The sequence below is a fragment of the Narcine bancroftii genome, chromosome 5 (genome assembly GCF_036971445.1).
Source record: "Narcine bancroftii isolate sNarBan1 chromosome 5, sNarBan1.hap1, whole genome shotgun sequence".
Taxonomy (NCBI): Eukaryota; Metazoa; Chordata; class Chondrichthyes; order Torpediniformes; family Narcinidae; genus Narcine; species Narcine bancroftii.
Genome location: NC_091473.1, coordinates 173,374,185 through 173,518,363, shown reverse-complemented (window position 1 = coordinate 173,518,363; position 144,179 = coordinate 173,374,185). Strand labels below are relative to the sequence as shown.

The following is a 144,179-nucleotide window of genomic DNA, read 5'->3' as shown; positions in this document are numbered from 1 at the left end:
TGGCCCCTGGAAGAGCCGTATGGCCCCCGTTTATTGCAACATATAATGGTGCACATTTTACCATCAGTGTGATTTTTTCCCCCCGAAAAATTGTCCCTGTATAAATATGTCCAAAGTTCATGTACAAAGAATCAATTTCATATGAAAATTGAACCTTGTTATGAAATCTAGAAACAATCATTAGGAAGTGAGACTGCAAAAATTAATAGGCTAAGGTGCACAAGTATGCTTTTCCCAATAAGTATATTTCTACAAATTTTAAGATTTTTTTTTGCTTTTCTTTGCATCGGAGAAATGCATCAAATGGGGAAGAAAATAGTTGCCCCCATTCTCAAGAGAACATTCGTGGTGTATCTGCTCTTGCTGCTTTATCACTTTAATCATAAAATTAAAAATGTGTTCTTTTGTCAACTTCAAACTAACTGGTAAAAGGACAGACTGCATTCAAATTGAACAGTGTATTGCAATAAACTGAGAACACATAGTTATAAATTTAAAAAAAATTCTACTGCTACTTTTAAGAGGTTCAAATTTGATTTCTTGTCATAAATCACTATTAAAATTAGCTAATAAGACCATAAGATCGAGAGGCAGCAATAGGCTATTCAGCCCATTGAGACTGCCCTGCCATTTAATCATGAGCCAATCCATTTTCCAGATCAGCGCCACTGCCTGGCCTTCTTCATAACCTTTGATGCCCGGGCTAATCAAGAAACTATCAATCTCTGCCTTAAGTACACCCAATGACCTGACCTCCACAACTGCCTGTAGCAACAAATTCCACAGATTTCCCACCCACTGGTTGAAGCAATTCCTACGCATCTCTGCTCTAAGTGGATGCCCTTCGATCCTGAAGTTGTGCCCTCTTGTCCTAGACTCTCCCACCATGGGAAACAACCTTTCTACATCTACTCTATCCATGCCTTTCAACATTCAATATGATATGTGCCAATGAGAAACCCCGTCATTCTCCTAAATTTCAATGAAATTTAGGCTAAGACTGTCAAATAATGACCCTTTAATTCCTGGAATCCTTGTGAACCTTCTTTTAATCCACTCCAATGTCAGCACATCCTTTCTTATGAGACCAAAACTGCTTACAACACTCTTGAAGTCTCAACAGTGCCTTATAAAGCCTCAACATCACATCCCTGCTCTTGTGTTCTATTTCCTCACAAAAGGAACGCCAGTATCGCATTTGCCATCTTCACCACTGACTCAACATGCAAGTTTACTTCAGGCTGTCCTGCAGAAGGATCTCAGATCCCTTTGCATCTAAGCATTTTCAATTAAAAAGTCTGCCCGTTTATTTTTTTCGACCAAAGTGCACTTTTCGACCTTGTATTTCATTTGCCACTTCTCTGCTCCTCCTCTTACCTTTGTATCACCTGCAAACTTGCCATTCATTTCATGATTCAAATCTTTAAGAAGCAGCCCCAACACAGACCCCTGTGGAACACCATTAGCAACTGGCAACCAGCCAAAATATTATCCCTGTATTCCAACTCTGCTTCCTGCCAGTCAGCCAATGCTCTTCCAATGCTAGTATGTTTCCCGTTATACTATGGACTCTTATCTCACGTGCGACATCTTTTCATAGGCCTTCTGAAAATGCATGACATCTACTGCACCTCCTTTATTTAGCCTGTTTGTTACTTCTTCAAAGAATTTCAAAAGATTTGACAATCAAGATTTTCCATCAAGGAAGCCATGCTGGCTTTGGCCTATCTGTCATAAGCCGCACTAGTGCCCCTTTCCAATTTATTTTGGCCAGTTCCTCCCTCTAATTCTCTTTACTCCACTGAAACAGTGACATATCTGACTTTAGTTTCTCTTTGTTAAATCTTAAATTGAATTCTGTCATAATGTGATCACTGCTCCCCAATGGTTCCTTTATTCTAAACTCTCCAATTGCCTCATGTGCATTACACAACAGCCAATCCAACATAGCTGATCCCCTCATCAGCAAGCAGCTCTTTAAAAAAACCCATCTTGTACAAATTCTCTCTCTTGAGATCTAGTCCCAACCTAATTTTCCTCATCTACTTGCATGTTAAAATCCCTCATGACTACTTCTGACATGTGTTTTCTATTTGCTGTTGTAATCTGTTGTCCACATCCCGGGTATTTTTTTTTGGAATCTGTATATAACTGCAAACAGTGTCTTTTTTCCCTTGCCATTTCTTAATGAAACCCACAATGATTCAATATCTTCTGTTTAATGTTATTCCTTACCAACAGTGCCAAGCCACAACCTCTGCTTACATGCCCATCTTTCCCTTTGTGGTGATACACCACTAGCCTACTGCAGGGGGGGCGACCTGTGTACCTGCAGGAAGAGCACTGGAGGACAAGATAATAGCTGGCCGGGTGTCAATCAGCCGACCTGAATGGACCAAGCCCCACCCGGTCGGCTGCCAATCATCCACTGGGATATAAGCCACATCCGGCCCCTCGAGGTCAGTCACACGGAGCCAGCACAGCTAACTGCAGCAGGGACTTAAAGTGGAATAAGGCCTGTTGATCAGTCTTTAAGTTTTGTGTCTGCTTTTCTGTACCACACCATACATTGTGTATCCTTGGACATTAAGCTCCCAATAGCATCCATCTTTTAGCCAAGATTCAGTGAAAGCATTTGTACCAAGAAAACATCAAATAATTTTGCTACCACTCTCCATGGTGTAAACTCAGAACATGTGCTTATGGGGTTAGGCTATAAAATTATTCATTTCATGACAAAATTATTATAGGTCCACAAATGATATCAACAGACAAACTGCAAAAATAAGAAGTGTTGCAGGAACAGTGTGTGCCAACTAAGAGTATTTCACATTGCAATAAGGTGATTTGTTAGTCAGTGTAGAAGTGAGACACTTAACTTTTAAAATGTTTCACCTGTGCATGGTTTATGATCGATTTCAAGGACATTATTTTAAGCAAATTGCATCTTTCTACAATAATGCATAAAACCTACTTCAGATCAAACTTTATATTCTCCCAACCCAGTGTATTCTCTCAGATGCTGGAGCTCAGAGCCTAAATTCTTTAAAATACTTTTTAATGCATTGGCTTGAGCATGCTGCCCATTTCAGAGTTGAAATGTCTCATGGCAAATCATCAGTCCAACTAGGTGCTCTGACAGAACGGTACTGATTTACCATTAGCCTATTTTGTAAACAATGAATGCTATTGGAACCCAATGATCCAGACTAATGTTACCCATCAGCATAAGATCACCATGTGCTCAAGGCAGGGTAACGTTGAAAATTGTTCATCTCATAATGTGGACTTAATTTAAAATTCAGAAAGGTCAGGGTTGACATGTGAAGCAGTCACACTTTCAAGAGAAGATTATCCTTTAAAACAGTAAATTTTCTTTGAAAGTTCAATAACTTTTGAACTAAAGTTATGATTGGGTTGAATGATTGAAATATTTTACCTATTCGAGATTGGATAGGTTTAGGATGGCAAAAGTGGTGGAGTATTGATATTTAGAAATGCTTAAACCTTTGCAAATCAATGGAGCAATGGAGTTATATTTGTGGTACTTGTACAGACAAAGATGCCACTGCGCTAGCTGTGCAGTTACCTCTTTTTTGAACTTGCCTTGCTGAACAACAATACTTTGAAATTGGTGCACATCCTAAGATTTAGTGCTTTTATCATTAGTATAAATCTTTTAGTGATTTACAGTTGCCATGTTGACATTTTTCTCCACATGAAATTAACTTTGAATGTTTTGTGCTTTCCTTGCACAATAAAGGAACATCTTAAATCAATGGGAAATGTCAAAATTTGGCTGCGGCCCAAATCAATCCTTCAATTTAAGTCAGGTCCTCTCAATTATAATAAGTGCCACACGTTGAGCATTTTAGCAAAATTTAAAAGTGGTGTGATTTTCTTCTCATACAACAAGTCACCATGCCAGAGAAATGTAAAACGTGAAAGTCTGTAGACCCTGTGGTTGAAGTAAAAGCACAACGCTGGAGAAACTCAGCAGGTCAAACAGTGTCCTTTATAGAGCAAAGATAAAGGTACATCACCAACGTTTTGGGCTTGAGCCCTTCGCTAAGGTATTGAGAAATGTTGGCAGGTGATGGAAACAAAAGGTGGGGGAGGGGTGGGTGAGGAGCACAGTCTGAAAGGCAGGAGGTGGAGAAGGGAGGGAGGGCACAGCAGGAAGCAGGGGGTGTAGGGTGCATAGAGAGGGAAAGGAGTGGAGAGCTAAGGGAAAGAAGACAGGGGGAATGGAGAGCAGATTAGCAGAAACTGGAGAAGTTGATATTAATGCCATCCAGTTAGAGAGCGCCAAGACGGAAAATCAAGTGTTGTTACTCCAATTTACAAGTTGTCTTGGTGGGATAGTACATGAAGCCATGGACAGACATGCGAGTGTGGGAGTGAGACGCAGAACTGAAATGGTTGGCCACTGGGAGATCCCTGTCACTGATGCAGACAGCGCAAAGATGCTCAGCGATCTCCCAGACTCTCCAATGAAGAGAGGGCCACAAAGGGAGCACTGGATGCAGTAGATCACTCCTGTGGATACACGTGAAGTGTTGCTTCACTTGAAAGGCCTATTTGGGTCCCCAAACCACAGTGTGGGCACATGTTGCACTTCCTGCAACCACAGGGGAAGGTGCCAGGGAGGAGGATTAGTGGGAGGGAGGGATGAGCGCAGGACGGAGTCGTGAAGGGAGTAATCCCTACGGAGGCAGAGAGGGGAGAAGAGGGAAAGATGTATCTGGTAGTGGGACCCAATGATCCAGACTAATGTTACCTATCAGCATAAGATCGGCATGTGCTCAAGGCAGGGTAACGTTGAAAATTGTGCCAGAAATTAGAGGACAATGTATTGGATTTGGAGGAGTGTTTGAAGGTTGTGGATGGAGAAGAGTGGGGTTGGGAGACAGAGGTCCAGGAGAAAATAAAGAAACACTTCACATCAGAAGTTTGCTACAAACATGCCCCCCCCCCCCCCACTTCATCACCATCAACTTAGCCCTCACTCACTTCTCCTCCATTTACAGCTCATCTGCCCTGGCCCCCTCTGTCCCTAATGCACAACAAACACAGGGTTCCCCTCGTCCTTGCCTACCACCCTACCAGCCTCCACATCCAATACATTATCCTCCGTAATTTCTGGCACCCAATACACGTGCATCCGCGGGGGTAATCTACTACATCTGGTGCTCCCTTTGTGGCCCTCTCTACATAGGAGAGACTGGGCTCTAACTCGGAGATCGCTTCGCTATACACTTTCGCTCTGTCCGCATCAGTGACAGGGATCTCCCAGTGGCCACTCCCATAATCACATGTCTGTCCATGACCTTGAGTTCTTTCCCACCAAGACCATCTGTAAATTAACAACACCTGATTTTCCATATGGCCACCCTCCAACCGGATGGTATTAACATCGACTGTTTCTGCTAACCCACTCCATTCCCTTCTCCCCGCTTTCTTGCCCTCAGTTTTCCATTCCCTTCCCTCTCTATTCACCAAGCCATCCTCCTCCCTTTACTTCCTGCTGTGCTCTCCCTCCCTCCTGACTTTGGGACTGTGCTCCTCCCCCCACCCCCCACATTTTTATTCAGATGCCAGCCTACATATGCCAGACCTTGATGAAGGGCTGAAACCCAAAATGTTGGTTATGCAACTTTCTTTTCTACACTGTTTGATTTGCTGAGTTTTTCCAGCACTGTGTTTTTACATGCCATAGAATTCATGCAGTTACGACTAAAATTTATGCTCAAGCGGATTTTAGACAAGTTTCAAATATAACAGTCCAACAAAATGGTTGAATGTGGCTATTTGTTGACCAACTGCGTTGTCTTCTACAATTTAATACAGAAATAATATTTTTCATCCTAATGTAGAATGGTTCACTTTACACTAAATTAGAGGAAATGCTTTGCTGAACCAAAAAGATGCAAGAATGACAGACCTATATTTGGATAAAAGCTTTGGGCATTTAAAGTGCGTCTTAAGGGTAAAGGGGAACCATTCCTAAGCATGATACCTGAAAGAACAGTGACATACTATTGAGTAAAGAATTAGGAACTGCACAATAAGCTACAATTTAAGGAATAGTTCTGTTTTAAGTAAGACTGTGGAATTTGATCAATTTAGAGAAGGAAAAAATGGAAGGAATTTAATCAGGCAAATTAGGTATTTAAAGCCAATGGACACTCCACAGGGTTTTGGTTGAGAGTGGAAAAGATCATAGGATATAGAAGTACTTTTGGGCTATAAAAATGTTGTAAAATGGGAGGCCTGTTTGAAGAATATTGAAATATTTGTGACAAAGTGGCAAAGTTGTGCTGATTTTGCCAGTGGATAGATTGAGGCAAGATTGGGTGTTGGACAGGGAAAGTTGGAAGATGGCAGTTGTTACGGTATTAGGGATTTGGAAATGGAACATCAGCTTGGGGTCACTCAAAACAGGATAGAAAATCATAAGGGAGACACAAGAGATGACAAATGCTGTAAACCGGAGCCTAAAATAAATTGCTGTGCGACTTCAATGGGCCAAGCAGCATCTGGTGGGAGGAACGGAATCACTGTCTTTCATATTCCCAATGCAGGGTCTCACAGGTGCTTCCCAACTCAGAGTTCATTCAGCAGTTTGTTTTTTTTTTGCAAGGTTTCTAATACTTTGGGCTAGCTTGCAGCATGGGATGGATTTGGCAGGAGGAGAATGGAATTCAATGCAGAGTCCAACACTGACAGCTTTGGTCTTCCCAATATTTAACTGGAGGAAATTGCAGCTTTTCCATTACTGAATGCCAGACAGACAATCCCAGTGAGGTGATGATGTGCTGTCAATACTTCTGTGTCATGAGATTTCATATTTTAAGCTGTTATCACAAGCAACGAAACAAAATAAGAGTTCATGAAATTGAGTCCACTCACAATTTTCACTTTTCAGCGCATGCATATAGATTAAACAAATTTTTAATTCCTTTATACACTAAAATACACCATGGCTGCATTATGTTAAAATGCATGTTTGAAATAACAAAAACAATTAGTGAATGCTTTGTTTAAAAAAATGTTTGGTATTATTTAATCAGATTAAAGAATTATTATCAGTATGGTCTCCCTAATCCATTACAATGATTGGACTTATCAATTTGATTAAAATGAACATTTTACCTAAATTTTTATATCTTTTTCAAGCTTTATCAATCTTCATTCCTAATTTTTTTTGATTCAGTGGATGTTTATTTATTCGTTCATATGGCAAGGAAAACAACATAATCTTCAAAAGACTAAATGGAATAGGGGATTATCACTTCCAAACCTTAGATTTTACAACTGGGTGGTTAATATACAAAATCTATTTTTATTGGTACATTTTGATAAACGAGTAAACTGCCCTTCTTGGGTAGAAATGGAAATGAATTTCTCTAAAAACTCATCTATGTTGGCAATTTTAGATTCCTTCTTACCCCTTTCTTTTTCTAAATTGAAACATAATCCAATAATGAGAAAATTAGTAAATTTTTGGCTACAATAGTTTTTCTTTTGCTAGACCAATTATAAATAATCATGTTTTCCAATTTTCTTTGTTAGATTCAGGTTTTAAGGAATGGTATAGATTAGTTATCAAAAGCTACTAATATCTTTTTATTTGAAAGGATTTTGCTTCTTTTGAACATTTGAAAGTCTGATTTAAACTTCAAAATAAACATTTTGTTAGATATTTACAAGTTAGGCATTTTGTTTAGTCCAAGTTTTCCAATTTTCCTTGAACTAAAAGTAATATTCTTGATTTACTTTTTGATTTGCAGTTCTCCCACTGTATATTAATATCCCTTATTTATAATAATTTATTAGATTTAAAAACAGCATCTGGGAATATGATTTGAATATATCATTTTCAGACCAAAATTAATTTTCCACTCTTAACTTGATTAATGATTCCGCATTTTGTGCACAACATTGCTTGTTACAATTTAACGTGGTGCATAGGATACATACATCCAAACTCAAATTATCTCACTTTTATGTGCACGTCGATCTACTATGCGATGTGTAAAATCTTTGAGGCAACGTCAATTCAAATGTTTTGTGAATGCTCCAATATAGAAAAATTGTGGAAAGATATTTTTTAAATTTTATTAATAATTCTAAAGGTTAAATTAGAACCATGTCCTCTCATTGCTTTGTTTGAGAATATATTATTGACTTCAACCCAAGAGAGAATTTTAGCTTTTTAACCTCGTTGATAACCAGATGAGCAATGGAAAGACGACTCTTCACCTACTCATACACAGTGGTTACATGATGTTTTGTCCTGTTTAAGATTGAAGAAAATTAGATGTAATAGCAAAGATACAAAGTTTCAATTTGACAAGATATGGGGCCCATTCATAAATTACTATCATAATTGAAAGATTTAAGAAGTTTGGATGCTCCGGAGACTCTGTCTGGTGTCTGAAGGTCGCTATTCGATCCATATCTTTACATCCCAACACATTAACCTTGTTTAGAGGGAGGGATTAGATTAGTCTTTTTTTTAGTTAACTATTAAACACAAGTTTAATTATGGTTTATCATGGATCATATCTTTAATTAAGATAAAATTTACCCTTTTATAAAGGGATTGTTAGTTTTGTCTTACCTATTTTCTATCCATAATTTTACTGGGATATATTATGAGGGATAAACTGTTAAATACCATATTGATGGAATTTGATATCTTAAAGAAACAAGTGAAATAAACAATTGTATGTTTAATGTGATATGTACATGATATAATCTGTCATTTGTTACTATTTAGGTGACTTTGTATGTAGGAATTGTATATTAAATGCAATAAAAATATTTTAAAAAGAAAGGGCGGAAAAAACCCTAACTTTTGATCAGGGTCGAATACATTTAAAGCCACTAACCTAAAAATATTGAAAGTTTCAAGATATGAAGGAACAGAATTATATCAACTCCCAAAACTGCTACTTGAGAGCTTTTGTCCCATGTCAATTAGATTTGTTGGAGAGTTTGCAGGTTGTGGTGGAGAGGAGCAGTGTTGGAAGGGATTGCTTAAGGGGAAAATAAAGAAACACTTCACTTATCAGGAGTTTGGACAGTAAAGTAAAACTGCATAAATAGAATTTTCCTCAGAATACAATACGTCTCTTCTGTCTCTCACATAAATTTGGTTAAACAATTGGATTTATTCAATATCTAAAGACTTTAAAACAGCAAATAATTAAGTAACCAGATATCTCTTGCTTATTTGTTAAGGGATACTTCCCTACAAATTCTGTCATGGGATCTTTTATATCCATTTGAACAAGCAAATTGATTCTCAGTTTAACATTTCTGCTGAAAGTTGACAATTCTGGCTGTTTGCAGGGGTCAGCTGAGAATACATGATTGGTTATTTGGACTGGATTTTGAATTTGCACTCTTCACTTAGGTGAAAACATTAACACTTAGCCAAGATAATATCAGTTGCACTTATCCGGAAAGGCAAGCATTTTAAACAGTGGTAGGAATTAATTGGAATGCAATTTAAAAAAAAACCCAAAAGTTTAGAGTTTCAAATTAGAATGCTAAATGATCAGTTATAACTATCCATAATGAGTTGGCTAAAGGCCTGGGCACCCTCAGTCAACTATTATGACAATATTATTTATTTTGCAATGATCTGAAATTTAAAACATAATTAAAAATAAAAGTCAGATTCAAGGATGTGAACTAGGGAAAATTATTTGATTCTTCAATCAAGGATTTACAGAAGCACCTTCAAATGTTCATTGTTGAACATGTAGGATAAGTCATTATGAAAATTATTAAATGGAGCCATAAAAAGATTAAGCTTAAATGGATTACTGGCACAAATGAAATGGAATAAAAAAGGTTGGATAGAGAATCTATGGCGAAAATACAGGAAACCTCAAACCTATTAGAAAGGTTAAAAGAAGGGCAAAAAGAAAAATGATAATTGGCATCATTACAAATATCAGAAACAGCAAGAATTTCTTCCGCTATTACAAAGGCAGGTTAAGGAAGAGGATAAATATATGAAGGGATTAAATTATGAATGAAGGGAGAATAATTAATATCGACAATACTTGATTTAAATATTCAGTGGCTGTCTGTTTTAACATGCATGCCATTGGCAGTGATAATAAAATCAGATTTTCCAATTTTGACCTCAGTAGGGTAAAAAAATAAAGTCATGGGACAGATTACATTAGGGTTTGTGTGTAGAGATGTGTGAAGTATTCACAGGGAAGGAGATTCCAAATTGAGAACATCTTGCAATATGATTACTATTAAGCAAACCCTCAGAATCAAAGTTGATTTGCATTCATACGGTTTCTACAGTCAATAGAACATTGCAGATGGTGCCACAGTCAGGGTGATTTGGGAGGTGGTGTACTATGTCTGCCACTTCTGCTTAGCTCCTGTGGGGCTCCAGCTCAATAGATTTGAGGTTTCAATGCCATCTTAAATTTTCCTTCTATATTTTGAGTAGTTATGGGCCAAGGATTCCTATGTGATGATAAAATTTCAAGGCTTTGAAAGCATCCTTTAATCTTATGTCCACCAAGATAGAGAACAGAAGAGAACACTTGTTTTGGAATCCTGGTGTTAGGCATAGGAATGACGAGGCCTGTGGAGTCAACTATAATTGGGCTTTTTATGTTGAGAGAGAACACTAACAAACTATTTCCTTGAAGGTTCACTTGTCCCACAAATGGATTTGGAGGATTTTGCTGAATTAGAATTGGTAGTGTTGCTCCATCTTTTAAAAAATATTTTTATTCATTTAGTAGAAATATTATGTTATATATTGACTACATATTAGTTGCAGAACTTTTATATAATAAGTGACTTATACATTGTCTTGTACACAATGCTTGAATAAAGTAGAAATTCCCTTATAAAAACCACCTCATTTTAATATTATGGCATATTCATTGTGGTTATCTAATAGAAACAAGTTATTCTACTTCTAATGTAAATTTTTAAAAGACTCCCCCATTCTAATCCTACCCCTCCCTCTAATCACAGTCACCAATAAATACTATGGAAAGAATGGAGTCTTGGCTCCCGGACATCGGACAAGAAATCCCCAGACCATCCCTGCCTATGTATTCAAATTGTGATAATAATCCAAAAACTGGCCCCATATCTTGTCAAATTCAACCTTGATCTCTTTAACGTCATATCCAATTTTCTCCAAAACTCAAGCAAAACATAATGTCCTGTACTCACTGCATGAGTTGGTGATGAGCTATCTTTGCATTCCATCAACATAGCTCATCTGGGTATCAATGAAGTAACAGCTACTTTTTTTGAATCAAGTTCAAGGACATATTTTTCTCTAGAGAATAGCCAAAGCAATAAAAGGGCACAGTTCCAATTTAATCCAAAGAACCTCTGATAAGGTTTGGAAGAATTGTTCCCAGAATTCTTTTAGTTTTGGACATTCCCAAATTGGCTCTCTCAATGTTTCTCTTGCTCGCTCTATTATAAAGAATAATCTTTTTCAACCCTCTTAGATTCAGGTTTAAAGGAGTGGGTTAGATTGGATATAAAAAGTTTTAGTGTTCTGTACATTTGAGATAATTTTGCAGCATTTGAATAACCAAGTTAAATTCAATCTGCCTATCCAGCATAATTTTAGATACCTACAAATTAGGAATTTTGCTCAGTCTAAACTTGTTAATTTTACTCGGATTCCCAAAACCAATATCCTTGATTTACTTTTTGGTGGATTGATAGCAATAATTTATGATAATTTGATGGATCTAAGAACATGTTCAGGGAGGGGAATTAAAAATGAATGTTAATGAGATCTGAATATATCAATTCCATGTTTGATCAGGTTAATAATACTTCATTCTGTGCACGACATTGTTTAATACAAGTGGTGCATAGAATACACAGGTCTAAAGTCAAACTATCTGTTTTGATTCTGATGTTGATCCGCTATGTGATAAACGTAACATTTTTGAGGCCACTCACATCTCAAAAGCATGGAAGGAAACTTTAGTCCACTACATTACGATTTTGCGTTGTGGGTCTTGATCAAGTACGGTTTCCTGAGACAGGTAAAGGAATTTTCAGGGGTACCTATGGTAATGATCAATTATTATCATCTTCAAGTTTCAGTGAATGACCTGATGACTTGAGATCATAGCTTCTAAATCAGAATTTCACTTTAGTAGAAAGTGTTTAAGGCGAGGAGCAGCATTTCAGTGAGAATTATCGAGATAAATATTAGGGCTCGATGGTACAGGCTTGTAAACACCAGTTTATACAACAATCAGGATCATTGTAGATTTCTTGTTTAAAACTCTTGTTAATTGCACCAATATTTCTAGTTCCCATTGTCCCTTCTCAATTTTTATAATGCTTTGTAGTATTATAAAGAATTCTGTCAAGCAGCAACACAGCTTGGTACAGGACATGCACGGCCCAAGACTGCAAGAAACTGCAGCGCTGGATGGAGTGCAACTCAGGCCATCACATAAACTGACCTCCTCTCCTCAGCACCTACTCCTGTGACACTTGCTCCCGCACCTCCTCCCTCACTACTGTTAGGGGCCCTAAATATTGTTTCTAAATGAAGCAACGCAGCTTGGTACAGGACATGCACAGCCCAAGACTGCAAGAAACTGCAGTGCTGGATGGAGTGCAACTCAGGCCATCACATAAACTGACCCCCTCTCCTCAGCACCTACTCCTGTGACACTTGCTCCCGCACCTCCTCCCTCACTACTGTTAGGGGCCCTAAATATTGTTTCCAAATGCAGCAACACTTCATAGGAATAAAATGTGAAATTATGCCAACACACTCAGCAGATTTTACCTACCTTTTACTCATACCTTGTCGAAGGGCTCAAGCCTGAAACGCTGGTTATGTATCTTTTTATCTTTGCTCCATAAAGTACACTGTTTGGCCTGCTAGGTTTCTCCAGCATTGTTTATACTTCACTGATGAATCTGCAGGGGTCATCAACTGGACCTGGTGCTTCCGTTGTGGCCTCCTCTACATCAAAGAGACTGGACGCATACCATGAGATTGATTCGCCTTGGCTCTGTCCACTGCCATAGTGGGGATTTCCCAGTGACAACTCATTTCAATCCCCCTTGTCCATTCCCATGCTGTCAGGTCTGTCCATGGCTTCATGACTGCCAGACTGACACTACCCGAAAATTGGAGAAACAACACCTCATATCCCGTCTGGGCACTCTCCAACTGGATGACATTAATAGCAACTTCTTAGGTTTCATTTGCCCCTCCATCCCCATTTTTCCTTTCCTGCAGCTGTCTCTCTTTCTCCCCCCATCTCTGCATTCACAGAACCACACCCTCACCTAATTCTCTCCATTCCTGTTCTGCCCCATCTATGTCCAATTATCACCTTTTGTCTTGTTGGTCTGCGTTCCTCCCCGCTTCTTTCTTCCCAGCCTTTTAATTGAAGCTGCTGCCTGCTTTTCACTCATACCTTGAAAAGCAACTCGGGTCCTTGGGCAGCACAGTTGATGTAGCATTTAGTATAGCGCCAGCGATCGGGACCTGAGCTCAAATCCCGCACTGTTTGACGGAGTTTGTACCTTCTCCCCATGTCTGTGTGAAGTTTCCCCAGGGGCTCCAGTTTCCTCTCAACATTCAAAATGCACCCGGTGTAGGTTAATTGTGGGGTAGGAACTTGTTTGAAAACATTTTTTAAAATATCTTTACCTCCAATGAACACTGTGGGACCTGCTGAGTTCCTCCAGCAATTATTTTTTTACTACAATCACAATGTCTGCAGTGTTTCATTCCCCTCCTTCGATTCAATCTTCACCTCCCACTGCCTTGAGAAAGCAGCCTAATCTCCTCACACTCTCTTCTCTTCGCTCCCTTTGGGCAGAAGATGCATGAGTTTTCCAGATTCAGGGGCAGTTTCTTTCCTGCCCTCACTGGTGAAAGATGCTTTGCACCACTTAACTCAGCTTGTTAACATTATCCTTTGTATTATCTCTAATATTTCTGGGTATCTTTGTTTTCCTTCACACACTGCTTGTTGTACTACATATTTGGACTTGGCTGGTGAGCACACAAAACCGAGTTTTTCCCACTGTATCTTGGCTTGGTTCACTTCAGTTCAGTATTATCAGCCAAATTTGAGAAGCTTTATGCTAAGTGTATAAAGGCCACATGTAGTGGTTCTTTTATTTTGCGTGGTGAAGGTTCCATGCACTGTGGCTCAGGGTGGATGGATTTCTAGAGCGGCTCTTCATAAGCTGTATGAACATGGCTGAAGAGATCAGACGTTCTTTTTTTCTCAGCTGCAGTGAGACTCTACCGTAAACACCGTCAGGTTTGTTTGTATTCGTGATGGTCACATTTGTAGTGTCTGAGCTGCCTCGAATGTTCCCCTCCTTCTTAGTCGTTGAAGATGAACTTGTGTCTCTCCCCAATGCTTTAGAATTTTGGCAGAGAAATGATGTTTCCAAGGCCTTTGGTTTCCTCATTTGGCATATGAATTTACCTCCTTATTCCTCCATCACGGTCACCAATAAATATTATGGAAAGAATGAAGTCTTGGCTCACGGACATCAGACAGGAAATCCACAGACCATCCCCGCCTATGTATTCAAATTGTGATAATAATCCAAAAACGGGCCCCATATCTGGTCAAATTCAACCTTGATCTCTTTAACGTCATATCCAATTTTCTCCAAAACTCAAGCAAAACATAATGTCCTGTACCCACTGCATGAGTTGGTGATGAGCTATCTTTGCATTCCATCAACATAGCTCATCTGGGTATCAATGAAGTAACAGCTACTTTTTTTGAATCAAGTTCAAGGACATATTTTTCTCTAGAGAATAGCCAAAGCAATAAAAGGGCACAGTTCCAATTTAATCCAAAGAACTTCTGATAAGGTTTGGAAGAAGTGTTCCCAGAATTCTTTTAGTTTTGGACATTCCCAAATTGGCACTCTCAATGCTTCTCTTGCTCACTCTATTATAAAGAATCATCTTTTTCAACCCTCTTAGATTCAGGTTTCAAGGAGTGGGTTGGATTGGATATAAAAAGTTTTAGGGTTCTGTACATTCGAGGTAACTTTGTAGCATTTGAACAACCAAGTTAAATTCAGGAGAGGAGATTGGACTGGATAATTGTTATAGAATGATGCTCTTTCCTTCATCACTACCCTGAAGAAGACACTGAAAAGAAAATCACATGCCAACTGAAAATCAAGGAAAGAATCAGTCAAGCAGCTCTTTGAAGCCCTTCCTCATGTAGGCAGCAATCCTGGATAAGTTCTCTATCCTGGATAAATTCCCCACCATTCTTGGCTCTCAGTGGAATGGTCCTTTGAATGATTAATGGTCTTGATAGAGCTAAAGAATCCACACATCATGGTTAACAGAAGGATGTGTCCTTTGGCCTTTCTATGCACCATCTAATCTCCAACTTGGGTTCCTGTTTCTTTGCCTGTGATGCATGGTGAACCTTCCAATCCAAGAATGCCTTGCATTTCTTGTTAATTACCTCCTGGTCATTCTCATCAAACTAATCCAGCCATTTTCTGGTAAAGGACCAAGACACAAGGCCACCAATTATGTAAACGTGGAGGGAGTGAATATTCGGTGGCTCGTGTTGATTGGGGGGGGGGGGGGGTCAGTAAGGTCTTCTCCGCAAAGCACTATCCTTTGGAGCTCCTTAAGACTGGAAATAAGATGGTGTCATTTTCAGTAAAGTTAACCTGGGCAACCGCTCAGTCCAAGAACCCACCCTGCTCCAGCTCCCTCAACAGCCCCTAAGGCTAGAGCTGGATGAGGTCCTCACCCGGGAAGAGACATATAAGGCAATTGAACAACTGAAAAGTGGCAAAGCAGCAGGTATGGATGGAATCCCCCCCAGAGGTCTGGAAGGTTGGCAGCAAAACTCTGCATGCCAAACTGCATGAGTTTTTCAAGCTCTTCTGGGACCAAGGAAAGCTGCCTCAGGACCTTCATGATGCCATCATCATCACCCTGTACTAAAAAAAAAGGCGAGAAATCAGACTGCTCAAACTACAGGGGAATCACGCTGCTCTCCATTGCAGGCAAAATCTTCACTAGGATTCTCCTAAATAGAATACCTAGCGTCGCCGAATATGTTCTCCCAGAATCACAGTGCGGCTTTCGCGCAAACAGAGGAACTACTGACATGGTCTTTGCCCTCAGACAGCTCCAAGAAAAGTGCAGAGAACAAAACAAAGGACTCTACATCACCTTTGTTGACCTCACCAAAGCCTTCGACACCGTGAGCAGGAAAGGGCTTTGGCAAATACTAGAGCGCTTTGGATGCCCCCCAAAGTTCCTCAACATGGTTATCCAACTGCACGAAAACCAACAAAGTCGGGTCAGATAAAGCAATGAGCTCTCGGAACCCTTCTCCATTAACAATGGCGTGAAGCAAGGCTGCGTTCTCGCACCAACCCTCTTTTCAATCTTCTTCAGCGTGATGCTGAAACAATCCATGAAAGACCTCAACAATGAAGACGCTGTTTACATCCGGTACCGCACGGACGGCAGTCTCTTCAATCTGAGGCACCTGCAAGCTCACACCAAGACACAAGAGCAACTTGTCCGTGAACTACTCTTTGCAGACGATGCCACTTTAGTTGCTCATTCAGAGCCAGCTCTTCAGCGCTTGACGTCCTGTTTTGCGGAAACTGCCAAAATGTTTGGCCTGGAAGTCAGCCTGAAGAAAACTGAGGTCCTTCATCAGCCAGCTCCCCCCCATGTCTACCAGCCCCCCCACATCTCCATTGGGCACACAAAACGGTCAACCAGTTTACCTATCTCGGCTGCACCATTTCATCGGATGCAAGGATTGACAACGAGATAGACAACAGACTCGCCAAGGCAAATAGCGCCTTTGGAAGACTACACAAAAGAGCCTGGAAAAACAACCAACTGAAAAACCTCATAAAGATTAACGTATACAGAGCCGTTGTCATACCTACACTCCAGTTCGGCTCCGAAACATTGGTCCTCTACTGGCATCACCTACGGCTCCTAGAACTCTTCCAACAGCGTTGTCTCCGCTCCATCTTCAACATTCATTGGAGCGACTTCATCGCTAACATCGAAGTACTCGAGATGGCAGAGACCGACAGCATTGAATCCATGCTGCTGAAGATCCAACTGCGCTGGGTAGGTCACGTCTCCAGAATGGAGAACCATCGCCTTCCCAAGATCGTGTTCTATGGCGAGCTCTCCACTGGCCACCGTGACAGAGATGCACCAAAGAAGAGGTACAAGGACTGCCTAAAGAAATCTCTTGGTGCCTGCCACATTGACCACCGCCAGTGGGCTGATATCGCCTCAAACCGTGCATCTTGGCGCCTCACAGTTCAGCGGGCAGCAACCTCCTTTGAAGAAGACCACAGAGCCCACCTCACTGACAAAAGACAAAGGAGGAAAAACCCAACACCCAACCCCAACCCACCAATTTTCCCTTGCAACCGCTGCAACCATGTCTGCCTGTCCCGCATCGGACTTGTCAGCCACAAACAAGCCTGCAGCTGATGTGGACGTTACCCCTCCATAAATCTTCGTCCGCAAAGCCAAGCCAAAGAAGAGAACCTGGGCAATGATAATTGCACAATCTTACAATACCGAACAAATGAAATAATAAACAAACCTAACTTGGGAAGTTTGGCAATTGAGTCAGAGGAATTATGGTGATACGACCACCAGCTGACTGCAGGGGGCAATCTCTGTACCTGCAGGAAGATCACCTAAGGGGCTGACTCCACCTGGCCAACTGTCAATCAGCTGACCTGAATATAAACCTGAGCCAACCCCTCCAGAGATAGTCACACAGGGAACCACCAAGGCTTGAACTGGTGTCAAACTTTTACTTGAATAAAGCCTGTTGTCGACTTTTGAGTTTGTCCTTCCTTGCTGCTACCTCAGCGCACCACAATTTATTCCAGTAAAAATTTTAGAGACCATGGAGAACTTTCTGATGATTGGGAGCCTGGAGATCGACCCCAAACACCCGGATGCCCAGGCACGCTTTGAGATCTGGAAGGATGCGATTGAGACGATCATCCGAACACAGGCAGAGGTCATCAACACCAACCAGAAACAGCTCATGGTGCTCTGCACCAAGCTGGGCCCACAAGCTTTTCAGGCCATCAAGGACTGCACTGACTACAAACCTACAATGGCTGTCCTGGAGAGCATGTACAAGCCCCTGACAAACGTGGTGTATGCCCGGTACCTGCTCAGCATCAGGTCCCCGCAGCCAGGTGAGATGGCTAGCCTGGGCGAGACCGTGGTGATCAAAGGGGAAATGGAGCGACTGATCTGGGACGCCTGCATGCAAGGGCCGCGGTCCTGCCTTTCCAGGCCCATCGGGAGAGCTGCGGTCTTCCGCGACCAGCTGGGAGCCCTCCTGAACGCCACCACATGCAAGGGCCGGGCAATGCCATTACTCACCCTGCCACTTCTGCCCTAACCGCTGACATCATTTTCAGCCAGCCACTGACTCGCACTGCTGCAGTGTGCTCACCCTGGGCACTGCCATCTTCCTCCAGATGACTTCCGCCTGCACTAAAGATGTCACCTCTAGCTGCATGCTGGTGCGTCCACCAGGCCCTGACTGCCACAATGCACGCACCACATAGACGGGATGATGTGGTCAACATGGGCGCATACCTGATCTCCCATCCCACACCCTGAATGGAAGCCGCTGGTCACTACTCGCCTCATCCATCGGGGAGCAGCGACTCGGACCCTGAGATGGTCCTAGCATCCACCTCCTTATGAAGGACATTCCCCATGGACTTGGGCACTCAATAATGGACATCACTGTCAATGGGAAGGTAACAAAATGCCTGTTTGATAGCGGTAGTACTGAGAGCTTTGTGCACCCGATTGTGGCCTGAACACTAAAAACTCAAAATCTACTCCACAAACTTTTCCAACGCTTTCGCTGCCTATGACCATTCCATCACGGCCTTCTGGTACTGTTCAGTGGAATTGACAGTGTTGGGGGGTGGGGGGATGGGACATACCAAAGGTTTAGGCTCCTGGTCATGCCCCAGTCCTCTTAGGGCTGGACCTCTAGTGCCACCTCCAAAGCCTTACCCTCGCCTTCAGTGACCCCCTCCCCCCGCTCACACTCCATAGCACACAGCCCAGCGACTGCCCCTAATCCACCTGCGGCCTCTCCACACGACAGGTAACCCCTCCCGCCCTCTTCAACTAAATCAGATTTCAAGCCCTTAGCTGCCAAGAGCAGACGCTATTGCATGGTCGACAGGGCCTTCATTAAGGCAGACATGAGGCAGCTTCTGGTGGAAGATATCATCGAGCCCAGCACCAGTCCCTGGAGGTAAAAGGGCCTAGCAAACTGATGATCATCGATTATAGCCAGACCATAAACCAGTACACCCAACCGGACGCTTACCCCCCACCCAAAATAGCTGACATGGTCAATGAGGTAGCCTGCTATAAGGTCTTCTCGACAATTGACCTAAAGTCAGCCTACCGCCAGCTCCCTATGGATGTCCAGGATAAGCCATACACTGCCTTCGAGGCAGATGGGCACCTCTACCAGTTCTGCCGGGTCCTGTTTGTGGTCACTCACGGGATTGTTGATTTTCAGCAGGAGATGGATCGCATGGTAGGCTGGCACATCTTAAGAGCGACCTTGCCATACTTGGACAACGTCACCATCTGCAGCCACGACCAGCAGGACCATGATGACAACTAGGAGATTTTTCCGGATGACCGAGGAGCTAAATCTCATTTACAACAAAGAGAAATGTGTGTTCAACACCACCTGCCTTGCCATCCTAGAACATGGTATCATCGGGCCTGACCCAGAAAGTATGAGTCCACTAATGGAACTGCCCCTCCCCCACACACTCAAAGCCCTCTGCAGGTGCCTTGGGCTTTTCTCCCATTACTCCCAGTGGGACACCGTTTCTCAAACAAGGTCTGCCCACTGACCCAAGCCACATTTCCTCACCTCGCCAAGGCGCAACCAGCTCTCACTCACATCATGCAGGACATCGCTGACGCCACGATGCATGCCGTGGACGAGGACACCCCATTCCAGGTGGAGTGAAATGCCTCTGGTGTTGCCCTCACAGTCACCCTCAACCAAGGGGGGAGGGGTGCGACCCGTGGCCTTCATCTCCAGGACCCTCCACAGATCCAAGCTCGGACACTCCACCACTGAAAAGGTGGTCCAGGTGATCGTGGAAGTGGTCCACCATTGGTGCCACTACCTGGCAGGCAGGAGGTTCACCCTCCTCAGTGACCAACGTGCAGTGGCTTTCATGTTCAGCACCACCTATAAGGGCATGATCAAAGTGATAAGATCTTGCGTTGGAGAGTCGAGCTGGTCACGTTCAGTTATGACGTCCAGGACAGACCGGGGAAGTTCAACGACTCCCTCGACGCCAACGTGCAGTCCGAACTGCAGGCGCAGTATGACACCCTTTGTCATCCGAGCATCACGCGTCTGTACCATTTCGTTAAGTCCTGGAATCTCCACTTCACTGTCCAAGAAGTCTGGATCATGACGAAGTCATGCAGGGTCTGTACGGACTGCGCTTCTTCCATCCACTACAGGCCCAAGTCGTCAAGGCCACTTGGCCCTTTGAATGGCTTAGTATAGACTGCAAGGGCCCCCTGCTTTCCACAAACAAGAACGTCTACTTCCTCTCAGTCATTAATGAATACTCCCATTTTCCCTTCGCCAACCCTTGCTCTGACACCTCCATAGCTACCGTTACCAGGGCACTGATGCAGATCGTCACCATGTTTGGATACCCAGCATTCATCTACAGTTACCGGGGGTCCACTTCATGAGTGAGAAGCTGCACCAGTACCTGGTAGCGCGAGGCATTGCGACTAGTCGTACGACTAGCTACAACCTGAGGGGAAACTGGCAGTTGGAGCGCAAAAACATGGTGATCTGGAAGGCAGTTCTCCTGGCCCTGAGGTCCAAAGGCTGGTCCATTGACTACTGGTAAGAGGCCATTAGGTCGCTCTTGTGCACGGCTACTAATCAGACCCCTCTCTAGCGCCTTTTCTCGCACCCCAGGAAATTGGCAATTGGGGTCTCCCTCCCAGCTTGGCTCACATCTCCGGGATCGGTGCTGCTCCGCAAACACGTATGGGCCCACAAGTCTGACCTGCTGGTCGGGCAGGTTCTCCTCCTCCACACCAATCAGAACTACGCCTACATTAGGTACCCCAGTGGCCGTGAGGACTCTATCGGCCAGGGATCTGCCACCAGCAGGGCCCCACCCCACCCCAGCATCACAACTGCCCAGCCCAACCTCCCCACCATGGGAACCCTTGGCCCATCCAGGAAGAGAGGTACACTCCTAACAGAGCAGACCAACCTGGCCACCACCCCCCCCCCCCCCACAACGGACAGACGTACAGATAGACACCACGCTGCCCACACCGACGCCCGCCATGGCTACGCTGGACCCAGCCAACCCTGTGACAGTCCCAGAGACTCCAACAGCTGCCAGAATCTGTAAATATCACCTGGTACTGTTTCAGTCCACCCCTCAGGACAATTTTAAGGGGGTGAATGTGGTGATACGACCACCAGCTGACTGCAGGGGGGCAATCTCTGTACCTGCAGGAAGACCACCTAAGGGGCTGACTCCACCTGGCCGCTGTCAATCAGCTGACCCAAATATGGACCTGAGCCAGCCCCTCCTGAGCCAGTCATACGGGGAGCCACCAAGGCATGAACTGGTGTTCAGACTTTTACTGGAATAAAGACTATTGTAGTTTTTTGAGTTTTGAGTTTTGTGCTTGCTCGCTGCTACCTCAGCACACCACAGGAACAGGTTGCAACTGAAAAAAACAGAAAGTAATGGGTAACATCTAATACAAGTTAATGCAAGGAATTATGTATCATCTTATTTCACAAAATGGATGGTAAACATTTAGTAAATGGAAAATTTATAAAAGGCAATTAGTAGGAGGCTTGTGAAGGCAGGCTATTGAACCACATTAGTTCATCAGTCACACATAAATCAAAAGATCTATCCTGGTAGGATCACACCTTGAACTTTGTTCCCAATTGTGATAGGAAAGCTGAACCCAGTTCGATCCATTGTTGCTAATCTTGTTTATTCGAGCAGGATAATTTAAAGCCCACGTTGACCAATAAGTAGCTCCATTTCCATCATCGTTGTCTGCAGTTCAGTCGGTCTGCAAGTTAGCATCATCTTCAATTTCTTTGTCTTGGGTTCATTCTAATACCATTTAAACTCGGGTGCATCAATGAACAAATCACCAGCATGCAAATGATGAATTTAGTTTCAAATGCCCTGGCAATTTAGAAAACCCTTTTAAAGCATAGCTTTTCCAAATAATGTGCTTGAACTGGGGGACAGAAAATCTCGTTGGATGATCAAATGGTGAAGGAAGTTAATGGAGGGAAGATAAAAGGAGTGTTACTCGTATGGCTTCAGCAGGGGAAGAGTGGCTAAGATCTCCTCTAATCTCCAAGAGCATCAGAATTCATCAGCTCATTTATTTGTGTATCAGTGTTCAAAAGGCTTAGATTTCCTGAGGTACTTCTTGATACCTTCTAAGCACCTGCATATCTGACCTGGTTTAACAGTTTGTGTTCAACCAAAAGTATTTCATTCACATCCCAGTGTGGACTTCGCATTGATAGGTCTAAGATAATTCTTATTTACTGGTAAACCTTTGACAAATGCATTATAATGCTTTTGGCAGCGTTTCCCCAAAGACACAGTCTCCATGTATATTTTATACTTTCTGGTCAGTGTCCCATGAGTTAGCAATCTAAATGAAAATAGCATTTAACTAAACAAAGGCATTAATACAAATAATTATCAGGGTAACATTTATTATTTATCAAGCACTTAGAAAAACAGCACTGTGCCACTCTGAAAGTGTTAAATTAAAAGAAACGTTAAAAAAAATCACAACAAGTCACACCTCTATCATTAATTTCAGTGGCTTTTTTTTTTAAGGCACGTCCATGATACAACCTCAAGGTTAAAGTCACATTTACAAATTAATGTAGGCTAAATTACATGGACTGCCTGATGCTAAGCATTTGGTCTGTTCAAGTACACTTAGCATTTAAGACAGTCTTCACATTTAATCACATTTCAACTAAAAGAGTTGCTTTTGTGATACAGTGGCTGAACTAAATTACGTTTTCACATTCTAATTGCCTGAGAAAAATGGTTGCATATTTTTCAAATTATATAATACCTGCAATTAAAAATATTCCATGATCACGAAGGCTCTTGACTTTTGCTGAGATCATTCAAATAACAAGGTTAAAAATCATAAAACAATTCAGTCAAAATAAAATTTCCTGCAATTCCATAAAAAAATGCATTTTAGGCTCTGCTGCTTAAACAATGTTACAATTACAAAACAGTATTTTTTTCTAAATAAGCATGACATTGATGAAATAAATTCTTCTAAATACTTAAAAACCAACACAAACATAAAATCTAAACTATCAAATGCCAGGTACTTATTTTGAATACAGTACCAGTCTTAATTGCATGAAGTGATCTGGTTATGATCACAGCAAACTCGTTTATCTACCTCATTGTAGATTTTCCCATCAGTTTACAGATGAGTTAGATGAAATTCTTCATTTCAATAAGGGAGATTCTCGAGAGATTCTGGAATGCTCCTTTAAACCTGAAAACTTTACAGGTAAAAATGCTGATCCACACAGACCATGGCTCAACCACTGGTCTGTACTCAATTTACCAAACTCACACTTTAATAAATAGATAAATTCTTAGAAGTTGCCCTTATTGCTTCTGTGCAGGGAAGCAGTTTCCCTCTTGATCACAGTACCACAACCATTCTGCAATGCCTCTTGTGAGCATCAGGCCAGAGCAAGTGTGCACTATCCATGTTATACAACATCTTACCGAATCTAGCCAAATACAAATCACCCATCAGGCAGGTAGTGTAGCTTGAACTTGGTGTCTGCACAACCTTACACAAACAAGTAATCAAAATTTTTCCTTTGAAGTACAGATGAAAACACTTTAGAAATTAGCAAAAACAAAGGCACAATTTAGAAAGATGAATAAATACTCCTGGGTTGTGTGAGACAAAATGTTCTTCATGTCAACTGCTTTCTGCTTAAGATTGATTGGCTGAATAATGTGTACTCCACAGTCGCTGCTGGGGACTGCTTCCACTGGTAGAAGATGTGCTTGTATTGAGGGTGGTATATTGCATATGGGGTGGCATAAACCCTAAAAGAAATCAATAGTATTATACTCTTATTAGTCTGAAAACTCATCAATTGAATAAAAGTTTAAAACCGTAGAAGTAAATGATCTCCGAAGCAACACACTACCCCTTGGCAGCAAACATTCAGCCGGTGGAGCGCCCCGGTCCTGCCCCACTCGCAGCAGCTGTTTGAATAAAGTTGTGTTTGAATTAAATAGTGGGCGGGGGTTCATTGTGACGGTGGAGTTAATTATGATGGTGGAACAGTTAGCGCAACCTTGTTACAGCACTCGCGAATGAGGTTCGAATTTAAAGGAAGGTGAGCTGAGGGCCTGCCTGTGGCACTAGCGTGGAGGTGATTCAGGTTGCGCCAAGGGCCTGACTAGGACACCAGGATGAAGAGTCATTTGATACCGCTCGCCACTGGAGCATCTCTCCCAAAGTGTCTCCTTATCCCTGCCTAGTAAGTCTATATCTTTATTGTATGAAGTAAATTAGCAGGTTCAGTCCCAAGGGTGGGGTGGGGGGGGGGGCATTCATGGGCATTGCGAGGTATTGTGATCCCCCACACACACTCTCATAGCCATTGCAGCCTCAAATGAGGTTTTGTAACCCCCGATGACACCAGACCACTGGCAGCCCCGTTTGCACCCCCCCCGACTATGGTCAGACCCACCCCCACCCGCATCACTAGCGTGCGTCAAGTGTCACTAGCTTCTAGCTTGACACGCGCTAGTGACTCTACGTGCAATATAAGCAGCATGCTCATCTGTTACATCAGAAGGATAGAGGATGTCCATGTTCGACGGGCAGGCTCCACCAACCCCCCCAACCCCAGTTACCCTAATGACCCTGCTAAGACCTGTTCTAGTGCCAACCCTGTATATTAGTAAGGCTTTATCTGTAAACTTGGGGGCGGGAAGGGTTAATTATGACAGTGGCACAGTTAACGTAGCACTTACCACAACGCTATTACAGCGCCAGTGACCGGGGTTCGAATTTAAATTTTGTAAGCTACAGGAATTATTTGATTAAAGTGAACTTTACATAATTAAAGACTACAATACCAATTTTTTTTTTTGATTACATTTTGCACTGTCTTTTGTATGTTAAATTGTGTATGGTTAATGCAGGTGTATTAGTTAGGCATTGGAAGAGTGTCTCAGTCAACTGGAAAGTTCACATTTCTGGCATCCACAATATCTCTAGGTGCCGGGTGACAGGGATTTTACTGCACTTTTTCCTGAGCGAAATCACACATCTTCAATGAAGTTAAAAAAGAGAAATGGTGCAATAAATTTAAATGGTGCTCCAAGCACACACTTGATATCAAATTAAATACATATTTCTGTGTTTAAAAATTAAAAAATTTAAGGACAGTCTGGTTCCATAATAGGCTACAACGCCTGGAAGATTGCTATGAAGAAGGACTTTTCTGAAAAAGGACCTTTCATATCATTTAAACAGCAGAAGAAATATAATTTGTCCAACAAGACTTTCAGTTAAGATCCTTCCTTAAGGCCAGCTTAGGCCCTGAAATGACTTTACCCAGACTCAATGAAATGGAGAAACTACTTCATGAAGGAAGTGTATATAAATTTATTTCTAGAATGTACTTTTTATTGATGAGTGACAGCCCAAAGCCAGGTTTACATAAATCTAGAGTGAGATAGGAATCAGATTTAGACGTAACAATTGATGAACAATTCTGGTCAGATCTATGTCAAGGAAGTTTGTTGGCTATTCTCAATGCCAAGTATAGATTGACAGGGATTATAATTTTCTCCATCAGCTGTACCTCACCCCACAGAAATTACACCAATATAAGGGTGAGTTATCACAGATGTGCTTTAGGTGTGGGATACAAGTTGGTTCCTTCTTAAACTCTACCTGGCTCTGCATGAAGGTGAGACCCTCCTGGTGTGATCCCTGTGACCTCCTAACTAAGAACGCAGGAGTCACCTTCCCAGTAGACCCAGAACTTTGTCTTCCGGGGAATTTTGCAAGTGTTGGTCGATCACTAACTAATTTCCACACTAAATGCACAGAAATTGCCTGATGTGTGGCCGGGAAATGTATGACAGTAATATGGAAATATGACACCCCTCTCCCCATTGATAGGTGGTCTTCAGAAATGAACAGCCACATTCCACTTGAAATGGTTACACACAGTCTTAGGAGAGGATATAGCACCTTCCTAAAAATCTGACATCCTTATTTAGAACTTCACTGGCACCACCATAAGGCCACTATCACTACTGACTAGCCAGCGGACCTTTATAAAGATTGTAACACTGTGGTACTGTACGCACTGATGATGGGACTTTTCTTTTTCTTGGTTTTTTTTCCCCTCCATTTAACTGGGCTTATACAAAAAGGAGGAGGTGGAGGGATGGGTTTTCTTGACGTTTTGTATTTTGCATAGCTGTTGATAGTTAAATACATTTAAAATGATCAATAAAATTTTACAAATTTAAAGAGAGAACTTTATGCTTACTTCTTCTTTCGCATTAGCAAAAGTATTACTCACCGATAGGTGCGGGAGATGTCCGCGCAAATGCTGGATGATGGATTTGTTCCCGTGAAAAGAATGCATGATAGGCTGAAAATGGGAAAGTTATATTTAATAACAGCAAAATCAGATCAAGTTCAATTTTCACTTTAATCCATTGTTGCCTACCGATAACCATGACAGCAGTCCCAGTGAGTAGAGCAAAGAATGTGAAAAAGATAACTTGATAGGAATTAATGAACTGCTGGAAGAAACCAACACCTTCCAAGTAAGCGGCAGCGATGTCAGCTAAGAAAATAAACAAACAGGCAAAATATCAGACAAAATTTGCAAATTGCACAATTTTAATAGGAAAACATTTCAATAAAACCAATAATTCTTTTGCGATGAAATGTGATGTGCTCTAAATTCCAAATTTCAATGTTTAGTTACAGCTTTCCAACAAGATTTAGTTCAATTTCAAAATTGCTGTGATGCTCGTGCCTTGGTTGAGAGGGACATTGTTTACTCATTTGATTCAAGATTTTTTTGGATCATAAATATACAGAATACCCAAATAAAACTTGAGAAATACACTGCAAAGTTAAAAATGAGAAGATCATAAGATCAAAAAAAGTTAGGCTTCACTGGAACAACTTTGTTGCAAATCATTTAAATAGAATGATTCTTTAAAAACTATTATCCATGATCAATTGCACTCGCTCAAAATTTGGACAATATTGACCATTGTATTAACATTTAACTGTTATTTTGCATTATTTTTCTACTTTTGAGGGATTCAAATTCAAATCCAGGATATCAATTCCCTGGAGGGACGGCATTTTCATGGTTGGCGTAGGGGTTAGTGCAACGCTGTTACAGCACCAGCGACTGGGACCCCAGTTTGAATCCTGCGCTGTCTGTAAGAAGCTTGTACGTTCTCCCCGTGTCTGCATGGGTTTTCTCCAGAGGCTCCAGTTTCTTCCCACCATTCAAAACATACCAGATGTTGTAGGTCAGGTAGGTGTAATTGGGCGGCACAGGCTTATGGGCCGGAAGAGCCTTTTACTGTGCTAAATGTCTAGATTTAAATGTAAAAAAATTAAATAAAAGTAAGAAATAAGTAAATTAAAAATAAATAAATAAATAAATAATGAGCATTGGGTAAATTCAGCACTTTGAATTATCCTGTGCTATTACTTATGAACAAAGGCATTTTTTGGATGTAGATCTACACTGCGGAATGCCCTCTTCACATTCTTTCCCTCTACAATACCATTTATCTCCAGATAAACGGGAATAGATTTAGAACAGTAAAATTGATGGAGCAACATTGAATTTGGTCTTCATTCTGAAGTGATAAACTTACGTGGTGCTTCATTATTTTTATCAGAAAAATATAAAACTTTGACTGGAAGAGAGACTGACTGGTCTGTCATCGAGTTAGAAATAGTAAGCGTGGTTAATATGGGTCCTTGGCTTATTAATCGGGTGTCAAACAAGGAGATTGCAAACTTCACATAGCAATGTGATCCATAGATCTTTTCCTTTTCTTGAATAACTATCAGTGACGATCCTGGTGTAACCTAAAGGCAGATTTTAAAAAAAAAATCTTGTTACTCAACAACAAACATATGAATGACATGATCTGTCATTTTACACCGTGGCAGACCCAAGTGTAATCTCTAACTCTCTTGATCATCAAGAATTTTCCTATCTTTGTCTTAAAAGTATCCAAAGACTGCTTGAGGAAGGGAATTTGGAGGAAGCGAATTGGAAAGACTGATGATTCTCAGAGAAAGGATTTCACATTAGCTGTCTTAAACAGTGATCCATTATTTTTAAACAGTGACCCACATTTCTTGATTCCAACTAAAGTGGAAGCATTTCCTCGGCATCCACCCCATTAAGATCTCTCAGGACCTTGTGCATTTTAAATAAGTTGCCTCGATGATTATGCACCTGACGATTGGAATTCCAGGGGAATTTCAAAGCTTATTCTGAAGCAACAAAAAAAAAAGTGGAAGCATTTCCTTGGCATCCACCCCATTAAGATCTCTCAGGACCTTGTGCATTTTAAACAAGTTGCCTCGATGATTATGCACCTGACGATTGGAATTCCAGGGGAATTTCAAAGCTTATTCTGAAGCAACCATTAGCTCTAGTTGAAGTAAAAACACAGAAAGGCTGGAGAAACTTAGCAGGACTCGCAACGTCTATCAGAGGTAAAGATTTATAACCGATGCTTCCGCCTGAGCCCTTCTTCAACGCATGAGCACTGGTTTAATGATTATGATCAAAAAATTTTGCCCCACAACTAAATAACGGTCTCACCCCATTACTAGTGTTACCAAATTCACAGTAAATTCAACTGTTTTATGTATTAGTGCAACAGTAAATTATTAACAAATGGATTAAAAAATTTATTTCAATAAGCCAGTCAGAACATTACCTCTAGGTTTGCCAGAATTTCCGAAGTTCCATATATTATAACTTCAGTAGTTGTTTGCAGGTTGCTCAGAATAATTTCTGACTTATCAGTGTAAAAATCAGGTAAAAATGAAACATCAGCACCAATTTGTTCTCCAATGAATTGGGCATCAAGGATTGAAGCTTTCACATTGACGGAGGTTTTGGCTTTACTTAGCACTTTAAGCTGGTAATCAGTCAATTTCTGCATTGTAACAGCACAAGTGTAATGCCCTAATAAGAAAGAAGAATATTTATTAGTGCTGTGCCAGAATGGCTCTTCAATATAATGAGCAAACTCATGAAAGAAATACAAAATATCTGAAAATGTTATTTCATGCGATACCATTTTTCCTTTGATTAATTCTTAGAGTAAACTACAATTTTTTTATGATTCCATAACTTTATTAAGATTTTGTCTATGATTCACTATATTAGATAACACTGGACAATGAAGATTTTGATTCCCGAAAACCTTTGGGTCTATTTTATGGATTTTGGGTTGCTGGTCACGAAAATCACCATAACATTTTCCTATCATGTACCATTTTTTAAAAGATGCAACCTACTTTCATTTTTTCCTGTCAATATTTTATGTCTTCTTCAAGCATACAAAGCCATAAAGTGCAACATGTCACTGAAAATTAATTTTCTGCATTCGCACTTGGACTTCTTCCCTGCTGATCTTGGTGCAGTCAGTGAGGAACATGGTGAAAGGTTTCTTCGGGACATTGTGACCATTGAAAAGCAGCTGGAATCCATCAATCCTGGCTGACTAGTGTTGGACACTGACACAAGAGGCATCAGATGCTCAGTACAAACGAAAATTAGCAGGAAAACATTTTTAGGTCAGTTGAACTAACACAAAGTGTCAGCATTATTAAGGCTCATTTAATGTTTCTCCAACTTGTTCATGATACAACAAATTTGAAATGATCTTTGTATGTGGCTTGAAGTTTTCTATCATAATCCCTAATTTTCTTTCAGGAGGCAAACTTTCTGAAAACAATTGTCCAGTGTAATTAAATGCAAATTCTTACCTATATGGGCATCAAACCCTGTTTGTACACTAAACACATCTTCAGCAGGTATTTCCACTGCGTTATTAAATTGCAGATTGCAAGTGAAAATGGACTCTGGGTGCATTTGATCAATTGCCTCAAAGTGCTCAGCTGTACAGTCTCCTGAAAGCAAACAAAAACATGCTAAAATTATTGCACTTTATATGACAATTTAGACTCATGAAAATATCTACAACATTTGGTAACTTGTCATTTTTGCCAAAAGTTTTATCATTCTACCCCACTTAAGTCTTAAATTGAAAATATGCTTCACAACACGAAGTATGATGTTTCCTATTTACAATTGCATTGTTCAAAACTGGTCCCTCCTACAAAATTTGTGGAACTTTAGAAATTATTCCACCTGAACAGTGATTTAATAAAAGCAGTCAGAAATAACAGTACTATTGGTTTAAATGATCAAAGTTTCAATGCTGGTGGAATGCAGACAAAGTACAAGATTCCAATGGGGAGAAGTCATGTATGAATTGAAGGACACCAAAGGAAACTGATTTATTGATGTCAAATGCTCAGTTACATCTTCAAACTTGAGCCCAAAATTTCAATACTGGCATCATACTTATTATTTGAAAATATACAGGCCTCAAAATTAATATTTTTTTCCCTTCAGAATTTACCAAGAAGGTAAAATCAGCATGTGACAGATATTTTTCTCTGCCCATTTTCAAATATATACTTCATTAAAGTGATACTTACAAAGAGACATTTGAGAGATTCCATGCTCAAACCCAAAGAAAAAGTAAAGTTTGCTGTCTTTGTTCTAACTGTTTTCTTCAAAATGGGATTGGAAAGAAATAAGTTGATAGCAATGTCATTGATTCTCCTTCCTGCAACTATTTACAGCAGCAAATTATCTATGGGAAGTTTAGCTTCCAGGAATAGGTTATAATTCTCTTCCTCCACCTCAATTTCCAACAGTGCATTGAGAAGTTGGTCATGGCTCACATTTACACCACCCACTCTAATTAGCATACCGCTAAACAAATTCATGGCAGATGCCATCTTCCTTGCCCTCCATTCAGGCCTGGAACAGGCAGGCAACAAGGACAACCATGTCAGACTACTATTCATTTACCATAGTGCCACCTTCAACACGACAGTACCAAACAAACTCAACTCTAAACTCCATGACCTTGCCTCAATGCCCCTTCTGCAGTTTGATTGCCATTGCCAATCAAAACTAACGAACATTAAAAGCCTCATCCCACCCCAATCACACACTTTTCACCTCCTTCCTATTGGGAAGATTCATGAATACACCACCAGATTTCTTTTCTGCTGTGATGATCCACACAATAGTAAAATTATGTTGCTTTTGCTCTGTGCTAACAGATGCGCTCTGTAAATCTGCACTTCTGTTCTGTGTTTTACTTGTTCTGTTATGTATGGGGCATCTTGCTGGACAGCTCACAAATTAAACTTTGTCACTGCATCTTGGTACATGTGTTATGAGCCCAAAAGACCCCAAAACCCAGCAGCAATAGACATTTACCAAGACAAATGGTTTTTAAAAACAAAAGTTGTTTTTAATCAACTTTAAACATGAAAACAGAATCAAATTTTAACTTATCTCTATATTTAACTATCCCAAATGAACCCCCTTCTAATTCTAAGCACATGTGTATGATGTCTGTGTAAATTTAAGAAAAGTTCTTTGGTTCACAGTTCAATCTCACTTCTCCTTCTTCCAAGTTCTCTGGATGCAGGCAATTCTTAGACTGTGCACAGAATTTAACATGGATAAAGTTCACCAGGGTTTGGTGCTCGAAAGGGATTTCCACAACTGAGCTACCACCATTAATCACCTCAAGGTCTCGCTGATGAAACTTGCTCCATCAGTGTTTTCCACATGGTAACTTCTTTCTTCAGGCTACCACAGAGTTCGTTTCTGTTCCTCTTATTCCAAGAGAAACATCAGACAGATAGCACTTCCAGTTGTCCACTGCTCTGGAACTTTCTGTTTCCATCCAGTTCTTCCTGGCTTGCATTGTTCAGCTCCTTTCAGCTGAGAGGGCTTGTCTACTCTCTCTCTCTCTCCCACTGAGAATGCCAGAAAGCCCATGTGACTCTCTCACTTGCAAAAAACCCCCACCTTCTTTAGCAAACAACAGGAGTTCTCTCCCTTGATCAAGCTGCTGTCTTAGCTAAACAAAACCCAGGGGTGACCTTTCTGTGACAACACTGTAAGTACTTTTTAACAGCCAGTGTGTCTCCTCCAAACAATGGCTATTCATTTCATGATGTCATTTTAATTAGCACTTACTTATGAAATGTGCATAAAAGTCTCCAAAAGATCCTGCAATGTTACTGAATATGAATTCTTCAGTCTTTCAAATAAGATCTGTTTTAAAATGTGTGTATGTATGTTTCCTGCTTTGCGGAAACTGCCAAAATGTTTGGCCTGGAAGTCAGCCTGAAGAAAACTGAGGTCCTCCATCAGCCAGCACCCCACCATGACTACCAGCCCCCCCACATCTCCATCGGGCACACAAAACTCAAAACGGTCAACCAGTTTACCTATCTCGGCTGCACCATTTCATCAGATGCAAGGATCGACAATGAGATAGACAACAGACTCGTCAAGGCAAATAGTGCCTTTGGAAGACTACACAAAAGAGTCTGGAAAAACAACCAACTGAAAAACCTCACAAAGATAAGCGTATACAGAGCCGTTGTCATACCCACACTCCTGTTCGGCTCCGAATCATGGGTCCTCTACCGGCATCACCTACGGCTCCTAGAACGCTTCCACCAGCGTTGTCTCCGCTCCATCCTCAACATCCATTGGAGCGCTTTCATCCCTAACGTCGAAGTACTCGAGATGGCAGAGGTCGACAGCATCGAGTCCACACTGCTGAAGATCCAGCTGCGCTGGATGGGTCACGTCTCCAGAATGGAGGACCATCGCCTTCCCAAGATCGTGTTATATGGCGAGCTCTCCACTGGCCACCGTGACAGAGGTGCACCAAAGAAAAGGTACAAGGACTGCCTAAAGAAATCTCTTGGTGCCTGCCACATTGACCACCGCCAGTGGGCTGATATCGCCTCAAACCGTGCATCTTGGCGCCTCACAGTTTGGCGGGCAGCAACCTCCTTTGAAGAAGACCGCAGAGCCCACCTCACTGACAAAAGGCAAAGGAGGAAAAACCCAACACCCAACCCCAACCAACCAATTTTCCCCTGCAGCCGCTGCAACCGTGTCTGCCTGTCCCGCATCGGACTTGTCAGCCACAAACGAGCCTGCAGCTGACGTGGACTTTTACCCCCTCTATAAATCTTCGTCCGCGAAGCCAAGCCAAAGAAAAAGAAATGTATGTAACCTACTCTAAATCTTACCAAATTCTCCCAATATTTATCCATTACACATGTGACAATAAACTAGAACTTGATCATTTGTCTTTTAAAAGTTTGAAAGTTCAGTTAAAACTAACATTTGAATTTTCAAATTATTTCATTTTTACAATGCCACACAAAAATAGTGACTTTAAAAGAAAACATGGATTTATGATCTACTATAACAAGAACAGTGAAAACTTCATCTTGCCTGCTACCCACCAGAGGAGTCAACTAATTCTTAGGTCCAGCAGGTAATGCGATAACAAAAGTGCAGGGTGTAGTTTCCTTTGGCTTCTGAGAAAGTAGTCATTGGTGCGCCTTCTTGTTTTCAAACTTTGATGTGATTGTACAAGAACAGGTTGTTGGCGATATCTACTCTAAAGAACTAAGCTCTCGATCACTTTAACCTCAGCACTGTTTGTCCCTCTGTTCCACAAAGTTAATAGCCAGTTCCAACATTTTGTATTATTGTAGTTTATTCCTTCCCAATTTCATTTGATCCTCATCTCCACAATGTTAATTTTCCCTTCTCTATAGCGTTAAGGTCAGACACTAACTTTCAATAAAATTTTAATGATTTGAAACCATATTTTAGCCAGACTGTTCCCTTCCTCTGAACATATTAAAAGTTTGAATATTGAAAGACCTGCAGTTGTTACTTTGACACTTGCTTCATTTTATTTCACAAGATCACAAGACAAAGGACCAGAAGGAGGCCACTAAGCCCATTGAGTCTGTTCTGTAAATCTACACTGTTCCAATTTCCAGCCTTTTCCCCATATCCCTTGATGCTCTCACTAATGAGATACTTGTCTATTTCTTGTTTAAATACTCTCAATGATCTTGCTTCCATTGCTGGATGTGGCAGCAAGTTCCACAGATCCACGACCCTCTGGCTAAAGAGGTTCTTTCTAATCTCTCTTTTATATGGATAGCCTCTAATTTTCAGACTATGACCCCTTGTCCTTGATTCACCCACCAAGGACAACATCTTACCCGCATCCACCCTATCTAAACCTTTCAAGATATGAAAAGCCTCTATGAGATCTCCTCTCATTCTCCTGTACTCCAACGAATACAACCCAAGAGATGCCAAACGTTCCTCATATGTCAGCCCTTGCATTCCGGGAATCATCCTGGTAAATCTCCTCTGCACCCTCTCCAACATCACATCCTTTCTAAGATAGGGGGCCCAAATCTGCACACACTACCCCAAATGAGGCCTCACCAGTGCCCCATAGAGTCTCATCATCACATCTTTACTCTTGTACTCTATTCCTTTTGAAGTGAATGCCAACACAGCATTCACTTTCTTCACGACTGATTTCATCTGGCCATTAACTTTTAGGTTTCCCTGCACGAGGACACCCAGGTCCTTTTGCACATCCGAGGTCTGAATTTTCAACCCATCCCTACAGTATTCTGCCTCTTTGTTTCCACTGCCAAAGTGTACAACTGTACATTTCTCTATGTTGAATCTCATCTGCCATAATTTTGCCCAGTCTCCTAATCTCTCTATATCTTCTGCAACTTTACGGTTTCTAATCCGCCACCTCTCTTGGTGTCATCTGCAAATTTGGCCACTAAACCATTTATACCACAATCCAAATCATTAATATAAATTGTAAACAGCAGCGGCCCCAATACCGACCCCTGCGAAACACCACTAGTTACCGGGAGCCATCCAGAATGGGAACCCTTAATTTTAACCCTTTGCTTCCTGCCTATCAGCCACTTCTCTATGCTGAGAATACTACACAAAAAAACCCCAAATCTTTTTAAATGAATGTTCAAAAATCAAAGTAAACAAACCATTTGTGACTACAGTAGAACCCCAATATGGGGTGAATTTTCCGGTTGCTTGAACTGACCACGGTGGGGGGTGCCAATTTTAAATTTCTGTATTTTTTACCTATTTATTTTCTGCAATTTTTTTTTTTTTTTTGCTGATTGCTTGAGGCTGCCAGTTGCTTGATTTTCAGATAATGGAAATTTTTACTGTATTATAAGACTATTGAAAAATATGCTCGGTATGTTTCGGTTTCGGCAATAATATGGATCACCACAAACAACAAAATGGCATCGAATAAAGACTCCAATCTATTAGCTCCACCTCGTGATAAAACGCATAGCTGTTCATTCTTGGGACTGAGCAGATTTCACAGAACTGACTGACTTACCATCACAGCCATTGTGCAAACCCATCCCATCTACCCACCCTCCATAATCCTCGTCTAGCAGTTCTCTCCCCCCTCCCCCCCCAAAAGAAAATTACCTTTCAGGTTACTGCTTTCTCCAATGAAAACAGGAAATTTAAAAGGCACAGTCCCAGTCTGTGTGGTCAGGCGTGCACCACTCTGCACTTGAACAAGAGTCTTTGCTGCACTCTTAATTACCAGCTAGAAAACAACAGGGCTTGGTAAATTATCACATTTAATCCATTAGAAATCACTAATAAAGGAGAGACTTATTTGTTAATAGAACATTTTATCACCTGGAATGATAAAACAATTAGAAAACGTGCAGCCAGTGCATTCAGGAGATTTACGAAAAATAAAAAAGGATGCAGAAAAAATACTGCAGATACTGGAAGTGTTAAAGGAGGTGGGAAATACACAGTAAGTCAGGCCACAGAGATGCCCCCTTTTCTACTTGCAGCTTACAAGCATTTTTTTTCCCTATCCGTCCCAATTTTGACAATGGGTCTTCAACCTAAAGACAAGAAAGACTTCTCTTACCATAGATAGAACTTACGGTTTCTAATCCGACACCTCTCTTGGTGTCATCTGCAAATTTGGCCACAAAACCATTTATACCACAAATCATTAATATAAATTGTAAACAGCAGCGGCCCCAATACCGACCCCTGCGAAACACCACTAGTTACCAGGAGCCATCCAGAATGGGAACCCTTAATTTTAACCCTTTGCTTCCTGCCTATCAGCCACTTCTCTATGCTGAGAATACAACACAAAAAAAAAACCCAAATCTTTGTAAATGAATGTTCAAAAATCAAAGTAAACAAACCATTTGTGACTACAGTAGAACCCCAATATGGGGTGAATTTTCCAGTTGCTTGAACTGACCACGGTGGGTATTCCCAATTTTTTTTTGTTATTGGAGCAGAAGAGATGTTTTTCCTTCAAAAACAGAACTTAAACATAGTCAAATCGGCTAGGATTTATTTAGTTGGACACATTGGTGTACAAGATCATTGAGGATCCCTTCCACCCTCACACACATCTTTCAGCTGCTCCTGTTGGGAAAGAGGTATAGCACAGAGATATCAGATCTAGCACCACCTGGCTAAGAACCAGCTTCTTACCATGGGCAGTGAGAATACTGAACGACACTCACCATCCCAGACTCTCACACTGATGAAACAATATTTATTTATATGTTTCATTTGCCTATATGGGTGTTGTCGAGTCGTGTGCCTGCGCCAGTGCAATTTGCACTGTGGACTGGAGAACGCTGTTTCGCCGGGCTGCACTTGTGCAATCAGATGACAATAAACCTGATTTGACATTGAAGGAATTGGGAATTAAGAGTGGTGCATTACTCCTCCTTTTATCCGCCCACCTGTATCCACCTATCCCTTTTACCTGTGAGCCTGTTCTCCTCCCTCCTCTTCTCCTGCCTCCCACCACTCCTACCAATTTTCCAGATTCCTGACAAATGGCTCAAGCCCAAAATGTCGATTGCTTTTTATCTCCTTTGGTTGCTGTATGACCTGCTGAGTTTCTCCAGCACTTTTCTGCATTGTATTCTCCCCCATGTACTTAGTGATCTCAGTTCAGATTAGATTGAAAGTCTAATTGAAGAATGAGAAAACTTTCTGTTTGTTGCTTTAAAAAAAACCCACACACAACTGGATCTTGCATTACCTCTGTCACTGTCTGTAATGGGTTTGTATGTTCTCCCTGTGACCTGCAAAAATTATGGACAAAATCTATGCATATAAAAAAAATACAAGATCCTCTTATTATAAAGCTTACCTCTCTAAGTTTTGTGGCTAACTGGCTATTTTTTGGAGATCAGTTTCGGTTTTAAAGTCAGAGAAATGAAGAAATGCATCATTTTGTCCATTGTTTCCCATGAAATACCAGAGAGGAGAAATTCAACAACCATGAATGCTTAGCAATTTTTTTTTTTACTGAATAATGTTATGATTTTGGGAAGATTATCAAAAGGGATGATTTTTTCCCCCTAATTTTAGCTCACAATTGTGATTGGTTACTTAAAGATATATGCAAGGTTAGTGGTAGATGTTTAAGGCAGTAATTTAAATTGAGCTTGAAGGATGTACAATTATGGGCAAATTAGAAATGTTATTTATTAACATTGGATCTGATCAGCTGCACTTTTGTTAGGAGACATAAAACAGAACATTACAGTGGAGAAGTACACTACTTCACATTAGTGATTTTAAAAAAAGTCAAGGCCTATTCAGAGCAAATTTAAAACACCACATTTCTTTAAGCAATTCTGTTCCAATAGATTTGACTTTGTCAGCAGTAAAATTTCAGATACAGCCATGCGTATTACATGTGCAATGGGGTGGCAAATATAATAGTACACTCCCAGAATATCTTAAAACACACCAAGTGATCTGTAAACAGCGAATGCGCTACCCAAATTGATAGGAAAGATTGAGATGGATAACGGGCCAAGAGCAGGCAAAATGGATTAGTATGAAGGAGTGAATATGTAAGGAGATCACAAAGAATTGCAAGAATAAGAGGGTTGTGTAATAGCTAGTGATTTCAACTTTCTTCCCATTGACGGACTGCCATTGCACAAAGTGCATGGAGATTGATGAATTTGGTAAATGTGTCCAGCAAAGTTCTCAAACAATATGCAGATGACCCTACTAGCGCGGGGGCAATGCTATTACAGTGGGAGTAACCCGGATTTGAATCTGACACTGTCTGTCAGAAGTTTGTACATTCTCCCTGTGACCTGCAAAAATTATTAACAAAATATATGCACACAAAAAAAAACAAGATCTCAGCAAATGTTCCTGTTATTATAAAGCTTACCTCTCGATACGTTTTGAACTGTCCTGGTATTTCATAATATATTGTGACAAGCCCAGAATCTCTTGCAACTGCCGTGCCAGTCTTGGGGCTAACCTGAAGAATGCTATTGGAAGATGAACTCCAAACTCCCAGTTGACCTGCAAGAAGACAGATTAAATGCTGAATTTCATCATACACTTGAAGATTGTACGATGAGTTGGATATCCAACAAGGAGATATTTACCTTCCTGATTAACTAGATTACTGCTGAAACATACAACATCACCAACTACAAGATCTCCCAGCAATTCCGGATAGATGAAATGTTCAACGGGCAAAGGAACATAATCAGCAATGCTAGAATGTTCTGCATCCCATATACTCAGCAACGTGAGCCCCACGTTTACGGTCCTTACTATAAAGGTATTATTTGTGGTTCCTTTGCCAATTTGCAGGAGGTCATCCCTACAGAAATCAAAATGAACATTAATTACCTAATTAACAATGACACAGTTAAAGAAATATGAATCTTAATTTAAACATGCTGTATTTCATATCAGGTGTGTGTTTATCACAAGAGCTTGAACCTTAGCGGAAAAATACTTTCACCTTTGTTCATATGTGATGAAATTTTTAAAATATTAAAATATAACTTCTACAGACTGCTTGTCTTATTTTAGATCCAATTGTTCAATTATTTCATCTCTACAGCAATCCCCCACAGATTTAATTACAGGTGTTAATAACCAATAAAGAACAATTTACTGGAGTGTGCAGCATTATTCTTCTGCTTTTGACGAGCTTAAAAAATTATCTGCACTTGAAAAACTTACTAGGGAATTTATTGTCTCCAAAATTGGTAATGCTCTAGACAAAGCGTGAGAGCATTCCCATTTTCTATTTAGTTTACTGATGAAGTCTCCTTTATGTCATTATCTACGCAAACTCAGTTGTGCGCACAAGCTGAAATGGGAATGTCCTGCACCAACTTCTTGCTTTATCCCTAGTTTCAGCTCCACAGTGTCTGAATGTTTCCCCATTTCTTCTCTCACGAAGTTTCAATGTTGTCACAGTCAGCAAAAGGCATCTATTTGAACTAAGGTTGTATACGAAAATGCCACTGAGGTCAGAGATTAAATATTCTGAAAATTCTCTCCTTCGAACAAAGAGGCCGCAATTAATTTTTTCGTGTCACTTGACAATTTAGGGTTATCCACCATTCAATTTGCTTCTGATACAAACACCCAAAATCTTCTCCCATCTACGCAACATTGTCCAGAAGAACATCCTCAATAAAACCTTTTGATTTGACCAAACATTTTCATCTGCAAAATATTTCCATTGTGGATTGATGATTTTGTTTGCTCCACAACACCGCGAAGTTACCAGAGATGCGGTATTAATGTTAAAAGCACTATGCAAATGAAATGAGTAGTTGTTGCTGCACTGATCAGCCATTCAAAATAATTACATTTCAGAATCTAGGTCTCCTCCCTAGCTAATTTATTAAATACTCTAATGTCAGAGACTCTTCCTCCTTCCCCCAATACATGCTTAAAGGACAGAATTTAAACGCAGGTACGGGTCCTTATCACTTTATCTGTGATTCAGAAAACCGAACATTTTTTTTTACTGCATGTACAGTACATTTTCAGGTGCTCTTGAGAGCCAGGAGAGAATGCAGCTCAGGCGGGGAGCGAGCAGCAGCGCGACTCTGGCAGGTGAGCGGGGAGAGAGAAGCAACGCAACTCGAGCAGGGAGAGAGTGAGGAGAGAACGTGGCCCTTAGAGTGTGGAGGCCCAACGGGGACAAGGAGAGTTGGAGCCCACTGAACCACTGGGGCCAGAGGGTGAAGGGACCCTGGTGCTGGGTTCCATGGCCTGGGAGGAAAGAGGAGAGAAGCGAGCTGGCTTCGAGGAGAAGGTGGTGCCGGAGGGAGAAGTTGAGAGGACACCACTGGGGAGTGGCTGAGCCCAAGTAGCAGCAAGATCTGGGCCCAAGGGAGGAGCAGGTGATGGCAAGCCCCTCTGGCAGCTGTTGGTACAGAGGGATCAGATGATGGGAAGCAGCCCAACAGAAGCCAAGCTGGGCCAGAGGGAGGCAGATAAGGGCACAGCAGAATCCGGTTGGGTGGGCCTCTTTATGCTTTAATGTGGGATTAACAGCGGTCTTCATTACCCATAATCCCCCACACAGCTAGAATCGAGTTTCCCAGAGCAGTTCCAGCTCGAGGGGGATTATGGGTAATGAAGACAGCCATTGCTCATTGAACTGGCTTCAATGCGGCGTCGCTCCATAAAAAGGGCTCATGTTTGGCCCTTTTTAATTCCATAATCCAGAATAATCTAAATACTGATGAGTGTTCAAGGATCTTGGATAAAAGAACAAACACCTGTACTTTGAGAATTTTATTGGAATGCCTCCTGCACTATTTTATTTGACATTTTTGTGGCTATTTGCTGTCAGTAGATTCATTATTAGTAGCTTGCATCTTTGCTCATTTGTGTATTATATCGTCCAAAGTGTATTATACACAATTTGATTCTGTGCTGTCATTCACTTCAAATCCAATAAAGTGGTCAGCAGCAAATTGTCCACACATTACAATTAAGTCACAGGAAGAGAGCTCAAATATTCGTAAGTTGGGTGGGGCAAAGAATTAAATGCTGACAGCCAAAGTCTGATGGCATTATGGGAGGATCAGTTTGACATGCAGAGAGATAAAAAAAAAGGAACATTAAATACAAGGTTGCCTTGATACTTTTCAAGATCTTATCCATTGTTCCTTTTCTTTGCCTGTACCTGCCTTAAAGCACCTTGCTCATTTCATTGGTAAATTCTTTCTTTCTTCTTTGGCTTGGCTTCGCGGATGAAGATTTATGGAGGGGTAATGTCCACATCAGATGCAGGCTCGTTTGTGGCTGACAAGTCCGATGCGGGACAGGCAGACACGGTTGCAGCGGTTGCAAGGGAAAATTGGTGGGTTGGGGTTGGGTGTTGGGTTTTTCCTCCTTTGTCTTTTGTCAGTGAGGTGGGCTCTCTGGTCTTCTTCAAAGGAGGTTGCTGCCTGCTGAACTGTGAGGCGCCAAGATGCACGGTTTGAGGCGATATCAGCCCACTGGCGGTGGTCAATGTGGCAGGCGCCAAGAGATTTCTTTAGAGGACACTTTAAAATGCAGCACTTATTGTGTTAATAATTCCCTCCATATGTCCTTATCAAACCTCCCCCTCCTCCACCGAAACTCAACACACAGATTTGTGATCAAAATCTCCAAACTGATTCCTAGTGCTCGCTGACAAAGGTGAATGCCAAACCTTGCCAAGATACCCAACATCTCTGATCTCAATTTGCCCAGTTGCTCAGACATGCTTTATTGCCATGTCTCCGGCATTTCTGGAGCTCTGCTGTTTGATTTCCTAATGTGGCCAGATTGGGCTCCTCCCACCACTCTCCCCCTTCCACAGGTCCAAGATGGTCGAAACACCGACATGCTAATGTCTGCACTGACTTATTTAACACGGCATACTAAAAGTATACTTAAAACCTCTGGCTTACAATGAACAATGCATTGGGAAAATCTTTATCTCCATCATGTTTAAAATCAATATTTGCTCAATAAGATTCAAATAACCAAAACTTCATGCATCCTAAAATTTCTATTACCAACTCGTTCTTAAAACCAATTAGATCAGATTTTTAAACTACCCTAGCAGGTTCTCAGTAATCCAATGCTACTTCTTAAATCCATCATGCAACAACCATAACTGGTTTACCTGTTCATAGCAAAATTTATCATTGTATTTTGAGCATGGAACAGATCTCCAGAGTTGTCATGGAAATGAACAGTCAACGTTAAAGTTATTCCCACTGGAATGGCTCGTGCAGACTCCTTGTTGAGTGTATATATTGCAGGACTTGTGCTGATTCGCAAGTATGAGACAGGTGCAACCTGAAAATTACAAAGCAACACGTCAAAAATGAGGAAGCAGCATAAATGTAATTTAATATAAATAATTTTATTTTGTTTTTGCTTGGGTTGAAGCCAAAAGCAACACTGAAATGATCAAATTTCAGATTCAAATATAAAACTATCAAAAATGAATAGTAAAATTGTTACGAGCCCAGAGGACCCCAAAACCCAGCAGCAATAGATATTCACCAAGACAAATGGTTACTTAAACAAAAGCTGTTTTTAATTATCTTAAAACATGAAAACAGGATCAAACTTTATCTTATCACTATTAACTAACCTAACTTAACCCCCTTTTAATTCTAAGCGCATGTGTATGTAATGTGTGTGTGTGTAAGTTCAGAAAGGTTCTTTGATTCACATTCCAATCTCATTTCTCATTCCTCCAAGTTCACTGGTTGCAGGCAATTCTGATACTGTGCACAGAATTGAATATTTAGAAAGTTTGGTGCTTGAAAGGTAAATGGTTACTGCTCAGGTTCATGTTGGTTTTCAGAGAGAGATTTGTTGCTCCAGGACATCCACAACTGATGTACTTCCATCAGTCACCTCAGTGTCTTGCTGGCGAAAATTGTCCCATCAGGGTTCTCCAGATAATAACCTCTTTCTTTCAGGTCATCACAGAGTTCCTTTCTGTTTCTCTTATTCCAAGTGAAATATTAGTCAGCCAGTCCTCTCCTCTTGCATGAACCACAAAGGCTTTGACCAAAATCTTGCCAGCTTGTCCTGTACCAGTCCTAGCAATGTTTGCTGGCTGAAACACAGTCAGAGTGATCTCTGCTTTTCTCTCTCTCTCCCCAAGAAAAAGCCTGTTTGACTCTCTCTGCTTGCAAAATCACACGACCCTCTTACAACAGCAGAACTTTCCTGCAGACAATAGTGGTGCCAGCATTCTCTTTCATCTGTTGCTTTGGTAAACAATAATCCATTAGTGACGACTTTTGTGCACCCTTCAAAGCTCTTGCAAAAAGGTGTGAGAAGCCACTATGTCTAGCAGACCTCCAGTTTTCAAATAAGATCTGTTTTAATGTGTTTAAATGTGACCTCTCTAACAAACCTTTCCCAATTTATTTCCCAAAAACATTTCTATATACTCCGTCACAGTGTCATCAAGCAATACACTTCCCTAGCATTGTTCAACTCATCAGAAATGTTATGACGATGAGGCCCTATAACTCATCAGACCATGCATACTCCATACTTCAGGAGAACATGATGGGCCCCACTCCTAGACCCTTGAAGGAATCATGCTGCAGAATGATACTAGATTTAGCTGGGCATAGACCAGGCACAGAGTAGAGGGGTAGAAAGATCTGCACCCTATTTTCAAAAATATTAAGGTAAGGAATTCAAAACTAATTTAAAAAAATATATTGAAATATGAATACTATTTATTCTGACCTTAACTGCAACTGTGACAGTTTGATTGACACCAAATTGCTCTTCAGCATTCACTCGAATTGTAGAAGATCCGGTTACGGAACCAGAAGTCAGAATGCCGTTTTCATCCATTTGTATCACAGGAGATTTGTCAGAGCAGTCTTGTACTTGGTAACTAAGAGTAGCTGCACCATCTCTGCCAATCAAGCAAGCATCAAATGTTATTAATTTAAAAAAACTTCATTTTTCAAGTTTATAAATAACTTTTAGAAGGCTTTCAGCGCCACTAACCAAAGTGATGGTAATATAAGCATGTAGTGTTAACTACCCAGTTCAACAAAATGAAAAATCAAGAGTAATAAAGAGGCAACGTGGTGTGATACTTGTTCAGTACATTGAATATCCGTGGTCAGTTTAAATCAATGCTCATTAAACTATCCCAAAGCTGCAGGCAAGCAATGGGTCAGTGGCTCCATGGAAACTCCAGCGCTTCTCTGCTTCCTCAGAGCAAAGACATCTCATACAAACATGAATGGTTTTACTTATGGTGAGATAACTAACAAGGGCAAGACCAAACCGGCTGTTCACTTTTCAAGCCCTGCATCAGCTCATACCAATCCATTTTCCATTTCAAAACTTCCACTTAATGCATATTTAAATACCAACCCTAAGATGCTAGAGGTACGATAGCTTATCAGTTCAAAATGAAGTACCTACTCAATATTCACAAATCCTTTGCACTCTTTATGCAATCTAATACTTCAAAGTACAGTACCTGCCTTAAGGTACAGTGGTGAAGCTGGATTTGATTAATTTTAAAGATTCTTACTTTTGACAATCACAGCATATTCAACAATTTCTGCACATGGAAGTTAAAAATAAACAAACTGTAGAGCAAATTCAGTTCCTTTACTGCTGCTAATTCAGTAGTGATGTTTAAAATCTCAATTTGTAGCTAATACCTGGCCATTTGCTCAGCACCAATTTGCTCACAGGAGCACCCCAATAAATTCTATTCGATCATTTACCCACACCGTGTCAATTTTTGTCTTTTTCAAAATACATTTTCCTTCTATTTAAAAAACCATGAAAGATTTTGACAAACAAACATAATACTGTACAAATTGCTAAATTATGTAATTTCTCAGAAGTTGCAAATTTCCCTCCTAATTTTTGTAAAACAGTTAATGTTTCCTCTGAATCAATTCACAGAAGAGAATAGTTTCCACTCTCTATACCATTATTGTGGAAGGGTTAACATTCCCTAATCAAGAAAAGGCCCTTTCAGGTGGACCCTCTACCTTGAGGGCAGCGGCAGGAGCGGATCTTAATCTGCGGACTCACCTTTCAGGTAGCAGTCCTAAAAGGCTGCTGCAGCGTTGCCAGGTCCACCTGAAAGGGCCTATACATATCCAGAGGCACCTCCGGATCTGATGGAGGCGGGGCGACTGGCGCCACAGCATCATAAATATGCGGCATAGCAATGGCTGTCTTCCCTATCCATAATTCCCCCATGCAGATGGAACCGGTCTGTGTTTCCCACAACAGTTACAGCTGCGTGGGGGATTATGGGTAGGGAAGACCACCATTGCTCTGCCGCATTTTGAGCCGCAGAGAGTGGCCCTGGTGCAGGAGCAGCCAGTGCCACGGGCCGCCTCTGCCCCGACATCCTCTGATGGTCGCCCCTGTCCCAATGTCCCATCCCCAGTGGGGCGGGGGCTGTAATGGAGCAGGGCGGGGGAGTCATGGAGGGGGGAGCAGTCAGGTAGCGGGAGGAGGGCTGTCAGGCAGCGGGGAATTGGGTAGCTGGCTGATGGAGACAGGTGCGTTGGTGGAGCGTGGCACTCCGCCGATTATCCCTCCCAGAGGAGGGTTGGCGTCGTGCTTCTGCTGCATTCAGGCGAGTATAGCTTTAGCCGCAAAGGGGGAGATTGTGCGGTTTTACACTGGGGTGTTCAGGCCAACTGAAGGGGCCTAAAGAGTACATTTAAACAAGTTAGAATGGTTCAGCTACAAGAAATATACTGCCTTTATGATTTGAACCCACTAAAGCTTATAGCCAATTTTCTGCCCAATTTTAAGTGCCATCTTGTGTAGTGTTTTGTCATTACTTAGTGCCTTTTTATCCCCCCATTGGAAATGATTAAGCCAGATTACTTGTTTTAAACAAATTCATTTCAGAATATTGAACACACCTCCAAGGTTTTTACATCACGTTTTTAATGTTGCAATGAATTCTTGTAGACCTGTTAGGGGTGGGTTAAGGTGGTAACAGCACAAATATTCAAGAGAGCTCCAAGCCAGACCCCAATTCCAAGTTTCTGTCTGGAAGATTATTAACATTCAACTACTCATGCCAAAGTAATATTCCTGAACTACATTGGCTTGGCCACTTGAACCAAGATTTGGCAATTTAAGAACACGGAGAAGTAAATTTGATACAACACAGATTAAAGCAGTGACAATCAAGTAATGGTCATGCTCTTTGGAAATTTGTTTTATAACCACTGGGTTGCTTGCTTCAAAAAGTGCATTACAAATTTAGTTACTGTATCACAGCTACTAGTAAAGTCACTTAAAAGCTAGGCAATAATTTCACATCATCAAATAAAGGGGGATTCAAATGGTAACCTTCAAAAATCCATTTAAAATTCAGTGAAATTAAATCCACAAATAGCTGCTACCAATAAACAGTAATGCTTCTGAGGGAAACCAAGTGTACTCGTTCAGAGCTTTGTAGGAAACAGTTCATTACACAATTTTGTCAATTTCTTCTAAACAACTATAACAGGAGTTTAAAAAAAAACAGGCAAAATAAACTGAAAGAAATTAAATCAAGTTGAATTTAATTGTTCACTAAAATGCAAATAGAATAACATTCCTGTTTCTGTCATTCAAGCAACTGGCAAAAAATTAGGAATTTAAAATTGCCACCCTCCACCCCCCCCCCCCCCCCACCCCCAGTGATCAGTTGGCAAATCCACACAGCACACAATCTCAAGCAACCGGAAAATTCACTTATCTGGCATCTACCAATCCCCATAGGGGCCAACACCAAGGATTTTTACTGTATTTTAATAATCAGATTAGCAACCCATTGGCCTAATACTTGGTCAGTTGCAAGGAAAATGCTGAATTCTATAATGAACTATAGAACAGAGTATATTAAAAAATAATAGGATTGAGCAACACCAGCATGAGATTTATGGAAAGAAAATCACATTTGACAAATCCACTCGAATTGTTTGAGGATATAACTGAAAGAGAGGTTCAAACTGGGATACAAACAGCATTAAAAGTCTAAGTAAATGAGAGGCTATGGACCAAGGCCAAAGAGATGGAATTAATATGGAAGACTGGCTGATGGTTGGAGTGGATGATATGGACAACAGCTCATTTCCATATGGTATTATTGTTCAGCTCTATGGCAGACATGTAAAGGGATCCTTGTATTTGGTGGAACATTTGGATATTTTTCCATGTTTTCCTCAAGATCTCCACCAGGAAGTTGGAATGCATACCGTTTTAGGATGAGAACTGATAATGTAGCAGAAGGCAGGGAATTATATTACTGCTCAATCTTGGCAGGCTAAGTCAAGCAGGGCACAATGGAGATTTTGGGCCCTATCTATTAAAATTATATTTATTACATGCAGATATATACACATATATTTTATACAGGTATAGGTTTAGGTGAAGGGACCAAATGTCACATCTCAAGTTCAAAAAATTAGGAGAGAGTGCAAGTGGGGAAGCGGACAGAGTCAAGGGAATTGAGTTGGTGAGAACATAACGTGGCAAAATCCAAGATCACCTGTTTTGTTCCACTTAACAGAAAGGCCGATTTATATAAAAAGAGATCCAGAAAAACCTAGTTGTACTTGCACACAAAATGCTGAAAGCCAAGATGCAAGTGAAACAAGGGATCACGCAGCCATTACGAAAGGAGTGAATAAAGGAAAAAGGAATTCTTACTGCAATTACATAGGTGAGTCCAGATCTGCGGCAGTGTAAACAGTTTTGGTCTCCATGCCCATAGAGGGAGTGCAGCAGAGATTAAATGGACCGACACGAGACACATCAGTTCTTTTGTAGTTGGAGATCAAGTACATTTGGCTCATTTTCTCTGCAGCCAGGATGAATGAGAGGTGATTGAATTCAAATTATGAACTTTTCATTGAGGCAAACTCTTCCACTTAGCTGAGCTGTCTATATCTCGTGGTCATTGTCTTAGAGCAAGCTGCAGGTTGTTTTGGACGGAAAGGAGGAGAACTTTCTTTAATATGGTGAATTTTCTACCCATTGGAGGGTCAATTGACAAATACATTCCAGACTACATCGATTTCTGAACATTAAGGAAATCAAGGAATAACCGGATAGTGCTGAACAAAATGGTGCTGAAGTAGAAAATCAGATTTGAACTTGATGGCAAGTCTGAAGAGCCAGGTAACATTAATGTTCTTATGTAGTTTTACCCATGATATTTTTCTCCCCGAGATATTGTGTTATCATGATAAAAGGTAGACAAGAAACCAGGTTCTCTAAAGGGCACAAGGAAGCCTCCGTGGGCAGAGATAGGATGAGTGGTAAAACGTGGCAAATGAAGAGCAAAGTTGGAAAAATGATGAAATTGTCTGGTTTTTTTTTAAAATTTTTTATTTTTCACACCATAAATCACAATAGCCATGATATACACTTTTTCTTTTGAAATTTTTTTGAAATTGTCTGTTTTGACTAGAAAAATAAAATAGATGATTGAAATTCTGATTTGTATTTATTTGCAAAGAATCCACTTCATATACAGCAAGCAATTAGGAAAGCAAACAGAATATTATCATTTTGTGTGGGGGAAATTGAATGCTGAAGTAGAGAAGTTCTGCTTCAGTTACAGAGATCATTGGTTGTATGACAACTACAAACTGCACACAGTATTGGTCTCCTTATTTAAGGACGTTAATGAGTTGGAAGGAGTTCAAAGACTTGCTGCGTTAATATCGAGAATAGACAGGTTCCCTTATGAGCAAGTGTTTGTATCTGTTGTAGTTCGGAAGAGTGAGAAAGGACCTTCATTAAAACTAAATCCTGAGGAGCGTTGACTTGGTGGCTGGTTAGTGTGGAGGTTAGCACAATGCTATTACAGTGCCAGTAACCTAGGTTCGAATTCAGCTGTCTGTAAGGAATTTATCTGCGTGCGTGCATTTCCTCCAAGTGCTCTGGTGTCCTCCCAAATTCCAAAAATGTACGTGATTAGTTGATGAATTAGTCACATGGGTATATTTGGGCAGTGCAGGCTTGTGCGCCTCAAGGGCTTGTTATCATGCTATATCTCAAAATTAAAAATTAAAGAGGATATTTCCTCTTACGAGAAGACCTAGAACTTGAGATCGCTGCTTAAAAGGACAACCATTTAAAGACAGATGAGGGAAGAATACCCTCAGACGGTTGTAATATTTGAAACTCTCATGCTCAAAAGAACATTGTTTGAAATAATTTGATTAAGGTAGATAATTAGATACTTAATAAGCAAGGTGAGGGGGGGGCAAAATGTTACCACTGGTTGACAGAAATGAGCAATTGAGGTTACAGTTAGGTTAGCCATGAACTTATCAAATGATGGAGCATGTTTCTGAGGGCAAGAGGCCCGCTCCAACTCCTAAATCGTATGTTCTACGACAAAGTGTCTCCGTAGTTTTGCTGGAATACCTACAACCATCATATCCCCTCGCTACCCACATAAAATCACAACTGCACACATTCAATCCCAGCACCCAGTAAAATACTATTAGATGGCTATCGGTTTAGGATGTACAAGATGCACCACAGAAATTAAATTGGTTTGGTTAAAAGACAAGGCCACTAATTTATAATTTTTAAGGATTATATTCAACAATTGTGTTTAAAGCTACCAACTCATTGTGACAATACAGTCCTATTCCTTCTTCATCACAAAGGTTACATGATATCCCATTATTTTGTTGATAGTTTACAAAATCAATTTGCAATATTGCGCCCCACCCCACCCACTCCCACACTGCTCCCCAATTAATGGCATAATAAAATTCAATATAGAGAGAGTACTTGAGAAAATTAGCTACCCAAACAGGGAAATGACCTTTCAGTTCACAATTTTGTACTTCACAACTTCTTCCAGTTTAACCCTTTGGCTACAAATTAAGCCTACTATTTTAAGTACATTTAACATTTCAAAATATATTTCATAATCATGTACAGTAAAATCCTCCTTATCTGGCATTCAATCAACTGGAAACTCAAACAACAGGCTAAAACATCGAGGAAATAAATGAATAGAAATTAAATAAGAATAAAGTTTTGAATAAAAGTTTTAAATTGTAAAAGTAAATGATCTCCAAAGCACCTCACAAACCTTGGGAACAAATGTTCAGCCAGTGGAGCACCCGGCCATGCCCCGCCCGCATCAGCTGTTTAAACAAAGTTCCAATAAAGTTGCGCTTGAATAAAAAAAGTGGCACCCAGGATGAAGAGCTGGCTGACGTTGCTTGTTGCTGGAGTGACTCTCCCAAAGTGTCTCCCTATCCTTACCTAGTAGGAGTCTATATCTTCATTAGTGTTAGGTACATGAATAAGGGTTTATCTGTACACATGGGGAGAGTGTTTGAATTATGATGGTGGCACAGTTAGTGTCATGGTTCACTCAATGCTGTTACAGAACCAGGGACCTGGGCTTCAACAAATTTAAATTTGGTAAGTTTGGGAAATTTACTTGATTAAAGTGAACTTTACATAATTAAAGACAAGAATACTGATTTTCTTTTCAAATTACTGTACATTTTACACTGTCTTTTAAACAGTGCATTCTTAATGCAGGTGTATTAGGCATTGGAAGAGTGAATCTCAGTCAACCAGAAAATTTTGACCCTCGTAGGTGCCGGAGACTTAGGATTTTACTGTAAAATGCTTATTCTGGCACAACTTCCTTATGAAGTATTTGGAAATGTTTTGAAAGCATTGTGTATTATTGCACATTAAAATAAAAGGGAAATCCAAAGATCTGATAAAACCTGAAACATTAACTGTTTCTCAAAAGAAAAAGACTCCCAAAGGGCCAGGAAGATTAAATAGGTAGTGGTCTAGGCTTGCTGCCAATTCTTCAAGATGAAATACAACCAATTTGCTGGCGTGTCATCTTAATAGGTAAACATCATATCCATCGTGTTGGAAGGCTTTGATTTCCCTGACCAATTCAGAAATAAAGTGGAGTATCAGACATTTTAAAAAGCAGTTCAGCATTTGCAACAGAAGACTTAACTTGGATAATAAAGCTCAAGGTAAATGAAGAACAGACTTGCTTCTATCAGCCTGCTGGGTATATTATTTGTCAAATTGATCTGGACATAGTCATCTGCATTTTTATCTTTCTGTAGAATAAAATGGCTCAATAATTTGAATCATGTTTTGCAATATTTAATGGTATCTTGGTTAGGAGGTTAAATAAAATATCCAACCAGAATATCTGGATCCAATATTAACACAAGAAGGAAAGGTAATATACATTAACTTAGTAAAGAAAATTTCAGGGTGCTTTCAACAGCTTGTCAGCACCCAAATTCAAAGCACCACCATCAAGTATTGTTCGTGAACAAAAATAGTCAGATTCTCACTCTAATTTTAGTTTCTCAGAAAATCTAAATGGAAGTGCTTAAGTTTTGCAAGACCCAAATGCAAATTGTTTGTTAAATCTCAAAACTTACCGATTTGTTTGAAGTTTCAAGAAAGAGTTTGGCGACATTAATATCTGTTGTGCTTCAACTTTATGGTTGGACAACCATAGCTTTTCAAACACCTAAAGGATAAACAATTTATATATATATATTATATATATGCATATATATAGGGATTGTAAATAATTCATACATTTACTATGTATTTAAAAACAGCTATTTCTTAAAATTCAGTTGTACTTTAAGTTCATGCTCTAATCATAAAAAGAATTGTAGTAATTTTACTTTGTAATTCCTGGTTTGCTATCTGCAAATTCTTTAGCATGACCGACTGTTCAATAAGATCAATGACTGTGCTTCCTAGCTGCTTAGAACCAACATCCAAACCAAATGTTTCCATTTGATCATTGCATGCTGAGATTAGTGAGTGGAGATGACTGTGATTTGGTTGCTGGGAAAAATTTCTTCAACAATTAAAGAACAAATTAAGAGATTAAAAAATACATACTGCAAGATGCTTCCAATGGCATCTTAATCAGGGCAAGGATATAAATACAGTAGGCAATAAACCTTTCTCCTTTTCCTCGCAAATTTTAATAATCAATGGCAGGATTCTCACATGGCTGGTTTTGATCATGTTTCACTCATGAATGCAACTCCTGTCTGGCTCCTTATACTGATTGCGAGTTGCAGCTTTCTGACAATTTTCTCTCATGCATAGGATAATAATGTTACTTGCATTTTATTACCATTCATCTCAGATATTATACCCTTCCTTCATTCCCAAAACGGCATGATACTACACAGCAGTGATATTATTAAAGAAAAAAAAGGTTTGGAAGCCATACCTGAATTTGTACTTCATCTGACAATTCCCTGACATTGTTCTCAAACTGCTCAGCTGCTGGATCTATGGCTTTTACCACAACTTTCAGTCCAGTTCTGCCTTTTATACGACCATACACATTCATTGCAAAGTTGTTGCATACTGGAAGGTGAAGAGATGCCTTAAAATAGAAAATGCAGAAGAAACCTCAGCACAAATTTTTAAAAAATTAAAATATTTTTAATGATGGAAATCTATTTCCTTAAGGTTGTATATACAGTCAATCAGCTATTTTGCTACTTTATTCATGGATATTATATGGAAGTTTAAAAAAAGAGATTTAGAATCCCAGCAGCTCAGTGTACCTCAGAATGTCTTGTACCAAGGTCAATGATGTCCCTTTGAGTGACAGACCAATGAAATGTCAGTCCTGGTACTGCATTGCCAAATGCAAATGGTGTTTGATGGCTAGTAATTCCCATGACATAGATTGGCATCTACAAGTGAAAGATATTTTTAATGTAGATAAGCAATTCAAAACAGTGTACATACTGAAAAAATATGCTTTAATTATCCTGAATTTATGATCTTTGCTAATACAAAAAAATACTATCTTTAAATAAAAAAGGATAATCGAAAATAGTCAAGAATCCTGACAACAACAAAAAATTTCAATAATATAAAATTACCCAAGTGCCAGTCTTCATTCTTGTAATGGGTGCACGGATTCTCACAGCTTTAAGCTGAATAACTTCCACATCAACTTCATCCTTAAATCAAACAAAGGCATCTTATATACAGTATTTGTACAACCAGGAAGGCGAATAATTTGCCCTATTCCACCTGTCCTTTTGCTGCATTAATTTCTGCACGACATACATTTAGGACTTGGGAAGGACCTGTTTAATTTCAAAAATGCATTCTGAACAATTCATCTTCATGACAAGCTTCGATTTAAAAACAAGAATTTATCTCAGAGTATAGTATACTGGGTATAGTAAAACCCCTGGTATCCAGAATTCAAGCAATTAGCAGCCTCCAGCAGCTGTCAAAAAAAATTGAGGAAAATAAATTTTAATAATTAAAAATAAATATGAATTAAATAAATGGGTAAAAAGACACAAGTTTAAAGTTCAAGTTTATTGCCATCTGATTACACAAGTACAAACCGACGAAACAGCATTCTCCAGACCTGCAAAACACGCAGACATAATCCACAGACAGACAATACATATACTGGACAAGTATTCCAACGTACAAATAAATAATTATTGTTTCGTAAAATTGAGAGTCGTGGATGGTCAGTGTGAGCAGTTCCTTTGGTCATTCGGCATTCTCATTGCCCGTTGTTCCTCACCCTGATGGTTCTGACTCTGGTACTCCTGTATCTCTTTCCTGACAGAAGCGGCTGAAAGATGCTGTATGCAGGGTGGAAGGGGTCCTCAATGATTTTGCACGTCCTCTTTGGACTGATCCTGGGAGCTCGTGTCAACTGGGGGGGAGCAGGGGAGGGAGACTCTGGTGATCCTCTCTGTCACCCTTATGGTCTTGTGGATTGACCTCTGATCCATTTCTCTGCAGCAACTAGTAACATTGTAAAAGTAAATGTTCTCTGAAATAACATAAACCTTTGGTGAAGATGGATGCAAATATTCAGCCAGCTGAGTGCCTTGGTCATGCTAGGGTCATAGCAGCTGTTTAAATAAAGTTGTTTTTGAATAAAATGGAATCACCCAGGATGAAGAGTTGGTGGATGCCACTCACCGTTGGGGTAATCTTAGTGACTCCTTATCCCTGCTTAGCAAGAGTAACCCCAGTCAGAGGCTTTATTGTAATGGGGGGGGGGGGTGGCAGGGGGTTAATTATTTATAATGTAAATGTTCATCTTCAGACAGCTCTTGGAGGAGGTGGAATGTTTTCAAAGAATATGACTGAAAATAAAGAAAAGTGTTTTGTTTATGCATTTATGCAAGTGAAGTTTGTTCAGTCCAAGTACAGCATAATATTTTGGAATTTTTTCTTTTAAACTGATATATAAAATATTAAATTTAGACATATAGCACAGTATTACGCTCTTTCAACCCATGAGTCTGTGCCACCCAATTAACCTACAGCCCCCGTAAGTTTTGAATGTTGAGAGGAAACTAGAGTCACAGGGGAAAACCCACGCAGACATGGGGAGAGCATTCAAACTCTTTACAGACGACGCTGGATTCGAACTCTGGTTCCGATCACTGGCGCTGTAACAGCATTGCTAACCACTACACTAACCATTATTCTTAATGCAGGTGTATTAGTTCAGCATTGAAAGAGCAAGTCTCAAGCAACCGGAAAGTACACTTATCTGGCATCTATCAATCCCCATAGGTGGATACCAGGGGTTTAATTGTATTAGTGTGCATCCAATGTCAAAATGCAGGAAGTAATTGGCTAATATAAACCTCAGTCTTATTTATCATACTCAAGTTATGAAATTGTAGCAATTTTACAACTGTAATGAGGAGTGGAACAAAAGATTCAAGTTAAAAATAACCAGTCAGAAAAGGATAATTTTGCAATTGTGTTCTTGCTTAAGGATTTGAATAAGGAGTTTTGTAAATTGGTCAGGTTTAGACAAATCTGATTTTAAATTACAAGGTTTATCCAAGGTAAGGAAAGCATATCCAACTTAAGGAAACAACTCTTATTTACAGATTTATAGGTGCGCCTGCCAATAACTTGCCAGTATTCCTGAAAAAGGTTGCAAATAATCTGAGCTGCTACAATGACACTCAAAAGATCGTAGACATCTATTTAGAGAGTCCAATGCCAACAGATTCAGGCACAAACTTAAACTCGACTTAACTTGAAATGTCGGCGTAGCATCTATCATGTTGAAAGAGACTCTTGGCAAAACAAGTACTTCTGAATCATAGTCATTGTTTCCCAGTTAAAAGCAGCAGTTAGGGCCTGATAAAAATTGTATCAAAATGATGGTCAAACTCTCCAGCTACTTTTCACCCAAATTTGCACTCAAGGGATTATTTGTGCAAGGTAAGATAGACTTTCACCTACATTTGCTGGTATTTGAGCCAACTCAGTACAGACATTTGCACAAGACGTTGACTTGTGTCTTCGTTACTCTGCCACATAAGCAGCAAAACAAGTATTGCTCAAGCTTGAAGACAGCATGTCAAATTAACATCTCATTCAAAAGGCGACATCTCTGGCAGGGAAGGATTTTACCGCATTGTCATCTGAGATTAAGTGCTTAAGTCTGCAGCAGTGTTGAACTTTCAACTTTACAACCAAGTGATAGGATTGCCAATGTCCTGAGGAAAGCTGATTCCAAATGACAGATGCTGGTTATGGTAAGAGGTCAACACTGACAAACTCCAATGTTAACTTGATTAATTTAATATATTTTGATCAACCGGTGCGTCTGATTCAAACTTATTAAAGAATTTAAATTTAGACAAGCATGGTAACAGGCCATTTTGGCCCACAAATCCGTGCCAGCCAATCGCACCCAATTAATCTACAACCCCTGGGGAAAAACCCATGCAGGCACTGGAAGAATGTACAAACTCCTTACAGACTGCACAGGATTTGCTGCAAAGGCTTTGCGCTAACCACAACGTCAACCGTGCCGCCCAATTCTTTGTTTTTTTTTAAATTTTATTTTTCATTTTCATAACATGAAAAAGATAAAAAAAATACAATTTTTATATATTTTCTCTCCCCCTACCCACCCCTTCCCTCTCCAAAAAAGTATGAAAATAAAGAAAGAAAAAGCCCGTCTAATAACCTATATCTTATAATCAATTAATTGCAGTTTACATAACAATCTTAAACCATAACTAATTAGGGTGAGTTGGATTGGGGGGTGGGGCGTGGTGGACGCCATAGGTAAAGTTGTAGCAATAAAATCCATATAGGGATTCCAATTCTTATCAAATTTTTCTGGTTGATTTTGTAAATTATACGTTATCCTCTCCAATGGTGTACTATTTAATAATTCCATTCGCCTTCTATTCATCCCCACAATATCACCAGATTTCCATGTAACAGCGAGATTTCTTTGCTATTGCTACATTTAAAAACTTCCGATAAATATCTAACTTTAATTGGGAAATATCTCCCAATAAAAACACTCTGGGATCTTTCAAAATTCTCATCTTCAAAACTTGTCCCAATTGGAGTATAATACATTTGATGTAAAAAAAAATTAAATTGTACAATTTGATATCTAACATTAATTGTATTAGTTACGCTTTCACAATATAATTTTGACCCTACTTTTTTTAAAAATAAATTTATCTTTCATACTGTGAACCATATCAATCAAAATATATACAAACATTTCCCTCTTAAATATACACAGTGGCATTTTCTCCCCTTTTTTCCCCCCTACCTTCTCACCTCCCTCCAAACCCATTAAACGTTCAACATATACAATAAAACCAATAAAGTCATCACACAATGAAAATAAACAAGAAAACTGTGTCATCTACTTTTATACACGGACCCTACTTCTTCGTGAATCTGTATATTTAAATCTTTCTCCCATCTAGATTTACCATAAATATGAGTGTATAATGCAAAATATTTTGTACCAAAATTTGAGCTCAAAGTAGGGGGTTGCATTATACATGCATATTTATGGCAGCGCAAATCGGGCGGGCAAGGGGGAGAGAGACAGCAGCGTGAATCGCCCAGACGAGGGGAGGGGGGGTCATATTATACACAGGGGTAACATTTTTCACCCTTTTTCCCCGCAAAAATTGGGGGGGGGGTCACATTATACTCAAAATGCATTATACATGCATATTTATGGTAGATTTAAATAAATCCTTTTTCCGAGTAGTATCTTGTAATTTAATATATATATTAGTTATAAATCTTTCAATAAACACATCCATTATTAGGTATTCAAATGGACTTTGTTCTGGCAATTTAAAATTCCTCCCTAATTTTTAAAAAAAATATGATTTAAGTTGATAAGAAAAAAGTGTTATGTGGAATTTTATACTTATCTTTCAATTGATCAAAAGTCGAGAAAATAGATCAAGAAGCAATCCCTTATTTTTTTATTCCACAATTATACCAAACATCGAAATAACGGTTATCAACCATAAAAGGAATTGAAAGATTTTGATTTTAGCCAACTGATAATTCTTCGTTCCTCTTTCAATATGTTCTCCATTCCATACTTTAAGTACATGCTTCAAAATTGATTTTTCAGATTTTCTTTTTAATATCACCTCATGCCATTTATATAAAATATGTTCAGAATTACTTTTTCTTATTTTATTCATTTCAATTTGCACTCATGCAAACTTTTCATCGGTCTGATAACAAGAGGACAAAAATCTAAGTTGAGCCGCTTTATAATAATTTTTAAAATATGGCAATCCAAGTTTGAGGCATTTTAAATCTACAAATAAATCTTCTTACACTTCTATTTAAATCCTGAAAAAAATATTATTGGTACAAAAATTGGTAAAGATTGAAAAAGGTATTGTATTGTTAGAAAGATATTCATCTTCACACAATTAACTCTTACTATTAAATAAATTGGCAAATCTTTCCATCTTAATAAATCTTCTTTAATATTCCTCAATAATGGAATGTAATTTAATTTAAACAAATTATTCAAATTCTTATTAATATTAATTCCCAAATATTTAAATGCACAAGTCTGCCATTTAAATTTTGTCCTTTTCTTAACTTGAACATAATCAGTCTCAATCATTGGCATCACTTCACTTTTATCAATATTTACTTTGTAAGCTGATACTAACCCGTACTCCGCCAATCGATCATTTACTTTTCTTAATGAACTTGCATGGTTTATAAGATTATAGTTTTACATCATCTGCAAAAAGACTAATTTTGTGTTCTTTATCATGTATCTTAAAGCCCTCAATCTCATTATCACTTCTAATCACCTCAGCTAAAGGTTCTATAGATAATGCAAAGAAAAAAAGGAGATAAAGGACATCTTTCTCAAGATGATCTTTCCAACAAAAAAAAAGATTTTGATATTTGCCTATTTGTAATCACTTTAGCCTTTGGTGAATTATATAATGCTTTTATCCAATTTATAAAGCTTGTTGGAATCCCAAAAACCTTGAGTACTTTAAATAAATAGTCCTATTCTAATCTATGAAACACCTTTACTGCAACTAAAGCTAAGGCCACTGATAGTACTTTTCTTTTCTGAGGCATATCTATCTATTAAACCTAAAAATCTAACTATATTATCAGCTGATCTTCTGTTTTTAATAAAACCTGTTTGATCCATATTAATCAATTTAGGCAAACATTTAGCTATTCTATTAGCTATTAATTTGGAGAAAATTTTTTAAGCAGTATTCAATTACGAAATTGGTCTATATGAATATGGAACCAAATGGTCCTTCCCTTGGTTTTGGAATAATTGTTATTAAGGCAGTTTTAAATGACTCAGGGAAGTCCCAAAGATCTTCCATTTGATCTAACAACTCCATAAATATCAGAATTAATAACTTTTAAAATTCTTTGTAAAACTCTGGAGAGAAATCATCCTCTCCGGAGCCTTATTATTTTGAAAGGACATCAATATATCATATAATTTGTTAATTCTATCTTCTCTACTATGCTTAACTGTAGTAAAGTAATTTTGGACAAATATTTTATCCCCATCTTTGAAAGATTCCAATTTGTATAATTTCTTTAAAATTTTATAAACACATCGTTAATACCTTTTTTTTTTTTATAAGCAAGATGACCCAAATCTTCTTTTTTTGGCTACTATTGTTCGATATTTGTTCAGTCTTCAATTGCCTTGCTAAAACTTTTTGTGCTCTATCTCCCAATTCATAATACAGTAAAACCTCATTAGAACGCGGTAGTTTAGGGTCCAAGATTTCATACCCGAGTCGCGGAACAGATGCATAGATGTCATGATTCAGGAAGCAGGAAAACAGAATACTGTGACTCCAACCCTATAATAAGACCTTTAAACTCCACATATTAACTAACACATCTTGTAAACATGTCATACTAGTCCATTTTTGAGTTTGTGGCTATTAGCCACTGTTAGCTTGGCATCCTAAAATCAATGTTTGGGGTCCACAGACACCCGCGCTATAAGCAATTCCATGGATTAACAAATTGCATTCTAACGAGGTTTCAGTGTATTTTTGTCAGGTCCGTCTTGTATCTCTCTCTACTCTATATGTTTGTAATTTATTAAGCTTCAATTTCTTTAAATCCAACATTTTCCTTTGTTCATCATTCCCTCAATTTTGTAATTCTTTTTCTATCTTTATTATCTCCTTTTCCAAAGAATTAACTTTAGACATATATATTTTTTTTAACCTTAGTCGTATAACTTATTATTTGTCCCTTTAAATAAGCCTTCAAAGAATCCCATACCACGAACTTATTAGTTACAGAATGTTCATTCAGGTCCATAAAAAGTTTTATCTGATGCCTTATAAAGTCAGAGAAATCTTTCCTTTTCAACAGTGCTGCATTAAACCCTTCATCTATAACCTCCTCCTCCAGTAAAATTGACAGAACTAAAGGTGAATGGTCAGACAATATCCTTGCTTGATATTCAATACTATGAACTCTTGTCTGGAGTTGAGAGGCGATTAACAACTTATCTATATGGGAATAAGTCTTATGTCTATAAGAATAAAATGAATAATCCCCAGTATCAGGATGCATCTTCCTCCAACTATCCACAAATTTCATTTCATTCATAAAGTTTTTCCACATCCTTTATCACCTTATTTTTAACCATGATTCCTCCTGATCTATCCAATTTGGAATCTTTTGCATTAGCTAACTGCATAAAAATTTCAAGTATAAATTTTCCATTCTCAACATTCATTGCATATATAGTCAAAGTCCAACATTCAGAATATATTTTACAATGTATCATCCCACATTATCAGTCATTTCATCCAATATTTCAATTGGTAAACTTTTTATTAATATCGCTACTCCTCTAGCTTTAGAATTAAATGAAGAGAATACCTCCCCCACCTAATCTCTCTTTAATTTCATATGCTCTATTTCTGTTTATTGAACTTCTTGTACAAAAGCCACATCTACATTAGTTTTTTTTCCCCCATATAATTCAATAACCTTTTTCTCTTTATCAGATTCTGAATTCCATCAATATTAATACTGATAAATGACAATTTCCCTGCCATTAGACATCCATCTTAAAACTTATATCCCTTCAGCATCCTCCTCCATCTCCCAATCCCTCTCCAATTAATATCTTCCAACTATAAACAGTCCAAGCTAGAAACCAAAAAAAGAAAAGATAAGAAAGATAAGGAAAACCCCAGAGTCATGTGATGTTAAGGTGCCTCTATCACCCTGATCTATACAGGATGCAAAGCTAGTCACATTAGTGTCCATGACAGTGTAGTGGTCAGCATCACATTCCCCACTAACTCATTCAGAACATCATACCATCCCTTATGATAAACTTAACATTCTACCTTTTAATCTATTAATCTTATCCAGTATATCAGATCATGCCCAGTATAGGTTAAACCTTCCTTCCCTTTTTAACCCTCTCAAAACATGATGTATTTTCAGTTATAGCAAAACCTCTCAGTTATATAATATATTTGGGTGTTTACAACCATCTGCTGATCTTTAGCAAGCAATGAATTGGCATATATCTTTGCTTCATTAGACTCAGTCAAAAACTCTATTCCTCCCTCCCGGGATGAATACTTTCAAAACAGCTGGATATCTGAAAACAAAGGCAGAGCCTATTTTCTATCAATACATCTTTAACCGGGTTAAACTTTTCTTTTTTAACAAATCAAAACTTATGCCTGGATAAAAGAAAATCTTATTTCCGTTATAAATCAAAGGTGATTGTCTCTCTTTAGCTTGTTTCGTTGCCAGCTCCAATATCTTCTCTCTTACTTCATATTGAAGGAATCTGACAAGTATTGGATGGGACCTTTGGTCAGGCTGAGGCTTAGGTCTCAGTGCCCTATGGGGTCATTCTATCTCCAAATCCCCTTGAAATGCAGCCTGTCCCAAAGATTCCGGTGTCCACCGTTGCAGAAATTTTTTCAAGTCTTGACCTTCGTCCCCTTCTTTAAGTCCAACAATCGAGATATTGTTCTGTCTACTGAAACTTTCCCAAACGTCCATCTTTTGCATTAACTGATCATGATCTTTCAAATTTTGAATCTCAAATTCATTCCCTTTAATTTTTCCATCCACTATTTCAAATCTAGTGTCCACCTGTTGCATTAATCTTTCCATCTTATCACCATTCTTCCTGACTTCATCAGTTAAAACTTCCATGGATTGTCGAAAAAAGTCTAATATTTGCTTTAATTCACCAGAAGATAAGAAGCTTCTGCACCTTTTTTCTTGATTGTAGATCATTCTTGTTCTTTCCTTTGCTTTTCCAGGTCCTCTTCTTGATCGCTGGAGCTGTGGGTGTCTGGAATCTTTTTTTAAATTTCCTTCTTTTTTTTGGTGCTCTGCGCATGCATGAAGAGTTGCACATGCACAGAATCATCTTTTCACCCAATGTCGGCAGCCATTGTTGGAGGAGACCTAGTGCAGCAGTGTCCAAGGTCTCCCCGGCTTCTGGCCTCTCTCCTTTGGATATTACCTGGCGAACAGCTCCAGGATCCTTTCTCAAGGTCGGCCTCTCTTCTTTTTCTTGTTCAGTTTCTTGCTCTGTTTCTTGAACAGTAGTAAGTCCTTTATCCTTCTTTGGTGGCATTATTAATGTCTTCTACAAGTCTTCAGACGATATTTTCATATATTTTCTGTAACTTTTATAACATTTTTGTCACTTTTTCTCAACTTCTTCTCAGGCGAGCAGATTATCAGTCTAACCCCACGTCATCATGCCCCTACTTTGTTTTTAAATGTTAGAAGATAAATCCTGGATTGGCTCCAAGGGTAATTGGAAATAGAAGCAATCAGGGTGAATGTCTCCTGCCAAAATAGGCAAGAATTTGTTACATGTAATGTTTTGAAGGGGAAACTGAGAAAACTACGCAAAAACATAATTACAACTGCATCAAAATGTGAAAGTTGTGGTTGAAAGACCTACACAGTCTGTGAGCTGCTAGAGATTGGCTCATGGGAACCAGGTATCGAGTGGGTGCGGAGGGCAAGAAGGACCCCTGAAGGACCTCTGGCTCTGAAGGTTTCTTGATCGCATTGGAAGTTGGGAACTGAAGCTCGGGTTGCCAATGGTTTGGACTGTAGTTTGTGTGGCTGCAGAAGCGCTGGAGGTGAATCTACGGACACTGTCTCTGAAGGGATTCTCTTTTGCTTCTCTTTCTCCTTTCGCTAGGGGCACCAGGCAAAGCTCATGGTGACTCTTTGCTTGCCTTGCGGCAGACAAAGGTTTAAGTATATCATGCCTATTATATTTTTAATTTATTATGATGCAACAGTAAATTAACCTTTGAAACCTTTTTTCTGATTCTTGGAAAAAAAAGTATTTGCCAGTCTGGGACATTTGTTTTGGAAGGAAAAAAGGTAAAGGAAGAAATCCATACAATTGATTGCTTGATCAATGGAATACTAAAACTGTTTTAACAAGATGGCCAGGTGAACAGTCACATCCCATTTCTCTTATTTGAGAGGAGTGTGTCCCGGGCGATGAGATGTGCTACTGCTTCTACTACATTAAATGGAAAGGAGAAATGGATGAGTTGACTGATTGATCTAGGTGTGAAATTGTAGAGACTGAAAAGAACGCCCAAATAAGATGCCCAATAGCAAGCATGGGACATGTGAAAATGCACTTTGTCAAGAAGGATAAACCTAAATAAGAGAAAAACTGACAAACACAAAATCCAGAATGGGAACCTTGTATTATTAGAGCAATGGATTAATTGCAACTAAAATTAACATAAATAAAGCGATCAAGTCAAAATGCTCTGCATATTCTGACAAAGAGAAAGGATGACAAACGATAGAAAAGGCCATTTCCACCCTTGATTCAAGTAGGCCATGTTATACGTCTCTCCTGTTAATTCCTGAAAGAAACAGTACATTCTGAACTGAATACTACGTGGGTGCAGCAGTCCCTTGCTAGTCAAACTATTGCTTTTCTAATTTTTTATTTATTTTTCACACTATGAACCATATTAACCAAAATACACACAAACATTTCCCTCTTGAATATACAGTGTCATTTTCTCCCCTTTTTCCCCCCTCCCTTCCCACCCACTAAATGTTCAACATATACAATACATTAAACCCATTAAACAATGTCATCACACAATGAAAATAAACAAGAAAATTGTGTCATCTACTTTTACACACTGGGTCAGTTCATTTCGTCTTCTTCCCATTCTATAATTTTAGGGGATAGAGGTTCGCGGTAGGTCCTCTCTGTTGTGTTCCATGTACTGTTCCCATATTTGTTCAAATAATGTGACTTTATTTTTTAAATTATATGTTATTTTTTCCAATGGAATACATTTATTCATTTCTATGTACCATTGCTGTACTCTCAGGCTCTCTTCTGATTTCCAGGTTGACATTATACATTTTTTTGCTACAGCTAAGGCTATCATAATAAATCTTTTTTGTGCTTCATCCAATTTGAGGCCCAGTTCTTTACTTCTTATATTACTTAGAAGAAAGATCTCTGGATTTTTTGGTATGTTGCTCTAGTCAAACTATTGTTCAATTTCCCAAAATAATTATATAGAAGCCGATATATTATTAAATCCACCTTTTGTGACTCATTTCCTTCAGATCACATAAATGCTAAAGTATTCTTAATCAAGCTTCATATGAAATATGCAATGTACAAGTATATCAAGTAATCAGGAAGCTCATTAGCTTTTGTTGTGAGGTGGTTATTATTGCAATCAAAGAGGAGTAAGCAAAAGGAATATTATGTTGGAATGCTTGTGAAATTTTTATCCATGACAGAGGACGTTGGATATGGAAGCTGTGGGGTGGTAAGCAAGGGTAAGGGGGAATCCTGTCCTTGTTGCATGTTGGGGCAGAGGGGAATCAGAGCAGATGTGCAGGAAAGGAGGATATGTGGATGAGGGCCAGAGTTGATGGTGGTAGAGGGAAGCCATTTTTCTAAAGCTGGAGGATATCTCCTAATGATCTCATGCGAGCAGATGTGAGAGGGACGGAGGAATTGTTAGAAAGGAATGGAATCATTACAGGGGACAGGATAAGAAGACGTGTCGTTGAGGTAGCTGTGTGAGTTAATGGGTTTGTAGAAAATGCCTGGTTAATTTTGTGTTCTTCTTAAATTTGCCTCAACATTGTCCTGTGGGTGTCTCAAGGCATTCTGGGATAGAAGTGGTTTATCTGGAGTTAAATACTCTTCTTGCTAAAAGTATTATGCTACAGTGATAAACAACAACATTTAGGGGAATTAAGGTGAAGTTGGAAAGAGGGAAAACTGAGTAAGCACCACAAGAAATAGTCGTGATCGAACATTATTAAGATCTGGATCAGAAGCTCAAAGTAAATTTATAGGAATATTAAACTAAGGAGAAACACAGAAATCTAAAAAGAATGCTCATGAAATAGAGTCCATGTATGCAGATAGAACCAAATGCAATTCAAATATTCCAAGCAAGGAAGAAATGGACGCACTCCATAAAGGATGAAGCAATTGCCAAGAATGTTGCTGGGAGAAAATAAAAGACCCAGGAGCCCTTAGAGACAAGATTGTGGCACATCTAACCAATGTGGAGCAATCAGCAAAACTGCACAAGATAAATGATGTCTTAAAATGGAGTGCAAACTGATAATGAATTGGTTGCCTGGTCATTACTTCTGGTTACTGAGAAACAATGCTAACCTCAGTGTGCAAAAGGATACAAATTCGAGGAAAAGTTGGAGAAACTTTTTGTTTTAAAGCCCTAGCAACCCGTAATAGTTCAGAAAAGAATCTGAAGAAAGTAGATCCAGAAAATTACTGAACAAAGAAAAAGATAAAATGGCGCATTTCTTCCAATTGATTTAATAACAGTAAGACTTCAAAGTTAATTAAATGTATGTGATTTGTGAATATCTATATTGCGTGGATTTTGCTGTGCAGTTTTAACGAAAAGGCACATTGCATGCAGGTGTCAATCGATATTAACTTTTAAAAATTCCCTTTTCAAAAACAGGATTAACCCAAGGATAGAATTTACATCACCCAATTTCTCTGTGGAACAATAGCAGTGTGGGTGTCTGAGGAATTTCAGTAGAAACATCCTGAGAGATCCCTCTCACTAAAACTATCATTGATATCATTAATGCATGAACCATCACATCAGATTTTAGTTCCTTAAGACTTACCCGAGAAATCACCACCACACTGCCACTTTCAGCGTCAATGACTTGGACCACGCCTGTCACTTTCCCACTTCCAATGGCAAGCCCCTTCACATGTCCAATGTTATTCACTGTAGCAAGATTTTTATCACTAATGGAAAACAGGATGTTGGACTGAGGCTGGGGACCACCTTCAGAAGTAATCTACAACACAGAACATTGGTGACTTTCTTTAAAATATTCTGATGGAAACATTTTGTAACTTTTATTATTCTGTGCCCGGAATCTAAAGTTAAAATGTTTCAAGATGCTTCTGTTCCAAGTACTTGCGATCACAACCTACCTGCATCAATGCTCCCACAATGAGTGTTACTTTTCTTGGAATCAATCGGAAAGGATGGAACACCTGCAGAAGAGAAACAAATCAATTCCAAATACAGATTCATGGTTAAAAACAGGGGAGGTGACTACAATTCGGAGGGTTAGAGACCATGATAAATGGAGAGAAATGATCGCCCACACCGAATGGCAAAGCACCTGAACGACGAAATTCATTGAGCAAGATGGAAATTACACCATGTTTAGTTTTAATTTAGAGGCACAGCGTGATAATAACCACACAAATACACCTACTAACCCATAAATCACATATGTCTTTAAAAGCAGGAAACCAGGTACCCGGATGAATCCAATATGGACATGTGGAGAATGTACAAACTCCTTACACATGGTGCCATATTTGAACCCTTCTGCCTAATCTTTAATATTTAGAATATTAGATTTTATGTATGACAGTTCTTTGGTTTATAATACAGGCGTCTAACCTTTTATCAGGAATTCAGAAAACCAGCAACCTGCAAAAAACTGGTACTTTTTTTGGTAGATAACTTTACACACAAGTAACATTAATTTCCCGTAATAAATTTTTCATTTTCAAAGGGAGACCCCCCAGACCCCGTGGGCACCTTCTCCTACCTTTGGTGGAAAGGTGACTCTCAGCCCCCTAGTGCCCAGTGGGGGAGAAGCAGGCGGCAGATGGCTCAATGTGGGAGGAATGGCCATCTTCCTTACCCATAATCCCCCATGCAACTGGTGTTGGCAGTGGTTCCAACTACATGAAGGATTATGGGTAAGGAAGATGGCCACTACTCCTGCATTGAGCTGTCACTCTGTAAACTCCAGGCTCAGCAGCACTGCACCCCTGCTGCCGCATTGGGTGTTAGATGGGGGTGGGAGGGGGAAGAGAGAGAGAGAGATTGGATGGAGGAAGGACAATGTTGCGAAGTTGGGGTATGCCTTAGGGCTGCACCTTGTGTCCAGCCTTCTGCCCTGCTTGGCCACTGGCTCCGAGCAGCTGATGTTGGCCACCTTTTTGGCTGAGGTCCCAGGCCACCCTGTCGCCTCTGACCTCCACCTGACTGACGCACTGGTCAAGAGCCTCCTGTACTCTGCATGTCGCACCACCGATCAGCCACCCACCACCCCCCCCACCCCCCCACTGCATTCAACCTGGTCGAGGGCACAAAATAGTCTGGCATCGGCCCTGGCGGTCAGCCCAATGGATGGATGGCCAGATAGGTGGGGGGGGAGGGGGGTGCGAAGGGGCACAACAGATGACAGGGCCTAGGTGCGAGGCATTTGCTTAAAGGGACCCAAATCAAAATGATTCTGAAATCCAGAAGATTCCAAACGACGACAGGTGCCCGGTCCTGGCAATTCCGAATAAACGGTTAGGCACCTGTATGACACTACAAGATTTATCAATTATAGGAACTGAAGAAACATGCTCAAACTTACTTCAATTTGCTGAGGTGCAGAACTTAGTTTTTTTCCATCTTTGGTTACAACAGTTGCTGTCAAGCTAGTTTGTCCAATAGCCATACCTTTAACAGTAAAGCTAACAGTGTAATCATCAAGGATTTCATCGAGTGGCCTAAAGCAAAAATATGTTTGGTAAGAGTGGGATTTGGTGGGGGTGTGGGGTAGAATCAGTGTTGAAAATTAATTTCAAGCATTAATGATGAAAAATGAACACGCACCATGAGCAAATCTATTACTAGAGCAGAACCTGGTTTTCAATTCTGGTTGTTTGAAAAAGATGCATCTAAGTCAAAAAAAAATGTTACTTACTCCAAAGAAAGAATTTGAGAAGCTGTTTTCAGTTTCAACTTCATGAATGGGAAATATTTGGACAAGAAGGGTTTTTTTGAATAATCCAGAACACGTACATAAGCTTTAATGGTTTTTAAAATTTCCACCTGTGGAAGATGAAGTTATTTTAATACCAAATATTTTCACAAATGTAAACATTTTGAGAAGCTGTGGATTTCCAGTAAATATATACAAACCTATCATACACATTTGTTATTTTGACCAGTTGGGGCCTTCTTCATTTGCTGCTCTGAAAGGTCTACATCTTGTTGGCGTACAAGATGATATTTGAACTTTAAAAATGTTACCCCAAAACCAGGGGTTGCTTTATACACCAAGTATAAAATCTGAACTGTAACACCCTGTGGTTTAGAGTGTTCCCCACAGCGATACATAAAAAACACTTGCATAACTCCTAGACCTATCAATAAATATTTTTCTACTGAAACTTAGGTTTGGAAAGCTGGACTAATAGTAATGTCATATTAAAAACAATAAAAATCTATTATAAATCTGTCTAACATATCTTAAAATAACAGCACAGCAAAACCAGCAAACGAACAGCTAATTCTCAGGGCTCCCACACAGGGTCCATCTGCCCATTCTAACTGCTGTTGGCTCTGTACAGGATTCAAACAGCTTCTTAAAGGAGCTGATGGTGGTTTATTTTAATAAATGCTTATAAAATGTAAATCTTTACTGGGTATCTTGTTTTTAAAAATATTGCGACAGCATCACTCCACTGGTTAGTGGGATGGTTGGTAATGGACTATTGGGGCAGTAAGCTCTCAGCAGTAAGTCCCAGACTTGGGATAGTTCTAGACGGCTAGAATAGCTCAAACCCAACATTTTAAGTGGAAATTCTGAGGATCATCTTATACATCAGTCATCTTATATGCTGATAAATATGGCATCCCTCAAAGTTCATCCTAGTCTCCATTTTCCATGTCACTACAGCCAAGCAGCTATCTTTCACAGACACCTGTACAAGTGTTTCTTCTTGTTTCCTGCTCCCATACTCTTTCCCTTCAGTAAAGTGGTTCTACTTCATGTAATGGCATAGTTATAATAATTTTTTTTTATGTAACAAGTTAGACAATGGGCTTCAAAGACTAAAATCTATAGGCAAATGCAACTAAACACTGGCCACGTATACAGAATGCCTCCATTCTATATTTTTCTAAATGTGCAAATGCACATTCTAAACAGTGAAAAATTAACGAACATCATTTTTTTTTGACTGCAGACTTGTGTAAATTCAAACATACAATGCAATCTCTTCCAACACCAGTATAACATCCAGAGTCTGTTTTTTTTAAAAATCCCCCCCCCAGACCTTTTCCACCCCTTGCCCCGCCCGATACAAGAATAAGGTCATATTTTATAAGAATAAAGTCCTAAACATAATAGAGCCCATCATGTCCATATCAATTTTCCATCTTTGCCCCATAACCTCCCCATCTTGCCCTGCTTGATGAATCCAGTTTCCCTTTGTAAAAGCAACTCATGTCTTAATTATTCACTGCGTTAACACATTTTGTGTTCAAACACAGTGAAGAAAACATTCCCTCAATCTTCCCTCACACAATGAAACAGTGTTAAACTGACAAACACCTCCACTGGAGGGGGAAAAAAATATTCCTTTGCTACCTCCAATTAATTAACACAGAAAAGGTTTCAATTTTATTTGCATATATTAAAATAAACCCATTCCAATTAAACACTCGCTACTTTTAAAAATTATTTATTAGATCTTCTGTTAGCTTCTCTGTCCCAGTAGAACTAGTCTTCAATCACTAGAGTTTCTCTCGGCCTAGGACTGTTATCATCCTGTTAACATCCATAAAAATTGTCTCCATTGTGGTATCCAAACTTTCACCATTTGTTTTCATCATTATATAGTACTAATTAAAACTCAACTTCTTTGCTTTTAAGATTCAAAAATTCATTTATGAGAATTAATCCTATTTGTTATTATATCCATCTGCACCTTCAAGTAAAATACAAATCTTTGTTAGACTTGCCTTGTCCACAACCCGTACATATAACTCTGAAATATCAGATATGTGCACTTCAGCTTTAGCAGGTCCTGGAAAAGCCAGACACAAATCATGGACCAAAATGGTTAAAATTCCCGGATGAATTGGCCAAACCTGCACAAAAGAAAATTTGTTTAATACCTTCTTGGTATAGGGCTTCTAAGTGTACCTGTTTAGATATCATAATTAACTACATTTTCAGTTAAAGACACTTTAATATTCTTAAATTATACAAAGCTATGAAAGACTTTACCAACTCCAAATACCATTTTCAGTTACCCACTGTTTAAAGACCATGGGATAGCTTAATTCTATTGTAATCAAAGATTCCCCATAGCATTAAGGAAAAAGACTTACTTGAGCAATGTTCTCAGCGTCCTGATAGGCAATCTTTGCCAAATCTGTTGAACTTGCATTAATGTAAAAGTATCCTGATCCTTCCTTAAGTGAAAGTTCTGCCTTTTGAACACAAATAAAACTTTCAACTTCATTAAGTTTTTTACAAATAGACCCTCTTTAAACATGTACCCCAAATATTTGATATATGTCTACCTTAACATTTGGATGGTTGTAAATGGTAATATTTTCTGGAACGACTTTAACATCTTCTACAAGCAACAATTCAATTGTTGCCGACACAGGTAGTAATGGATCATACTGTTGAAAAGGAGAACCAAAGACAGAATGGCTATTATTCACCTTTAATTAGATTACAACCAAGCATTAAGATTAAAACTACTTTTTTTTTCCCCATAGATGAATCAGCTTTTGTGTAAACCACTCTTCAATAAATTTGCATACTTTACAAGTCTTGCCCAGGTACGTAGCACCCAACTGATTGGCACCTCATTCATGCCTACAAACAAGTTTTTAGGAGATAAGCAAGATGGGTAGGGATGTATTTGCTGGTTGCCACAGAGCAATGGGTGGGAATGGGGCATTTTAATGTGCCTTCTATCTCCACTGTCCCCTTCCCTCCTTTCACTCTGATCCCCCCCACTGCACCTTGGGATGAGCTGAGCAGACTCACTCGCTCGTTCACTTAGAGGTTTCGAGGCCAGCCGGTGGCTGCTCGTCCTGCGCCTGCTTATTCTCCCAACCCGGCTCTTTCTGTAATCCTCTCCCACGCATTGTTTTCATTTGTTTCTGATTTGAAACCGTTTAGTTCCCAAACCTTTCTCAGGAATGGAACCCCATCGTAACCAGAGGACATCCTGTCATTTGAGTGAAACTAGTGACGTACCCTGGGTTTAACTTTAGATGCGATGAGATCTTCCTGCTGGTAGCCTATTGCAGTTGCTGAGACAGAAGTGGTTCCAGATTCGTGATGCACTAGTAAAGTTTGCAAACCTTAAAAGAATGAAGTCCATATAGTGAGGATAAACAATCCCTTTAATATTTGTATTGTAAAGCAATTTATTTATACATTAACAATACCATGTTGCTTCTTTTGTCCATTTCCATGATCTTTCAAATTCATTTGCATAGGCATGTCCAGTTCAATACTGGCTAAGGAAAGTCTTGATGATTCCCAGAATATATTAAGGGAAGAAAAGTTGTCAAATTTACGTCCTTGCTGGTCGTATGCTTCTAAAGTAAGGATTGGATTCCGATAGTTTGACACAGGAACCTGAAAGAGATGTGGTACTATTCGCACAAAAAAAACAATTTCTCAAAAAAAAAATTATAGAAGGAACTACAAAAGCTGTCCAAAAGATTTAAAGCACATGTTCAAAGATAAGAAATCATCTTGCAATTTTGCCATAAAAAATTAAGCCGGTCGGGAAATTTAATTTCACAATTTTAGAACTTGTATTAAACGTACGACTTGCTTGTTCTGTTGAAGCAAAGGACATGATACGTCCAACTGAGAACTCAGGTACACAGGAGCCAATGTCAGCCTTGAAGGAGGACAGCAAATAAATTTGACAACAGCTGGCTCCACTGCAGGGTAGGGGTTTTTTAAGCTTGGTTTGTTTCCAACTGTCAAAGCCAAAACCTAAAAAGGGAAGAGAAACACTTTCAATGAATAGTTTAAAATAACGAGCAGTTAGTGCAATACCTTTGGTATTGCAACATCCCTAAAATATTAGAGTGAGAAACTGCCAGTTGTAAACACTACTTAAAGAACATTTTCATTTTAGAAGCAAGAAAATTTACAAATGATTTGCAGATCTACTGAGCGGTGACCGAATATCATACTCATCTGGGAGAGAGGTTGATATGGCAGACATTTTGTTGAATTAATGTCAGGAAACTGCTAGATTCATTTAAAATAATGCAGCACTCAGCTAAAGCTGTTATTTCTCACCTGCTCTCCCAGTGCTGTGCAGGTCACTTGAAGCAAATGCTTCGGTTGGTTTCGAAATGCAGGGGAGCTTACAAGATGAAGACTGATGCTCTCTTCATTTTCAGCTGTAAGATCTGTGAAGAATTTCGAAGGCTCTAAAACCCATGGCCTGGGCCCTCCTTCAAAGAGCATATCCTTTGAGGATCCCAGAGTTACCAAAGCAACAGAAATTGGATCAACTGCCTGTGTTAATTAAAAAAAAAACCCAAAAGATGAAATTCATGCTGTGTAACACATATTGCAAAAGTAGTATTTATCGATTCATTTATCACAAATACTGCAAACTCAATAAAATTCTGTGGTGCGAGGCTTCAATTCATTAATTCTTGACTTTAGAAATAGTGCTTACAACAATAATAAAGGTAGCACATAGGCAAAGTTAATTTTGATGTAGGTTATATTTTATAACCAAAGATAGTACAGGCTGTACCTCTTTAATCCAGCGATTTTGGGACCTAGCCATTGCCGGACCACAAAAAATGCCGTAAAACAGAAATTGACCCCTCGTAAACATATCAAAGGTAGAACAATGCTTAAAACAGAAAATAATACTGTGGAATGGTACAGTTAGTGCAATGCCTTTATGGCACCAGCGATCAGGAATCGAGTCACGCGCTGGAAGAAATTTGTACTAATGGCGGTAGGTTCAACCATGGGAACTGCTGGACAACAGGGCACCAGATAAAAGAGGTTCAACCTGGACTTGACTTTCTCATTGGAAGACCACAGTCAGTACAAATTGGAAACAACGTCTCCCCCTCACTGATCATCAACACAGGCGCTCCCCAAGGATTCATGCTTAGCTCACTGCTCTACTCATTATACACCCATGACAGTGTGGCCAGGCAAAATTCCAATCTACAATGCCATCTACATAGTTGTTGGCAGAATCACAAATGGCAATGAGAAAGTGTACAGGAGGGAGATAGATGAGCTCGTTGGAATGGTGTAATGACAACAACCTTGCTCTCAACGTCAGCAAAACGAAGGAGATGATTGTGGACTTCAGGAGGAAGTCAGGGGAACATCACCCAGTCCTCATCGAGGGCTCAGTCGCGGAGAGGGTCAAGAACTTCAAATTCCTGGGTGTCAACATCTTTGAGGATTCGTCCTGGAGCCTCCACGTTGATTCAATCACAAAGAAGGATCGCCAGCGGCTGTACTTTGTGAGGTGTCTGAGGAGGTTCAGTAGGTCACCAAAGACTCTCGTAAACATCTACAGGTTTACTGTGGAGAGCATTCCGGCTGGTTGCATCACTGCCTGGTATGGAGGCGCCAACTCTCAGGACAAGGTTAAATTCCAGAGGGTTGTTAACTCGGCCTGTGACATCACGGGCTCCAGACCTCACTCCATCGAGGACCTCGACATGAGGCAATGTCCTAAAAAAGCAGCCTCTCTCCTCAAAAACCCCAACTCTGCTACCATCAGGGAAAAGGTGCAGGAGCCTAAAGACGAGCACTCAGCAGCACAAGGACAGTTTCTCTCCCACTGCCATCAGATTCCTGAATAATTAATGAACCAAAGACACTGCCTTACTTTTCCATGTACAATTATAGTTATTATTTTTTAATATAGTCACGTTACAAGATAGTTATGTATCTTTGCGCAATGATGCTGCCACAAAATACCAATTTGTTCATAATAATAAATCTTGATACTGATACAAGGATCACCACTGCCATGACAGTTCAGTAGCACTTAGAGATGGACAAGAAATTTCAACATTTCCGGCAACATCTCTACCCATGAAAGGAATGTCACACTGCAGTGTGCAAGCCCTGCCTAAGGAGGGCACAGTCATCTGTGTTAACTATTCTATTCAAGGAATTAGTATCTCTCTCAAAGGGCTCCTCTGAATCTCCTATCACTCACCCTACAATTGGGGAAATTAATTACAGCCAAATCAACCTATCAAATGGTAAATCTTTGGAAAATCTGTTTGAAGCAGAAACCAAAACTTACAATTAGAATGTGCAAACTCCACAAAGACAGTACCAGAGGTCAAGACTGAACTGCAATCCCTTGAACTAGTCCAAACCCTTGGGAGTCAAGAATTCTGGAAATGAAATGGAATTCCATGCAGGAGGAAGTTTAGTTTATTGTCTTAAGCCATTGGGTGAAGAAAACTGATGTCGAAGGTTAGTGCAAATGAAAAGTGATGTGGGAATAAAAGAAAAATTAAAAAGGACACTGATGGTGGCTTCCATCATTCAAGTTACTAATCACACATCTCTGATTAATGTTCCTCAGGAAAATTTAGATTGTGTAAACCTAGTCCATGAAAGTAGGTCTATGAGCAGTGTAGTGCCTACTATGTGTCATTTATGGAGATTATCATATTAAAGGATAGTTAGAAATGGAGTGGACAAACAGATCAACCATCTACAAACAAAATATAGAACAATACAGCACAGACACAGGCTCATTGACTCTTTTAGTCTGTGCCGAACTATTTTTCTGCCTCGTCCCACTGACCTGCACCCAGACCAGATCCTTCCTATCCATGTATCTGTGCAAATTTTTCTTAAATGTCAAAATTGAGCCTGCATTCACCAATTAAGCTGGCAGCTCATTCCACACTCCCACCACTCTCTCCATGAAGTTCCTCCTAAGATTTCCTTTAAACTTTTCCTCTTTCACCCTTAACCCATGTCCTCTAGTTTTTATGGAGATTATCATAGTAAAGGAAAAAAACCTGCTTCATTTTACTCTATCCATATGCGTCATAATTTTGTATACCTCTATTAAAACTCCCCTCATTCTTCTATGCTCCAGGGAATAAAGTCCTAACCTGACCAACCTTTTTCTGTAACTCAGTTCTTTAAGTCTCAGCAACATCCTTGTAAATTGTCTCTGCACTCTTTAAACCTTATTGTTATCCTTCCAGTAGTTAAGTGACCAAAACTGTACACAATACTAAATTTAGCCTCATCAATGTTTTGTCTAACCTCCTAACTCCTCTACTCAACACTTTGATTTATGAAGGACAATCTGCAAAAGCATTCTTGATAACCCCATCTACCTGCAACACAACTTTCAAGGATTTATATATCTCTATTCCTATATCCCTCTGTTCTACTGCACTCCTCAGTGCTCTAGCGTTTACTGTGTATGTCGCACCTTGGTTTGTTCTTCCAAAATGCAACACCTCACACTTGTCTTCATTAAATTCCATCCTCCATTTTTCATCCCATTTTTCCAGCTGGTCCAGATCCCTCTGCAAGCTTCGAAAGCCTTCCTCACTGTTCACAACACCTCCAATCTTAATGTCATCTGCAAATTGCTGATTCAAATTACTACATTGTCATCTACATGAATGACCTGGATGACAAACAACAGTGGATCCAGTACTGATCCTTGAGGCAAACCAATAGACAGAGGGCTCCAGACAGAGAGGTAATCATCCACTACCACTCTCTGGCTTCTCCCATAAAGCCAATGTCCAATCCAATTTATTATCTCACCTGAACACCAAGCAACCTAACCTTCCTGACTAACCTTGTCAAAGGCCTTACTAAAGTCCATGTAGACAACATTCATCAACTTTCCTGATAACCTCCTCGAGGACACTTTCTGCCATGAATAAAGTCATGTTGACTACCACCCCTAATCAGTCCCTGCCTATCTAAAAACTTGTATATCCTATACCTTAGAACACCTCCAATAACATAGCCATTTACTGACATCAAGCTCACCGGACTAGAATTTCACGAATCAACGGAAAAACACAAGCTACCTTCCAATCTTCCATGGCTAAGGACATGTTAAATATATCTGTCAGGTCTCCTGCAATTTCTACACTGTCAGGCCCTGGGAATTTATTCATCTGTAGCATCTGCCACGGCAGCGCTACCAAATAAATTCACACTACTCACAACTGTCAGTAGAATGAGTGAAAAGGTCTTCTTGGGAATTTTAAACAGGTCCACGGCACTACCTCGAAGGTAGGGCCGCAGCCCCGGGAAATGTTCCTGGACCTCACTCTCACTGTGGTGTGAAGAGCCTGATGGCCAAGCAGGGAAAGGGAAAGCTCATGATCGCAGTACTTGCGTGCTGCGCCACATAGGCGATTAAAATTAAAAGGTACTTACCCCTTGACAACAGCGGGCTGCTTCAGCATGTTGAGGCGGCAGCACAAGGCGGGATGAATGGCCATACTCGTTAACCATAATCCCTCATGCAGTTGTATTTTCCAGATCGGTTCCAGCTGCATGAGGGATTATGGGAAATTAAGTTAGCCATTCATCCCGCCTTGTGCTGCCGCCGTGACATGCTGAAATGTGAGCAGGGGGAAGCGCGAGTGGCTGTCGGATGGTGGGGGGGGGGTGAGTTTGCATAACGCATCATTAGTTGGGGCAAGACTCCCCTTATATTGCTGGGGAGGGCAAATTTCCAGGAATTTGGACCACAGTGTGAAAGGCCGAGGAGGTCTTGAATTCCTGGGAATTTCTCTGGGACAAAGTAGGATCACCGATGCAATGTGGTGTGAAAACGGCTACTGATTAAATCGGTCAATTATAACTGTATAATGGAGGTCCACATAAATGAGGAACAGTACTAAAAAGAGTATCCAAAAATATTTTCTACCTCCTGTTTATAAACTCTATTGTGAAAGAAACCGGAAAACAATTCACAGGGTGTTTTGACTGTAGCTGGTGGGGTTTTTGGAAGTGGCCCAAAAGACTGCATTCTCACAGGTGGATGGCTTAGAGCTACTCAAGACCTGCTGCCAGCTGTTACATTTGTGATAATGCAAATTCCCTATCTTGATCATAGTCTCAAACTCCCATCAATACAATTTTAAGCAACGTTGTGTTTATTGGCTGGCTAAATTTCCAATTCCAGATCTATGCCATCTCAAACACTGCCCAGTTTCTGATGGCTGCCTCTGCCCTTGTTCACCTTATCGGCTATTGCCCTTTTCCACCTTACTCAATCTCTCTAATCCCTCTCAATCTTTATATTCCTGACAAAACTGCTTATGCTCCCCAATCTTTGTCATGGCCACTTAACTCCATTCTTTAGATGACTATTTGCTAACTCTTTTGTGATAGATTTTGCAGCCTTGCTCAGAATTTTTGCCCAAACTTAGTTTTTTAAAAAAAAGAATCAGATTCTCTATAATCTCTCTTTGGTTTGACAGTGGTTTTCATTACATCTCTGGATTATCTTAGGACAATATTGTGGCTAACTAAAAAATGTGAAAATGTACATATCCCAAGATGTACTGTTAATAAATTCAGAGAGTCTGTGCCTAAATTATAAAGACTTGTTTGACAAAGGTAAGCCAAGGAGAACATGTCAACCCAATTCACTAGTAAACTGGCTGGAATGGGGGGGGGGGGGGATTGTTGCATGGGGATGTGGGATAGGGACTGGGTTTATTCTCACTGGAATGTAGGAGGCAAAGATTTAGAAAATATATGGGACATGGATAGGATTGATTGCCAGTCTTTTTTTTAAAATACCTCTGGGAGCGGAGAAAAATTTAGAATTTGAGGGATAAGTTTCTCCATTAAGAGGGTGCTCAAGGTGGTGGCAGATACAATGGCAATTACATTTTCAATGTAAATACTTACTTTCAGTGGCAGATATGCAGCAATTGTGATGCTGGCAGCAAGATACACATGTCCACGAGTATAACTAACTACGAGAGTAGTGTAGCCTGGAGCCTCAGCCTGAACTCTTATACCACTGCAGTGCATTGCACCTGGTTCCAATCTCCCTGTTAAAACATCAAGAAATACAAATTTTAATATTCAAAATCATTCTGCAGATTGCATTATAATTTGACTCTCTCCCCCCCCCCATTGTTTCTCCCAATTAATTAGTTGTGAGATGAGCAGAACCTATTTTCTCTTGATTTGAAAGAAATATTTCCTGATGAAATAGGCTGCATTGAATGAGATAGGTTCTCCAAATCAAGTGTCTATCCTTTCCTCAGATCAATCATGAACTATAAAGTTTTCTACTCTTCCAAAAAGGGTTTGTTTGTGGTATTTCCAAAAATGCTGCAATTTTTAACAAATTTAAACAGCATGTGGATTTATTGCAACCATATATAATACACCAGCTCAATTGAATTAAACAAGTACTTGAGTGCAGTGCAAAATTGTTCTATTGAGCTCTAGTGGTAAAATCTGTTGAATGTTAAATGCAAACATTATTTAAATGCTCCCAGTGCATTTTATATTTTGAAAAACAAAGCTTTATTTCTTGTATTACAAAGCCTGGAGGGGGAGGGTTGGTAAAAGAGAACAGGTACCGACATGTATCAAATAAGGCTGATCTTGCAGTAAGCCAGGGTTAAGGTGTCTTGGTCCACTCCAATTCTTGTCTGAATTTAATCACCTTAATGCTGGAGCCTTAATCACCATTTCCCTCCCACCAACAAATTGCTAGTCTCCCAAAAATGGTTTTAAGTGCCAAAATTATCACCTGTAGGATGAAATGAGTTGCATCAAGAAAATCAATGAAAAGCATTTAATTCATAAAACAATACTGCAATTACATAAACCAACCATAGTGGATGATTATAGCAGACCTGGAAATAGTCCAGAAGAGAACCATAAACACTGTTTCTCAGCTACTCAGAAAGCTATACTCATGGGTCCATTTAATTTAGTGTAGCTTAGACTTAGGAGGTGATGATAAATTTAGACAATAATTTAAGTGCTGGATACTGGAATGCTTAGAGTTTCCAGCTTAATGATATGCCAATGTTTAGGAGGTACAAACTTAAATCCATTAAACAGCAGGAAGAGAATTAATCTTACATTGTTGTTGCTGGTATGATGTAGACTCAGTTTTGACATCTGATGAAATCATGACGGCTATTGAAATGGGATTAACATACGTAACATAGGGATATTTTTATGGGTGATCCTTAGAATTTTGGAACTGCTCTACTCTTTTGGATTGCCCAAGGGGCCAGAGAGGAATGTTCCAGAGCTCACATCCTTCATGCGCCTCTCACCTCCACTCCCACAGTGTGGGCCATGTTTTCTTCCCCAAGAAGATGACAGCGTACTCTCACACTACTACTGCTCAAGTCATGGAAACACAATTCACAAATCATCGTCAAAAAATGTGAGATACATCATTATCAAATTAAAAACTCTCATTGAATTTGAGCAAATTAAATGTGAAAGGAACAATTTTTGTCCAGGGTTTGGTTGACAGAAAATTGTGCTAGACAGTTTTCTAGAAATGCACCAAACTATTGGGAGTGACCAAAGAGGATTATTCACAACCTGCCACCCATTATGGCAGTGATGCATATGCCAGAAAGACAATCTAGTCTTTTCCTGCACATCTGTTTTGTATGGTTACGTGCCAATTCAATAGAGAATCATTGATTTTAATGTGGTTTGAACTCTCAATTTTTTTCCTGCTTTTACAAGAGCACATTACATTTTCATGGTTAACAACTGGGGAGGTCAGGGTTGAGATTTGGGGAAGACGATATTCCAGAATTTCACTTAACACACACGTTCCTCTATTTTAAAAGAAATGCCACTTCTTAGACACAAATTGTTTAGTACCTACTGGGCTTTATTATAAATTTGAATGAGAAACACAAATTCATGCACAAAATGCTGGTGAATATCATCAGGTCCCGCAGTGTCCATAGGAGGCAAAGATACATAACCAACGTTCTGGCTCGAGCCCTTCGTCAAGGTATGGCAAACAGGAAGACAAGATACTTCATAGGTGAAACAATAGCAAAAAAAAATTATGTTGCAGGCGTATAGTGAACATGGCTGACAAACTCCAGCTTTCAACTGAGAAATTTTGGAAATTACGTTTGTTTCAAAATTTTAATTTATTCTGATTTGAAAATGCACATGTCGGATTACCAAAATATTAATTGTTTTCTCTTTTTATATCTATTTTAAAAATGCTCTCTTTCATTACCTTCTATATTTTTGAAAACGCCACGATTTTCAATCTCTGCCACAAGATCAAAATGGGAGCAGTCCGTTAGCATAACTGTTTCCTGTGTTTCTGTGTTCATAAGACCATAAATTTTGAGGGGCAAATCCAATAGTTGCCCCACTTTAGCTTCTACCTGGCAAGGTGCAAACTCAATTTGTATTGGCTCCATAACATAGACCTTAAAGTAAAAACAATTATAATATTAGGACAAATGAAGACATTGCAGCTAAAAAGCTAAATCATGTAGTTACCAATACCAGCACTTTTCTTTAGAGTGGAGACTTAATTAGTTTTAAATGACGAGTTGGATAACTGGAACACACTGCTCATCTGCAAATAATGCCCCAGAATTTTCTACATCCACAAGGAGACAACTATTTCAGAAGCTTTATCCTATAATCACCACCAACAACGTAGCATTCATTTACTTGTACAGGGGAATGTTAGTAAGCTTTTGTGCTCTTGTCTGCTTTGGAACTTGGACCTACTTTCAAGCCAAGTTGACCCATAAACCATGATGTTATATATTTGGTCAAAAATACTCTGATCAGCGGTCACTGTTTTGCAGAATACAAAGCTTTGCCCCTATGTTATTATTTACATACATATTTATTGACACTTTTAGTTAATTAAGGATCATGACAAAATATTACAGAGAAAGAATTTGAGAAATGTTAGACCACAGAGCATTTGCTTGGACCATAAAGTACTATATTATTACGCATATGCTATGTAGTGCACTTCGAAAGAACCAAAGACTTGTTGATCCAAACCAAGGCTTTTATTAACTAAAAGACTGGAGCGTAGCACATGGAGGTCGACCAGTCCAGAATGACCTGGTCTGGCTAGGAGCAACCCTTTAAGACCTGCCAGTAGGTGTGGCTACACTCCCAGCCAATCACAGTCATCCTACACTACCATCTGTCCATATGTGCAAATACACATTGGTGATAGAATCTGTACTATCACATGCTAGTTTGCATAAAAATAAGCTTTATAGAAAATTGGTAGTTTCTTAAACATTAATGCTTATGACAGCATTAAAAAAGATATTCAATCCTCTATGGCAAAAAAAAAACACACTAACAGGTGAAGGAGTCAGCAGGTCAGGCAGGATCCACGGAGGGAAACAGATAGTTGAAGTAGTGGTTCGGATTGAAGTTGCTCTGCCTAGTTTCTCCAGCAGATGAAGAGAGGCAAAGAGAACACTTCAGGACACAATGGGGGAGAAAAAAAATCAATCAAATCCTTTGTAATGCAAAATCTCAACTATGAAGCTCAGATAGGTAATTTGTTGCCAAAATGTGAAATAAAAGTAAAATAAGAGAAAAACAAATTTGGGCTTACATTGGACAAGTGAGAAGGGATGCACTTATTGTTTCTGATGTTAAAACTTCCAATTCCATGGTTATAAAAATTTATTTTTCGGTGCCAAAGAGCTTGTTTAGCTGCAATAAAAGCTTAATGCATTATTAAAAATGCTCATATTAAAATACACAGCTCACTTCAACTCTCAAGTATCACAACTTTACACATGTTTCAATCCCAAAGCAACTGGCAAGGTTCCACTTCCTGTATAACACACCAAATTGGATATCAATCTCTTGCTTTTCATATTTAATTGTACACACTATCATCAGAAATCACAGAATAAATTACACTTGATGGTGATGCTCCCAGCATTATGAATATTTAAACTGCAGAATTTAAGCCATTATTTACTTTATCATTCCATAAAATCTGAATGCTTCATTTCAGTGCTAGATATATTTCATTTATAGATAATCTACAAGAAATGGAAATGAAATGCAAGAATAAAAATGAAACTTACCATCATTTGCCCGAAGTGTAAAGGATTCTGAACATCGTGTGCCTTTATTACACTTAGCCCTATAACATTTCCCGTTGTCATAATTCCTTTAACAGTCACCGTTGCTACAGCCTGATTGGATGATGACCATGTAAAATTTCCGCTCCCACCTTCTGCCTATACAACAAACAAAAATGCTGTTCATCTGAGGGTACAATGCACTTCTTTGACAATTTTGTCAGACTGAGTGAAGGATTTCCCCCAATCCTTCCAGATGGAGAGACTGCACTGGGAGTGCTAGATGCAAGAAAGTGAACCCTGCTGATTAGCGTTCAGATTATTTGTTAAATGCAATTTTTAAAGTGCATTTTGTGTCATATAATTAACGCCTTGAAAGAATTCTAGGATATTACACTGCAAATGGATTTGGCAGGATTAAAAAAAAAACAGTAAAAACCTCTGTTGTCCTGCTCCTATGGGGATTGGTATATGTCAGATAAGTAAATTTTTTGGTTGCTTGAAACTGCTTGCTGCAAGATTGGCAAACTAATGGTGAGGAGCACCAATTTTAAATGTCCATTTTTTTACCTATTTATTTCCCATGATTTTTTTTGCCGGGTTCATGAGGCTGCCAGTTGCTTGAATTCCAGGTAACAGGGGCTTTACTGTTCCCCAAGTTGTTATAGGTTCCTCTAAAAAGGAACTATTTTCTCATAAGTATTACAAAAAGGGCATATTTGACCAACAAATGAATAATAAACCCACATGAAATTGAGTCAAAATGCATCTGGTGCTGTTGTTCTACAAATTGAAGTCTAATCATGGTTACAGAAATTCCTCCTACCAGTATTCTCTTTAACATCAAGGGATTTAAGCGACATGAAGATCATGTGGGAAAGCAATGCTGAGAAACGAAAATGAGTCATGATTTGATTGAATGGAAAGGCACAGTTAGTGTTGCGGTTAGCACAACACCTTTATGAAGTGCCAGTTGATGAAGTAGACAAAGACGATGTGGTCAAACAATAATCATGGCTTTTATTAGCAGAAACTCATGGTACAATAATGAAAGACAATAGGTGCATATACAGTTATACCCAAGGGGAGTGTCCTTAACAGTAGAGATAATGCACAGCCAATGTTAGTACAGCAAGGCTCGCCAGAGGGGGGAGACAGGCAGCTTGGCAGACATTCACCACAGTCTCCCCCTGGCAGAAGAAGGGTTAAAATCCAAAGGACAGCTGCTAGGAAAGACTGAAGCAAGCGATACATGGATGCCATGTTTGGCCTTCAGATACTCTTAACAGCCAAAAAATGCCAGTATCTAGCAAGCAATCAAAATATAATGAGATGTTTTATGAATATGTCAGCCTATCAGGTTGTATACGAATTCTGGTGGTTCGCCTCAAAACAGGTGGATCCTTTGCAATCCTGGGAACTGGTACAGGTCCTGGGTCAGTAGTGTGGGAAGGAATGACTTCTGGACCTGCTCCAGAATTGCCAGCGTGAGGCAGTGGAGCCTCAGCATGGCCATCTGAAAGCTGACTAAGGGTCACAGGCTAGGGGGTGAGTCCAACCTCTCAGGCTCACTCTGAGTAGGGGTGCGAGGAAGAGGTGAACCAGGCAAGGCCAGATCTCTTAGGGGTACAGTATCAGTACTCCTGTCTGGGAATCTAACATGTGCATAGTTGGTGTTAGTATGCAGTAGCTGAACTGGTTGGACTCGGGGGACTGTTTTACGCGCCCGAGCGTGGCTCTTCAGCAGCATGGTTCCAGGCTCAGATAGACAGGCTGGCCAGTCCATCACAATTCCTGATTTCCTAGGAAAGGCGAACATATGTTCATGAGGTGTTTGATTTGTTGCAGTACACAATAAAGACTGAATAGAATGTAGTTTCTCAGGCAGCACCTCCTGCCACCAGGTTACAGGGTAACCATGTGTGTTTAAGCAAGATTAACAGTCTTCCAGACTATAGCATTAGCCCTTTCAACCTGCCCATTGCCCTGCGGGTTGTAGCTCGTGGTACGGTTGGTGGCAATTCCTTTTCGTAGCAGGGCTCGCCGCAGTTCAGCGCTCATGAATGCTGCGACTCTATCGGTATTAATGTAATTGGGAAAACCAAAAATGCTGAAAATTCTGTCAAGTGATTTAATGACAGACGCTGACGAAACGTCAGGGCAGGATATTGCAAAGGGAAACCTGGAATATTTGTCAATTACACTAAGGAAATATACATTTTTGTTGTTGGAAGATAACAGACCTTTAAAATCTAAGCTAATCCTCTCAAAAGGTTGGGTTGCCTTGATGAGAGTGGCCTCCGGAGCTTTGAAGTATTGCGGTTTGCATTCTGCGCAAACAGGACAGCTTTTAGTCAGTTTCCTGAATTCTTCCAGAGAGTAAAAAAGGTTGTTAGCCCTTATGTAGTGGAAGAATCTCATGACTCCTGGGTGGCACGGTCTGTTATGGATCTCTTTTAGCCCCTCCAGCTGAGCACCAGCAGCAGATCATGACAATGCGTCAGAGGGATCATTTAACCTGCCCGGTCTGTACTGAATCTCATAATTATAAGTTGAGAGTTCTATTCACCAGCGTGCCATCTTATCGATCTTGATTTTACTTTTGTGTTTAGTACTGAACATGTAGGCTACAGATTTCTGATCAGTGACAAGAGTAAAGTTTCTGCCGGCTAGAAAGTGTCTCCAGTAGCGAACAGCTTCAATAATAGCCTGGGCCTCTTTTTCAATGGCAGGATGTTTAAGTTCAGGTCCGCGTAACGTGTGGGAGAAGAAAGCCACAGGTCTGCCCTTTTGATTAAGGGTTCCTGCCAAGGCACAATCTGAGGCATCAGTTTCCACTTGGAATGGGACATCCTCGTCAATGGACAAGAGTGCAGCTTTAGCAATATCAGTTTTAATTCAAGGCCATTGGAGAGAGAGGAATAGATTTAGTGTCAAACAGAGGGCATGCCTTCATGGCATAGTCGCGAACCCATTTGCAGTAGTAGGAAAAGAATCTCATACACCTTTTAAGGGCTTTTTCTGAGTTTGGGGGTGGTAACTTCTTAAGGGGGGCCATTCTTTCCAGGTCGGGGCGGATTTCGCTCTTGCGGACAATGTAGCCCAGAATGGGAAGCTCTGTCGCGTTGAACACACATTTGCCCTCGTTAAATGTAAGGTTGAGTTCTTTAGCTGTTGCTAAAAATTTCTTTAAGTTGTTGTCGTGCTCAACCTGTGTTTTCCCACAGATAGTGACATTATACAGATAGGGAAACGTACCCTGTAACTCATACGTCCTAACAATCTTATCCATTTCCCTCTGAAACACTGACACACAATTAGTGACTCCAAAAGGTACCCTTTTAAACTGGTTTACCCCCCCCCCCACCCCCATCAGCCTCAAAGGCTGTATAGGGTTGTTCCTTTTTTTTAAATGGGGATTTGGTGGTAAGCTGCTTTGAGGTCGATAGTGGAGTACACTTTGAATTGCGCTATCTGATTAACCATTTCATTGATGCGTGGCAAGGGGTAGGCATCCAGGTTAGTGTAATGGTTGATTGTCTAGTTGTAGTCAAATACCAGTCGTTTCTTAGTGTGATTTTTCACAACTACCACCTGGGCTCACCACGGACTCTTACTGGGTTCAATTACACCCTCTTTAAGCAATTTCTGGGTCTCAGCTTTGATAAACTCACGATCCTCTTTGCTGCAAAAATGGCTCTTAGTGGGAATCAGCCAACACTCGGGGGATAAATCACTGAAAAGGAAGGGAGCTTTGATCTTTAATGTGGACAAACCGCAGTAACTAGTGCAGGGGATGGTAAGTGTAGGCAGTGGCCCACCAAAATTTAACACTACACTGCTCATCTGAGATTGAATATCTAACCCAGTACCACAGGGGCGCAGAGCTCCGGCATAATAAAAAGCCACACACCAGCTAGGCAATGTTCCTGCAAATTTAAAGTAACTTTACACCTGTCCTGTACAGTTTTTGTAAGTTCACTACAAGCCATCTCCACAAATTTAAGGCTCTGGCAACTCTCTCGTGGATGTAGCTGTCTATTAGACAATCAAGAGTCTCACCATTCACCTCCCCCTTCATAGCCGACCATTCCAGTCCATAACATCCCCCCAAGCTTTGGAGTCAATTGAGCTATCACAGGGGATCTCACCTCGCCGTCACTTGAAGTCGATTCAGCCTGTTCGTCTGAAGATTTCCCCTTTTCACAGTTGTCTTCCATTCCTGCAGCTCCAGGATGCATTTTCTTGGTGCTTCTCTTCTTCTTATCAGTGGGAGTACTTTTCACCTTACACGCTTTAGCAAAGTGGCCAAGTTTCCCACAATAGCTGCAGGTATCAAATCGAGCCAGGCACTTCTGTCTGGAGTGCCAGCTCATCACAGAAGTAACATTTTTCAGTTCACCTTTTTCTTTCCTTCGGGGTTCCAGCACTCCTGGATGTTTCCTTTTCAGTTTCTAGCATTTCACTGGACCGCATGGCACTTCTCAGTGTTTTGGCTAGAGTGACTGCCCGGTCATAGGTTAAGGGCTCTGTCTCCAACAGCCTCTGTCAGATGTAACTGGAGTCGATCCTGTTGACTAAAGTATCCAGCTTCAAGGCATTGCAGTGTTGTAGCACATTGACTGCCCTGACATCACATTTGTTTGCCAGTGAGTTGAGAGCCAGTGCATAGGCAGAATCACTTTCCTTGGGTTTCTGGTGTCTAGTCAGCAACTGGTGTCGAGCAAGCACCACATTCCGTGGCGCTGCATAGTAAGTAGTCAGACGTTCCTGGGCTACAGCCAGAGTGGTAGCTCCTTGCGTTATGACGAAAGGGACCTCACCCAGCAGAGACTTCAGGTGGCCCCACTGTATCGCCTCATCGACCACGTTGTTTCGGGCCATGTAGTAATCAAAACAAGCAATCCAATGGTTGAAAGTTTCTCTGGCTCTTGGGGCCGATTATCAGCCGCTCTGGCCTGAGGACTGCATCCATTTCTGCTAATAAAATTGAGGTGCCAGTTGATGAAGTAGACAAAGACGATGTGGTCAAACAATAATCATGGCTTTTATTAGCAGAAACTCATGGTACAATAATGAAAGACAATAGATGCAGAAACAGTTATATCCAAGGGGAGTGTCCTTAACAGTAGAGATAATGCACAGCCAATGTTAGTACAGCAAGGCTCGCCAGAGGGGGGAGACAGGCAGCTTGGCAGAGCCAGCAATCAGGACCAGGGTTCAATCCCATGCTGTCTGTAAGGATTCTTTACGTTCTCCCCATGTCTGCGTGGGTTTTTCCCGGGGGCTCCGGTTTCCTCCCACTGTTTGAAACATACCGGGGGCATAGGTTAATTAAGTGTTATGGATTCGTGGGCTAAATGTAAGGTAGTCAAGAGCTGAATAGCCCACTCAGGCTTCTATGAAATTTGACCATCTTCAACTGTTGCATCACCTGAACTTCTGTTCACTCCAGTGTCATGTTGCAGTTCAAATCTGCATACTGCTCTCTGAGATAACATTCAGGTTTGGGCAGCTATGTGATAAATTCTACCACAAGACCCAGATGATGACCTGCTTAGTCACGATTATAATCAATCATTTATTATCCAGAAGCATTGCTACTGTTAACTGCCATCCAATGAGAATTTATTGTCAAGTCACCTTTATTTATCACATGGTAAAGATGAGATAGGGTTTCTCCAGGGCCATGGAGCATATTTACATACATACAAATTAGATTAGAAGTTAAACACATTGAAATATTAAAATATAAAGACATACAGTAAAAGTCATATGTACAAGTACCACGTATATTTAAATTCTTACTTGCTGGAGCCAAACAAATACACAAGATGCACCATAATACTACAATATTATTTTTTAAAAATTTCCAGCAAATCACATTTATTAGGCGAAGACAATTGAGAAAATTTTACACCCTTATTGTTTTGAACAACAAATCCAACTTTTGAATTAATAATTGATTCTAAGCCATTCAATGAGATCAGATTTAAATATAAAAATAATCATCAGGAAAGATAAAGCGAAAGCTCTAAAAAAGCAATAAAGGTTCATGACAAAGAACCAAATAACCATTTCTCTGTCAGTTCAAAGCTCAGATTTATTGTCAGAACACATACATGACACTACATACAACCCTGAAATTCTTTTTCGTGCAGGCTAGGCAAAATCTCAACTTATTGGTAACTGTAAAATGTACTCAAGAAAAAAATGCATATACAAAAGTGAAATGTGAATGAACTGTGCAATGCAGAAAAAAATTACAATAATAAATAATGTGCTAAGTAAGAGACCGTTAATGGATCTGTGATTGAGTCTGTCTGAAAGTTACGGAACAAATCAAATTATGACTTCTACTTCTAGAATGGGACAAAAAAATTAAAATTTGAAATATAATGCATAACAAAAATGGATTGTATTTACAAAGCATGTACCTTAATTGCATATTGATAAGCTCCAGCCACCTCCTGCCAAGGAAATGTCAAAATATTTGGGGTAAGAGTAATTGGATTATAAATTTCAACTTCTTGTTGGTTTTGCACTGGGACAGGCAGAGAATGCACAATTCCATTCTGAAAGGTAAAATTAACAAGATTGAAAGGTATGAGTAAAACTATGAACAGCACAGAAATAGTCATACAATTTGCGTGAAAGTAAACAAGGAAGAGTGCATGCTTTAAAAAATATTAAATCAGTCTGGAGACACCTTGAACCTTCAGTTTTATGCTACCGATACAATTTGGCCACATTCATTAACATAGAATTTGTGGCTAAATTCTAACTGATGAAATTGTTTCTGTGCGGTGGCTCACCACGAGGCAGGCCAACTGGCCCCGCTCGTAAGCCATGCGGCGGGGCAGCCGGCCAAAATGGCGCCATCAGGGGTTTCCCTTCCTTCCAGCACGGGGCTCAGAAGCCTGAGTGACGTCAGCATCCTCCAGTTCTCAGCCAGGTCCGGGCTGGGAGTATAAGTGCAGCCCAGCAGCCTGCAATAAACGAGTCTGCTCACTGAGCTCAACCCGTCTGGTTGTGTGTGTTCATTCAGGAGCAGAGTAGCTGCCGCTACATCTGCCTCAAATTCTAAATGAAGTTCTGTTAAGACTTTAGTCTTACAATTTCAAGATTCTAAAAATAATTCCATGCAAATTTTGAATTTATAAATTCCATCTTCACTGATATAATAAAAATGAAGTTAAAAAAAAAGTAGTTAAAATTTATATTTTTCCACAACTTTGTAAAGTTTTAAATTTAACTACCCATTTGCATCAAGTACCAGGAAGAGCTAATAAAGAATGTCATCAACCCAATCACAATGTTTTTGGCCTGCCACTCAGATTTTCTGCAGGGCCGACTCACCACCTACATTTAAGGGCAGAAGAAAAATCTATGAAACACACAAATGTTAATTTTCAACTTTTTATTTAAAAAAAAATGTTTAAGGATGAAATTTTTTTTAATTTTCTTTTCCCTGGAGGCTTCAGAAATTAAAACTCATTTAAAATTGACTCAATTTAAAAAAGTTTTACTTTTAAGAGCATATCACGACGGTAATAATTCTTTCTGAACAAGCAGATGTCAGCAATTAAATTAATGTAGATTCTGATCTAACCCAGAGATATGCCAGTATGCTATTTAACTTGCATTGAACTTTTTCTGGATTACAAAAGTCTGGCACTCATTTCACTTGGACATGCAGAATGTTGGTAGTTCTAAAAACAAAGACAGTTTGAGTCAACCACTGTTTCTCTTCCGAGTATTGGTTAACCATTAAGGAATGTCCAGAACTTGGGTCTGCTGATTGAATCGGATGGTGTTGAACAGCATTAAGTTTTCATATTATGAAATGGTGATTCAACCTAGAATTATTTGACTCAAGGTGAAAACAGTACAAAAAGGTTTATGTGGCTTTGAATTAAATTCATAACACTTTTAGTCATACTAATATGGTGTGGTATAAAGTAACTCTTTATATCACACCCTATTTCAACTTTAAGCACAGCACCTGAATTGTTCTGTGTCCAAGGGGTGAAATCAGTATTTTAAAGCTGATAATTGTATATTAATAAATACACTTGCCTTCACCTTATTGTTGAAAATTGCTCTTGAATTTGGTCACATCCATTTGTGTGCATCTCCTTTGTGTGACTGACCCAAATTCAAATTCTAAACTGGATAATGGTTTAAGCACTTATTGCAAAGTTACTACAGCACTAAACACTGTTCAAAATACTGGATTTAAAAAAAAATTCTGTAACAAGGACCACAAAGAAAATTCTCAATGTTGAAAACCAGCTACGAGCAGCTTATACAAATCCCTGAACTGTGCCAAGAACCTCAACCGAAATAAATACTTCAAGACCCCAACTCACATGTCAATCACTTAATTTTTAAAAGAAACTCTTTATGGAACCCTGTGGTCTTAAATGGATCATAAACGCTTTATTTTAAAAAATGACTATGCTTTACCTATTAATGTTTTACCTATGCTTTACCTATTTACTATTAATTTTAATATTCCTTATTGATACATGCCATCCATGGGCCATGGGACACAAAATTCAGCCTTACCTTTGATGCCAAGTTGATTAATGATGCATCAATTACTGTCTGTCCTTTCTTCAATACCCTCACATGATGATATGATCCATTTAGAGAAGTCTCCAATATTTCAAAATATTCCTTTGGAATTTCAGTGTTAATTCTGATTTCCTACGTTGACAGAAAGACAAAACTTTAACTGCAGACATTCAACAAATGCACATTTCAATTTGTGTAGATGTTAGTAGAGGCAAAAATTAAACTTTTGCCGGTGTTAAGTGAAAAATGTACACCTCCCCCACCCACAGCCCCCCAATCGATGTGATCTATTAGATCATTGTCTGAAAAGGGCACACAAAATCATTGAGGATTCCTTGCACCCTGCACACAGCATCTTTTAGCTGCTCCCATCGGGGAAGAGATAGAGAAGTATCAGGGCCAGCACCAGGCTGAGGAACAGCTTCTCCCAACAGGCAATGAGAATGCCGAATGACCAAAGGAACTGCTCAGTCTAACCATCAGAGTCTCTCATATTCACGAAACAGTATTTATATATATCTATGAATATTTGTCCTACATACATGTGTGCTATGTCTGGTTGTTTATCTGCGAGTTTTGCACCGAGGACTGAGAACGGCATATCAATGGGTTGTACTTGTGCAATCAGATGACAATAAACTTGAAAATATTGGATAGTTGAGCTTTGCTGCATCGTTTACATTTAAATAGGTTTTCTTAATTCCTGCTCACATTGACAACATTTCCAAATAAATTGACCAGTGAGAATGAGTCAATTGCCATGCCATTTTACAAGGTCAATAAAAAGCACTGGGCCTGTATGTAAAGAATAAAAGGCTGCAATTAACTAAAACAAACCGAGCTGTACCTTTTAAAAAGACAGATAGCTGGGAAATGTTGCATTCCACAAGCTGAACACAAGGGAATCAATTGCATCAATTTTTTTTGGGAAGAATGCAGGTACTTACATCTGAGAGATAAAGTTTATTACTTTCTTTATCATATAATTCAATTGTTACACCATAATCTTTGCCAGTTTCCAAAATCCATCTGTCCCCAGGATGAACTGTAAAACCTATCAATGAAAAGTTATTTAATTTCAATATAGTCCGTGCAGCTCAGTCTATACATCAAGATATTACACAAACAGGAGATATTTACAAGTTTTGCAATAGCAACCAAATCAGTAGCAAGCTTTGTCAAGATCTGCCAAAAAAAAACTCTTCGAGCAACATGTGTATCGCAACTTTTCTGACTGACCCAAAGGAGATCATGATGAATCCATCACTCATATCAAAAGGCAGTTTTAGCTGTAAATAGTCAATTATAGTGCTACATGCAGGAAGACCATATTTAGCTGCATACTGAGGAGTTGCCACTTAGAAATTTTCTTAGTGGAGATCCACCCAGAGTTAAATTGCGGTTCTAAAAGTTAGTGCTACTGGAGCTGAGCCACTGAAAGTGGGGACTGGAGACACAGAGCTCCCACAGGGTCCAACCACCCAGTCCATACAGAATTTCAACAACCCGTTAAAGGAACAGACGGTAGTTTTATTTCAAAATCCCGCGACCACAGGGTTTGGACCCATGATGGTGATGCCTATGATCGGCAGCAGCCACCAGGGGTTACAGTCTCCAGGGAAGTGGAGGAGTGGCGCAGGGCACCAAAAAACAAGGAGAATACCCCTCCCCCAATCTGAGAAGGTGAAGCAGAGGAGATGACCCATGGGTCAGTGACCACAGTGGTGGACTGGTGAGGGCTTCCACAGCTGAAGGACCCACAAAGTGGGCGGGCTGCTGGTGACTCAAGGAACCCACGGAGGCTGTGGGCAGCTGGAGGACTGCGGTCAAGAGACTTGCACCAGGCTGCAGATTGGCTCAAAACTGGCTGAAGGGGTACGAGGTATTGGAACCGGGACATGAGAGTGCCGAGGGCATTGAAGGGTTCCTAATGGTATTGGAGGCTCGAATCTGGAGCTCGGGAGGCCGATGATTTGTACTGGACTGTGTGCGGCTGTGGGGACTGGAGGCAAATCCATGGACACTCAGTGACTCTGGGGGATGTCTCTTCTGCTTCTCTCTCTCTCTGACTGTAAGAGGGGCTTCAGGCAATTTCAGCCAATCTGTCTGCCTTACAGCAATTTGACACTAATAAATTGAATCCTGAATGTACTGCAATTATAGGAGATCTTTTCAAAATGGAGCATCTTTTTTTAAATTGATCAATTAACTTGTATTCTGGAAAAACTTCCTGCATAACATCGGAATACATTCCTCACACAGTTGGTAGTATTTGATGCTGTCATTAAGGTGATAAAAGCTATTGGCAAATGGAACCACTGCTCAATAACTATAATTATAAATCTGAGTATATTCAATAGTATTGATTTCTTAAATGTAATTTGCTGATATCATCACTTAATATTAGAAATGTACATACATCAGAACAAATGTTTTATGGTCACGTTAAGTTGTTGTACTTACGCAGGAGACAAAAATAAAGAGTTCTCAGCCACCACTGAAATATTACGTCCATTGTTTCACCTGAATGTTATAGATAATACTCAAGAAAAGGGATAGAACAATCAATCCCCCCAAAAGATGGGTCGATTATTCTTGACAGCTCATCAACTCTCCTCTACTGCAGCAAAAATCTCAGCAATTATCTGTCACAGGGGTTGCCATGAAATCGTCAGATGGGCTCATCTATCAAAGACATCCATTATCGTCAGATGCTGCAATATTTTTAGTGACGTATCTGGTTCAATTTCAGTGGAGTCTGAGGTACAAAGAAATATTCCTCTATGCAGCAAGAAAGTTACTTGGAGTATTTCCAGCTATTTAAGCAAATAAATACAAACAGATTTGCACCCAAGCAGCATAGCTCAAATGAAGACCACATCACAAATCCTCATATACAGAGATCAAGAAAGACTGATAATAGTTTGTTTGGCTGCTAAAATATTTAAGAAAATCTTGAAAAAAAATTCCGGATTTTGTACAATAATTTTTTTTATTTCCAAATTTCAAAATAGAGCTAAAAGTGGATTTATAGTAACACCTGGATATCAGGTGTTTGGCCTCCCATACTCTTTAAATTAATCAGGTTGACTGGAAAATATTACCGAGTAACATTTAAAAAGTGATTTAAAAGTGTGTGACAGTATTAGTAGTCTTATCTGGCAGTCCAAAATCGTGAGGGTGCCACAGTATCGGAGCTTTTCTGCAACAATTTAATGACAGCACTATTACAGGTCACCATACACTATGTTGCAGCCTTTCTACCGGAAGGAATTAAATCTTGAACATTATCAACATTCAACTATGCAAATTGAAGCAGAGGTTTTCGCCCTTTTCTCTGAGAAATGGTGCATAAAAAAATCAATTTTTAAAATTAGGAATACAAAATCAGGATAAATATTAATTTATTTGCATAGCGGTTTGAACAACGCCAGCAATTGGGACTGGGGTTCAAATCCCATGCTGTCTGTAAGGAATCTATATGTTCTCCCCGTGTCTGCGTGGGTTTTCCCCAATGGGTCAGTTTCCTCCCACTGTTCGAAACGTACTGGAGTGTAGATTTATTGGGTGTAAATTGGGCAGCATGGACTTGTGGGCCAAAATGGCCTGTTACTGTGCTGTATGTCTAAAATATTTAAAAAATTAAATTTAAATATTTAATTACAAGTTCTCCATCTCAACTCTGCTTCGAGTGGATTCTCTACTAATTGCGGAGGGGGGAATTGTGTTTCATAAACTGGGGAGGCAGGAGATAATTACATTTGTGATTCTGGACCCACTATTGGCCAGATCACAAAGGAGAACTGATATCATTCCATCACCAGACAGAATAAGATAGATTTATATTAAATGGCAAGTTTCATAGCTATTGTTACCAAGTTTAGCATCTTAAATTCCAGAATTGGGATTTAATGACGAATTAATCAATTGTCAGCATGGCTTTATAAGGGCAAATCCTGCCTCAGTAATTAGTTTGAATACAATCAGGTAAATTCAGATGATGTAGCCTTTATGGTGTTCAGCGTCTATTTTCAAGGTCACACTTGGAAGATCATAAAAGGTTGCAACTGATGGGATCAAAGGCGATTTTGAAAACTGGATTTAAAAAAAAAATGTAGGGAGGGATGGTTAGGGTCACTTCTGCCTTTGGAGAGGCCTACATGTGGTGTGGGATCCTTGCTGTTTGCCATTCACATTTGTAACTTGGCTGCAAATGGAGCAAGCATGATCAACAAGTTCACATATGAAGTGAAAATTGGCAGCACTGTTGATAATAAGACAGATCCCCTTCAGTTATAGAACAATATTGATGAGTTGGTAAATTGAATGGAGAAGCAGCAGATGGAATTTAATCCTCAAAAATGAGACCAGTAAAGATAGGGTATACATAAAGATTAGCTGGACCAAGGACATATAGCGGAACATTAGTGTATGTGCAAAAGGCTCCCTGATGGCAGGAGTACAGGTGGTTATAAAGACATTTTAAATATTTGACTTCATTAGGCAAGAGCAAAGAATTTCTGGTGTGACTACATAAAATATTAATTTGGCCATAGCTGGAGTACTGTATGCAGTTCTGAGTACCACACGATTGGACTGGAGAAGATGAAGAAGAGACTCACAAGGACATTACTAGGATTGAGCATTTCAGCTCAAGCAATTGGATAGTTTTTTTTTGTGGAACAGAAACTGAAGTGAGGGGTGGGGGGAAGAGAGGGTTTAACCCAAATAGTGGAAACTTAGAAGCAGTGCCCAACACCAGAGGATGTATTCTAAAGGTCACAGTAGAGGATTAAGAGGAAACAGGATCTTTTCATGCATAGATGTGTGAAAACTGGAATATTTGTCTGAGGGATCACAAGATTTGGGTATTTAGATGAGTACACATAACCTTTAGTGGAGGAGATTACAGTCTGAGTGCTGGAAAATGGACCAGTATACCTTAGACATCGGAAGTCTACCTGCTGTACATTTCCAATCACTTTATTTTAAATTCCCCATCAGTTATTATAGAATTCTAATCTATCAAAACACTGGTTCACCTTGAACTGGATTACTTTCTGCACTTCTAGATACTAATATTCAGGAAGGAAGGTTGCAAAGACTGTGGAGAACATAAAAAAGATATCCTGCAAGTTTTCAGGAACGAGGTCTTTTGGAATGTAAACAGACATGAAAATCTTGGGATGCTTGCCTTAAACAATAGCAGTGGGTTGACTGAGACCAGATGGAGGTATTCCCACTAGCAGAAGGTGAAAAAACTAAACATGGAATGAAGATGAATGAGAAGAGAGAACCAAAAATGACAAGTTGATTTTTTTTAAAAACTAAAACAAAGTTAGTGTCAAAGATTCTGAATGCATGACTTGAGGTAGCAGAGAAGGCATATTTCACTGCAGTATTAAAAACAAGTAGCTGATTAAATACCAGAAAAAGAATTTGCCGGGCTGTGGGAAGAATGTTTTTACAGAGAAGTGATATGGACTCAGTGGGCCAAATGTCCTCCTCCCACGTTGCGATCATTCTCCGATTCTCTGTCTTTGAATCAATGGTCTAGAATTTTGGCTGCAAATCTAATAATTATCCACCTTGCTACCACGTACCTCTTGACTGATGTCCCGCCGATAAGCCTTTAGAAATACTAACCTAGGTAACGTGGTTCAACAACATATATTGTGCAGTTTGGTAATCGGTAAACACCTTGCATACGAATATCTAAACACTTGTTAAGGCTAAACTTTTTTTTTTAAATGCTTTTTATTCAAATAAAGACAAACAGGTTTCAAATCATTATTGGAAGCCAATGTTATAATTCACTGAGCAGCAGGAACACAGCCAAAGGGACCAATTCCTAATTTTGTCAAAGTTCTAATTTCCCTCACCAACCAAAAATACCTTCCACAGAAGGGGGAAATAAAGCAGGTTCATCCATTTGCGTTAAAAGTGGCAAGAGAAAATATAATGACCTCCAATAAATTTAGATCCTGAAAAATTGCTAAAGCATTCCTCAAGTAGTAAAGGCAAACATTCGAACACCTCCATTATTTCAGACCTGCACATTTCTGGTGATCCAAAAGCCTGTGTCTTAAGGCCTCCTTATGGTCCTCTCCCAAATCTTGACCATTAATAAAATGATGGTGCTGTTAAAGATTCACCCAATCACTTATTGCTTTAAAAGGAACCAGGGGTAGGTTGGATGAACTTCTGTACAAACCAGCTTCTTCATTTAAAAGTGTTGTCAAAAGCCAGCAATGTTCAATTAGTGATAAAGCACTGCATTTACACTTGCTTTTTGATGGACAGCATACACCAGTAAGACGTAATGAGACCATACAGGCAAATTTCACCCTTATCAAAGAACATACAATGATTTGGAAGCCAAGAAGAACCCAAAATAATTTCTCAGCATGCCCTCAAATTCTGGTCATTTATGGACATGATGCAGGATGAAGGTGGTACAGGTGCTGCTATTATCCACATCAACCCATCAAATATCTTGATGATCAATTCAATGGTTCAACCAAATTATATTCCAATCTAATACACAAAATTGCCAGAGAAACTCAGCTGGTCATGGAGCATCCACAGGAACTAAGGTCTATAATGAACGCTTCGGGCATGAGCCCTTCATCAAGATTTGAGCAAAAAGCAGGCAGGCTCCTGAATAGAAAGGTGGTGGGGGGGGGGGGGGAAGAGTGGGGAAGAGGAGAGAAAACGGGGTAGGGTGAAGCACAGGCCAATAGGTGGATACGGGTGGAGGTCAGAAGAGAGGGAAAAACGCTGAAGGGGCTAAGGGGAGGGGAGGTAAATTGAGAGGGAAGGAGCTAGGGAGCTAGAGAAAAGGAGACAGACCGAGGAGGGACCCACAGAAACTGGAGAAATCAATGTCAATGCTATCTAGTTGGAGAGTGCAGATCCAGATGAACTTTTAGGTGTTGTTCCTCTAATTAGGAGGTGTCCTTGGCTTGGCAGTGCACGAGGCTATGGACAGACATGTCAATGTGGGAATGAGGGGTGGAATTAAAATGGTTGGCCACTAGAAGATCCCAGTTACTACTGCAGACAGAACAAAGATGCTCAATGAAATGATCCCCCAGTGTGCACAGATGCTCAATGATCTCCCAGTGTCTTCAGAGGCCACAACTGGAGCACCAGATGTAGTAGATGACCCCTGCAAATTCAATTCCTTCACTTGGAAGAACTTGAGTTCCGAATGGTGATGAGTGAGGAGGTGTGGGCATAAGTGTTGCATTTCCTGCTGTCACGGGTATGTCCCTTGCTATACTAAGGGATGAGTGGATGAAAGGTGCCATGGAGGATGCGGTCCCTATGGAAAGCAAACAGGGAAGGGGAGAAGAGGGACAGATGTGTCTGGGGGTGGGATCACATTGTAGGTGGAGGAAATTGCAGCAGATAATATGTTGGATGTGGTGGGGTGTTAGGGAAAGACAAGATGAATCCTGTCCTTGTTGCATCGAAGGGCAGAGTGGGTCAGGGCAGATGTGCGGGAGATAGAGATGTGGGCAAGGGTAGAGTTGATTGCGGTAGAGGGGACACCATGTTTTTTTGAAGAAGGACATCTCAGATGTTCTGAAATGGAAGTTGTCATCATGGGAGCAGATGCGACAGAGTGTTACAAACTAACAATCCTTTAAATTTTGTTTGGGACTACAGGGGTTTTGTTAGTACTAACAAAGGAACAGCAATAGAAAATTCATCAGACAATGGTAAATTCAAAATAATAGTTTTTATTAAACTATTAGTAACATTGCAGCGGCCTGCGCACGTAGACATGGACCGGCCTGCAAAATGGATGATGAACGCAGCAACCGCGCGGACCTGGGGGTGACACCGGCCGTCATCCCAGGTGACCTCCAAGCGATGGAAAGATGGGGAACTCTGGTGGGAACGTCGACCAATCCCAGGCTGCCGCTCTGATGACGCGGGACCCTGATGTCAGCACCTAGGGCCCATATAAGTACGACAGCTAGAGCAATAAACCAGTCTTGTTTTCAAAGGCTTTGGTGTGAGTGTTATTCTTCTCCATGCTGTACAGTGCAAATGCTACAACATTTCTTACTTATCTCTAAACTTAACCCCTCTATGTGCAAATGTAAATGTGTGTGTAATAAAGTCCCACTCTGAAAAGTTAATTTTTAAAACTTCAGCATAATTTTAGTCTTGCTTGAAGGTCTTAAATTTTAAGTTCAGAAATAATTATAAAGTGCTTTTAAACATCACATCTTCAGGCCTCTTTAAACAATTCTTTCGATGAGGTGTCCTTGAGAGATATTCTTTTAGCAGAAGTGACCATCTTCTGAGCCACCAATGTATCTCCTGTGAAAAGGAAAATAGAAGTCCTGTCTTCCCAGGATCAAATCTTCTTCCTTTGAATGAAGACTTTGGAATCTGTTTTCCAAATGATGAGATTGTCCTCTCATCGTAAGGAGACAGTTAGAAGTAGGCTTCTCTTTTGAAATCTAATTATTCTATGTCATGTAACAGAACCTATTCTGGTTTCTGTAATTCAATCCTGTCTTCCACAGAGTTCCAACCCTCTTCTCTCATCCAAAAATGTCTGAAATTGATAATATATTTCTCCAAATCATGAGACAGTAACACTATCAAAGGGGTCAGTCTCAATTCCTGGAAACCACAGGACCACATACTGGAATTCTTAACAGTTTTAGTTCCATTTCTGCAAAAACATCTTGCCTTTTCCATAGCCATTCCAATATCCATAACAACCTCTGACCTCATCCTTGTTCCAAGAGGCTTAAGTGGTTTGGTTTGTTCAGAACAGATGATTTCCTTCAGCTGTTCTTATTTGAGTACTTGAATATTTCAGTTTCTTAATAAACCAAACATTTCTTTGTTCTTGAATCAATTAAAGTCCACTTCATTTCCATTAGCCCCGTCTTCCTAGATAAAGCAACTCCAAGAATGAACTTTCTTCTCTGAGTACATTGGTTCTCTGTTAAATGTACTGTGACCTGTGTGTGCAACCCTGGGCCAACCCACAACAAATCCAAGACATATTTATAAGAAATATAGCTTAGCATTAACCTAAATATTAATATTAACACAGATCCATTACACAGAAACTGAGGAAATTGAGAGAGAGGAATAGAATTCTTTTAGGGCACAGGGTATGAAGAAGTGTAGTAAAGGTAATGGTGGGAGTTGGTGGATTTGTAGAAAGTGTCTGTAGAGAGTTTGTCTTCCTAGAAAGAGACAGAGAGATTGCGAAAGGGGAGAGTGCTGTCAAAAATGTACCAAGTGAATTTGAGGTTGGGGTAAAGGATAGCCACAAAGTGGATAAAGTTGACACTCATCATGGGTGCATAAAGCAGCACCAATGTAGTCATCAATGTAACATAGGAAGAGTGGAGGAGCATTGCCTGTATAGGTTTGTAGCATAGATTGCTTCACATAGACAACAAAAAAGCAAATAGAGCTGGGACCAATGTGGGTGTCCATGCTTACTCCTTTGACTAGGAGAAAGTGGGATGAATCAAGGGAGAATTTATTGAGAGGGTGAGAACAAGTTCTGCCAGATGGAGGGAGACTGGCTGGTGGAACAACACCTAATATGCTATGTGGGTGTTCTCAAAACAGATGGCATTAACACAGACTTCTCTGGTTTTGGTTAGGCCCCTTGTCTGTATCTCTCTCTTCCCCCATCTCCATTCCTCCAGCTCCCCACCTCAGTGAGCTAACCCCCTCCTTTGATCACCTCAGCTTTTGTCTCCTCAACCCTTCCACCTGTGACTTCTTGCCTGTTGGCTTGTGCTCCTTCCCTTGCACCTTCTTTCCTCATCCTCTGGCTTTTGTATCCTGCTTTGTTCTCACATCTTTATGAAAGGCTCAGGCCTGAAACATTGGTCCATACACCTTTGCTTCCTATGAATGCAGTGTGACCTGCTGAGTTTCTCCACCACTTTTAAATTACAATCACAGCTTCTGCAGTCCTTGTTATTACAATTGGTTGCTTCATTTCTAATTATATACAAACTAGATTTAACAAAACATTTCTAGGTCGGTTATATTAATATTGAGCAACTCAAAAAGATGATCCTAACTAGGATGCATTTCAGAAGTTACAATCAGACAAGTTTAATCAGAATCAAAAGAGGAGGTTTAATTTCTGAGGCATAAAGAATATGTTGGAGAGCAGAATTTTCAAGCACAAGGCAGTTGCTTTATCTATTGGGATTTTCCATGTATTTTAGAAATAACTGATGAAAGAGTGCTAATGTAACAGGAACGATGACAATTGGACATCAGATAAAGAAAAATCTCAGCTTTTGCTGTTGAATCTGGTCATTTATAAACGGATACATGAACAAACTGCAATAAAATAAGACCAAGATTATGACTAACGCTTTGCATTATTGAAGCAGAAAACCAAAATTTGAGCACAAATGCAAGGTGTTGAACCCTGTTGATATGCTTAATTGAAATCTACAAAAAGCCATTGACAGAATACCTGCAAACTACCTGAATAATATGCATCAAAATAATTTCTAGATCATGTTACCTTGTTTTATTCTTGAAGACCATGATTCCCAATACATTAAATTAAATGCACAAGTAGATTCTGACCAAGGATGGAAATATTGTGCATCCAGCAAAGGATACACCCTCATTTCACACAGAATAAACACTAAGCAAAATCCTTCAACAGAAAATATGTGGAAACAGAAAAAACAATGCCAGTGCAGCAAAATAAACTGCTGGTTCCGCAAAACACAACCATCAAGTCATTTTAAGTTTGTGCAAGGGACAAATACTCTACCAACATCCTTGCTCCTTTTAAATCTTCTATTACTCAACTTCTGCAAAGAGTAAGCTTGTTTTTCCAAAACAGCAAAGGATACTCTTGTGCATTAGCACCAAGTTCATTTGCCCTTGCTGCAGTGCAGTTACTGTTGATGTGGCTTGCTCTAGTTTGCCCACTGGTCGATTTGCATCTCCCCCTGGACTTGCCACACTATTTTCCAGCTCTAATTCATATTGGTCAGAAGGCATAATTAGTTCTGGGGAAAAAAAGGAAAGTAATTTTACTATTCTGAAGCATAATTAAGATTTTATCAAGACTATTAAACATGTGTTTATCCATATCACAATACAAATCTGCTGTTCAAAATGTGCACAAATCACGTTTGCAAGAATAGCCTGTCTGCAGTGATGATCCTGCAATCACTTCAAATAATTTAAAGTGCCATTAGTTTGCAACATATTTGTGCCTTTGCATTAGAAAAACATGAAAAAGCTGTATTAATAGGATTAAATATTTGATACCTGACCAAAAAACCCCAATTACTTTTGGACGTCGTTATTGTGATGTCAGAATGGCAAAATGGTCGAAAGTCAGAAAACACCCTTTTTGTTCTATACAAGTCACAGCTAGTCAAGAAGGGGAATAAGAACCTTGATTCCATGGAAAATCTCTGAAACATCTTTCTAGATGCAATCTGAAAACTGTTGCCTTTTTTAGGATCCTGAAGGAAAGGATCCTAGAAATTTAAATGAAATCGTAGAAGAGACGAAATCGGTCAGGATTACTGTGGCGATTCTTTAAGTTGATAAAAATTATGGAAATTCTTGGCAGTCTCAAAGGACACAGAATAAATAATTGCATGCTGCATTTATTACTGATTTCATGAAAAGGACAAAAAAATTGAAAGATCTTAACAGTGGTTCAAAAAGACTTGTATGGGGCTGGGTTTTCATGGTGACACTGAGAGAAATTACACCAACAGCAGACTCCTCTATATGCAATATAAATAAAGTTTTGTATGGAAGCAAATACAACTTGCCTCACCAACCTAAATGGACTTTTAGTCAACAAAAATTGGAGCACTGATAATGTGGTCAGATTTTTTTTTTAATTGAAAAATTCTTTGCATGGGTACATTTATGGAGTTCCACAAATCGTGCAGGTGGAAGATCTTAAGACATGGGAGCAGAAATTGGCTATTCAGCCCACTGAATCTGCCCCACCATTCAATTATGACCTGATCCATATTCTCACTCAGCCCAACTGCTTTGCCTTCTCCCCATAACCTTTGAATGCCATGGCTAGTCAAGAACCTACCAATCTCTCCTTTAAATACACCCAATAACTTGGCTCCACAACTGCCCATGGCAACTAATTCTGCAGATTCTCCATCCACTGACTAAAGAAATTCCTCCACATATCTGTTCTAAGCAGATGCCCTACCTTCTTGCCCTAGACTCCCCACATTCAATATGCTTCAATATTCTCCTAAATTCCAACTGTTACAAGATCAAACCAGCAACCACAAAGAAGGCTTATCACACAGGGCTAAAGATGAACAATTACTTTATTAACAAAAAAATTCACCTTCAAACTTTAATTCAAAATCCCCCCTTTTATAACAATGCCCACTGGTTGCTATGCCAATTTCTATAACAGTGTAAAACTAATAAATTCCCCAGCCTAAATATAACATACGTAATTAAAGTCTTATAAGTTATATTTCCAACCAGCCCACATAAAAACTTAGACACAAAACACACAAGACTCACAAAACTTCGATCTCAACTGAAGCAAAGATCATAAACAAAATTCAATTTGTTTGGTAAACTGAAGCCAAAAGATCTTTGAGAGAGAGAGAGTACAAAATTCGAAGTTGTCTTATGTTGCTGCAGAGAGAGGAACCACTGTCTTGGTCCAAATCCTTCTGGCTGCCTTCGGAATGTTCATCCTTTTTGAAATCCCAACATTCTAAACTGTTCTCCAGACCATGACTCATGCTCTGGGCCTTCTTCCATTCCACAGCACCACCCAGTGGTGGTTTATCGTCCAAGTCCAGAAACTTTTAGATAATTTTCTGCACATGCTCAGTCCGTCTCCCACTCTCTCAGCAGTCCACCTTCACTTTTTAACATAAAACCACACAACACATAGGCCAATACACAACACAGAACTCTGTAACACAACAAATCCAGGCCAAGAACTATCAAGCGTTCCTCACATGATAACCTTCTAATTCTTGGAATCGTCCTTGTGAACCTCCTCTGAATCCTTTCTAGTGTTCAGCACATCTTTTCTTAAATAAGGTCTGAGAAGCTCAAAACTGCTCACAGTACTCCAAGTGAGGACTGTTACAGAATAAATTAATAAAATTATGATAAAATATATCTTAAAAGGTAAGATTGTGAGATTTAATTATCAGGTCACATTTCACAAACATCTCATTTGCTGTGCAAGAGCTATGCAAGAGTAGATTTTGTGTCTCCAGTTAGCTTTGCAGAGACAATAAGAAGTACTTGTGAGAGTTTCACATGTAGGTGTTAATGGACCAGCATGTTTGAACAGCATCCAGGATCAAGAACTGAGAATACTTTTGGCTGTTAGACTGGTGCCAGAGTTTTAAACTTCTGGTTGAACTTTGTTGTCCTAAGAGGGGCCGTATGGTTTTGGGGAGAGGGGGAGAGAGAGAGAAAATCCATTGTTTGGGAGAGTATTCTGCAACAGTTTGTGGTAAAGGCTACAAGTTGGCAGACCTACTGCATGACCCTGTTTCAAGATGGGTTTTGAGTTCTGAATTCAGCATGTTCTAAATCTCTGTAGTCAATTGCAGAGGTTGTGTCAGTTATTGTTTTTCTCCTGGAATAGGGGAAAAAGAAGAACTCCTTGTGGTAACCTGGAAGAAGAGATTACCTCTGGAAAAATCCAACTGGGGGCAAGTTTCTTCATTAAGACACTTCCATTGCTGATTGAAGGAGATCAATTTGTGTGTCCAACAAACATCTCTCTGAAACCAACAATGAACTTCCAGAGCCTGGTGAATATAGTATCTGTTCAATTTTGTGTAACAGTACAGAAGATTACCAGATACCAGTGAACTTGGAGAAGTGAAAAGTGAATGATTGGAGAGTGAAAAAGAACTTCCCTGAACACAAAAATTACATGCATGTGTGTGCTGAGAGTTAGAAGGGGGGGGGGTTTACGATAAGTGAAGTTAATAGTAGAGTTTTGATATTATTGTATTGAGAAAATAAAACCATTTTTGCTTAAGTATCCATGGTCTTGGTGAATTTCTGTTGCTGCTAGTTTTAGAGTCATTTAGGCTCGTTACAGAACTCACCAGTGCATTATAAAGCCTAAACATCACATCCCGGCTCTTACATTCTATTCCTTTTGAAATGAATGCCAGCATTGCATTTGCCTTCTTCATCACTGACTCAACCTGAAAGTTTACCTTCAGACTATCTGCATAAGGTCTCCCAAGTCTCTTTGCAACTGGGGATTTTCAATTTTCTCTCCATTTAAAATCTGCCTGTTTATTCCTTCTACCAAAGTGCATGACCGTACACTCTCCAACATTGTATTTCATTTGTGACTTCTATGTCCAATCTTCTAATCTAAGTCCTTCTGAAGCCTCCCTGTTTCCTCAAAAGTACCTGCTCCTCCATCTACCTTCATTTCATCTGCATATGGCCAGAAAGTCATTCATTCTATAATCTAAATCATTGATATACAAGGTAAAAAGAAGCAGCCCCAGCAACAACCCCTGTGGAACATCACTAGCAATTGGCAGTGAACCACAATATGATCCTTGTATTTCAATTCTCTACTTCCAGCCAATCAACCCATGCTCTACCCACACTAGTATGTTTCCTGTCACACTACTATGGTAAAGTCCCCACAAACCGATACTTTTTAAATAATAATTTGGATGCACAAAATGTCCTGCCAACGCAAACAGTAAGGAATACTAGTCTGAAATAAGCATCTAATTGATCTTTTGCTATTTTGTTAAATTTCCCAAATACATTTAAAGCTTACACAAGTTTTTTTAAAATTCTTAATTGTCTCCCTGCAAAGTGCAATTTTGTTTCCCCTAGTTCTCTTTAACAACATTAGACATGATACCAAGTATTAATATTGCGATTCTTTGAACAATCTGAATGCTCAATTGATCTTCTATATTTTATTGGCTACAATTGGAGGCCCACAAAATAGTGAATGGCTTTCAATTGGTAAATAAGAAATATTTAAATATTCAAAAGTAGTACAGGACACTTCTTCTTTGGCTTGGCTTCGCGGACGAAGAGTTATGGAGGGGTATGTCCACGTCTGCTGCAGGCTCGTTGGTGACTGACAATTCCGATGCGGGACAGGCAGCGGTTGCAAGGGAAAATTGGTTGGTTGGGGTTGGGTGTTGGGTTTTTCCTCCTTTGTCTTTTGTCAGTGAGGAGGGCTCTGCGGTTTCTTCAAAGGAGGTTGCTGCCCGCCGAACTGTGAGGCGCCAAGATGCACGGTTGGAGGTGATATCAGCCCACTGGCGGTGGTCAATGTGGCAGGCACCAAGAGATTTCTTTAAACAGTCCTTGTCCCTCTTCTTTGGTGCACCACTGTCTCAGTGGCCAGTGGAGAGCTCACCATATAACACGATCTTGGGAAGGCGATGGTCCTCCATTCTGGAGACGTGACCACACAGTTGGGTCTTCAGCAGCGTGGATTCAATGCTTGTGGACTCTGCCAGCTCGAGTACTTCGATGTTGGTGATGAAGTCACTCCAATGAATGTTGAGGATGGAGCGGAGACAGCACTGATGGAAGCGTTCTAGGAGCCATAGGTGATGCTAGTAAAGGACCCATGATTCAGAGCCGAACAGGAGCGTGGATATGTCAACAGCTCTGTACACGCTGATCTTTGTGTGTTTCTTCAGGTGGTTGTTTTTCCAGACTCTTTTGTGTAGTCTTCCAAAGGCACTATTTGCCTTGGCGAGTCTTTTGTCTATCTCTTTGTCGATCCTTGCATCAGATGAAATGGTGCAGCCGAGGTAGGTAAACTGGTTGACCGTTTTGAGTTCTGTGTGCCCGATGGAGATGTGGGGGGGCTGGTAGTCATGGTGGGGAGCTGGCTGATGGAGGACCTCAGTCTTCTTCAGGCTGACTTCCAGGCCAAACATTTTGGGAGTTTCCGCAAAAACAGGACGTCAAGCACTGAAGAGCTGGCTCTGAATGGGCAACTAAAGCGGCATCGTCTGCAAAGAGTAGTTCACGGACAAGTTGCTCGTGTCTTGGTGTGAGCTTGCAGGCGCCTCAGTTTGAAGAGACTGTCATCCGTGTGGTACCAGATGTAAGTAGTACAGGACACTATATAATTGAAATCATAAGAAGGTTTTTTTTTGTAATAACCGCATGGAACAAGTATTTAGAAAGAAACAAATGTTAAATCCCTGTATGCTCCAAAAAGGTTAAGTGAATCAGGACTAGTTGTTATTATGTAGCTCACAACATTTCACATTTTGTCGGGATGAAAACAAATCAAAGGCAAAAGACAAACCTGTGATCTTCCCTTGCCTTACTTTCTGCACAGAATAGCGAATAGAGCTGCCCACCATCAAGTACATATCGTGAGCTGGATTCAGCATAATGTTTTCAAGGATGAGGAGTCGAATCTCTGCTGCAGGCACATTCTTCAAAATAAAGAACAAGAATGCAGTTATTAAAATGTGACCCTGATAAAGTACTGTTCAGATACCAGATACAATATGTTAGCAGAATTACTTAAATCAATTAATAAAATTGGATTAATTTAAAAAAACACACAACTCAAGCTAGTCAAAATTAATGGACCATCAACGATGGACGGATTGGCCTGAGAAAGAATGTAGATATTGGTTTGCACTTCATGCCAACAAATTTGGCAGATATTGCAATGCTGTGCCAGCGTTACCAATCTTTTGATTGGAAATACCCTACATCTTTGATGTGGAGGAACCACTGCTTAATAAACTAAGAGTTGAAAATAAGATCAATGTTTTTCCTCAAGAGACCATTGTCCATGTTTCCAATGTTGGAGTGCAGTGTAAAGGACCTTGCTCTTTCAGATGCTTAGTGACAGACTCCCCCACACCCTGATGAAGGGCTCACGCCTGAACCATTGGTGATGTATCTTTACCTTTGCTACATAAAGGCACTATTTGACCTGCTGAGAATCAGTGATCTGGAGCTCAAGAGCAAATATACAGATACACAAGTTCTGTTTCCACACTAACTTAGTGACTGAAATTAGAGTGGTATTGGTTCTGGAGTGGAGGTGAAGATTCATGTTTCTCAGCAGTCCTGTAGTTTAGTTTGTTGGGAGGGGAGGTGATGTATTATAGTGGAAAAAAAAATCAACAAATTTGATAAAATTACAGACTCATTGGATTGCAGTCTGCATTTGGATTGTGTCCATGGTATCTTCATCAGTGAAAATTCCAGTTCATGTGTCATCATGAAACAAACTGATGGGAAGAATTTGGGGCATCCAAATTCAGAATTCTGGTCAAAGGAGGCAAGTTACTGTGGTTGATATATTGCCTCTTCCCTGGATTTGTCATATAGTGAAGATTCATTGTGTAATTGAGGGGTGGGAAGTCCAGTGGCAGCAGAACAGCAAAGAAGGATCCACTCAATTATCTTCCTATTACAGGAAAAAGCTGCAACAACTCCAGCAATGAAATGAGTTTCCTTGAGCACAAGGGACCCAGAGCATATTCTCAGATAAGGGGAAAAAAAGTTGACCACCACAATTTAACTGGAATTTAATCTTTCCAAAGACACTGTTGCTTTTAAGATGTTGGTTGGACATTTAATATCTTTCTTGGCTCGGGTAGCATTGATGTGTGGTAGATGGCGAGCATAGAATTTTGACAAAGGTATTTGCATCACTGATGTATTTGAGGGGCTCCAAATGCTCAATGCTTTTAACACCATTAGTAAAACACAAAATTCTGTCGACACCCTTAGAGTCATTGTTCTTTCTAATGCCACTTTATACCTATGTTGAACTGATACCTTGGCTCTTATCTGGATGGGCAAATGTAACTTCCATGAAGCGAAACATGAAAGCCTGCAGATGTTGTGATTACAGTAAAAGCACACAAAAATGCTGGAGGATCTCGGCCAGTCTTACAGTGTCCAAAGATAGATTATCGACCTGAGCCCTTCGTCAAGGAATAAGCAAAGAACGGGAAGGCATTAGAATAAAGATCGACAAGGAGAGGAGCCCAGACTAACAAAAAGATGCTAATTGGATATGATGAGAGGAGAGGTGAGAAAGTATTTTGGCTCTGTGAAAGGAGACCAGACAGAAAATTAGTGGGGTGGGGGAGAAAGAAAAGAGAAGACTGCAAGAGTACAAAACAGGGGCTTAAATGGAAACCGGAGAAGTTGATGTTAGAGCCATCGGGTTGGAATTGACCAGATGAAAGACAAGGTTTTGTTCCAATTTGCGGGTGGTCTCAGTCTGGCATTGCATCAGACCATGAACAGACATGTCCGCAAGGGAATGAGATGGGGAACTGAAATAGGTGGCCACTGGGAGATCCACGCTAGTGTAGTGGACAGTGCCGAGGTGATTAAAAAAAAAAGATCTGTAAGTCTGCACCCAGTCTTTCTTATGTAGAGCAAACCACATTTGGAGCACAAGCTGCAGTACGTGACCCCTGCAGATTCAGAAGTGAAGCGCTGCTCCACTTTGAAGGAGTGTTTAAGCGCTGAAGGATTTGTACACATCATGGTTGTGAGCTGATACATTCTTAAAGCATTGTATTTAGATGATGACAGAGGCAGTTAGGTGTGGTGCCAGGATTGAGGCCTTGCACTTGTCTCTCTGATGAAACAGAGTGCTTGTTATGACAGAAATATGATCTATGAATCATCAGGAAGAAAACTGCATTGAGTTAGCTTTCTCTACTTCCCTGCCAAGGTTCACTTGAGGGTTGCAAACACCCCAATCTACTTTTGAAATCACTGAGGATCTTCAGCTCATTTTTCTTGGACTTCAGCTTAAGGACCAATTTTTAGACAGGTTCCATGTTAGGGCAATGATATGCAATTTAATTAATAAGATGGCATTATTATTTTCCCTTCCTAGCCACTTGGTTCCTTCAACAGGTGTTCATTGACATTATAAATACATAATAACAATGAATTATCCAAGTACTCTGGATGCAGACAAAAGCTGAAATATATCAGGTATATGACATTGATGTGTATTATTATGATTCTGGTGCTATTAACAACATCCAAGATAATAAAAGGTTGGCAGCACAGTTGGGGTAATAGTTAGTGCAATGCCTTTACAGCACCAGTGATCAGGATAGGGGTCCGAATCTCACACTGTCTGTAAGAAGTTTGTACGTTCTCTCCATGTCTGTGTCAGTTTTTCCCAGGGGCTCTGGTTTCCTCCCATGGTTCGAAATATTCTGGGTTTGGGGGGGGGTGGGGGTGATCAATTGGGTGTAAATTGGCCAACACAGACTTGTGGGTCGAATTGGCCTGTTACTGTGCTGTCTACCTAAATTTTTAAAAAGCAGAGGCGATGGATTTCAATCAGTGGAAAATGCCCCCCGCCCCGCGAGGGATGGCTGTTGCACATTTGATTTGTGTATTACAATTGACAGAGTGAGGTTGAGATCCAACAGTAAGGAGGGCTGAGAAAACCAGAGACCAGGTCCAACAGACACATAGCAAAACACACCCTAATCACACTCAAAGGGCGAGAATGCAGAAATTCTGCAAAAAAGTAAATTGGCTTGGTTTTACTCTCCCAGATTCATTGTTGTCATGCATTCAAGACATGATTGTCACCTCTGACCTTGCACTCTTGCTCCAAGAAGGATTTTGAATGGGTCATTGTTTTACAAAATTAAAAACGTATTTACACTATATCTGCAACAAGAAAAATTACAAAACTGCCATCCATATGATTGACAACATTTCAAAGAAACTTAGAAACATGCCCATGCTAAATTACTTTGTAAATTGCTTCTTGTATTTTCCCTTTCAATTTTGAATTTCCTGTTTTCATTCCTGACACTAAGACTGTATCTCCTTGTTTTCCATGTTTCTCCATCTCTGATATGTGTGAAGGTGGAATGTAGGTAGATTCAGAAAATTTTAGTATCCTGCAATGAAAAAAAAGCAGGGAATTACTCAAACAATTTACCTTCATCTCACCAAAGAACTGAAGTTTCAAGAAATTTTTAAATCAGCTTATTTGGTTTACATAAAACGCTCTTAGTCGCTGGTTATTTATTAGGCACTTTCATGCCATTTCAAAAATACGATAACCAAAATGCTTTATCCAAAGCCCCAATAAATAGATTTATTAACACCTGTATCACCCAAAAAGATGTATTTGACCTGACACAGGAAATAGAACATACCACAAATTATTCAAGTAATAAATATGGAATTATCTGAAGCAAAGTGGAAATGTTGCACATTCTTAATTAAAATATTTATTTAAAAAAAATGGCTGCTGCCCATTCACCTCAAATAAATGAAGTTTTGTATAATTTACAGGGGTCAACATTTCTGCATATTATTTGCAGCAAAAGTAAGTTTACATTTCTTACACAATCAAATTGGCAAAAATACTCTCCAGATGTATCTCTCAACAACCTATTTCTCCCCACCAATTTGGATATTGCAGGATTTGCCCAGTATATCCAGCATCTTCTGGTTTTGTTTTGGAAGTAGAGACTGGCTTTATTTCCCCATGAAAAACTGACCTTGCCCTCATAATATCTCCATTCAGACAGTAGAGCCCAACTGCCCTTTTAATAATCGCATGAACTACTTCTGGATATTGACAAGATCTTGAATAGTCATGGCAATTTCCTGCCTCTAGGTGCATCAAACCTAACTTGAAAAGCATTCATGAATGAAACAAATGACTTCATGCTTGTATTATCTGTCAAGGAGACTTCTGTTCTGAGTGATTCCTTTGCATTTAAATTTTTAAAAATCAACCCATTTTAGCTGAATAATCTCAATGAGAAGCTGCCATCTATTAGTCTTGAGTTCGCAAAATGCATTTGTATGAGGGACGATGTTAAATCAAGTGGAAAACATCTGGTGTGACAACAGATAGTGGAGAACTCAGGGCTATATCATTACATAATTCAGAATCAATATATTGTCATATTCTGAGAGATTCATATTTATTGTCCAAGTACATAAATGATATCACATACAACCCTGAGGTTCCTTTATCCAGCAGACGCAGAATTACCACTAATTGGCAGTGCAAAAAATGTACACAGCATAAACATAAAACAAAGAACTAACAGATAACATGTAGATTTTTAAAATTCTCTCTGCATTGCATAAAGTGCACGAGTCCTTTAATGAGTCTCTTATGGTTTTTACAAATCAGTAACATTAATTTTCTGTAATTAATTAGCATACTTACCTCTGGAATGGCCATTCACACAGGCAGGGTGTTTACACTAAATAAAGTGGAGTTGCAGTGATTTCGGAAGCTGGATTTTTGAGTTGGGGTAGGTTGAATGAAATGTATGTTTTAAAATGTGCAAACATTCTCCTCCCAATTCCCCTGTCCATGCCATCCCCGTCTCCTTCCCCCGGGTGACTCTCAACCCCCGGCACCCGGTGGGAGAGAAGCAGGTGGCAGCTGGCTCAATGGCCACCTTCCTTATCTATAATCCCCCACGCAGCTTGAACTGCTCTGCGTACCCCTGGTTCTGGCAGAGCATTCCAGCTGCGTGGGGGATTATGGTTTATGAAGATGGCCATTGCTCCTGCATTGAACTGTCGCCACAAGCTGGTGCAGTCTCCTGTGAACTCCAGGCTCAGCAGCATTGCAGCCCTGCTGCTGCGTTGGGGTTGGACAGGGATGGTGACAGAACAACCAGAGGCGGGCGTCAGATGGAGACGACAGACTCAGGAGGCTAGGAGCAAGGCAGTCAGGTGTATTCATTTGTGTATTGTCGATAGACTTCAGGCTGGCTGCAAAAACATCCAGGGCTGCTGCAGGAAAAATTCTGCATGAAATTAGTTTCTAATTCCCATCTGGAACATTTTACAAAGCTAGCATTGCAGGAAATTTGCACAAATTTCCTACTTCTCAGCGGCTACGTAAAAGTCCTATCTGATTTGAGTTTGTCGTTGAGGAGTCTGATGGTGGAGAGGTAGAAGCTGTTCCTGAACCTGGTGGTGCAAGTCTTGTGGCACCTGCACCTCTTTCCTGATGGCAGCAGCGAGAACAAATCATGTGGTGCAGGCCTTTGCTGATGGCTGCTGCCCTCCGACAGCATTCCCTGTAGATGTACTCAATAGTGGGGAGGGTTTTGCCTGAAATGACCTGGGCTGTATCCACTACCTTCTGGAGGTGTATTGGTGTTTCCATACCAGACCATGATGTAGCCGGTCAGCAGACCTCTGTAGAAATTTGCCAAGGTTTCAAACAAAACCGCCCAAAACTCCCGAGAAGTAGGGACACTGACGTGCTTTCTTCACATTGCCATGGTGTGTTGGGTCTAGGAAAGATCCACTGAGAGAGTGACTCCCAAGATCTTAAATTTTCTCACCCTCTCTTCCTCAGGCTTTCCTTTCCTGAAGTCAATAATCAGCTCCTCAGTTTTGGTGACAATGAGTGCGAGATTGTGGTTGGTGCACCATTCAGCCAAGTTTTAAATCTCCCTTCTGTATGCTGATTCATCCTTTATACAACCTACTACCTGTTATTTTCAGCAAATTTGTAGATGGTGTTACTGTCATACTGAGCCGCAGTCATAGGTGTAAAGTAAGAAGAGTGGGAAGCTAAGAACGCAGCCCTGTGGTGCTTCAGTACTGATGGAGATTGTGGAAGAGAAAAATTGTGGGGTGAACTTCCCTCTAGACCCAGAATTATTTCTTCTGGGGAATTTGGCAGTTAAAAAAATTAACTTCTCCAGAAGTAAATCTAAATTTGTTAAAATTGCATTGTCAATAGCCGGAAAATATATAGCAGTAACATGGAAATCTGATTCTGTACTTCACATTGATCGATGAAAGATGGAAGTGCAAAGTTGTATTCCCCTTGAGAAGATTACTTATAGTCTAAGGAATAGATATAGTATGTTTGTCGAAATTTGGCAACCTTATTTACATTAATTAAATGCCCAGATTGTACAATTTATTTTGATATTTGTCAATTAGTATACTCCTTATAAGAAATTTAATACATTTTAAATGATGTGGCTTTGAGATGTCGAACCTTCATCCTGTTGTTTTTTTCTTTTCTATTTTCTTTCTTTTTCTCTCCCTCTATTCCCTGCCGCCTGTCCCCTTTTCTTTCAAACCTGGAGAAGTAGCACTGGGAGAAGAGGGACTGTTTTCCTTTTTTCCCCCCGAACCTTATGAATGTTTTTCTATGATTTTATATTCAATAGATTATTGTTATTATATTAATTGAGTCCTACATTTTGTGGAGGAAATATTCTTATTAATCTTCACTAGGCCTTTTCACACCATGGTGAACAAGTGCATAAACCGGGCAATTACCTACCCGGGAACCTGACAATGTGAAAGGTCAGGCAGGGCCAGTCAAAATTGACCAGGCTCTGAGACCTAGTTCAGAGGTAGTCTTCACCAGCCGATCCCCTTCTGGCAGTGTGAAGAGACATACGGATTACCCAGGTAAGTCTTGTGACATCAGCACTTTCATGTGTCACCAAAATGAGGAACAATTATTTTGTCCACCCTGCCACCTCCCCAGCTCCCAGCCGTGCATCACCCCGCCCCCATCCGTTGCTGTGAGCTGCCAGGGCAGTGCTCCGGTAGCACCGCACCCATGCTGCTGCGTCAGGAGTTGGATGAGGGGGGGTGGGGAGGCAACGGCCGGCTGGGTATGCCTACCTGATCAGGGGAATTACACATACGCGCAGCCAAGATGTCCTAGTTAACATGTTGAGAACACCAGCCCCTCAAAGCCCTTAAAGAAACCCAACAACAGATCTTGAGGTGACAAGACTGCAGGCTTAGAGAAGTGAGGGGGCTCTCTGCAGGAATTCCTGTGAGTGCGCAATGCATCACTAACAACATCAACGCTCAGGGCTCTAACCCCCCCCCCCCCCTCAAAATGCCCACTAGTTGATTTCACAGAGAAATTAGGTCTAGGAGGTGAAGCAGTCCTACGAGGGTTGACCAGCTTCAGCAGTTTGAAATGCCTACTGATTGTGGTGAAATGCCAAACTGTAGTTTGTAGAAATAAAACAATATCTTCCAATACGAAAAAACTGCATAGAACAACACTGTACAAAGTGCATCTTGGTTCCACATGCCAATTTACTTTTTGGCTTGCCTAACTTGCAAGTGAACCTTGAAGCAAAAGAAACATCCTGGAAAAATTCGAAGAATGAAATATTTGGTTCAGTCGCACAAAATTGATGAGCAGAAAGAAGCACATGAGAAAATAGGTCCAAAAGTAAATCAGTTAGCTCCTCAGCCTGCCATTCAATATGCTCATGGTTTATTTGCCTCAGGCCACGTTTCTTTTGTACCAATCCACAAGTTCCCAGAGCCCTCAAACCCCTCTGCAATAAAGGGCTGCGTGTTGTGATCAGCTGGCTACCGGGGTCTGGCCACAACAGAACTATGTCTGCGTGTACTCCACCTGTTTGATATTTGGCTGCTGGTTCCCTTGGGTCACCTGTTTCATGCTGTACTTTAACGCATTGGCTTCTGTCTAGTCTTTGGCCATCTGGAATGTCTCAACGGCGTATTCTGGGGAAGCGCTGTTGACAGCAGCATTTCACGGATGAACGGCCGGGGTCAACTCCTGCACTGGTCCCAGTGGGAGAAGGTGCTTGTGTGGACAGGTAACAGGAATACCAGGGAACAGCTGCCAATCCGATTAATGGAATATTTTAGGCATTGTGCTCCCTGGACTGCCAACTGTGGCAACTGGATATTCTAGCAACTAGAAAGATCATTAATCAACTGCTCAGACTTTAGATAGAAAGGGTGATCTTATGCGAAAGTATATCACAGATACTTACCTGAATCCATGAGCAGGCTATGTGGGAAAACACACCGATGATAAAACTCCAATTGCAGTCTATTACTTTAGTCAGTGTCAGACATGGCAATAATATTGGAGTCTCTGGGGCCTGAGTGTCTGGCAATGCTCTGCATTTTCTGGGGGATTATGGGTAACGAAGGCGGCCATTGCTTGGCATGCATGTTAGACCTCACGGCGATGGGAGGCACTATTTCACCACTTGCCCTGCCGTTGTATGCTCCGGACGACGCTACAAGACACTGCCCTTCATGAAAGCAGAGCCAGGGTAGCCTTTTAAGGCTGTTGCATAAAAAGGCAAGTTCACATTTTTCTCCACCGATGGAGTCAGCCTCGAAGCACAGGCCCGCCATGAAAACGCCTACTGAGTGTCCATGGATTTGCCTCCAGCATTTCCGAAGCCACACAGACTTCAATCCAAACCATTGGCAGCCCACGCTCCCAACACGATTAGGAAGCCTTCAGTGGTCTCGGCACCCTTTCACATCCCTGTTCTGATACCTGGTACCCCTTCGGCCAATTTCAAGCAGTCTGTAGCCTGCCGAGTCCTTAGATTGCAGTCGCCAGCAGCGCTGCAGCCGCACACAGGCGCCACCATCTTGGGCCCAAACCCCGTGGTTGCAGGATTTTAAAATAAACCACCATTGGCTCCTTGAACAGGGTGTTTAAGGCCTGTACAGAGCTGCTAGTGGTTGGACTGGGTGGTATAACCCTTGGAAGAGTACTGCGTCTCCTCTCCCCACTCTCCGGGTCCGCACCAGGGTTGAGGAAGCTCCGGCACCACCCCATTTTTTTACCTCAATGATCTAGCCTAATCTCACGAACATTGATTAAAGCGTTGTGCAACTACTGCAGAAACTGCATAATATACGCTTACCATGAGCTGAGTCAGCCTTTTTTTTTAAAAAAAAGGGAAACTGTCATATTTAACTAGTGGAAGTAAACTTAAAATTTTTTGCCAAAGATAATCATTCAAATTTGAATAAATCAAACTACTTACCTTAAGGCATTGTGTGAATCCGAATACCCAGCAAATTCAGTATCCTTTACTATATTCCATTCAAATACAATTCCTGCCAACGTGCTGAATGTGTTCCCTGTGAAACAGGATGAAAATCTCAGCTTCTTCATGACAGATTAATTTGCAATTGCAGATGAGCTAGTGATAGAATTTGTTAGTAACCAATGTCCATTTCATAACATTCTTGAGAAAGATAGGTGCAAAGTGGAAAAGTAGAAGCGATTCCACCAAAAGACAGCTGCAATTTCCACTAGCGTGGTGATCCTTCAAATTAGATAATGATTTTACACCAGTTGAATTTTTCTAACTACACAACACAAAGTAGATCATTCAAAGCTGCACCACTACTCAATGATGTTGGGACCCACACCTCTTGTTGACTGAAATTATATTGCATATATACAAAGACACACTGAATAGTTGCCAACACTGCAAAACAAAATATTAAATATTGATTTATAATTTTTACAAAATATTGAATGCAAAAAAAAACAGCCTGCATCAGTTGGTTACAACTTCTTGAAAACTATAACCGGCAGTCAGTCCCCAAGTTCCTGATATTTATTTTAATATATGCAATTCAGAAATGAACATCCAGTGCTCTTTATGTAGCAAAGATAAAGATACATAAATGTTTTGGGCTTGCGCCCTTCATCAAGCTCTGCTGGACAAAATGTGGGCAGGTACCAGGCAGGAGGTAATCAGGGGTGCAGTGCTGCCGGAGCTCACTAGAGCACCGCCACGGCACCTCACGGGCCCACTCAGGATGGAGGTGGCGTACAAGACAATCCCCCTTCACCACTTCACGGGCCCGCTCAGGATGGAGGTGGCGTACAATACAACCCCCCCCTCACCACCTCATGGGACTGCTCAGGGCGGAGGTGGCGTACAAGACAACCCCACTTCACCACCTCACGGGCCTGCTCAGGATGGAAGTGGCATAGAAGATAACCCCTGCCTCACCACCTCACGGGCCCACTCAGGATGGAGGTGATGTACAAGACAACCCCACTTCACCACCTCACGAGCCAGCTCAGGACGGAAAACAAGACACCCCACCCCCCCCAACCCAGCTGAACTTTATTTTCTATTCTGGACATAACTGTTTCTTCCACGACAGTCATCCCACTTCATAGTCCTACAGTTCGCTGTCAATTATACTGAGCTTTGGCACCTAAAAAATTTGCACCGTACCCCTGAAGATAATAGGGAAGTGGTTCTCAACCTTTATTTCCACAACCCCCCCCCAAAATACCAGCTTATCCCAGATAAGTAAACAATTACAAGGTGGTATGTGAGTGGGAAAAAAAGTGGAGAACCACTGTAATTTGGATAAGGGAGGATGGGCACATCAGCAAACAAGGGGAGGGGGATTGCTCTGTGAATGGAGGGGTAAAGGGGTGGAGAGCTGGAGGAAAGAAGACAGAGGGATGGAGAAGAGAGGGAGAACAGGGAATAGGCTAGCAGAAACCGGAGAAGTCGACGTTAATGTCATCTGGGTGGAGAGTGTGGAGATGGCGTCAGTCACACAAGGAAACAGGCCATTTGGTCCAACTAATCCATGTCTGGCAAGTTGCCCACCTGAACTCATCTTATTTGTCCACATCCTTCTCAACCTTTCCTGCTCATGTACCTGTCTAAATATCTTTTAAATATTGCTAGTACACCCACCTCTATCACTTCCTTTGACAGCTCATTCCACATAAAACAAAGTGATGACTGGTGATTAAATCTCCAAGCAAAAGAAAGCCCGTTTCTTTAAAAGCTTGTAAATTCTAAGCAGATCAACTATATTGCAAATAAGAGATGGAACTCTGTCACATCAATTCCATTTTGTTTATCGGGAGCAATAATACATTGTGCTACTCGTTGCCTGTATTAGTAGCAGTCAAGCAAAAATTTGCTGTAACATTCAGATAAATTGAACAAGATATTGTATGAGAGGAATCATTGAATTGCAGTTAAAATTATCTGATTAGCTAGTCCTGCCACCTGTTCTTTTATATTTGGGTTTCAATTTGTGTAAGAATGTGCCCTGTTGTGTAGAGTGATTTGTAAATCAGACCGTGCATTTAGGGCTGGGATGGCAGTGGGAGCCACTGCTATAATGCATCCTGCCCAGGGCAGGCCATTGCTCTTCTGCATTTGTCTGCAGTACTTATAAATTGAAACTCAAAATCTCTCTTCTCATGGCAAAGAGCCATATCTGAAGCCTTGATAAATACCCATAATTTCTTACAGTAGCACGAGTGATGAAAGCACTAATCTCCTGGTTTCATTTATAGATCTTAGTGTTCCTAACGCCTTAAATATTGCAGATTTGAGTGTAGTATTAGAGACTCACAGAGCAGAAGAGCTGTGATGAATGGCCACGCCACAGGAAAGAAAGGCTCTCAATGGATTGAAATGCACCTTCATAAATTAGGTTTAATCTACAATTCACTTTTGCATCAAGGCTAATGGTTTGCTGAGGTATTCACATGACCACGACAGATAGGTTAAGGAAAATGACAGACTCAGCTAAATCAACGGCAAGTGGAATCTGAATTGGTTACATCATGATTTATGTGATGGAGGATAACATCTCAGGATAATCACATCAGAAAAGCATAGCAACACACTTCAGAGTAAACATAAATAACACAATGGAATACAAATTAAACTTCAGACTAATTTTCTGCACCCATCATGGAGAAATAAATCACAATTGCATCAATACAATTATTTTTGTGTGGCATTGAAAATGGTAAACATGCATAAAGGGATTAGATTGCCACAGGATTCACAGTAACAACCTAACAGTTTTCAGCGAGGGTCATCCAAAATATTAAATAAATCCCAGAAATACCATGCCCTCCATAATATTTGGGACAAAGACAATTTATTTCCCTTTATTTGCCCCTGTGCTCCACAGTTTTAAATTTGTAAGCAAATAATTCATGTGATTAAAGTACACATTCCAGATTTTATTCAAAGCTATTTGTATATATTTAAGTTTGACCATGTAGAAATTATAGCACTTTTTATATATATAGTTCCCTATTTCAGGGCACCATCATGTTTGGGACATTCGGCTTCACCGTGTTTGAGTACTCAGGTATGTTTAATTGCTTCATTGGTGCAGGTATGAGAACTAGACTTGCTTCTAAGCCTTTGATCAGTCTGTGGCTGCCATTTTTCCACACAAGGTCCAGAGTTGTGCCAGCGAAAGAAGTCATTATGAGGCTGAAAATTAAGAATAAAACAGCAAAAGACATCACCCAAACCATGGGATTACCAAAATCAACTGCTTGGAACATCATTAAGAAGGAAGAGCATACTCATGAACACAGGAATCACAAAGGGACTGGTATTCCAAGGGAAACCTTCACATCTGATAACAGAAGAATGCTCATTAGAATGAAGAAAAATCCTCAAACACCTGTTTGACAGATCAGAAACACTCTTTAGCAGGCAGGTGTGGATGTGTCAGAAACTACTGTCTGCAGAAGATTTCATGAACAGAAATACAAAGGCTACACTGCAAGATGCAAACCACAAGTTAGCCACAAAAAGGATGGCCAGATTACAGTTTGCCAAAAAGTATTTAAACAAGTCTGCAGAATTCTGGAAAAAGGTCTTTGGACTGCTGAGACCAAGATTAACCTGCATCAGAGTGATGGCAAGAACAAAGTGTGGAGGCATTAAGGAACTAAAGTATACCCTCTCATCTATGAAACATGGTGGTGGGGGTGTTATGGCCTGGGCATGAATGCCACAGGTACTGGTGCACTTATCTTCATTGATGATGTAACTGCTGATGGGGGTAGCAAAATGAAACATCTTATCTGCTCAAGTTTGAGCAAATATCTCCAAACTCATTGGATGGCACTTCATCCTACAACAAAACAATGATCGCAAACATGCCGCTAAAGCAATAAAGGAGTCTTTCAAAGCTAAAAACTGGAAAATTCTTGAACGGCCAAGTCAGTCACACAATCCAAATCCAATTGAACATGCCTTCCGTCCAGTGAAGAGAAAACTTAAGTGGAGAAGCCCCTGATACAAGCAGGAGCTGAAGATGGATGAAGTAGAGGCCTGATAGAGCATCACCAGAAACACACCAATACTGGAGAAACTCAGCAGGTCAAACAGTGCCTTAATGTCGCAAAGGTGAAGATCTATCACCGATGTTTTGGGTTTGTGCCCTTCAAGGTCTGCAGCACTTGGTGATGGTGCTGGGTTGGGGTTAGGGTGTCAATATGCGGGCAGCAGGATAATAATCCCTTGTGTTCACGGGTTTCCCCTCTTAGGGGTTCTGTGTCACTATAAACTGCCACTATGGGTTGGCTCATGTTTTCATTACACTGTGTCTATTTCTAGCTCCTGCTGGGATCTTTGCCTTGTTTCTCCTCTGGTGGGTGGGGACTCTATTCGGTTCTCGGTCTATTGTGAGGTTTTAGGGAGTGGGGTTGGGTAAGGGGTTCTGGTTGTGGTTAGTTGGGGGGTAAGGTTGGGTTGGGGTTAAGGTGTCAATATGCAGGCAGCAGGATAATGATCCCTCATGTTCACTGGTTTCCCCTCTCAGGGTTTCTGCGTCACTATAAACTGCCACTTTTGGTGATGTCTATAAATCACAGACTTCAAGCAATAATTGCATGCAAGGGATATGCAACAAAGTACGAAACATGACTACTTTGCTTTGTCCTGAATATTATGGTGCCCTAGAATGAGTGCTGCGATTTCTACATGGTCAAACCAAAATGTATACAAATAACCTTCATTAAAATCTGGAATATGCCCTTTAATCACATGTGAATTGTTTGATTATAAATTTACAATTGTGGGAAATGGGCAAATAAAAGAAAGTGTGTTTCAAATATTATGGAGGGCATTGTACATTTCCTCTTCTGCTATAATGTTAACATCTGGAAAAAAATAAGAGATTACAAAACATAGATTACTACAGTATTATAATCCATAGAGATTATCACGTATAAAATCCATAAATGATATTGTTAGAGGAGTTGTTTCGCATCTTTATGTTTGTTTAAAAGAAAGAATCAAATTGGTGGGTTTCTATTTTTAGAAAAGGTTAACTTTTGGTGTAAGCATCTACTATTAATGCAGGGGACCTGGAGCTTTGGGTGTACCAGTTCATATGCTGTACCTATTTGCAGGAAGTAATTGATAAATTTAGTAATATATTGACATATGTACATTAATTTTATTAATCAAGGAACATTTAATTCATAAATGTACTATTTTATCAATCACCTATTTTTGGGAAAAGCTTGAAAACAGAATAATCTCTCAAATTTGCTTGCAATGGCATGAGGCAAAAAAACTCTCTCTGCCCCTTACAAATGTTCTGATGGATTTCCAATGAGTAACATGCAAGAAAATAGTAGATTCACCTCCAACACTTCCACAGCCCCCCAGAGTCCAGTCCGAACCAATGGCAACCCAGGCTCCAGATCCAAACCTCCAAGGGCAGGGACCCTTCGGCACCCTCCTCGCATCCTGGTTCCGATACCTGGTATCCCTCCAGCCAGTTCGAGCCAGCCTCCAAGTCTCCTGACAGCAGTCTCAGGCAGCCCGCAGCTTCAGTGGGTTCCTTGCCTCAAGTCGCCACCAGCCCGCCACATTCCCTCCTCACCGGTTCACCTCCATGGTCACAGTCCTGTGGTCTGTTTCTTCTGCTTCTCAGATCTTCCTGTGTTCTGGTGTCCTGCTCCAGTCCTCCGCTTCCCCTCTCCCCAGCACCCCCCCCAACCATGGCTGCTGTTGATTAACCCGAGGTCGCAGGTTATCAAATAAAACCACCGTCGGCTCCCTCAACAGGTTGTTCAAAGGGCATGTGGAGCTGATCACAGTCAACTGGGTGGCTGGACCCTGTGGAGGGTCACTCCCCACTGGAGCGAGGTAGTGCCGCCATTTTCATCAGAGCTTCCTTTTTCGTGCAACTTTATATTTAGATAAATATGGCTTCTACTTTTTGCATTATTATTGAAACAGAAAAAAATTCTGAAGCAGTCTAAGTGATTTTTAATGTTTAGAAATGTCCAAAGACACGAATCATCTGCCAATCCGATTCTTAGTACATGCAGCCATTTGCACTGGGAAAGATATTGTTCAGCACTAAGCCATGATGGAAACTATCCCCCTGATCGTCTCTGGAAAACAAAACAGCACAATCTTCGACGAGCGACTTCTGAACAGCTAAAATTCTTTCCCATAAACAAACAGAGTGCTTCAAGATAAGCAATTACTATTCTTGCTTCCTGTAACCAATGATCAAAGCCTCCTAAAGACTTGGCTTCAGGAAATGAAACCATCCATTTGGAGATTCGTGTTACAACAAAAAAAATCTCTTACCCAATCTCATTAATCTAGAGTGAGGGTGAGAGAAAGCCAAGGCTAATCAAAATGAATAAATTGAATGTTTCAAGAAGGTTAAAATGTAAGTGGCTAGAAGAGTAGATTTAAGGAAGTTAAAAAACAGAAGTGCATTAATTCATTTAACTTTCCACTGATTTATGTCCAACCCACTCATTGCACCATTAAGAATGAGATGAAAGTCTTTTTGATACCCAATCTTAATAATTTTCACATCATTAGAACTCCATTTACATTCACCTGTTGTCATCCCCCCACCCCCCTTCCCAATTTCACGAGGGTTCGCCCTTTAACCTGGTTCTCCCTGAACCTGTAATTTCTTGTACCATTGGCTCTCCTAATCCGGTCACTGCTTACATCTGATTCTTACTCAATTTTGCAATCTCATATTCTTGTTTTGCAGTGTGAATTTCATCTTCACAGACATCCAGTTTAGGCTGTGTGTTAATGAGAGCAAAGAGGGAGCCGAAGGAACTGGCAGGGAATGGGGATGTAGATCAAGGAAAGATAATTATAGAAAAATTGCTACAATCTTTCTGCATTCTGAAACTTGCCAAAATATTCAGCTTGATCTGCAGGCCCAGTGGGAGTTATGCAATGAGTTATAGTAAAGCCAGGCCATGACATGAAGGAGGTCTTAAAACTTTCAATACATTACATGGAGACCACCATGACACACAGCAAGACAAGACTATCCATGTCCTTGCACAGTGGGCAAGAATTGAATGCAACTGGTGCCAACATTTTAAAAGATAACAAAGTACACCCAAAAACATTCAGACCCTTGCCGTTTGTATACTGAAACAGTTGCCACGAAGAGCAATTTTAACTCAAAGATTAAATAATCAGTTTCTATAAATAGATGGAGATACAGCAATAATGGGAAAGTTTGCCAAAAAGAGCACAAAAATATCACAGCAAGATAATCATCCACGATTTTGAATAAAATGTCCATCTTGCAGGGTAGTTAGAAAGATGTTAGAATATTGCATACAACTACAGTGGGGCATTAAATTAAATCAAAGTGAATCCATCATTAAATGCTTCAAACTAATCATGTTAACTAGAAAACATCAACAACTTTTTTTTTTAAGAAGTTCTAAGCTTTACAAATTCATTTATTTACACATACCCTCAAGGTGGTAAAATATACCCAGCACCAATAACTATTGGAACATTTGGCATTAACTTACATGATGACATAAGGCAGATGGCTGAATTATTTGTCTGAGAACTTGAGCTTCTTAAAAAGGAAGATGTGTATGGAATAAGGGAACTCTAGGGAGAGAATTCAAGTGGTTTGACTAGTCTACCATGGAACAATTTCATTTGGAATTGATCAAAGATAATTAAACTGAAGTGCATGGAGGTGTGAGACCGTGATACAAAGAGCTTGAATCCAGCAACATTTTACAAGGCAAACTGGCATTTGAAAATCAAGGAATTGTTTAAGATGGGGCAATCAACTCAACAATCACAAAGGTGAAAGGTGAACAAGACATGTTGCAAGCTGGGACAATGACTAGCCAGTTTACAGAGGTTGCAATGAAGGAGGGCAGTCAGGCAGGAAGAGTCGATATCTAAACGAAGAGGCTTCAACTGAGGTTAAATAAATAGAAGCAAAGAAAAAGTTGGGCGACGTTAAAAAGGAAACAGGCCATCCCAGTCATTGTACTAAAGCAGTACAAAGCTTAATAAAGTGAGAGTGAACAACATTGAAACAGTCCTATGCTGACTGAGATGTCTATGTATGCCGATCTGATTTTCCTGCAAATACCTCACTTCTCTATTTCTTTAATTATTTACTTACCCAGATGACTTTTTTTTTCTTTTAAAGGCAATTATTGTATCTGCCTCTCCCACTTCCTCTGACACCTTCTTCCACATATCCAGCACCCTGCAAAGCTTGACCTTCAAATCTCTATTAAATATTTCACATTCACCTTAAACTTTAGTGTCCTTTAGTTTTAGACATCTCTACCCTAGAAAAAGATCAGCCATATCCATTATAATTTTCTAAACTTTTATATGGTCACCCCTCTATCTCCTGTGCTCCTGTAGGAATAATAGCAGCCTACCCATTAACCTTGTAACTAAAGCCCTCTATTCCAGGCGACATCCTAATGTATCTCTTTTGCACTATTTCTAGTAGCACCACCTGCTTTCTCTGGTGTGGTGTTCAAAAATGCACACATTATTCCAAATATGGCCTAACTAGTGTCCTGGCTACAAATTTTTACCTGAAGCTGCCTTTGTACATCAACATTTCCAAAGCCCTTACTACATGTCTACCCAATATTAGTCAACCCAGAATGCATTTCTTTTGCCCCCTTTAGGCATCTAAAACTCCAACAATCTATACATCATCAGAAAACTTGCCTGTAAGATCACAATTTGCTCAATATGACCGGTCGGAACTCAGCAATGATAAGGTGTTGCAACTACCGCAATTATGGAATCTTTGGAAAAAATGGTTACAAGGCTCTTAGGAAATAAAATGAATGGGAGAATCAATATGAATTTCTCAAAATGTAAAACTGTCAACAAAATGTTGTTGAGAAGAATCTGGGTATTTTGTACATGAATCACTGAAAGCTATTGTGCAGGTACACAACCAACATGCTGGCCTGTAGTGCAGAAGAGGTGTACTGCAAGTGTAAGCACATTGCTCTGCAATTATACATAGCCCTCAAAGGACAACTTCAGAAATTGTGCATGCAAATTTGGTCTCTTTACCCAAGGAAGGAGATACTTGCAATAGAGGATGAGGTAAAAATCTATGAAAGATTAAGCATACCGGACTTGAACTCTTGAGTATAAAAGAATAGAAATTTATGAATGTACAAAGGCTCAACAGCATGGGCACAGAGTTGAATTTCCCTTGCTTCAGATGAGTCTTAAAATAAAGGGTTGACCATTCAGGACTGAGATGAAAGGAATTTCTGCACCCAGAGGAGAGTAAATCTTTGGAACTTCTTACTCAAGGAGGACATCACCTAGTCTATTCAAAACAGACCAATACATTTTTGATATTAGTGGAATCAAGGGACACAGTGTCACTTTTCTGCAATAATTCCCAAGGTGAAAACAAAAACAGTCAGCTGAAACAATATCTACACCTGCTTCATTTGTTGTGGTTCATGAAATCAAAAGCTGTAGGCAGCTGAAAGGGAAGGAGAATTATCACAATTATCCAAAGTTTCATTTTCCAGCTTTTGATACAAGACATTTTAATACATTGACAGCACTGAACATATAATTGCTAGAATTTAATAAAAGAGCAACAAATGAGTTTACAACATGTTCCAGGAAAGATTAGAGGTGGGGTGTGGTTTGCCAGTACTCAAGGATCACTTCACTTGAAGTTCCCACGACCTCAGGAAAACAACCAATGTATCAAAAGACCCACTAAAGCTGGTCACTCTCTCATTTCCCCCTACCTACTGGGAGGTAGGTACACTTTTTAAAAAAAAACAGGCACCTCCAGATTCAAGGGCAGTTTCTTTCCTCTGTTATCAGACTCTTTAGCCAACTTCTCTTGGAAAGAAAGTATACACTGATCTCACAAATCCAACTGCATTGCGGCCCTTACACCACCTTAACTGGTCATCTCTGTGTAATACTGTACACTGCACTTTTATTTTTATACGACATTTAATTTAAAAAAAAACTTAAGTATGTTTTTTTTTACTTGCCTGGGTACCACAGAAAATAAAATATTTAATTGCAACCTGGTAAATAATTAGACCATATTTGAAATAGAAGGGCACAATAGTTAAGCTGAAAAATTGACTAGTCAGCAGTTTCATGGGGGAATAGGGTAAAGGGCCTCATGGACATGAAAAGCATGGAGGGGACACAAGGTGAGATAAAAACAAATAAATGTGGAAAAAAATAACAAGGAATTCAAGGACAGTGGCATAAGTTGAAGAACTGATGATTATCAACCAAGATGCATCACCGTAGAATGATCTTAGTTCTATGAAGGACCTTGATTTCCTTGCCTTGGAAGTTGACAAATACATTTGAGTATGCAATTGACTAGAGTTATGAAAGGCAGTTTTGTCTAGACCAGTGGTTTTCAAATTGCCCCCGTAAATTCATATGCCACTTTAGGTAATCCCTATGCCATAGGAGCTCTGTGATTAGTATGGGATTGCTTAAGGTGGCAAGTGAGTGGAAAGTTTGAAAACCACTATTTTAATCATACCTAATTGACTCGTTATGTGCACGATTTCATAACTCCTATGGAAATGGGCCAATGACAAATTTTCTCAAGCAAAATATTTCAGTAACAATTGGGTCTAGAGCAGTGGTTCTCAACCTTCCCTTCCCACCTCAAGTAATCCCTTACTCAGCACAGCACTTATGGCATGGGAATTACTTAAAGGTGGCATGTGAGTTTGGGGTCAGTTTGTCTCATGAGACAATCCATTTTTTTCCCCCACAGCAAATAAGAGTCTCTCCTATTTGTATTTGAAAATGGAAAGGTCAGACCATCAAGGAATCCCAGTAGAAATAAATAGCCAAGGAACTAATAATTGATATCACGAAGAATTGGAGTGCTCGCTGGTGGTCATGCAAGTATTTGCATACCTTCAGAGTCCAAAGCCCTTATCCTTAATTTCAGTGGAGAATCTTCCAAATAAAGTTCACGAGTTGTAGACACAATTTCAATCTCTTTGATGACATCAACAATCACGTCACATCGCAAAATCCTGCCAATCCCTGTTGAAAAACAAATGTGCTCATTGAAAGACAAATAAAAGGAAAGAAAAAATGCTTTGAAGTCAAAATTATTTTGTAGGTCCATGATAGATTTTAATATTTATAAAACAAGTTTGCAATTTATTTTAAACTATCTTGATGTTTACTAATTTTCATCAACACCCTTAAATCCCATTAGCTCAAATGTTAAATTTTAACATTGTAAAAATTATCATTTTTCACCACTGAACTCAAATGCCAATCAAAGTGCCTGCATGTGCTCATCTAATTTTTCTGCCTATTCCTTTTCTACAGAGGTTTCTGTCCAAATGCCTATTAAATTCTGCAATTAAATCGAACTCTACCACTTCCTCGCCACCCCATTTTATGCATTCACCACCTTGTGTGGAAAAAGCTGCTGCTTGGGTCCTTTTTGAAATCTTTCCCTCTCACTTGCCCTCTTAAGACTCCTCTACCTGGGAAAAATTACCTACCCATATCCCTCTAAAAGGTAATCCCCAGCCTCCTTCACCTTGAAAAACTAAAATCCAAGCCTATTCAGTCTCTCATCATAAATCAGGTTTTCTTTGGCTTGGCTTCACGGACGAAGATTTAAGGAGGGGTAACGTCCACGTCTGCTGCAGGCTCATTGGTGACTGACAAGTCCGATGCGGGACAGGCAGCCACAGTTGCAAGGGGAAAAAAAAAAATCAGGTTTTATAGTTCCTGCAACATTGTCACAAATCTCATTCGCGCTTTCCCTTGCTCAATTGCTTCCTATAATTTCAAAACTAAAACTGCACACAGCACTCCAGGTGCAACCTCAGTTATGTCCTAGAAAGCTATAACACGGCGATCCAAATTTTTGTCCTTAACATCCTGATACTATATTCCAATCTACCTGGAAGTCACTTTCAGGGAACCATGTACTTTCAACCCCGGGTCTTGCTTCTCTACAAAGCTCCCCAAGGACATGCAATTTGCAGTTCAAGTCCTACCCTACCTGTGCAAAATTCCATCTGCTCTTCCCTTACCCAATTTTCCAGCTGATCAAGCTCTTGTAAAGTCCGACACCCTTCACTGACCACTACGCACCAAATTAGGGGTCATCACTGGTGAAAGGATTACGGATGTGATGCTGGGAGATAGCATCCATCTTCATTTTGAAAGTCAAGAACCGATTAGGGATCGTCAGCATGACTTTGTGCACGGAAAACCTTACTTCTTAAATTCAATTTTTTTTTTAAAAAAAGGTGACCTGGATCAACAGAGTTCCGCTGAACTCTGGCCCCACAAAAAAAACGGAGAGTAATAACGATCTACCCGTTTCTCTTTAAATTACCTTTTACTTCTGTCTTTAATTCAATTTGTTTTTTTTTTGGGGGGGTCTCCAAACCAGACTCAGGAAACCTGGTCTTTTGAAAAGTGACGGGAGCGAACATCACTGGATTCCAAACAGCGCAGCAGCCAGTTTCACGGCTGCCAGAAACCCCATGGCGGGAATGCTGAAGGAGCCAAGGGCGCAGTCACGGCTTGGAAGTGACTTAAGGAGCATGTGCAGTGTTCTCCAAGACCCTGACCCTGCACAGGGAGCAAGGGGCGGTGGAGGCAGCCTGGCCTGTGGCAGAGAGTGAGGGCAACCAGCCGAGGAGCGCCGGGGATAGTCTGGGCGGAGCCAGGTCCGGGTGGGGGGTGGCTTTACTAAAGCTCAGCCTCAGGCCCAGATGGTAGTTAATCCACTATTGGTGAGTTTATTTACTTTCTTATTATGCTTGAGTATCTACCAGGTCTTTTAAATTGTGATTGATGATTAGGATTCCACAATTTCCAAGTGCCCCCCAAAAAAGGTTCTGCGAGCTAAAGCATTTGGGAAGCCCTGACCAAGAGGATTGATGGCAGACACTGTCTCTGCAGAGTTTTGCAAAGCCTTCGACAAGGTCTCACACATAGCGGGCTGGTCTGGAAGGTTCGAACATATGGGACCTCGGATAGAAAAATTGGTTTGGATGAGGGATGTAGAGGGCAGATTTTGCAGAATGGAGGCCTGCAACTAGTGATGTGCTGGAGGGATCAGTGCTGGGTTCCCTATGGTTTGGAGGATAATGTAGGTGACAGGATTAGTAAACTTATAAATGACACTAAAATTGGTGTCATCGACATTTTTTGTCCAACTCGTTAGCAGCCATGACAAACATTCATTTAATAACCACAACCTTTGACAGGTGAATTATTTTCCTATTCAGTTGCACAGCTCACCAAGCAGCTTGAAGCAAAACCACTTATTTATTTATGGCTGAAATTAAAATTGTATTAAGGCCATTTCAGAATAACCGAATCTTATTCCGTGACAAAGTTTAGATGATAACAGAATAACAACTTTATGAGACGAAAATGTGCAAATATTTGATGCTTTAATGTATACAGAAAACCATACCTATTTCTTCAGCAAAAATAATGCTGGTGAGACGAGCTGGTTGGGATGCATGTGCCAAAACAACTGCTTTTTGTGAACATTGTTTATCACTTGGGTTCAAAGGTTCAATACTGGCAACTTCTGGTCTCGTTGACCACCTAAAACAACAAACTGTAATTAAAAATTCACCTTCAAAAATTACTAAACTTATCAAGAGTAATCTTAGTGTGTAACAGCCATGCTGATTCAGAATGAAATGATGAGGTAAGCTTGCTGTTCATAATTTAATTTCATTGAAAACAGAACCGAGAGAAATTCAGTTTGAGTCAGAGTGGAAATGATCCAGTTTGGACCTTTAATATTACTTCAATTCCCATTCTTTTCACAAAAAGAACCAAAACAGTTTGTGTTTAGACATTTATTGGGGAACCAAACTAACTTCCTTTCCAAATTCAATCCCCCAGGTACAAATCCTCATTTACTTAATAAATCGGCTTAATTAATTAAAAACTTCTTTGGTCAGATGGTTGTAGATTTGTGGAACTCATTGCCGTATACAGCAGTGGAGGCCTGAACACGAGGAGAGTTTAAGCAGGAGATTGATAAGTATCTATTTGGTCGGGGCATCAGGGGAGCTAGGTGTGAGTATAGTTCAGCTTAGGGTAGAGACTCGATGGGCCAAGTGGCCTACCTCTGTTCCTTTATCTTGTGATCTTGTGTGATTAATCAGTAAATTTTTTAGATTTATCCATGTAGATCTCTTCTCAGTTCCTTCAGTATCTTTTAGAAATTAGGCAGCCTCTTTCTCCAAAATTCAGACCCTTGCACTGTACATTGTAGATCTTTGCCGATACTTTGTGCTTCTCAGCATCTTTGTAACGTTCAAAATTGTTCACCTCAAATTGTACCTTCAAAAGGGTTTAGTATGGGTTGAACAAGAATATTATGCAATTTACAAATATTTATGAACATTAACACTGTTTACTTCTTACTACTTTCGACAAATGGGAGTTTGGAGCAGTATTCATTCCCAAATCAAATGATTCATTGCAGCACTTCACATTTCCCTTTTGCCACTGATTAAGTTTTCTTTAACCCTGGAGGTGTTCTAACTGGAAATTGCTCTGACTTAGACTGGTCCAAAAAAAAAATTAAGTCCTATTCAGGACAAATCATGCTTCATAATATTTTGTACAATTCTAAAACATCACCACTCTGACACACAATCTCTTACTACAGTCTAGTCGTGCCCAACGGGACCAGGATATTTACCAAGGCAACTTTTCATTAATTGGACATTTTAGGCTTCAAATATCCTCTTGAAGGTGCTACAATTTTTAATACTAAAACAAGGACAAGCCATTGATTTCCCATTGTAAAAAAAAATTAGGAGTTGCATTGTAATGCCAATGAGGGAAGGCTTGTCCCCGAAAGCTGCAGCAGACAAAGCCCAGGAACACTATCTCATGGTGTACATGAATAACATTCAGACATTTAAAAACTATTCAAATTGAAATTTACAAACATATTTTTCATTTCCAGAAAATCCCAAGAAACCTTATTTGATTTACAAATTCAGGACTTCTGTGTTTCACAGTGCCCCAACTACGTGGATAAGGCCCAACCCCTCATTAAAGCCACCTCCTTTCGTCTGTCAGCAGAGGCCCAGGATGTCTTCATCTGTGTCAAAGGCAATATTGCCAAGGCTGCAATGTTCCAGGTGGAGAGTGGTGCATCTGAATTCTCTATGGCCTCCACACTAAACCAAGCATCCAGACCTGTAGCATATTTCTCCTGCACCCTCCAAGGCTCCAAGATCTGGCACTCCTCCATCAAGAAGGAACACCATGCCATCGTGGAGGTGGTACAGCACTGGAGGCCAGATCCTTGCGGTGGAATAAGATACTGCAGGCATGTCCTCACTGGGCTGGGCAGGCTGGCCCATTGCCCCTCCCCATAAGATCCCCCAATAAAGGTTGAAAGCCCAAGTCTCCTCCCTCATACCTGCCTTGGATGTGAGCCAGCATCATGTCGAGGTATGTCTGGGTCTTCTGATCAATAAAGCCTTTGATTGCTTGATTCGTATCTGCAGGTAGTCATTGATTGTGCTACATTGACCAACATGCAGTCATCTTTATGTTTAACAACAAGCAGCGGGATAAAATCAAGAATGACAAGATTATGAGGTGGAGAATCGAACTCTCCATCTACAACTATGATATCTTGTACTGGCCAGGAAAGCTCAATGAGCCTCCAGATCCCCCGTCCCAAGGGACGCACCAGTGCACACAGATCGCTTACAAGCCGTCCACGCTGACCTCTGCTACCCCAGGGGTCACCAGGCTTCACCTCAACCTCCCCTATTCAAATGAGGGCATCAGGACAATGACCAGGTCTGTGCAGAGTGCAAATCAGACTTCTACCAGCTGGACAGGTTACAACTGATCAAGGCCACTTGCCCCTTTGAGCACCTAAGCTTGGATTTCAAGGGGCCCCTGTCCTCTTTGAAACGCAACACATACTTCCTTAACATCATTGATGAGTACCTAAGTTTCCAGTTTAATATTCCCTGCCTGGACATGACCACTGCCACCATCATCAAAGCCTTGTGCAACCTGCTATATTCATAGAGATCCGGAGCTCTGCTTTATGCACAAGGAATTGCACCAATACCTGCTGGCCAGAGGTATCGCCATGAGCAGGAATGGACAGATGGAAAGAATCTGGAAGGCCATCTCCTCACCCTGTCAAAATGTCTGCCTATCTCCCACTGGCATTAGATACTCCACACAATCAGATCCCTCCAGTGCATCACCTCCAATAACACCCCACATGAAAAGTCGTTTCCCTTCCCCAGGGAGTACATCCGGGACCACACTGCAATCCTGGTTGATGTCCCCAGGGTCAGTCCTGCTCCAGAAGCACGTGAGAAGCCACAAGTCTGACCCACTGATCGAGAGGATCCACCTCCTCCATGCCAACCCCCAATACACCTGTTACGTACCCAGATGGGTACGAGGACACTGTGTCTGCTCAGGACCTGGCGCACGAGAAAGACCCCCCCCACCAAACTCTGGCTGACCAACCAGTACATCCACCCCCTCTGATCACATACCATGCCCCTGCTCCGACTGTTTTAGTTCAGTTGCTGGACACTCCGCCACCCAACAACAACCAGACCATCCAAGAGCCAACAGCTGAGCTACAACCAGCAATACAATGGTCACAACAGCAGACAAAAAAAAAAAATCATCGGACAAATTGAACCTGCGATGGACTTGAATCCACTTCACCTCCCCGGAATATTTTTTTTAAAAGAGGGGATGAATGTGGCTCACCCCTTCCTGATTGTACATTTGGCTCACCCCTTCCTGATTGTACATTTCCCCTAATAAAGGTGGCAATGCCATAACCCCTCCCCCAGACCAAGCTCAGGACTCACGTCAGCAACATGATATGTGCATCAGTTTATGGTCATAAAAGCCTATCAGTTTTTCTTACATCAATTATACTCAACTCCTGAAAAACTAAAAAAAGTATGGTTTTCATAAATCAGATTTGTGTTTTAGATGTGGTAATGCTGTTGAACTTTTTTTCATGCTGTCTAAATATATATATATATAAATATATATTTTAAAAAAATATATATATATTTAAAAATATATATATATATATAAATAAATTAAAAAAAATATATATAGAAATATATTAAATATATATATATATATATATATATATATATATATATACACACACACACACACACAATCTTTTTGGAAGAAAATTCAATTGTTTTTAGAATACCTGTAGAATACCTGTATAAGATTAAAATATCTTTAGCTCCGATAGTATTTTTATTGGGTAGTTTGCAACCTCTGAAAGGTTTGGGATTAGATAAATTTTAACTTGCTTTTGTATATTTAGCTTTATCTGTAGCGAAAAAATGTATTGCTAGTACGTGGAAAGATACAAATATGATTGATATTAATAGATGGCATAATGAGATGAAATATTGTTTGATAATGGAAAAAATTACATATGTTTCATGTGATAACTATAGTTTTTTTATTAGTAAATGGTTGTTACATTCAGAATATTTACATTTTGATTCACGTTGATTAGATCTTAATATGTATGTTTAATTTTTTTTCTTTCTGGCTCTCCTTAGGAGAGTTGGCTGAAGGGGGGGGGGTTCTTATTTTATTCTTTCTTTTCTTTTTTTTTATATATAAAATATAACGTTCATGTTTATGGTTCATTGTTGTATATGTTATTTACTATCTGTATTTTGAACGAATAAATAAAGTTTAAAAAAAAATAAAAGCCTATCAGTCAGGTCACTTCTAGTCTTTGGAGTTATTGATGGGGCATCCCAGTGTGTACATTGAAGTTGTAACAACTGACTCTGGACAGTGTTTGGAACTACCAGTCCTCCCAGGAAGATCCGGCCCATCATCATTACCCATGTCCACAAGTTTAAAATAAAGCACTTGGAAAGGTGCCAGCAGTAACCCAAAAATCCTGAAAATGAAACTCAGGAAGTAGCAAATGATAACCGGAAGGAAGATTTTGGTAAATTCTGAGAAGTGCAAAATTAGCGAAGCATGCATTAAAGTTACCCCTAAATTACACGAGGACTGTAACAGAAGCAATTGAATAACTCTTTTTTAAAAAAAGTATCTAACAAGCCTCAAAGGGCAGTAAGTGGAGAATGTAACTTAACAGTGAAGACCATGATGCAGAGATCCTAATTAGATTTAGTTATTAAAAGGGACAAGCTCAAACCAGGATTAATAAAGGCTAATCTTATTAGGCTAAAAAAAGGAATGAAATCATGACAGACTGTATATCAGAGCTAGAGTGTTCAGCTCTATATCTCAGCTAGAGTGAGAAACTTAACCACACACCCTTGAAGTGGAAGTCCCAAATCAAGTCAACATTGAGAAATATAAAGAAAGCAGGAAAAAAAAACAAATAGGGAATCAGAGGGGCAAGGGGGCCATGAAATTAGGATTAAGAAAATCCGACTTTTTTTAAAAATACATACGTTAAAAAAGAGGGTGGCAGTGAGATGGTGAAATGAGGGAGGGCATTTATGTCTGGAGTTAGAGGAAGTGGATGTGGTAATTAATGAGCTCTTTGCCTCGGTGTTCACGAGGGAGAAGGACGTGGAGGATATCAAAATCAGTGTGGGAATGCTAATATTCTAGAGCATGTCAATATCAAGGAAGTGGTGGTGTCAGGTCTCTTGAAGAGCATTATGACACACAAGTCCCCAGGGCCTGATATGATGTGAACCTGAAGGAGGCCTAAAGAGCAATTTTATATCCTCTCTAGCCAAAGGCAAGGTCCTAGAGCATTGAGGTGCAGCCAGTATTGTTCCTTCATATACAAGATGCAAAAAGGATAATGCAGTAAATTATAGGCCAGTGATGCAGGCTTACATCAGTAGTTGGGAAGCCAAGGGAAAGGATTTTTGGTGATAGATATATTTGCATTTGGAAAACCATCATCTTATTAGGGATAGTCAATATCAAGATACATGGCAACTTGGTAGATTAGATTCAAAATTGGCTTGGCTTTAGGAGAAGGTAGTAGTGGAGGGAAGTTTCTCTAACTGTAAGTCGGTTGTGATACAATGTAGATGGGCTAATTGGCAAGTTTGCAGATGACAGGAAAATCTGTAGAGTTGTGCATTGTGAAATTGATTGACAAAGGATAGAAAAAGATATAGATCAGTTGAAGATACGAGCAGAGAAATGGCAGGAGGAGTTTAATCTGGACAAGTTTGAGTGTGCACTTTGGTAAGTCAGATGCAAGGTAGATGCATACAGTAAACAGCAAGACCATGAGGAACATTGATTTGCAAAGAATCTTGAGGTGCAGACCATAGCTTTCTGAAAACAGCAACATGCATAGACAGGGTTGTAAGGTGGGGTATGGACAGCACCCCTTGTCTTAATCAGTCAGAACAAACGTTGGGAAACAATCTTGCAGATGTATAAAATTTGTATTAGGCCACTTTTGTAGTAATTTGTGCAGTTCTAGCTGCCACTGTAGGCAGCTAGATATGATGGCTTCAGAGATGGTGCAGAGGTTCACCAGGATGTTGCCTGGATTAGAGAGGATTAGCCGTGATTGTTTACTAAGACACATCGGAGGCTGAGAGGAGACAGAACAGAATCATGAGAGGCCTAGAATGGCGAGACAGTTAGAGCCTTTATTTTCCAAAATTTGTCAAATTCTAGCGGGTAAAGGGCGAGGGGGAGAAAAGGAGGAGTTTAACAGAGATCAGCAAGGCAAGTTTCTTTTTGCCTCGACGTGCTGCCAGAAATGTGATCCAAAAGTGATGTTTGAGAGAAATTCAGTCAGGAATGGAGGGATTATGGAACACATACGCAGACAGGATTAGTTTAATTTCGCATCATGTTTTACACAGTCATGGTGGGTGGGATGAAGGGTCTGTTCTTGTACAGTACTGCTCTATGCATATACGATCAAGGAGGAAGCTCAAAATTCAGGGTTTTATAATTTTACGAGTGCACAGAAGAAATTACAAAATATTTACAAAGGTCTCAAAGATTTGCTTAGTAACAATTGTTGGTTAAACAGATACTTTATCATGGGCTTACTTTTCAAATAAATTTCAAGCAATTAATGCAACTTCTCTGGTTAAGATGGCTGCAAACAGAAGAGCCAGTGTGCAAGGCCCAAGTCTGATAGCAGTTTGAAGATGTACACATTGAATAATAGATGCACAACAAACTCAAACCTGATGTTGGTTTCATTAATAATCAAGTACACCAATAGTCTTCTTTAGCATTCTCACAACAAAATATGGAACACTGTAACAAATGCAGTTCACACTGAGTAGTGACCACGAGATAGACTCAGCATCGTAACATGTCCTTTAGCAATATTTGCCTATTTATGGACCTGAACCAAGTTCCATTTGCTTGCATTTGCCTCGTATCCACATTTGTGGACCTGTTCAAATGTCTTTTAAATGTTGTAACTTTACCCACCTCTACACTTCCTCTTGCAGTTTGTCCCTTTGGCAAAAGGTTGCCCTCCAGTCTCCTGTAACAATTTCCTCTCTCAACTCAAAGTCCATTGACTTAAGTTTTAGACTTTTACTCTGGGAAAACAGTTACGCGTTTCCTGGGTCACCCTGTAACTATGATGCCATATAAGCTAACTGGTACATCATATAATAGAACATCTTGCATCCTCAATACCTCTCCTGTGGTTCATAGTAATGTTATGGGAAATGTATTTTTTTTTGGGGGGGGGGGGAAGCAATCTTTGTTCATTCAATCTTTAGTGCTTGTTCTATTTTTTTTTTAAATCAGATCATGGCCAATTTACCTACCTACATTAGTTTTGCAAAACAAAACTGAAAGTTGCCAACCTCAGTCCTATATCTTTCAGGGTGGGGCAAAAGAGAACAAGAGTATTTCGTCTTTGAATGAAAATTTTAAAAAACTCCACATTCTGCAAATCTAAAATAAGAGCATTAAAAAAAATACTGGAAATACACCATAGGTCAGGCTACATGTGTGTAAAAAGAAACCGTCAACACTTTATATTGGAGACCACCCCCCCCCCTCTCCAAGTCAGAATTAAGGAGACAAAAAAAGGCCACATTCTGGTTTTGCTGTTCTTTTTAGTTTCCCTTTTTTTTGAGAAAATGCTTTGTGAGACTTTTTGTTTTAAATAAGAATACATTATAATCTACAAATTTGCATCTGATAATTTTAACAGTGAAATTTGTACCTCAAACACATCTTGCATGAATATTATTTCAAATGCCAAGGGGGCAGATTACTCTGTAAGTAATGTCATTCAAACTGATCAGAAGTTAGGCATCAGGTATGTCCACTTAAACACCTGGTCACTCAAAGCATCTACAGGTGACCAGTTCAAAAGTGACACAACAGAGCTAAAATTAAGCAGGGAATGAATACATTTACAAGAAGTTTCACTGGTGCCTCTGAGGAGATTTTACAATGTGTGTGTATGTGCCTGCACATGAATGTGTGTGACAAAGCTGTAGTGTATGAGCAAAGCTGAAGCAAATAAGTTAAATAGGAAGGCCTTGCTGGGAAAGGATAGGGAACATGGAAGGCCTGGTAGGCTAAATTTAAACTACTGTACTTTAATGCTGGCAGCTTCACAGGTAAGGCAGATTAATTTAAAAGCATGGATTGGCACAACAGACTGTGATATTAAGATTGTTGCGACACACTGAGGACTAGCAGCTCAATGTCCTGGGATGCCAATGTTTCTGATGCAAGTGGAGATAAGAAAGATTAAGGAGTACATCACAGCAGTATTTAGGATCACCTGGGGAGAGCATCCAATGAGGCCATATGGGTAGAATAGGACAATGAGAAAGGCACGGTCCTGTTGGCACCCCAATTAAGGGCAGAAATTAGAGGAGCATAATAGGGCTGTCATTGCAACTAATTTTAACTTCCCTCATATCAAAGTCATAGGGAATTACAGATGTCACATTTAAGTGTCCATGAAAGCTACCTGAACCAATATATCAGTGGTCCAACACTCAAGCTTCACTTAAGAATTGGTGTGTCAAGAGGGAAGCTTTTTAAAAAGTGAAATAGGAAGAGGTTAGAGCCAGCATATTCCCACTAAAGTGAAGTGTACAGCTGGCAAGATTAAGGAACCTTGGTTGATGCATTACATTGAGGGTCTAGTTGAGAAAAGACAAGAACATTGTTCGTTCACAAGGATATTGTCTTGGGTTGGGGGTTTTAAGAGTGGGTCCATTTTCCCCCATGCAAGAGGCACAAGATAACATGATAAGGGTGCAGAGGACATCCTGTAATATGGGCAAGGGGTGTTTTATTCCTAGAAAATAGTGTATTGTCGTTTTCCATTTCATTGACATGGACACTTCAAGAAAGGGAGAAACCGGATTTTACTTTAAAAATCACAAGTTTTGTTGGTGCGCCTTCTTTTATATTCCATACCCCAACAGCAGGACGACCTGCCGTTACGTGAACTATAATGCTGGGAACATCCGTTTCCCACTGGAGGGATGTCCAAAACGAGACGTCATGGGGAGGACGGACATATCAAGGCATCTGCACAACGACGTGAATGAACAAGGCAGGAGATATGGTAATACAGGAAGTCGTAATGGTCGGCAGAAACGCGACAGACAGGCCGACATCTGACTCTCCATGTAAAATAAGCACGTGGGATTTACCATTGTGCAGCCCCACAAACAAGCCCCCCCCCCCTCTTAATCAATTAAGAAAAAAATGCCAAGGGGGGGCAGATTACTCTGTAAGTACTGTCATTCAAACTGATCAACTATATCGAGTTGGGGGGGGGGGGTCCTGGCCTGGAAGAAAACGGAATTTTTCATTTATTATTTCACATTCACCACTTACTGAGTCTTAATATCTTGTCAGTTAGATAATGGGAGGGTCGAAGGGTTTTTTTTAAAATATAAAAGGGCATCAGTTCGCCTTCATCCGGCCCCGACTGCACAGCTATTTGATCCCTTCACGTGTCTAGGTGGTGCGGCAGGGGCATCCGAGTCGGGAGTCGAGAACACATCCCTCTCGGAACACACAACCTTTCCCACAAATAGACGAGGAGGATAGGATGTGACTGAAGACGAATGATTTCCAACCACAAGAAGGAGAGAGTGGAGTGGGGGGGGGGGGGCATGAAGGGTTATTGAGCCAGGGTCCCCCTGAACGGTCTTGCCCGACCCCAGCTTGTTCCCAGAGTGAAGGCATGTGGTGCAGCTCCAAACAGCCACGTGCTCTCACTATCAAACAGTGGGACGGAAGCAAAAAATTAATTGAGCAACTGGCTCTTTTTCTTTCGGAGCTAGAAAGGCAAAGATTAAATAGTCACTTTGCTGGGGGTGGGGGGTTAGAAGAATGATCGCCCTCGGGCGGTTCTTACCATTTAAAACATCCTTCCACCGCTTCCAGTGTAAGATTGACCGTGGTGCTTCTGGCAAAAGGCAGCAGAACTTTGGGAATGTTGAGTTTTGAGGCTTCGGGACCCAAACAGGTGCAGCCCAGCACCAGCAATATCCAGCGCCCAAGACCCAGAGCCATGGCTCCCTCCCCCCCCCCCACTGCAGGTCCTTGCCGTTCACAAAGTCCAAACCACGAGGTGACAGGACGGCTCCCCAAAGTCGGGGAGAGGGGCTCGGCCGGTGAAAATGCTCGGAAAGAGACCCGGAGCCCGTCCACGCCAAAGTCACGGAGTCACCCCGGGGTGGGTGAACGTTGTCAGGGGCAACAACCCTGCTCTGCCCCCTCCTCTCCTCCTCCAAGGCCCCGTGTGCTCGGCCTGTCCTCGCAGCATGCGAGGGAATAGCAGAGTCCGCGGGGGGGCTTTCTTCGCCTCTCTGGACTAGTTTTTAAACATCTGCAAAGCAAAATCCTCCTTGCAAACCAGCTCACAAGAAAAACCCGCCTTTTCCAACCATTTGACCAACGTCATGCACCGACTCTAAAGCCGAAAGAGAAAGTGGGGGTGGGGGGGGGGGGAACGCATGCGCTTTGGGGTCGAGAGAATCGAACCAGCTGACAGCTGCTGCTTTCCCGCCGCGGCGGAGAGTCGGCATTAAACCTGACAATAACGAGGGAAACCCCGCGCTCCCTCTCCGCCCGCAACGTCGCCGCAATGTTACAAAGACGGCTCGCGGCTTCAGACCCTTCCTCTTCGGCCTCGCTGGGGGGTGGACCTGGCACTCACCGCCCCCCCCCCCCCCTCAGAGAGGTAACTCACGGACCACAGAGCGATCCTGCGACAAGGTAGGTAAGTGGACGGCGTCTCGTGTAATGTGAGGGCAGGGAGGGCGACGACCCCCCCCCCCCCCTCTATTCGAGAAAGGCAGCGGCGAGAAATCCAGGAGATGAGAGGTCTTGGATCTGTCGTGTTGGGGGGAGGGGGTAGAAAGAAGCGAAGGACCATCTGATTCAGCTCTTGGATATACGGGGATCGATCCAGGTTTTGCTAGCACTCCTGTGTGTTCAGGCTTTACTCATTTGATTGCACTTTTCAAGGCAGTGACCTGTGCACTTTCAGGTGGCCAAAATACCCCGGTGTCAAGCCGCCTATTCTGCCCCTATGCGGCTGTCAGGTGGCCACCTGAAAGTGGCCAGGAGGAGCACTTACCTCACCCTCCTCCAGTGGATATATTCTCCGGCTCGGAGAATCCCCCCACCCCATTGCACCTGAAAGCAGCAGTGGGACTACGGCCACAGTCCACAGGAGCCGGTGTTCGCTGCTCCCCTTCAGCCGGCGCGTTCAGGTGACAGAAAGGCGTCTTCTGCACGGCCACCTGAACGTCCCAGCTGCCCTCCCCCCAGCCGCATCTGCCAGCACGTTATCTGCGTCCAAGCACCTGCTACTGGGTCCCATATAAGACACTGGCCCAAATGGTAGAAGCCAGCGGGATCTGGGAGATTGGGACAAATGGGATGTGAAGCTGGCATTGTGATTGGAGGCAGAGTGTGAAGGTTGCTTCTGCAACTGGCATCTTGCGACCGGTGGTCTTATCACAGGGACCGTTGCTGTTGTACTGTGGATTAACAGTCTCCATGTGAATGTGGAAGGGGGATGATGAGTCAGCTCACAAATGACAGGAAAACTGCTGGCATTGAAGGCAAGGAAGGTGTCAAACAATGTGGATAGCAAAGAAATTGGCGGAACTTAATTTTGAAAAAAAAAATGTGTGTTCTAATAAGGCAAAGATAATACACAGCAGGACCCAAGGCAATACTAAGGAATAGAGAAAACAATGATTCTTGGAGGGAACAATGCTAAGGTTTATGGGATACTTGACTTCATTAACCAGGACACAAGAGAAAGAGGTTTATAGTACAACTAGATAAAACATGAGCAAGGCCTCTTGATATTGTTATTGACTTTCTTTCTCAAGCTTTTCTCTTCCCCTACAATTGTCAAATGAAGCTTTAACAGCTGTATCAGTACTTTCACTATCCACTCCCACAATGTCACCACCACCCTCCAGAAAATTATTTGGCACAGGAGGCCATCATTTGATGCACTAAATCTCTTGTTATAAGCTTTGATCGGATCACATTCAGGTAAGTTTACAAGTTACTAACTCAGATCTTCTCCCAATTATAATCAGCACCCAGACTGTGTGAAACAATAATTTGCTCAATATGAATTTATCTTAAACCATGTCAGGTCCTTCATTATTACCTGCAAATGAGCAATTACCATTATGGAGTCCTTTAATGTGATGGACTAATAGCTATGTAATAAATAAATCTCGTTTTATTGCAGGGCAAGTGAAAACAATGAAAAGTGCTATATTTTTGCAAAGATTAAACATGTCCACTGTTGATCTTCATGGAAGGAAATCGTCACCATTTTCTGCACCATTAATAACACTGAATAATGAAGATTTTGCTTCCTGAACACCTTTGGCTGTGATTTCCTGTCATATTTTAAGTCTTCTATTATATTGCCCACAAGCATACCTCAGTGCAGATGCTATGCAAATGTTGTCTTAAGCCTGGGCACACTTAGTCAGGATAGATGCAGACTGGCTATAAAAACAGCTCACATATACAGTTGCTGTGCATTTCCTTGATATAGATTGAAGGCATGTTGGTACACACATTCTTCAGGCAGTAGCATAGTGAGTGTACTTAACAATAGCATTTATTGTCTTCAGGAAGATTCAATACAGCAAAAATGTCTCATCAATGTTGCAACAGCTGTGATACATTCTGTTACATTTGTGCTGAGTATATGCTTATGGTTCAAAGATGCACATGAGAGCAATTATTTAACAGCACATAAGAGCCTGAATATGCCTGAGATTGCCTGATCTCGGAAGCTAAGCAGACTCAGGATGGGTCAGTACTTGGAGGGGAGACTGCCTAGGAACAGGCTGTAGGTTTCTGTGAAGACAAAGTGGTGACTCTCTGTGTGCCTTAAGGTAGACAAAAATGAAAGAATTTCATGAATGTTACATTCTACATGCAGCATTACATGACAATATTGGATCCTTTAACTTTACTTATTAAAAGAATCTATGAGCTCTACTTCGGTTGTAAAATTGGTGACCAAGACAAACCCTGGGCTCCTCCCATTTGTGGTGCAACATGTGCAGTCAACCTGGGAGCTTGGCTCAACATCATTATGTTAAATTCTATAAAAGTTAATTTTATGTTTTTCCAACTTCCTATGTGATGCAGCAAATGTGAAATTGTCTTTGCATCATTTTGTAGTTATCTATCATAATTCCCATTTTTTTTTCCAGGATGCAAACCTTGTGAAAAACTATATTGTCCATTGTAATTCTTTAAAGACAGGAATTTAGGTCCTGTCGTTCTACAGATTCCCATGTCTAAAGAACAAAACCAACAATGTTCTAGGCACACCTGCTACTCCAGTGGGAAGGGCTAATAATCTATTATTCATATACCTCTGGATATTTTCTGTTCTAATACCAGCTATATGGTCTCAGAACAAAGTGCCTTAACAATATGAGAAGCTGATTTGAAATTGGATGGCTTACAAAATATAATCTAGCATTGCAAAGATTTTGGTCCTTACCATACATTATCTAAATGGTTAAAGAATCGAGTGGTTTATTGGTTCAACAGAAATTATGGAGACCATAACTATCAGCGTAATCATATAGAAATATTAACTGCTTGCACTGGAATAGTTGGTTGGGCATTGAGCTGCAATGGTCTTTATCCTGCCATTTTCTTTTTCTAGAATTGGTTAAGATTCTAAGTCAAGGCTCACGTGATTCACCTTAAACAATCTATTCATTTTTCTAATACAGAATCTGCTTTCAATGATGTATCATTTTCAAATATTAAATATATAATTCTGAATATTTAAGTAAATATTGACTACTACTGACAAGTTTTTAAGTTTTTCTCTTTGTGTATCGTTGCTTGGATATGCTTCTCTAAAGCCATTTTTAACATCTGAATTTTCTGTGTTGACAGGCACTTGTTCCTTTAGATAATGGCAGCACGTTCCTTTCATTTGCATTTTTTTAATTCTTCAAAACAAAATTGTCATTTGTGTCTCCTACCAAATCATTATTCTCATTCAACCTGTTTCAGTAATTTTAATT

General features: G+C 40.3%; 1 protein-coding gene and 1 long non-coding RNA gene across 4 annotated transcripts; one reads left to right on the top strand and one right to left on the bottom strand.

Annotated features, from left to right (window-relative positions):
- Nucleotides 1-22,860: 22,860 nt before the first annotated feature.
- Nucleotides 22,861-140,587, bottom strand: nup210 (nucleoporin 210). Of its 2 annotated transcripts, XM_069939803.1 has the most exons (40): nucleotides 139,994-140,587; nucleotides 130,070-130,206; nucleotides 127,525-127,656; nucleotides 116,530-116,626; nucleotides 110,478-110,628; nucleotides 107,016-107,148; nucleotides 101,569-101,727; nucleotides 96,335-96,403; nucleotides 91,636-91,742; nucleotides 90,680-90,820; nucleotides 88,546-88,683; nucleotides 82,112-82,267; nucleotides 80,260-80,458; nucleotides 77,922-78,067; nucleotides 72,303-72,524; nucleotides 71,817-71,990; nucleotides 71,429-71,621; nucleotides 71,235-71,341; nucleotides 70,544-70,648; nucleotides 70,349-70,450; nucleotides 69,977-70,105; nucleotides 67,932-68,059; nucleotides 67,599-67,734; nucleotides 66,145-66,207; nucleotides 65,826-66,005; nucleotides 53,210-53,290; nucleotides 52,886-53,017; nucleotides 52,543-52,701; nucleotides 51,725-51,816; nucleotides 44,016-44,190; nucleotides 42,418-42,593; nucleotides 38,888-39,108; nucleotides 38,665-38,801; nucleotides 35,898-36,021; nucleotides 30,245-30,388; nucleotides 29,188-29,438; nucleotides 28,105-28,321; nucleotides 26,925-27,044; nucleotides 26,775-26,846; nucleotides 22,861-24,267 (listed from the first exon to the last, which is right to left on the bottom strand). In XM_069939803.1, exons 1-40 carry the CDS (start codon nucleotides 140,149-140,151, stop codon nucleotides 24,152-24,154), a joined length of 5,679 nt encoding a protein of 1,892 aa, XP_069795904.1. In that variant the 5' UTR covers nucleotides 140,152-140,587; the 3' UTR covers nucleotides 22,861-24,151. The 2 variants fall into 2 exon arrangements, with proteins under 2 accessions (XP_069795904.1, XP_069795905.1); XM_069939804.1 differs by lacking the exons at nucleotides 107,016-107,148; nucleotides 110,478-110,628; nucleotides 116,530-116,626; ... (1 more) ...; nucleotides 130,070-130,206; nucleotides 139,994-140,587 and adding an exon at nucleotides 103,244-103,381.
- A 24-nt stretch (nucleotides 140,588-140,611) lies between these two features.
- On the top strand, nucleotides 140,612-143,943 carry LOC138764207 (uncharacterized). Of its 2 annotated transcripts, none has more exons than XR_011358067.1 (2): nucleotides 140,612-140,856; nucleotides 142,361-143,943. It is a non-coding gene; the product is annotated as an uncharacterized lncRNA (long non-coding RNA). The 2 variants fall into 2 exon arrangements; XR_011358068.1 differs by having other exon boundaries at nucleotides 140,612-140,860.
- Nucleotides 143,944-144,179: the final 236 nt, after the last annotated feature.

Bases quoted from the DNA above. Each gene is read 5' to 3' on its own strand.
- nup210 (XM_069939803.1), bottom strand. From the start codon at position 140,151: ATGGCTCTGGGTCTTGGGCGCTGGATATTGCTGGTGCTGGGCTGCACC. The intron at 67,735-67,931 runs GTAAGTAACATT...TTTTTGCTTTAG, and splicing joins TCTCAAATTCTTTCTTTGGA to GCCACTCGATGAAATCCTTG. The intron at 38,802-38,887 runs GTAAATATCTCC...GTCTTCTTGCAG, and splicing joins TAATCTAGTTAATCAGGAAG to GTCAACTGGGAGTTTGGAGT.